The 144,179-nt window shown below is 46.5% G+C and overlaps 2 protein-coding genes and 1 long non-coding RNA gene across 8 annotated transcripts; all 3 read left to right on the top strand.

Moving 5' to 3' along the window:
- Window positions 1-26,447: 26,447 nt before the first annotated feature.
- Window positions 26,448-28,571, top strand: LOC120654063. The gene is made up of 3 exons (XR_005666964.1): window positions 26,448-26,880; window positions 27,425-27,665; window positions 28,225-28,571. It is a non-coding gene; the product is annotated as an uncharacterized LOC120654063 (long non-coding RNA).
- Window positions 28,572-37,847: 9,276 nt separating this feature from the next.
- LOC120655709 (probable protein phosphatase 2C 14) lies at window positions 37,848-43,155 on the top strand. The gene is made up of 5 exons (XM_039933672.1): window positions 37,848-38,534; window positions 39,486-39,863; window positions 39,981-40,098; window positions 42,067-42,290; window positions 42,403-43,155. The coding sequence occupies exons 1-5, from the start codon at window positions 38,079-38,081 to the stop codon at window positions 42,778-42,780; spliced, it is 1,554 nt and encodes a 517-aa protein (XP_039789606.1). The 5' UTR covers window positions 37,848-38,078; the 3' UTR covers window positions 42,781-43,155.
- An 8,879-nt stretch (window positions 43,156-52,034) lies between these two features.
- On the top strand, window positions 52,035-136,410 carry LOC120655707. 6 transcript variants are annotated; one of them, XM_039933668.1, is made up of 65 exons: window positions 52,035-52,297; window positions 53,452-53,533; window positions 55,315-55,418; window positions 55,864-55,959; window positions 56,074-56,121; window positions 56,820-56,873; window positions 58,523-58,626; window positions 58,705-58,822; window positions 59,793-59,894; window positions 59,971-60,159; window positions 60,240-60,397; window positions 66,731-66,889; window positions 66,985-67,077; window positions 67,890-68,241; window positions 70,335-70,448; window positions 72,494-72,589; window positions 72,717-72,784; window positions 73,383-73,503; window positions 73,571-73,783; window positions 80,934-81,161; window positions 81,287-81,396; window positions 81,839-81,935; window positions 82,071-82,169; window positions 82,260-82,397; window positions 82,534-82,599; window positions 84,558-85,022; window positions 85,733-86,050; window positions 93,511-93,642; window positions 98,578-98,691; window positions 98,767-98,951; window positions 99,293-99,401; window positions 99,482-99,625; window positions 106,968-107,243; window positions 107,846-108,463; window positions 108,588-108,797; window positions 116,250-116,353; window positions 116,445-116,740; window positions 120,299-120,383; window positions 121,932-122,240; window positions 122,376-122,768; window positions 122,848-123,163; window positions 123,244-123,402; window positions 123,513-123,676; window positions 123,778-123,958; window positions 124,043-124,312; window positions 124,391-124,591; window positions 125,173-125,227; window positions 127,467-127,597; window positions 127,719-128,228; window positions 128,384-129,205; window positions 129,616-129,692; window positions 130,710-131,172; window positions 131,259-131,345; window positions 132,003-132,158; window positions 132,240-132,424; window positions 132,501-133,034; window positions 133,130-133,307; window positions 133,483-133,625; window positions 133,700-133,826; window positions 134,003-134,224; window positions 134,331-134,687; window positions 134,777-134,935; window positions 135,018-135,299; window positions 135,874-136,053; window positions 136,198-136,410. In XM_039933668.1, the coding sequence occupies exons 1-64, from the start codon at window positions 52,283-52,285 to the stop codon at window positions 135,955-135,957; spliced, it is 12,645 nt and encodes a 4,214-aa protein (XP_039789602.1). In that variant the 5' UTR covers window positions 52,035-52,282; the 3' UTR covers window positions 135,958-136,053; window positions 136,198-136,410. The 6 variants fall into 6 exon arrangements, with proteins under 6 accessions (XP_039789602.1, XP_039789604.1, XP_039789601.1 ...); XM_039933670.1 differs by having other exon boundaries at window positions 66,985-67,078; window positions 67,915-68,241; XM_039933669.1 differs by having other exon boundaries at window positions 52,283-52,297; window positions 122,379-122,768.
- Window positions 136,411-144,179: the final 7,769 nt, after the last annotated feature.

Below are 144,179 nucleotides of genomic sequence, written 5' to 3'. Positions count from 1 at the left end.
GACCAAGCCCACGAAGATGAGATCAAGATACTTCGGGATTAAGCAAAGCAAATGAAGATTTAAGGAAGGATTCCCTATCCTATCCATTCCTCGAAGATATCTCCAAGATAACGACGTCCAAAGGGGTGCAATCGTAAAGGACATAAACTCTAGAAGATGCGAGGAGTCTGCACGCGAAAGATGAGACCGAGGCGAGCCCGAAAGGGGGTAGGCCGGCCGACCTAGCCCGTTTCCAAGGCGGTTCGGCCTCCCCTTCGACCGGTGGCTTCCTCGGCTTATAAATAGCTCGCACCTTATTCAACTCGTAGCATCAATCCACCCAGAACTCGACGAAAACCTAGGGCCAAGGCCGGAGGGAGACGACGGCCGCCGTAAGTCTTCGAAGGTACCTAGGAGATGGCTTATGCCACCCCTAGTCGCCATGGCCTCCCTGCGAGGTTGTGCCATGGTGGAGTTCGGGAGTCATCCCCAACATTCGTCGGGGTATGTACACACACGATGGTGATATCAATCTACTCTTTATTCTAGTTGTCTCGACTTTGGTCTACTTCAATGCATGCTTTCTTTCTCATATGTGATGCATCCATATGTTCATAGTAAGATTAGATCTATTCGTGGTGATTAGTCTATATCTTGCGGATATGTTGAGGTAGCGTGTTTTAGCTAGTTGGTTGATTACCCCGGTGTGGTGATAGCATGGCGGAGGGAAAAATTCTAGCGACGACATGATGTGGAATAGGATCGATGGCGAGTATCATGGGAGTCGTGGCGCGGCCACCAAGAGGAGGAGCTTCAAGTAAGAGTACTTGGTGGGCATTTGGGGTAAAGCTTTGGGAAACCTTAGGCATTAACAGGCACCTCGCACCGGCGACCTTGGGAAAGTAGGCCGCTTGCGAGCCGCCTTTCTGAGAGATGATTTTGTGTACCTTTAGTTGAGATGCAATCTATGTTTTGATCACCTTTTTGACTAGAATTGTACCTAGGTCCTAGCTCCTTGGTTGTGTTATCTCATCTACGGTTGTGGGTGTGATGAACACTTATGCTTCACTCATATCTATCAAGTGTTCAGTTTATATGCAATCTTTGCTTCATGTTTAGGATAGGTTCGATAGATTAGATGGTAAACCCTAGTCAGTTCGCTTCCGATCCACGAATTGATAAACCTTGGGGGAGTACTCTAAGGGCAAAGCTACCACGATCAGTGCGCTTGCGGTACGTAAATTGGGGCTCTAAGGAGTGTCAACACCCACTTTCACCTTTTCCAACATTTCTTCATCCTTGTTCCTGTCCCAAATGCCACAAAACCTGCCGTCGTTGGCGGATGTGAACTGATACTTCGCCCTGAAACTCGGGATGAGTACTTAGTATATGATCCATCGGGTAAAGGACTCGAGTGGAAGAAATTCTAGTTTCATGTCGAGAACTTTGAGTCTCCACTTCCAGAAAGGATTCCTGGTGTCCCCCAAGTCCAAGAAAACTGGACAAGTAAAGGACCTGGTGGCCAACAAGTCGAGTGCCCCCGTAGAGTCATTGCACAGGTGAAAAATTAGGGAGTTACTGGAGATCACGTGGTTTTCTCCTTTGTGAGCCGTCGGATCTAGCCTCTGCAGCATCGACAGCATCCATCCTTCAGATATGAAGGGATAGAAGATGCTACCAGAATGTCACCGGAACCAATGGCGGAATCCGAAGTAATAAGAAGATGTTGTAAAGTACTCGACAACTTCGACAAGTCTTTGAAATATCCAACACTCTTCTGGGCGAAAACCCCTCCCGAGAACGCATGGGTATGTGTTTGGGAAACACTGTCGAGTACTTGAAGTTAACATTTTTGATCTTCTGACGAATTTTTTGCTTCTTTTAAAGAAAAATTATAAGTCATGGTATTGCATGCCACCGACTTCAGTAGATGCTGCTTTTGATGGCAGTAAGAAATGGAAGACAACTCCTGGATCTTTGTTGCAGAGAAAGATTCCTCATATTGATGCTGGCTAGTAAGATTTCGATATTTTTTTGATTTTATCCTATTTGCCTCAGCTTTCTTATTTCAACTCTCGCTTGGCTTAGGATCCAATATCTACTAGCACATGAGAAAGATCAAATCCAAGACTTTCGTAACTGGGTACAGAGCAGTTCGGAAGGAACTAGTCGATCAGCCCCTGAGTCGCCAGCAATTTGGTTGATCGAGAACCCATCCTCCAGTTTGCCAAATGCAGACACGGCCGGAATATCAAATGAGCCAAATCCTCAAGCACCCGAACGTACTCCTGCAGCTGCTGAGGGTGCCTCCAATGCTGATGGGGCAGGCAGTAGTGGAGCTCAAGGGTCGAGAGGTCCTGCCGTTCGACTAGTGCCTTTTCAATCTATGCCACAATCAACCCAGGAGGAATTGGGAAAGGAGCTTTTTGATGATCCGTTGTTGTCCAAAGACAACATAAAAAAGCTTGCTAACTATATGCAATGGAGCTTCAAATATACCAAGGGGAGCCTTCTGCTGCTTGTCTTCTTCGAGTAGTTGGTGATGTTTGACCAGTCTTGCCTTGTATGTTACAGGATGTTGCCAATCGGTCTTTCTTAAAGTCTCAAGCTTTATATAGGACTGTTGACAATCGGAAAACCTTGGAACAACAGAATGCCCTGATTGCCAAACGACTAGATGAATCCCTTGCTGCTAGGAACAAGCTGTATGAAGCAAACCGAAAGCATCATCTAGAACTTTGTGATATGAAGCGGCAGATCAAGGGCCTCGAAGAAGAAAGATCAAAGCTCCAGGAAGAAAATTCAAGGCTCCTTGATTTTGATTGATGCCCAATAGAAGTTGCAATCATATTTCATATCAAATGAACTTCTATTGGAAGCTTAGGATGGATTGTTTTTTCCATGCAAAGCTTTCCACCTAAGGAGGAGATGAACTGAAACAAACTAATTCCCTTCAGGACACGAACTCAGAATCGTTTATATGGCCCGCAGAGTTGCAAATCCTCTTATATGATGGGGACATGAACATTCTTGAGTTGTTCTCTCTAGAGTTCCCTCATGAATTCGAGGAAAAGCTTTTTGAAAAATTCATAAAATACCTCGAATTATCCTTGAAGACCACAAGTTCCTGAAAACCCCTCTTGATCTGATAAAAAGGGCATTTCCTACAGAAAAATCTTGAGGGGACGACCAGCGGTTTTGCACAATGAGTGGTGAAAAGATATGGAGTTGTTCTTCTGAAGAAATTCAGATACGCACCCACGCTAAAACCACTCGATGCCACATCCAAGGAACAGAAGTGGATATTTTGCACGATCTCATTGCTAGTGCTAGTTTCTCGCCGAAACCTCTTGCTTTCACCTTCATAGGTGACGAGCCCTTAGCACCGGCTACAACCATCATGGGAATCGCAGAAGGGATTGAGATCTTGCTGATAGGTATCACCCAGTCCCAACTAGAATTCCCAATGTTGACACTTCAAGGGGGTGATGTCCTTGCACCCATCACTGCTAACTTTTCTCCTCCAAACGACCATCACCTCCCTTGTTCAAAGCCTAACCCTTGTTCCTCTGGCCCTCAAACTCCTATCTTGACGTTCTTTAAAGAACGTAAGGGCCATGAACAACCGGAACAACCTAATCTAGAGTCTCCTAAAGACGAGATCCTTTTCTTCTCATGAGAGTGTCATCTTTAGAAAATTCCATCATAACTCTCATGAATCTCCAGATTCATCAGACCCTTGTGCTAGGTAAGTGCAACAAGTTTTACATCCTTCCTGAAATCTTGTTCATAATGCTCCTTATGAAAGGATGTAAATGCTTTCACATATTGCAAATTTTGCACATCTTGTTGCACTAGGGCACTAACCTTGCAGCACGATTTTGGAACAATAATTGGTGGTGTAGTCGGGGTTTATATCACCAATCATGGCTGCAACTGAAAAACCTCCCATGGTCGAGTTTCTGACCATAAACAAGCACTACCGGGAGATAACCCGAACTCTTAAAAAAACAATAAAAAAAACTTTATGCTAAACCAATAAAAAGAAAGAACATGTTCTCTAATCAGTATGCACCTTCGGATATTTTTGTCGCTAACCATTTCCAGGTTGGGATTGAAAGAACAAAGGACATACGGTGCTTGAGAATATGAGAACCACACCGACTACACACTTGGTACTCCCAGTTGATGGGACACACTTAGAGATACCGACATCACACACTTGGCATTTGGTGTCGTGAGGCACAAAAGTCCAAGTGTGGGGGAGATCGGTAAGCACCATGCAACAGGAGCCATCCGTACCAAGGATGGTGCTGGTTCTACCTTGCTAAAAAAAGAGTTGGACACATGAAGATCCATAAAAAAAGAAAAAAAAGAAGAATTGGACACATGAAGGTCCAAGAGAAAGAAAAAAAAGAGAGAGAGAGAATATATATATAAAAAAGAAAGTGAGAGTGAGCAAGGGGGCTCCACATGGATAGAGGCCGCATTATATGAGTGACTCCAAGCCTATATTGCATGCTAATGGACACCATCCTACCGCCTAGCTCCACCTAGCTTTTCCCTCACCTACGCTTGCAAAGCATTAGCATAACCCTATCCACTCCCAGCTCTGCATAGCTTCACTCTAGCAGCTCTTGCGCATTCAAGCAAGAGGAATTACTCCTCTTCCACTTCAGGCTTTCGCTGCTCTACTTCAAATTCGTACTCGCTGGCATACAAGAAAGGAGACGTACTATGCGTCTCCAATCCGTAAAGCCATGTGCCACCAGATCATGTCACCAAGACCCATGGTCCCTATGCACTAGCCGTGTGCAAGACCTAGTCTTGTTGTCCACCTGAGTCGGCATGGTATAAGAGCCTTCCTCCGTTTCAGCCTACATCAACATGGAGGAAATATCGACAACCATTTGCGACCATGCCACAGCCACATCAACTTCAAAACTTCCATCACATATGCTGTTGGTAAGGGCACTTAGGTACGTGCAAAAGGTAAGATAATATTCACCTGTCATTTGTTCATGTTTTTCTCTTTTTGAGCTTAGATTGATCGAACAAATGCATGCTTCCTTTATCTAAGTTCGTCTGCTCTGGTTTGGATGTCCTTCCATGGAGGCACATCCATAGGCTTTTTAAATTAAGCATGGTGGTTAGGTTAAAAAGTCTTCTTTAATCAGATAAGACATTGTGTCATGTTTGATTAATGAACCGTCAGAGTTAATACGATCATAGATTTGGGTTGCATATCTTCGTGGACTAACCCCTGCAGGGAAACTTTCAAAACCGATGGGAAAGTCCTCAAGCTAAATTCATATCAGAGATAAAACAAGGCCCGGGACAAACTTCAATAAAAATTGCATGACATCACAAGGAGGTACAGATCACCTTTCAAGGTTCATAGTGAGTATATTGTCAAAATACCTCTTTGTTAAGTTTATGCAATTTTATCTTAGCCTTGTTTAAGCTATTCTAAAAATAGTGAGTAGTAAAAAAAATTCAAAATAAAAGAGTCTCTCTCTCAGCAAAAAAATAAAATAAAATAAAATAAAAAAATAAAAAAATGATGGTAAGCATTTTGGGATCCATGATTTTAAATCTTCAAAGCCATTTTTCCCTAAAGCATGGATGTGAACAGCTAATCTCAGGACGATAACAAAATTCTTCATGCATGCCTCGAGAATTTGTTGTCCACTAACCATTTGCAGGGAAGAAAACAACTACAATAACTCCAACACCGACATAACGCTCTTTGGTCCATGGGGAGACAGATGCACGAGGAACCAAGCTGAACAAAATACAAAGCTTTGCTTCATCCATATGAAGCTTAACTCATGCAATTTTGTTCAAAGCTCGGTTAGTTCTTTCAGGTAAGTATCCCACACACCTCGTGCATCTTGCCAAGCTTCCACCCTGCTAAGTTACCCATCATGCCATCTTGCCATGTAAAAGAAAAAATAAATAAAATAAATAAATAATAAAAAAGTAAAAATTATTAGTGCTCCAGTTAAAACCATAATTTTATTCAATAAAGTTTAGACTCCCCGGTGTTCAAAATCGGCAGAGTCTCTTTTTGTTTCCACCTTTATTTTTCTTGAATAAAAACAGGTACAGGAACAAGTGTGGGGTGATCTTTCAAAGACACCTATTGCAAACTCATTCAAAATCTCTCACCCAACATGTTGCCCAACATCGACGGCCCAACACGCTGAAGAACAGCACAGATGGGAACCAGGGAAGGATGGCCGAACCTTTGGTTCGACCAAACCAACTCTGATTTCCCTCAGTTCCCTCTTCTTCCTCTTCAAACGATGGTTTGTACTCCTCATACTCCCTAAGTTCTTGAGTTTAAATGAATTCATTCTAATCACTAAAAATGAACTCAATGAGCCCTGCCTATCACCCTATGCTTTCCTTGCACTTCCTCGAATAAACTTGCATACTATTTATTCCTTGCATTCTTTCTAGTTCTTGTGAACAATTATTTTCATAGGGACCCCATGCTCTCTAAGTAATTGACTAATGCGATATGATTGGATGAATGGAACCATACTCTTCCTTGCAAAAGTACTTGGTATTTCTTTTCAAAAAATAAAAAATGCAATAGTTTGTCTCCTCAAATTAATATAATTTCCTTCCAGAGCCAAAGATTGAGCATCATGCAAAATCTTATGCTTATGCAGCTTGTCTATTGCTTTAAGATTTGTCAAATTCTATGACCCGTGTTAGAAACTTTTCATAGTCCCATGATCAAGATCACGTACACATCCACTCATATGTTATACTTCTACATTGGAAGATAGCAATCATTTCCATCCACCACAAAATAAAACTCCAAGTCATACCAAGACCCTCTCTCTCTCTCTCTCTCTCTCTCTCTCTCTCTCTCTCTCTCTCTCTCTCTATCCAAAGTTACCATTACGGATGTGGGCTATACAAAAAAAAGATGCATACCCAAAGAAGATATGCCACATGCTCACAAGAGCATGTTTCAAAAAAAAAGATGCATACCCAAAGAAGGTATGCCATATGCCCACAAGGCATGTCAAAAAAAAGGAGAGAAGAAGATAGCCCACATCCAAGAAAAATAAAAGAGAGGGATGGTTCATGAAAATGAGTTCATACACTATCCACAAAAAAAAATATATCTATATCACCACACACTTGCACATCTTGATCAAGATTTATGACTTGTTTCTTCTTGGATCTAGTATTTGACTTAGCAACATAAGCAAAGCAAGCATGCCTCTTTACTCCTACCCTGAGATCCACATAAGCCTAATTAAATGATAGGAGAACAGAAGGCAACGACTTTGCCATGGTAAGAAACTACACACACAAAAAGAGTGATTCGAGAGTTTAATTTGAGGAGCAAGTCTATTCTTTCTTTTCAAAAATAAAAACCCATGTTTCTAAGAAGGAAGAGCTAGGAACCTGAAATCTTCATCGTTCCATTCTTCAAATACCCAAGAAATCATATATAGACACTCAAAAAGTTTCACAAGGATTGGAAGAAACTTGGAATAACTTGTATGCAGGTTATATCAAGGGAGATGCAGCCACCTTAGTCCTCGCCTCTTTACTCGAGGACGAGCAAAGGCTAAGTGTGGGGGTGTTGTTGACGGTCCTTAAGTCAGAAATAGAACCATCAACTCCTGCATCTTTTTGTAATATTTAATCACCAAACGTAGTTGTAGAACTTAATTCTAATCAATTCCACGAGTTTTGGTGATTCTTGGTTTGCAGGCACCCATATGCGGAATAAGGAGAAAACAAGCACAAGACGCAACAGAAACACACAAAATACTTCATCCTGCGTCACACTCAAAAGGAGGGCCCATTTGACAGAGAAAATCGACGTACAGAGCCCCGGCACCGACATACATAAGATGGGGGACCACCTGGCAGTGTCTAGGATGAAAGGTGGCGCGAGAGGCGGCACCCGGTGGTCGGCCGAACCTTGAGGTCACTGTGGCGGAACCACCCAAAACTACTGGGCCCGGGTGCACTGATCTTCGTTGCTAGTCAACTCTGACCCAATTTGGCACTCACCGGTAGTTCCTCGAGTGAAGCCTCGATAAAAGCCACGCTATTCCAGGATCAGCAGACAACACTCACACGAAGATGAGCCCAGAGATTACAACACAAACCATTTCATACATCTCAGAGTGATCGCAGCGGAAAGAAAAATTTATTACAAACCATGTTCAGACTAGTGAAGTACTAAGGAGTTCCAACTCCTCAAATTATTCCAGTCTCAAAGTTCAGCGGAAGCATTAAAAGATAACTAACGAAATAACGTGACGCATCGGTAAAGCCCGTACGAATGCGTCACTCAGCGGGAGGGTGATTAGCACCAGCTGAAGGGCCATCCCACTCAACAGACCAACCCGGAGGCAGAGTACAAGGCCAAGTAAGACTCGCAAACAGATCTTCAAAGTTAGTACCTGAAAAACAGTGCCACAAGCAAGGCTGAGTATACTAATACTCAGCAAGACTGACCCGTCTCCGGATATAACATAGTCCGATAACTAGACATGCAAGCTTTTTGGTTGGAGGGGTTTGTTTGCCAAAAATGCCGCTAAGTGTTGATCCTTACTTTCAGGTTTTACTTAGCCAGATTCTAGTGGAATCAACCATTCTAAATTTGCAACTAACTCTACTCAAACATGGTAGAGCAACCATTTAATCAACCAGCAGTATTATCATCATCCTGTTCCACTTGTTACTCTATGTGACCGAAATCATTAAGCAATCTCATGCCGTGAGAGGCGGACGATTCCGAATCGAATTTCAACCTAGCCAGGGGAACCTAGACCACACGCATGGGGATCGACTTCGCTCCCGCCCACGCTACTTTTCCCCTTTCTTTCCAGTCCGTGGATCCGGCACACCCTCCCCGACTACAGAGTCCGACCACTCTGCACCCGTACGTCGCGACATAAAATAAACCCTACTTCTACCAGGAGGGTGCGAGATCGTTCCACTCGCCGGTCCAATCAGGTACTTAAGCTTACCGATTACCATATTTCTCGGTATGTGGCTAGTACTTTCAAACGCTTAACAAAATGAGCCACACACCTCGACCTTAGCCATTTTTGACTACACCAGTGGGGTATCACAACTACACAACCCCGCCCGTTGTCCTTACATTTCAACAGGAAATAAAGTCAGTACAATTCCTATTGCTCGCGAGAGGCAGGAAACCACTCGACTTCTACCGTGTCTATTTAGCATGGCAACTAGTCGATAAAGAGATCCGGTATCAAACATAGGTTCCTATGGATCATGCATCTAGGGTTTTCGATCAACGCCTAGAGAACTTATATGCAGAAAACCAACTATTACCATACATTAATAAATAGATAACAGAATGGTAATTCGGAAAAATAGTGGGATTATGCTCCGGGGCTTGCCTTCTTGGGCACTGTCAGACAGAAAAGCTTCTGGGGCTTGGCCCAGGTCTTGAGACAAGTTAGTACAGTTCAGATTAACCTCCTGCTCCGCACGAGAGTCCGCGGGCACCAGTTCGTAGTCTCCGTCCGCGAGGTTAACCGTTTCTATATGCAATGCAAGATTTTGAGTTATTCAGGGATATAATTTCTTTCCTTCACAGTAAAGTTGTAGTCCACGAAAGTTAATTTAGTGATGATTTCACATTTCATTGCATGGGCAATCGTTTATAGAGTAGCAAGTATAACTACGGTTATTCATGAATGAGTGAGGTTTTGGGTTTTCATTTTCAATTTCAACACATAGCATGTTTTCATTCTTCCTTAACCACACAACTACTAAAGAGCTAGTGATGAAACACTAAAGTAACTCAGATTCAAACTTGAACATTCATGGTATAAATTTCAGCATCTACCAAAGAACAAAAACTATAACTATTCATGCAAATGGATTATTCTAGTTACTTCATATTTTTGTACAGAATGTTCAACATGGATTCTGGTGCTACAAATTTTATGCAAGCAACTTCAAAGCATAAACTCAGTACTGAAATTTTTCCAGATTTTATACACTTATATAGCAGAGGTGATAAAAAGATTAAAAACAGCAAGCCATCAACAAAGATTAAATCTACCGAAAGTTTTACTAAGGATTTGGTTCTCAAATTTTTACCAGAGACTAGTACTGAGTTAAAAATACTCCAGAAAATTTTTCAAGATTTAACTCACTATACTAAATTAGTTATTCAGTTAACTTAACATGAGTTTGCATAAATTTCTCAAGATGTATTTGACCAGTATTGCATCTGAACTTTTTATCACAGGTAGAACATACTCTAAACAAGATCGTGCCCAAAAATAAAGATCAGAAACATTGTAGATTACTAAGAACAAAAATAGTAAATCTAGCCCTAAGATACTAAGCATGATTATTCACCAAGGCAAAACTCAGTAAATGCAGCTCAAAATTCTTATACAGGAACACAGAGCTAAAAAGAGACTCCAGAAATAAACATGGATTTTTCTGAGCATAAAAACTATATATAAGGAATTAAGTTGATAAGACAAACATAAATCATGGTATATAGCAAATGAACTCTAATAAATTTGAAATTTAGAGCTTTGCAGGGATTCAGTGGCACAAGGCTGTAGTAAAATTTTCAGAGCAAGTTCCTGTACATATTTTCCAGAATTAAATCGAGAATGCTAACAACAGATTAGAGAATCTTGATTGTTCTAACCTGATAACTTTTTTGGTTTGATGTCATCTTTTTACTGTGATCTTAGCATCCCATTAGTTATAACATATCCAAAAATCAAGGTCATTTGATGAGCAGAACTTCATGAACATGCATAAGGTGATTTTCTTAATCTTTTCCCTAGATTAAATTCGGTTGAGTTTCTGCAAATGTGAATGTTACAAAATTTGTAGATTTTGTTACAAGGATTCCAGATCAGTTGAGTTTGCATTTTTCTGATTTTTCTGTGATTTGTTTCGCATTTTAGAAGTTCACTGGTATACACTGTAAAACTTGCAGAGACACCCTTGAACGAAAAAAAGAAATTACAACCGGGTCCTTCGCCGGCCTTCTCCGCCGTGGCATCTTGCCGGTGGTGTTCTGCGGTGCAGGGCTTACCGGGGCTGCCACGGGGAGGCGCGTGGGGGAGAAAGGATCGAGGAACACCTACCCTGGTCGACGTTCGAGCGATTGGAGCACAGGTTCAAGCTCGTCGGCGTTGATGGCGGGTCGGTTGTTCGGTTCGCCGGCGCTGGAGGCGAAGGAGGGCTCGGGGTAGGGGAACAAGGCGTGCACGAGCACCGCGTGAGCTCGTGGATGCTTCTGGGGTAGCTGTCGGGCTCGGTCTTCCCCGGAGCTGGCCGGTCCGCGGTGAGCCTGAGCTCGCCGGCGGCGGCGCAAAAGGGGAACGGCGTCGGGAGGGGGTTTGGGCTCGATTCTGCGCGCGTGGAGCGTAACTGGGAGGTGGCGAAGCTGTTGCGGTGGTCGGAGGGGGCAATGTGGGGCTGGGCTAGCCGGTCCGCGCGAGCTGGATCTCGGCGGCCATGGCGGAGCGGCGGGAGGAGGAAGAAGGGGAGAAGGGGCGCGACTGCGGGGGTTCTGGGGGTCTTTATAGGCCAAGGAGCTCCTGGGGGAGGAATGCAGCAACTGGGGGCGGTCGATTTGGCCTGGGCGAGTCGACGGCGAGCGGGCGGAGGAGGCAGCGGCGCGGCGCATGGCGGAGGGTGTCGTGGCGGCACGGGAAGCGGCCTGGGACGCGTGTGGGCGTGGGAGGGCGCCAAGGGGCAGGCCAGGTGGCGCTAAACGGTTTCCCCGGGTCCATTTGGCCGTGGGCGCGCGGTGGACGAAGTCCACCGGCGGCGTACGGCGGGCGGCGCGAACAGAGTAGGCCGGGGGAGAGAGAGATGGAGATAAGGGCATAATTGTGATTTCTGAAATTCCAGGGACCTCTCGGTAAACTAAAATTATCTCCTAATTGGAGGGCTCAAATGGAAAAGTGTTGAATACCATTTTTGCATAACTTTTCAAGATCTACAACTTTTGTGTTATGCAAATTTTCGTTTGAAACTCACATTTTGAACTATTGGTACATTTGCATATTTGCACAAAAGGACTTTAGTTTTATTTCAGTTTTTGACTTGATTTTGGATGAAGTTCAATTGAGCACATGTCAATTGAAACACCTCTCATGAGCCAACAAAATTTTGTGCACATTTTTGAAATAAATTTTGAGTTGCTTCCCACTCCTTTTTCTTTTTCCTTTAATTTCTCTTGTATGATTTGTCTTTTATTTGATCCTTTCTTTTTGAATTAATTTCTCAAATGTTTCTTTTAACTTTAACTAAGTACCTTGATTGTATTAGATGTGCTAACACCTGAGGTGTCACAACCTACCCCCCTTAACAAGAATCTCGTCCCGAGATTGGATGATTGAATTTGAGGTGGGGAAAATGATATACCTGAGGTAGAGCTAAGGAAACCCGGATAGTGTCGATTAAGATAATCCTCCGTCTCCCAAGTGGCTTCTTCTTCAGTGTGATGAGACCACTGAATTTTATACATTTTTACCACCTTTCGACGAGTACCTCTCTCTTTTTGATCCAGAATTCTGAGTGGATATTCGGTATATGAGAGATCGGGCTCCACTAAAATTTCCTGTTGATCAATGATTTCCGTAGGAACTCGAACACATTTCTTGAGTTGGGATATGTGGAAAACATTATGGATGGCGGCAAGTCGTGAAGGAAGTCGCAAACGATAAGCCACGGGTCCACATTCTTCAATGATTTCATATGGCCCGACATAGCGAGGTGCGAGCTTACCCCTAACTCCGAAACGTTGAACGCCTCGAGTTGGAGACACTCGTAAATAGACGTGGTTACCAACCATGAATTTCAAAGGATCCCTTCTTTTATCGAAATAACTCTTTTGCCGGGACTGAGCTGCTCGGAGATTAGCTTGTACTATTTTGACTTTCTCCTCAGCCTCGACCACTAATTCGGGTCCAAATATTTGACGTTCCCCAGTCTGAGACCAACTCAAAGGAGTTCGACACCGTCGACCATACAAGGCCTCGAAGGGTGCCATCTTCAGACTGGCCTGATAGCTGTTGTTATAAGAAAACTCCGCCAAGGATAAACATTTGTCCCAGTTCTTGTCATAATGGATGACACATGCTCGAAGCATATCTTCAAGAATTTGATTAACTCTTTCGGTCTGTCCGTCAGTCTGTGGATGGTAAGCTGAGCTTCAAATTAATTTAGTTCCGAGAGCCTCTTGGAGTTGCTCCCAAAACCTTGCCACAAACTGAGGACCACGATCCGATATAATTGTTTTGGGTATACCGTGTAGGCAGACAATCCGATCAATATAGATCTCAGCATATTTCTTGGCTCGATATTCAGTATGCACTGGAATAAAATGAGCAGTCTTTGTGAGCCTATCAACAATGACCCAAATGGAATCATGGTGCTGAGAAGTATTTGGTAAGCCCACGATGAAATCCATGCTGATATCTTCCCATTTCCAAGACGGAATTGGTAGAGGTTGGAGAGTTCCAGCAACTTTCAAGTGACTAGCTTTCACTCTCTGGCAGGTGTCACATTCTGCGACATATTGGGCAATCTCTCTCTTCATGCGAGTCCACCAAAAATTTTGTCTGAGATCTTGGTACATCTTGGTGCTGCCCGGATGGATAGAGAATTTAGAGAGATGTGCTTCGTCCAGGATTTGTTTCCGCAGCTCATGATTCTTTGGAACGACTAGGCGATCCTCGAACCACAAAATTCCTTTATGGTCCACTCGGAAACACTTATATTTATTTTCACCTTCTACTACTTGCTGCTTGATGATACCAACACTTTTGTCGTGTAATTGTGCCATGATGACCTGGTCATAGAGTGTCGGTTCCACCGAAATATGATTCAAAGAGCCCTGAGGAATAATTTCTAATTTCAGCCTCTGCATTTCAGCACACAATGTGTCATTATATGATTCCATTGATAGGCAATTGCAGTGAACCTTGCGACTGAGCGCATCGGCTACAACATTCGCCTTGCCCGGATGATAATGAACCTCCAGATCATAATCTTTGATTAATTCCAGCCATCTTCGTTGCCTCATATTCAGCTCACTTTGAGTGAAAATGTATTTGAGACTCTTATGGTCGGTATAGATATTGCAATGAGTACCCATAAGATAGTGTCTCCAAAGCTTGAGAGCATGAATAACGGCGGCTAGTTCCAGATCATGAGCGGGATAATTTAGCTCGTGTGGCCGAAGAGCTCGGGAAGCATAAGCTATCACCCGATTGTCTTGCATTAGAACACAACCAAGACCAGTGCCTGAAGCATCACAATAAACGTTGTATGGTTTATTGTTGTCAGGTTGAGCCAAGACTGGTGCAGTGGTTGGATGTGCTCTCAATGTATGGAATGTGTCATCACACTTCGTGTTCCATTTAAACTTGACATCTTTTCTTAGTAGTTCTGTCATGGGCTTAGCAATTCTGGAGAAGTCCGGAATAAATCTGCGGTAATACCCCGCCAAGCCGAGAAAACTGCGGATCTGATGAACGGAAGTAGGAGGTTTCCAGTCCATCACTTCTTGTACTTTGCTGGGATCAACTGAAATGCCTTCACTAGATATAGTGTGACCCAGAAATTTGACTGTGTCCAGCCAGAATTCACACTTGGAGAATTTTGCGTACAGCTTATGATCTCTGAGACGTTGAAGAACAATGCGCAGATGTTGCTCATGTTCTGCCTCATCTTTGGAATAGATCAGAATGTCGTCAATAAAGACCACGACAAACTTGTCAAGTTCCGGCATAAATACCGAGTTCATGAGATACATAAAATATGCCGGAGCATTGGTGAGACCGAAAGACATAACCAAATATTCATAGAGACCATATCGGGTTGAGAAGGCGGTCTTGGGAATATCGCAAGGCCGGATTTTAATTTGATGATAACCCGAACGAAGATCAATCTTGGAGAAAATCTTTGCCCCAGCCAACTGATCAAACAGTACATCAATGCGGGGAAGTGGATATTTATTTTTGATGGTCACCGCATTGAGAGGCCGGTAGTCAACACACAACCTCAGACTGTCATCCTTCTTTTTTACGAACAGTGCTGGGCAACCCCAAGGTGAAGCACTTGGGCGAATGAATCCCTTGTCCAGAAGTTCTTGCAGCTGGATTTTTAGTTCGGCTAATTCTTTAGGCGGCATTCGATACGGCCTTTTTGAAATAGGAGCTGTACCAGGCTGAAGTTCAATGATAAATTCGATATCCCGGTCTGGCGGCATACCAGGTAAATCATCCGGAAACACATCTGCATATTCACGGACTACCGGAATATCTTCGAGACGAATATCTTTCATGGCATAGGCACAAGAATTGTTGCATTGGTGATGAGGTAAATATAGAACCGAATGACCATGAGTTGGAGAATTTATTTCGACAGCTCGGGAAGAGATATCTAACATTACCCCATGTCTGTTCATCCAATCCATTCCCAGAATAATGTCCATACCTTCTAGTGGCAGCAATATTAAAGTGGTAGGGACAGTTTTACTACCCAAACTTAGTGGCGCATTATTAACGATTTGGTTTGATGCAACTTTGCCACCCGGAGTAGATATCATGAATGACCCTTTTGTGTGGCAAAAATCTAACCCAACCCTTGCTCCGAATTTAGAACTAATGAAGCTATGAGATGCACCAGAGTCGAATAAAATAACAGTGGGGTGTTGGTTTATAGAGAATGTACCCGACATGATTGGTGCTCCCTCAGGAAGGTCAGCAAGGTTGGTGAAGTTAAGTCGGCCTTGCCTGACTTGAATGGTTTGCCTCTTGCCCTTGTGCTGATCATTTCTGCGAGAAGCCTGCCCTTGAGATTGTCCCGCCTGGGGGCACATCTTGGCAAAGTGATCCGGACTCCCGCATCTGAAACAGCGGTTATTATTATCGGGGCGAGCGGCTGGCTGAGCATTCGGCCTAGGGCCGTTCTGCTGCTGCTGAGGTGCAAATCGAGCTTGCTGGGGAAGCCCGAATCGAGTCTGCTGCTGCTGTTGAGGAGGCCGAATAATCCAACGCCCTGGCTGAGGGGCCTTCTGAGAGGATGCGGGTGGGTTATTTTGCATAATACGATACCTCGGTGCAGAGGCACTCGAGGGTCCAGCAGGTGCCTTGCGCTTCTTTTCAGCGCGGTGTGCAGAAATTAGATCCTCCTGAGATATAGCCATATTCACCAATTCATTGAATGAGTCTGCTCGGACAAGATTTAGCCTCTCCTGTAATTTGGTACTGAGGCCTCGACGGAAGCGTTCACGCTTCTTAGCGTCGGTGTCCGCGTGATGTCCAGCATATTGACACAATTGATGGAATACTTGGGCATACTGCACCACAGTACGAGTGCCCTGAGTCAAGGCCAAGAACTCGTTGAGCTTACGGTCAAGAAGTCCAGCTGGAATATGATGATCTCGAAAAGCCAGTTTGAATTCATTCCAATTCACCACATGATCAGCCGGTAGCATCCCGTGGTAATGATCCCACCACATACGAGCTGATCCGCGAAGCTGCTGCGCGGCATAGCGAGTCTTGTTCGCTTCGGAACAAGGAGTAGTCAGTAGAGAAAACTTGGACTCGATCGTGCGAATCCAAGCGTCAGCGTCCAGAGGCTCATCCGCTTTATTGAACAGCGGAGGCTGAGTGCTGAGGAAATCTTGGTAGCTCGCCTCTTGTGCGTGATGAGCATGATGCCCACCCCGCGGTTGTTGCTGAGCTTGAACCAACTGCCGCAAAATCTCTGTCTGGGCAGCAAGAACCTCAGCAATACCCACTGGTGGAGGAGGTGGAGGTGGATCGCCATTCCCTCCGGCTCCAAAACCACTAGGGGTGCCTCGAGTTGATCCAACCATCTGAAATGTGAGTACTTTTGCATTAGGCTCATCATTATCATCATTTCAAATGGAATATACAACTCAACATGACATGGAGATACTGGAAATTGCTTAATAAGGTTGTGCAGCAAAACCAGCGATACGAAAACGCTCATAACTGGAGTTCGGTACATGATATAAACTTGAAATTTTTACAGGAGATATATAATTTCATGATCTACAACTTTGGTAGTCATCACAAAGTCAGACTTCCAGAGTAGGTTAGTCGAAAAATTCATTTATTCCTCCTCTGGTTTTTCTGTTTCACAGAAAACAGAGCTTCTGTAATTTGCGATTATCTCCAGTGATACTGATCCGTTTGGGCTGAAATTTTGCGAGCAGGTTCCTGATGAAATTTGGAACAACTTTGGTATTCAACTCAGGAGCTAAATCCGAAAGGAAAAGAGGATAAAAATTCGAACTAACTGCTGCCTTCAGCTTTTTGCAGATCACTGATAATTAACACTAGTAGCATTAGGGTTTCATTACATCCATCGTTCTCTCATTTCTACTTGGTCACTCCTAACATCAGTACTTAGGGGGTTACTCAACTCTAAGTTAACCTAGTAGCCATGATCCAAAAGTAGGCCACACTAAGAGGAGTCTACAAAAGCTAAGAAACAGCGCCTCGGTCTACATGTTGACCGATGCCTCACTCGCCGCGGGAGTGTGAACCTCAACCGGTGCGGGCTGCGGCGCCTGGTCCTCGGAGTCCATCTCTGAAACGCCCTCTATCTCCTGGGGCTCGTCCTCCTCGTCCACCTGCATCTCGTCGGGAGGTGCGTGAAGGGCATCCTGCGCGTGCTGTATCGCGTGGAGCTGCCCCTGAGCCTCGTCCATCTCAAGCTGCAGGTCGTGAAACTGGTCCTCCAGGAAGTTGATCGTAGCGTCACGATCCGACACAGTGTCCTGAAGCTCGTGAACCTGGCCGTGGAGCTGGGCGATAAGAGTAGCCCTGCTCTCGAGCTCGGTACTAGCCTCCTGAAGCTGCCCATCTCTCAGCTGGACCGCCAGGTGCAAGGCCTGAGCGTGGTCCACCAACTGAGCGACGGCGTAACTCTGGTAAGTGTGAAGTCTGTAAAGGCTGTCCAAGCACATCGCTGTCGTCCGAAGTGCCCCGACCGGGTCAAGGGTAGCGACCACGTCCACGTGTGCCATCCGGTCGAGCCAAAGCGGGTCTGCCGGGTCAGGTGCAGGGAACAACCCGAACGCGGTCAGAACCACCTCCAGAGGGTGCGAAGAGCAAAAAGCGGTCATCGCCCTCATGGCGGTAAGCTCCCAGGTGTCCAGCAGGTAGTGACCGACCATCTGAGTCACGATCGGCTCCCACCCGTTGAGCGGGTGCTGCGGAATCATCATCGTCACACTGCAGCGACGAACTCCGTCCTCCACAAACTCGTGGCCATCGTAAACCGGTGGCTGGAGGTAACCGGCTGCACTCAACAGCTCCCAAAGACGGCGGGGAAACCTGTCCCAGTGCAGGCAAGCGGAGTGCACGTGCCCCTGCGCGTCAACGACCAGCAGCTCTTCCATCTGTCCCAACAAAAGACCGATGGATCAGCTGATGGTAACAAGAACTACTAACTCTGGAACAGTGAAAGAAATGGCCAAAACTGCAGAGAACTTGCTTCAAAAATTCTCAAAAATTTACACAAGATCCCTCTGATATTAAGGAACAATTCATCTAGTCACCACTAAGATCAATTCAGACTCCATGGGGGTGATATGATCAGGTATTCGGAGTGACGTCAACCAGGATAACTGAGTGTCCAGAGAGGGTGTATTTTGACTATAACTCTCAACCCAGACGTCAAACATTCTTCAAATTTTTATGGTAAGCTCATCACTTAGTTGTCTACAACTTTCATGTTGAACGATTTTAGTTTGAACAACTTATAATGGTCGAAAAATTTCGTTTGTATAGACTGTTCAGAGTTAACAGTTTTACACAGGGTTGATCCAAAAATACAAATACCATGCTAGAAGGCTTCAAAAATTCTCAAATTTTTACAGCAGCTTGATAACTTAGGAAACATCATTTAGTCTTACTACCCCAAGTCGATTTGAGTAACTTATCAGAAGGTTAAAATTCGTGGAAACCAGGTGGCAGACTTTCTGGATACTCCCTAGGATAGTGTTTTAACTGATTTGCTTGCGATTTCCCCAGAGATTTATTTGCTAATCTTTTTGAGAATGAATGCAGAACCTAAACGTCCTCACCAAGGAAAAATTGCCAAGTAACCTTGGTCTTACGCAACGACTTTGGTGGCATACCTATTACGTCTCTCACTATATAGCTACTCGATATAGCTAGATAGCCTATAATTCGATTTCGAGTTAGCGTACCTGCAGAAGATTGACAGCATATAAAATGGACCTCTCGTGCCAGCACTCACGAAAGCGTCCCCATACATTACCGATCACTATAGAATCGGCATCCATACCATTACCGCCGTATAGACAACGTTAAGCATACGTTATCGAAACAACGTATTAACTGAGTACCGTCTTTGACGGGGAATTGAATTCCAATTTCGAACCATTACTCCCCATATACTCAACCGAAGTTGGTATATGGGCAGCAGCTCAAGTAGGCCACTGCTTGAGCTCCAGCGTTCGGCTCGCATCACCGACGGGAAGGTCAGACTCCCTCAGCTGACTGAGTAAGCATACCTCCGTGGCGACGATGTAGTTGCAGAATTTAAATTGCGGAATTTAAATACTGAAAAGTAATGTGCTGGAAGTTAGCCATACAAAATAAGCCACCTGATTATACCCATAAGATTCCCTAGGGCTTTACGTCCTAGACTTGTCCTTGGAGATCCTAAACTCTTTCAAAAACTTTAGTAGCTTTGAAGTCCAGTTTTAAATTGTTGTTTTGAAAACCGAGGTTGCCATCCCTGGTAGGCTGTCTGCGAGCTCTGATGCCAGCTGTGGCGGAACCACCCAAAACTACTGGGCCCGGGTGCACTGATCTTCGTTGCTAGTCAACTCTGACCCAATTTGGCACTCACCGGTAGTTCCTCGAGTGAAGCCTCGATAAAAGCCACGCTATTCCAGGATCAACAGACAACACTCACACGAAGGTGAGCCCAGAGATTACAACACAAACCATTTCATACATCTCAGAGTGATCGCAGCGGAAAGAAAAATTTATTACAAACCATGTTCAGACTAGTGAAGTACTAAGGAGTTCCAACTCCTCAAATTATTCTAGTCTCAAAGTTCAGCGGAACCATTAAAAGATAACTAACGAAATAACGTGACGCATCGGTAAAGCCCGTACGAATGCGTCACTCAGCGGGAGGGTGATTAGCACCAGCTGAAGGGCCATCCCACTCAACAGACCAACCCGGAGGCAGAGTACAAGGCCAAGTAAGACTCGCAAACAGATCTTCAAAGTTAGTACCTGAAAAACAGTGCCACAAGCAAGGCTGAGTATACTAATACTCAGCAAGACTGACCCGTCTCCGGATATAACATAGTCCGATAACTAGACATGCAAGCTTTTTGGTTGGAGGGGTTTGTTTGCCAAAAATGCCGCTAAGTGTTGATCCTTACTTTCAGGTTTTACTTAGCCAGATTCTAGTGGAATCAACCATTCTAAATTTGCAACTAACTCTACTCAAACATGGTAGAGCAACCATTTAATCAACCAGCAGTATTATCATCATCCTGTTCCACTTGTTACTCTATGTGACCGAAATCATTAAGCAATCTCATGCCGTGAGAGGCGGACGATTCCGAATCGAATTTCAACCTGGCCAGGGGAACCTAGACCACACGCATGGGGATCGACTTCGCTCCCGCCCACGCTACTTTTCCCCTTTCTTTCCAGTCCGTGGATCCGGCACACCCTCCCCGACTACAGAGTCCGACCACTCTGCACCCGTACGTCGCGACATAAAATAAACCCTACTTCTACCAGGAGGGTGCGAGATCGTTCCACTCGCCGGTCCAATCAGGTACTTAAGCTTACCGATTACCATATTTCTCGGTATGTGGCTAGTACTTTCAAACGCTTAACAAAATGAGCCACACACCTCGACCTTAGCCATTTTTGACTACACCAGCGGGGTATCACAACTACACAACCCCGCCCGTTGTCCTTACATTTCAACAGGAAATAAAGTCAGTACAATTCCTATTGCTCGCGAGAGGCAGGAAACCACTCGACTTCTACCGTGTCTATTTAGCATGGCAACTAGTCGATAAAGAGATCCGGTATCAAACATAGGTTCCTATGGATCATGCATCTAGGGTTTTCGATCAACGCCTAGAGAACTTATATGCAGAAAACCAACTATTACCATACATTAATAAATAGATAACAGAATGGTAATTCGGAAAAATAGTGGGATTATGCTCCGGGGCTTGCCTTCTTGGGCACTGTCAGACAGAAAAGCTTCTGGGGCTTGGCCCAGGTCTTGAGACAAGTTAGTACAGTTCAGATTAACCTCCTGCTCCGCACGAGAGTCCGCGGGCACCAGTTCGTAGTCTCCGTCCGCGAGGTTAACCGTTTCTATATGCAATGCAAGATTTTGAGTTATTCAGGGATATAATTTCTTTCCTTCACAGTAAAGTTGTAGTCCACGAAAGTTAATTTAGTGATGATTTCACATTTCATTGCATGGGCAATCGTTTATAGAGTAGCAAGTATAACTACGGTTATTCATGAATGAGTGAGGTTTTGGGTTTTCATTTTCAATTTCAACACATAGCATGTTTTCATTCTTCCTTAACCACACAACTACTAAAGAGCTAGTGATGAAACACTAAAGTAACTCAGATTCAAACTTGAACATTCATGGTATAAATTTCAGCATCTACCAAAGAACAAAAACTATAACTATTCATGCAAATGGATTATTCTAGTTACTTCATATTTTTGTACAGAATGTTCAACATGGATTCTGGTGCTACAAATTTTATGCAAGCAACTTCAAAGCATAAACTCAGTACTGAAATTTTTCCAGATTTTATACACTTATATAGCAGAGGTGATAAAAAGATTAAAAACAGCAAGCCATCAACAAAGATTAAATCTACCGAAAGTTTTACTAAGGATTTGGTTCTCAAGTTTTTACCAGAGACTAGTACTGAGTTAAACATACTCCAGAAAATTTTTCAAGATTTAACTCACTATACTAAATTAGTTATTCAGTTAACTTAACATGAGTTTGCATAAATTTCTCAAGATGTATTTGACCAGTATTGCATCTGAACTTTTTATCACAGGTAGAACATACACTAAACAAGATCGTGCCCAAAAATAAAGATCAGAAACATTGTAGATTACTAAGAACAAAAATAGTAAATCTAGCCCTAAGATACTAAGCATGATTATTCACCAAGGCAAAACTCAGTAAATGCAGCTCAAAATTCTTATACAGGAACACAGAGCTAAAAAGAGACTCCAGAAATAAACATGGATTTTTCTAAGCATAAAAACTATATATAAGGAATTAAGTTGATAAGACAAACATAAATCATGGTATATAGCAAATGAAATCTAATAAATTTGAAATTTAGAGCTTTGCAGGGATTCAGTGGCACAAGGCTGTAGTAAAATTTTCAGAGCAAGTTCCTGTACATATTTTCCAGAATTAAATCGAGAATGCTAACAACAGATTAGAGAATCTTGATTGTTCTAACCTGATAACTGTTTTGGTTTGATGTCATCTTTTTACTGTGATCTTAGCATCCCATTAGTTATAACATATCCAAAAATCAAGGTCATTTGATGATCAGAACTTCATGAACATGCATAAGGTGATTTTCTTAATCTTTTCCCTAGATTAAATTCGGTTGAGTTTCTGCAAATGTGAATGTTACAAAATTTGTAGATTTTGTTACAAGGATTCCAGATCAGTTGAGTTTGCATTTTTCTGATTTTTCTGTGATTTGTTTCGCATTTTAGAAGTTCACTGGTATACACTGTAAAACTTGCAGAGACACCCTTGAACGAAAAAAAGAAATTACAACCGGGTCCTTCGCCGGCCTTCTCCGCCGTGGCATCTTGCCGGTGGTGTTCTGCGGTGCAGGGCTTACCGGGGCTGCCACGGGGAGGCGCGTGGGGGAGAAAGGATCGAGGAACACCTACCCTGGTCGACGTTCGAGCGATTGGAGCACAGGTTCAAGCTCGTCGGCGTTGATGGCGGGTCGGTTGTTCGGTTCGCCGGCGCTGGAGGCGAAGGAGGGCTCGGGGTAGGGGAACAAGGCGCGCACGAGCACCGCGTGAGCTCGTGGATGCTTCTGGGGTAGCTGTCGGGCTCGGTCTTCCCCGGAGCTGGCCGGTCCGCGGTGAGCCTGAGCTCGCCGGCGGCGGCGCAAAAGGGGAACGGCGTCGGGAGGGGGTTTGGGCTCGATTCTGCGCGCGTGGAGCGTAACTGGGAGGTGGCGAAGCTGTTGTGGTGGTCGGAGGGGGCAATGTGGGGCTGGGCTAGCCGGTCCGCGCGAGCTGGATCTCGGCGGCCATGGCGGAGCGGCGGGAGGAGGAAGAAGGGGAGAAGGGGCGCGACTGCGGGGGTTCTGGGGGTCTTTATAGGCCAAGGAGCTCCTGGGGGAGGAATGCAGCAACTGGGGGCGGTCGATTTGGCCTGGGCGAGTCGACGGCGAGCGGGCGGAGGAGGCAGCGGCGCGGCGCATGGCGGAGGGTGTCGTGGCGGCACGGGAAGCGGCCTGGGACGCGTGTGGGCGTGGGAGGGCGCCAAGGGGCAGGCCAGGTGGCGCTAAACGGTTTCCCCGGGTCCATTTGGCCGTGGGCGCGCGGTGGACGAAGTCCACCGGCGGCGTACGGCGGGCGGCGCGAACAGAGTAGGCCGGGGGAGAGAGAGATGGAGATAAGGGCATAATTGTGATTTCTGAAATTCCAGGGACCTCTCGGTAAACTAAAATTATCTCCTAATTAGAGGGCTCAAATGGAAAAGTGTGGAATACCATTTTTGCATAACTTTTCAAGATCTACAACTTTTGTGTTATGCAAATTTTCGTTTGAAACTCACATTTTGAACTATTGGTACATTTGCATATTTGCACAAAAGGACTTTAGTTTTATTTCAGTTTTTGACTTGATTTTGGCTGAAGTTCAATTGAGCACATGTCAATTGAAACACCTCTCATGAGCCAACAAAATTTTGTGCACATTTTTGAAATAAATTTTGAGTTGCTTCCCACTCCTTTTTCTTTTTCCTTTAATTTCTCTTGTATGATTTGTCTTTTATTTGATCCTTTCTTTTTGAATTAATTTCTCAAATGTTTCTTTTAACTTTAACTAAGTACCTTGATTGTATTAGATGTGCTAACACCTGAGGTGTCACAGTCACCCGAACCCCTGTTGGTGCCAAACGGCCCAGGCTTTGGCGGGAAGGACGATCTTATCCACATAAGGCGGTTCCCATATGTTTCCATATTTATTTCTGGTAGGAACCGACCTTCTTGGACTATAAAAGGAGCCCCCCTCACCCCTCCAAAGGGCATTCCACTCTCATTCATTCTCTCTTTCATTCCAAGTCCACACACCATTAGAGGAGAGATGTAGAGGGGCTCTAGTTGTAAGATTAGGCTAGGGAGTGTGCAGGGAGAAGCTCGGGAGGAGGGCCGGAGTTGTCGGCTTCCCTCTGCTTGTACCTCGACGGATATGAGTCTCTTTCGAGTAAGTATTCGGGTTTTCATCTACATGGTGAGTTCTTATTTGAGTTAAGCTTTTGTTATCATTTGCTTATGGGTTCATCGTCCGTTATTGTGACGGATGCTCTGGTAGAGGGCCCCTGATGAAGACGGGTAACCCTGATCAACACTAGAGTAGTAGTCGAAGGCATAAGTGTGGTGTTTAGGCCCTAGATTACCTTTGTTTGCCTCGTGCTCCACATTATTGCGGGGTAGACGGCAGGTGGTGACAGCCCTGTCCGTCCACTACGAAGCTGCTTCGTGGTTAGTGCACTCCCCCCTGTCCGAGTACGGCGTAGAGCCACAAGTCGGAGGTCCCTAATAGTACATGGGTCAGACTGATGCCCGAAGTAAGCAAGTGAGAGCTGGTTTACCTCTCTTAAGTATCTTTTCTCTTAGATAACCACACTACCTAAAGGCCACCCTTCTCTCTCTTTCTCTGAGTATTCTAGTTAGAAGATCGTTATACCTCCGATCCTCGTGGAAATACGATACCCTGAATACTCTCCGAGTGAAGTGCTACAATGGTATTTTCCGTGCGGTTGCGGATTTTATCTGCGAACGTTAAGAAATACCAACAAGCATTTTTGGCGCCGTTGCCGGGGATGGGCTTAACAACCTCGTTCCTAGTGATTGCGCTAAGAAATGTCAACATACTTCTCTGTTGATAGGTTCAGGAAGGCATATGCATGTTCTTTCAATCCTATGACATCTAAGGATAGTTGGTCACATGTTGATTTAGGCTACAAAATCAAAAAGCCTAAATTAAGAAGGAAACCGGGCAGATCAAGAATATCTAGAATGAAGTCATATGATGGGGTCGGCACTAGCAAAAAGAGGAAGCCATATTCTGAATGTAATGAACTAGGCCACATAGCCAAGCATTGCCAAGGAGGTCTCACTACTAGTCAAAAGAGGAAACTTTCAACTTCACAAAATGAATCATCCTCACAAACCTTAGCGTGAGCGATGGATTTCTAACTATTTGTAATTTTTTTCATGCTATACATTGTCAAACTATTAACTTAACCATTTTTCTACGTTTGTGTGAAGTGCAAGTGCAAAGGAAGAGGGAGAGGGAGGGGAAAAGAAAGAGGAGGAGGAAGGGCAAATCCAAGTGAAAGTGAAACCGGAACAGAAGGTGCTGCAGGAGGGAGGGGAAGAGGAAGAGGAAGGGGAAATCCAAGTGAAAGTGGAACCGAAGGTGTTGGAGGAGAAAGGGGAAGAGGAAGAAGGGGAGGAAGAAGTGGAGGAACATGAGGGTGACTAGCTTCATTGTTAGGAATAGATGCATGAATATGATGCATCCACTGATCATGTAATATACTTGTCGCTTTTGTTGGACACCTATGTTGGAATGTGATGTGGTTGTGCTTCTCATTTGGATATGTATAATGGCGTTGTGATTTGGTGGTACATCTATTTTGATATGTATGATGGGATATTATATATATATATAATCCATTCTACACTTGCTTGTAGCTACTCCCACGTGTATATCTCATGATGTATGATGTATCTGACCCAACAAAGAGTGTGTATGTGAAGTATATGATCATACTAGATAATATATAGTAGTATATACATTAGGTATGTGACCATACATAGAGTATATGGACATACTTATTTTTAATATATAATAATATATAATCATAATATATTTAAAAAATAGGGTTGTTTTTGAAATTTTACACATATATCTATTTGCAGTATCTTAGAATTAGTATATGAACATACTCAAAGTGATAAATGAGTATGTGTACATACATATGATGGTATGCTGATGATGGGAGTAGCTACACGCGAGTGTAGAAAAAACTCGTCCTATATAGGAAAAATCCATTCTACACTTGCTTGTGGTTTCAATTTAGTTTTGTTATATATATATATATACCTATGTGCTATACTACACCCTAGGTGTAGAATAAGTATTCTACACCCAGCACATAAACCAACTAGCCCACCAACCATCCTCTTTGCCCGACCCGATCCAACCTCCCACTTGGCCCACGGCCCATCCACGAGTCATGTTACTACCCACCAGGCCACCACCCTGTCCACGCTAACATGCTGCCCAAACAGCGATTCGAGGCTCGATTCGGCGGCGGCGGCGACGACGCGATTTCAGGTGGCGCATCCCTCCCGCCCAACTACTCCTGCGCACCCTAGCGCGGTGTGGATCCCAGACAGCGCACCCGAGCAGCGGCGGGAGCCCAGGCGGCATGCCCTCCCGCACCCTTGAGCGGGGACGACGACGACGCCCGTGGCTTGTGCCGGCCGCTGTTCTCCATCGAGTTCTCGTTCTTCGCCGCTACAAGTGGGTAAGCACGCGTCCCCTCCGCCCGCTTGCTTTTCCGGTGTATCCTTGTAGATTCGGCTCGGATTGGGATCACGATCCAGTAATTTTTGTGCCAACGTCCAGTATCAGTAATTTTTATGTAGGTCAGTATTACCAAGTTTTTTTTTCCTTAGGCTCAATAATATTTCCCAACACCATATTTTTTGTGATTACCGAATGTTGATGATGAGCTGAGTAGTTAGTACAATATTCATCTTTAGTCCAGTAACTTGTTAGCTCAAGTACAATTGCTCTTTTTTTGTTAGGTCCGTTAGTTCAGTACCACACGTGTGTCAGTAAATTTTGTTCATATGATCCATACATTGGTTTTTGTCGTAGTATTTCAGTAATTTTTTTATGTGTTCAGTTGTTATTATCACAAATTATTCAGTAATCTTTAGTTGGTATCATAAATTCTTCAGTAATCTTGTTTAGGCCCATAATTTTTGGATTTTGCCCAGTACTTTATTCTAGTTGTCCAAGGTATATCAGTATCACTGATGGAAGCTATTTTTTATCTATAACAGTGATGTAAATGCCAAGGGTTAAAATCAAAGGCGATCTTCCTAAAGGCATCAAAGGTATATCATTGAGGGATAGCCAAGGTGCCGAGTTCCGATAGACCTCACACAGACCCAGCCTCGAGATCTTGAGATAGTCCTGCAGACGCTGCACTGGACACAGTCTTAATCGGAACGTGCAGCTGTAGGCTGTGGTGATGATGAGATAGCTACACCAGCTACATTCATCCCGAGCTCACTAGATGAGGTATTTAGTAATTTTTCTACTTTCAGTAATACTTTTTTTGCCTAGTTTAGGCTCAGTACTATATTATTTTCAGTAGTTGTGTTAGCGTCTAGTATCAGTAATTTTCGGTCACTACTAAACATTTGATGCTTTGAGTTAGTACAGTAGTTCTGTAGTCATTACTGAACTACTGGATGAAATAATGAATTTTTGGTCTATTATCAGTAATTTTTTGTTTGGTCAGTAGTACCATGGCTTTTTTCCTTTGGCACAGTAATATTCGTAACACCACTTTTTTTTGTCGGCAATTACTAAATGTTGATGCTCTAAATTAAGTTGTTAGGACAGTAGTTTAACCCAGTAATTTGAGCTAGTTGTTTAGTTTAGTAGTTTTTTTAATAGTAGCAGCTCAATTTCGTTCTGCCTTTTTAGTTTCAGTAGCCCAGTAATTTATGCTAGTGTAGTTTTCAGTAGTGGTTCCAGTAGTTCAGCTGTTTACATGCGAGCTTGTAGTTTCAGCAAGTTTCTGACACTGTTATCAAACTTATATCATTAATAGTCTATATTTTTTATATGATAGGGGTGTAAACGCCATGGATTAAAATCATAGGCGGCATTATAAAGGCATCAAAGGTATACCATTGAGGGATTGCGGAGGTGTCGAGTTCCAGATGGACCTCACACAGACCTAGTCTCCAGATGCTTTCGTGGTCGCGACATAGGACACAGTTGAATTAGAAACATGCAACTGTATATGGTGGTGATGATGAGAATACTCCAGCAGCTACACTCATTTTGTAGATCTTTTTAGACTACAAGAGACTGTTAATTTGTGACTAATATGTATACAGATTCATGCTCACCGCCAATTATATGTATATACTTGGATTTTCGGTAATCTAGATAAACAATTATTCAGTATATGCACTTCCAGTAATATTGTATATTTTTGAGAAATTGTTTTCTAGTAATACCCATGTACATGCTTGGATTTAGTAGTGCAGAGTTTCAAGTACATCCAATAATACCTATGCACATTTAGATTCTGTAATACATTGTATAATTCCAATGTATGTCTTGGATTCAGTAATACAGATATCATCTAGTAATACATGTTCATCAACATTGCTGGGTCTTTCGCCTTGTGCGCCTGTATACATTTCGTCATGCGCGTTCTAGGCATGAGCTTGTGGTTATGCTAAAGCACAATCCACGTAAAAAGTCACGCCATCCATCCCTGCTGTTCTAGCACAAACCATTGCTTTTTTTTTGCACCTATCATGCTTTGATGTATTTGATGTCCTGTGGTCATCCCCCAACCTTCGACTTGTGCTTCCCCCTATAGAACGAGCAATTGAATTTTCAGTTGATTTTATCATGTTCTTCTTGGTAGGAAAACCATCAAGCTCGGTGTACATTCCGTAGAACTCATATGCAGCATAGAATGGATCAAATTTGGCCTCATAAACTACTGAAAAATACAAGACTGAAACCCTGATATAGCTTCTCAAAGTACTAAAAAGTATAGATGATTGAGAGAGCTTATACTCCCCTGTTTTAGAAACTACTGAACTATCCGATCAAACAACAAAATACTAGACTACTGAACTACATGAGATTGAATAGAGCTCAGCGACAAAAACTAGTGAAACTAAAAAAATACTGAGCTTAATGAATTTCATATTCAGTAACTCAACATAATTTGAATAGGCTTATTACTAAACCATTCAAAGCTAGATAGTTCAAACCCTGGCGAAGCTTTCAGTAATTTTCCACCCGCCAACCTGCTCACCTCGGAGCTCACACACGGCCGCCTTCAGGTACAATGCTGCTGCTTCCCGCGGATTAACTGAAATACAAGTACTACAATACTCAACAATTATAGAATATTGCTACAATAACTAAAAAAATACTGAACTTCAAAAACTAGCGAATAGAATGCATTTTTCTGGTGATCTGACCATAACTGGAGAATACATTTCTTTAGTAATTGAAAAATTGGACTACCGAGCTAATTAAAAAGACCAATGAACCACCACCATCACACGGAACAAGACAAATTATTTGGACTATGGAGCTACATGAAAATTTTAGCATTTTAGTAATTAGTATTTTGGACTATCGAGCTACATGAGAAAAATTATTTTAGCTATGACAGTAATTTTAGTATTTCAGTAATTTAAGAAATTATGTATTCAATGGGATCATTTTTAAGTGTTTCCGATAATGAAGTGCACACTCGATAAACATGTCGGATCCATCAAATTACTGAACCATCACTTTGTGTATAAGACTAAACTGATCAAAATTACTGACAAAAAAATACTCAACCATCCCTATCCAATTACTGAACCATCCATCCAATTTAATGAACCGCCGAGATGTATAACACAAATTACTGAAATACATCACATCAAAACATACAGAGACCAGTCAGTCGAGTAGGGTAATTACTGATAGAAGATGTTGCATTCTTCAGTAATTTTTTGAATTCCAGTTTGAAGGTTTCAGTAATTTGCAATCCCCAACCTGTTCTCCACGAATTGACCAAAATTACAACAAAATCACTAGGGATAGAGGGATTAGGAGTCCCTAGAGGGCTCAATTATTGAGGTAGATGTGGATTAACCACCAATCAATGCAAAATAAGAGAGATCAGAAGGATGGAGGGAGGAGGAGCAGCCTGATTTGAGGAGGATGCGGGGAGGAGGAGCTCTGACTCGCGCCCACGCGGTGGGCCGCGTGCGCTGCCGCGCCGCCACTCGCCCCACGCCGGCCGCGCCGCGCTGCGCTACTCGCTCTGCTGCGCCTGAATCCGCGCGCCGCGCTGCTACCCGCGTGAACTCGCGAGCGCCGCAGAAGCACGCGCAGAACGGCTCGTGCTCGCCGCGCTCTGCGTGTCTCCCGAGTCGCGGCTCGCGCTCGTGGGCTGGAATAGGTGGACGGGGTGCTTGCTTGCAGGCTGGTCAGTAGATGGGTAGTTGGGCCTGGCCGGTGAAGGGGTGGTCGGGTGTAGAATTCTATATATATATATATACACACACACACACATATATATATATATGCACATATATATATATACATATATACACATATATATATACACATATATATATACATATATATATACATATATATATGTATATATATATATACATATATATATACATATACATATATATATATATACAGCAGCGCTATTCTACACCCTAGGTGTAGAATGGGATTCTACACCTAGCCAACCCAACAAGCTAACCCAAAGCAATCCGGCTCCGCCCCTCGACCTGACCTATCCCTCACATGTCCGGCTTCAGTTTCGCGAGCACGAGCCGCGAGCGCGCGGAGCGCGCAAGCGGCGAGTGCGAGGCCTCTCTGGTTTGGCGGCGGGCGGGCCAGCGAGGGACGAGGCTCGCGGCGGCGCTAGCGGTGTCGGGGGCGGGAACCGATGCGAGCGCGAGATGTGAGCTGCGCGGAGCGCGGCGAGCGCGAGCGGCGAGTGCGAGCAGTCGAGGCGCGCTGGGAGTTGCGGGGCGGCCTGCCCAGGGAGCAGCGGCGCGGGCTCGCGAGGAGCGGTGGCGCGGCCTGCATAGGGAGCGGCGACACGGGCTTGGGAGGGGCGGCGGCGGCGTGGGAGCAGCCGCGGCTGCCTCGCCTGCAGGGGTGCTGCAGCGGCTGCCTCGCCTGCAGAGGAGAGGAGGCGGCATGGGGAGCGAGCACGCACAGCACGAGGGTGCGGCGGCGGCGAGGTGCATGGGCCAGCTATGGAGGCCGCGCGCGGCGAGCTGCGGCGGCCGACACGCGTTGGCTGCGGGGCAAGTGACGCACGGGCACGCGGCCGCAGGGAGCAGCTGAGGGGACCAGCACGGACTGGAAGCAGCGCCCATGGTGCATCAGCCCCAGGAGGAAGAAACCAAAAAGAGGGATTCGCAAAAATTACTGAAGGAGAAATCGATCGACAATGTTAATTGAACAAATCATCTTCTATTAGCAATTGACTATAGCTCACTTCTCTCCTTTTTTGTTGATTTGATGAATTTTGTTGTAGCTCAGTAGCTAGTCTCTTCATGATTCAATTACTGAAAATAATTAATTTGTCAATTGTTAGTAATTAAGCGATCCTTACAAAAGGCACTAGTTTCAATAGTTTTTAGTTTTGGTGGTACCTAATTACTAGCCCTCTTAATTCATTGTAGCTCGGTACTCCAATAATTTGTATTTTGGAACCTGAGGGCTGGGTAGGCTGTGGCTCAGAGTTGCGGCGCGTGCTCTCGCACCTGAAGGCTGTCATGTGCAGGCTGCATCGAGGCGAGCAGAAGAGTTTGTGAATCTTCCCATGAGATATGACACCGAAGCATTTGACTTCTTGATGAGTTAGTAGTTTTTGTTATTAGTGAGCTCTCTTCAATCCCATGTAGTTTGGTATCTAGTATTGCATATGAGTTCTATAGAGTATATATCAAGCTTGCTGGTTTTCCTATTCAGAAGAATAGGACAAGGAAGAATAGGCAAAGAAATCTTTTGATAGTATGAAGGGCGTGTACCATTGTTGAATTCAATAATTCAAATACTGAACTATTAGATTTATGAATTACTGAGTTGATATATATTTAAGCATTAGTGGATCTGCATAAAAAATGCTGAGTAACTGCTGGTACACCTTTGTTGAATGAAAAAAATATACTATGAAATAAGATGGTGTTAAATTCGTGAAAAATTTACTAGATGTACATAATACTGAATAACATGACAAATTAGTACAAAACTGCATAAAAAATGAATAGGGTGGTCGATTTCCTCTGGGTACGGATTGAGGACAATGGCTCAAAAAGATGATTGTGCAAAAAATAGGATTACTGAATGTGTATTACTGGATTACTGAATCAAATGTGTCTACTGAAAAAATATTTATTACTGACTCTCTATTTCTAGATCCAAACACAGAAACTAATTGCGAAAGGAAAAACTAGCCTGCATAGATCTGCATATAAAAAAAGTTCTGAAAATTTGGACTCCTGATTACTGAATCTAGACATGTGCGCAAAAAAGGAAAATGCTTAATCTCCTGATTACTGAATTTAGATATGTACACAAAAAGAAAAATACCGAATTACTGAATCTCCCTATTACTGGATGATGACTCAGAAGATGATCTTGCAAAACCAGGATTACTGAATGTGTATTACTAGATTACTAAATAAAAGACGTCTACTAAAATATTTATTACTGAGTCTCTCTATTTCTAAATCCAAAAACAGGAATTGATTGCGAACGAACAAACTAGCCTGAACAATTCTGCATATAAAAATTCTGAAAAATTGGATCTCCTGATTACTGAATCCATACATGTACACAAAGAAAAATACTCTCCTGATTACTGAATTCATACATGTACACAAAAGAAAAAATACTGAATCTCCCTAATTACTGAATCCAGACATGTACACAAAAAAGAGAATACTGAATAACTGGATCTCCCTATTACTGAATCTAAGCATATACATGGCACACACATATTAGTCCTAGGAATTGCTGGAAAAAAGTACATAATATTGAATAGCTGGTTCTCTGGATTATTGATCCCAAGCGTATACATATAGTTGGTTGTGTGAGTGACTACGCAAATGTGCACATATAAGTCACGATTGACTATTTCGTGCACCCTCCAAAAACCAAAAGGTCCACAAAAAACACATAAAGCAGTATCTTTCTCTTCACTTGGAACCCTCTTCATTGTGAAGTTAAGTATTATGACTGTCGTGTGGATGAGGCGACGAGTCTTGAAGGCGTGCCTTGCCAACATGGTGCAAATGCGCTTGTGGAACAGATGTAGTAGAGGTTGGGCCCTATATTGTGGTCGAAGTAGCTGCATTTTAAAAAAATTCACATATATAAAATCAGTTGAGCAAACACAAAAAGCGAGAGATGGCGTGGGGGAAGAAAATAACATAGTACTAATGTTACTGGACATACACAAAAGAAAGTATGTTACTGAACAAATTCAAATAATTACCAAACATAATACATATTGCAAAGCTACTAAGGTAAAAGCACCGTGATTGGCACCAAAAAAGCAAGAAAAATATAATAGAAATACATATTACTAAGCAAACTAAATAGGTGTTGTTAACGATGGAGCTAGGAGAATACTAAACACGATTAGATGGAGTACTACTGAACTCGATGGATCGAGAGTGCTGAACATGTTGAGACGGATCAGCGAATACTGAAGATGATGAGATGGACTATACTGAGTCATATAGGTTGGACTACCAAAAAGCTAAAATGATCGACTATTAAACATGACTAAGCTTGAAAAGGATGAACTACAGACACGATGAGATGGATTATACTTAATATTTATTACTGAGTCACTCGGTTACTGAATCCAAACACATGAACTATTTTGCAAATAATTAGAAGGATATAAAAAATTCTGAATAACTGGATCTCTGGAGTACTGAATCCATCCAATGTAAAAAAAAGAAGAGAATACTAAAAATATTATTACTAAGTCGCTCACTTATTGTGTCCAATTACTGAATATTTATTACATAAAAGAAATATTGAATAACTGGATCTCCCTGTTACCGAATCCAAGCATGAACATGGTGTGTTACTGGAAAAACAAATTCACCAAAAACCTGAGAAATTACTGAAAATAGTGCATAGTACTGAATAGCTAGTTCTAGGGTATTGAGGGATTACTGGATTACTAGATACATACCACAAGTGAGGTGTGGTAGGATGACCCCATATCCAGACGAATTGGTGTGTAGTTCTTTCTCATCAAGCATCAATAATAAAAAAATACTAGCCTATTTACAAACCTAAAAATTACTGAATTCAAGATATACATAGGTACTGAATATCAGATCTCTAGAATACTGAATCCAAGATATAAATAGAAATTGCTGGATGTACTGTTGAATTACTGGGTTACTGCTTTGCTGAGAAACACATGTACTATACTGCTACTAAAATAATATAGTATTGAGCTCAAACTAAAAATGAAAAAAGAACAATTGTACTTGAAATAACAAATTACTGAACTAAAAATGCTTATAGAACTTGGGGGACATTCCTCAAACAAACCTTCTGCACAGTGCATCTACATCTTGTAGATGACTGTGGAGCTTGTGGATCTTCTCGTGGGTCATCCATAATTGCACACGGTGAAAAAAACAATTATATCATCAACAATACTAAAAAGGGGATTATTGGTCAGCACAGTAGGAGGATTACTAAACTAAAAAATACTTGCAAAATAATGAATTACTGAACTGAATAAATACTTACAGAACTATTGGACTACCTACTCAGTTTAGATCTTCAGCACATAGTAATAAAAAATACTGGACTACTAAACACAATAAATTAGTGATACTAAATCCTAACAAAACTACTAGCATACAACGTTCAGTAATTGTCGTTAATTGTTTACAAACTACTAGCTCGGTTGGATCAGGGTGTAACCATTTTTTAGTTAGCTTTTACTTTAAGTAGTTCAGTATTTATATTCAGCATCCTATCCTCCGTTTTTCATGCATCCTCTTTGTTCAGTAATTTTGTTATTAGTCAAAATTACCATAAAAAATGCTTACAGAACTACTAGACTCCCTACTTGGTTCAGATCAGTAGCGCTTATGAATCGAAGAAAAAAATACTGGACTAAAATACAGAATAATCTTTATCATCAGCCTACTTGACAAATACACAGAGAGCTAATGAAAAAGCCTGAAAAAACTGAATGTAAATAAAAATGATACTTCAGTAAATGGGAGAATATTTTCCCAAATGAGCAGACAAAAGATATGAGAGCTACTCCTATATATGTTTGAAACAATTTTACTACTGAAGTAAGCGAAAAAAGGCATTTTACTACTGAATTAATCTAGTACTGAAAGCAGTAATTTTACTACTGAAAAAGACATGAGAGATACTTCAGTAATTTTTAGTTACTGCACCATCCTCATTCTCTAAGTTAGTTAAATTACTAGGATGGCTGGTTAATTTACTCACTTAACCAGTTACTGAGATAACAAAAAATTGAAAGAACAGGGAGGGGCGCGGAAGGTGTGTGAGGCACGGGGCTCACCCTGACTCTACGCTGCTTCTCCCCTTCACAATCCGATGATCAGCATGCCACCCTCGTAGCGAAAATAGAGAAAATCTGATGAAAAAATTGAATCCCTAGCACATCCAAATCAGTAGACAAATTGCACGTCCATGACAACAGCATGATCTGCCGGGGGGGTGAAGGTTTCTGCAGCCACTTGAGAACCCTCACCCACCGGCGCTGCGCCCTGCACGCAGCTCCGCCCGACATTGCTGTAGAGAGGGAGCTTCGAGGGTTGAACCGAGAGAGAGAGGGGGGCGGGGAGTGCTCGATCTGCTTGTAAGCCCCCAATGCCGCCGCTCACGACCCAGCGCCGGCGCTCGCGAACACCGCCGCCGTGGCTCCCGACTCACCACCGCCGCTCCCCGGGCACGCCGCGCCTGCCGCCACTCCCCACGCAAGACGCGCCCGTCACCGCTCGCCGGCCTGCGTGCCACCGCCCTGCTGGCCCCGCGCGCCATCGATCCAGGGAGGTCTCGCACTCGCTGCTCGCCGCGCGGCTCATGCTCGCCCAATGCAGAAGCTGGATAGGTTGGGGAGACGAGTCGGGATGGTGGGCTTATCGGGCCGGGTGGTGGGAGCCGGGTTGGTTTGGTTTAGCTAGCTGGTGGGCTGGCTGGGGTGGTTGGGTGCTGGGTGTAGAATAGTATTCTACACCTAGGGTGTAGATTAGCATATAGGTATATATATATATATATGCACGTGGTTTCAATTTAGTTTTTTGTGTCATGTTGCTGTCCAAATTTCTATCTTGTTCATATTCTTATTAAAATGCTGCTGAAATATAATGGCAAACAAGAGTATATTCACAAAGTTCCAAAAAAAAATAGGGGCATATTAGCAAGGGAAAATTTTCTTCTTTGACACCATGAAGTGTTGTTAACGGAGTAGGGGTAAAATGCGTCTTCATTTTCAAACAAGAGGGGTAAAAATGCGAAGTGAAAAAAGTGAGGGTAAATTGAGGTTTAAAATAGAGCAAGAACGCAATTGCCCCTTTTCTTAAAATCAGCTTATAACCACTTCTTTGCAAAAAGTTGTTATACAAAGCTATTCCTCAATCGTGCCTTGCGAGCCAAACAGGCCTTAATGAGTTTATGTTAGGATCTCATGGGCATAAATAATCCTCTGTGCCACCTTTGACGCGAAGGCGTCCCGAGGGAGACTGGACCGGACGGTGCGGTGCGGGGGCTGCTGCTCCTTCGCAGCCGGGCCGCCGTTTCCCGTCCACCTCAACTACCCCGTCTCCCCGGCTGCTGACCGCGCCCCGGTAGAAATGGAGAATAGTGGCACGCAGGCGCAGCCTGGGCAGCACAGCCCGCCGCCGCACCCTAATCACCCGAGGCCAAAAGAGCTTTCGCCGGCTCCGACAACGTCTCCGCCCTGCGTCCCTCTCCCGCGCCTCCCGTTTCGGCCGTTTCGCTATCCGCCCAGCATCTCGTCGCCTCAGATTCGTCCCCCACCGCTTCGCCCTCCTCTTCGAGCACAAGAAAAGCACCCACCGCCGCGGCCTCGCCGTCCTCTCGTTTTTTACACCTCCCCTGCTCTGCTCGTCTCCTCCCCGATTAGATTAGCGGCTCGACCGATTCGATTGGTCCGTTGATAATAAGAGCCTTTTTAAGTACGGGATTACGCAGGTTTCTTGTTTCCTAACCAACTCTACAATACTCTACTCACTCGTCCAGAGACAGGACAGAGAGAAAGATAGGCTTTTGCCTATTCCACCGTTATTAGCGCACGTTTCTCGAAAAGAGAATCTCATATGCATCATATATTAAATGAAGTCTATTTGTAAAAATTTTTTAGAGATGGGTGTAACTTTTCGCGACGAATCTAATGACGGTAATTAATCGATAATTGACTAATTGCGCGGTCAAAAATCTTATTAGATTCTTCAAAATCACTAGCACGGAGGTTCTGGAGTTAATTTTATAAACTGTCTTTATTTAATATTATAATTAATAATTAAAATATCAAAATTCATTAACACGCTAAAACTCTATCGCGAACCAAACGAGCCCACAGTGTGTGGGTTTGGTTGCGCTCCATGACTCGCCTCGTGTCCGTGTTCTTGGTGCCCTTTTCGCGTTGCGGAAGATATAAAATTCCTCTTTTTACACTGCATCATCCCCCGCTTAATTTCGGCAGCCGCAGCTCCTCCCTTCGCTTCGCTTGCTGGTGTCCGAGAGCCTCAGCTTCGCCTTGCTGTCGGTCTCACTCCCTCGGCTCTTCTACCCCGCACTGTCGCCGGCGCCGGGGGCGGGAACTAGTCGGCGGGCGGGGGCGGCGCGCGGCGCCGGGCGCGGATCGGCCGCGGGTGCATGGTGGAGGCCGCCGCGGGGCGCCGGTCGGGCACCAGCCGTCGGCGGCCTAGCGGCAGCGGAGGGGAGCACCAGCGCCTGGTCGCGGTCGCCGTCGCCGCGCGCGTCGTCATGGTCACCACCCGCTCCGCGGGGCCAGCTGCAGCTGCAAGGGAAATGGAAGGGGGTGGCAGCGGCGGCGGCCTGTGCGTGGAGGACTTCTTCCACTGCCTTCTCGGTGTGCTCGGAGCCCTCGGCGTCACGTGGGGGGCGTCCGCGCGGCCCCAGAGGCAGCCGCGCCCGCCGCTGCCGCGCGGAGTTGGCGCGGCGCCCGCGCCCGCGGACGCCCGGCGCTTCGCGGCGGAGCTCAGGGCGACCCCAGGCCGGATCGCCGGCAATGGCGCCTGCGCCGTCGCGTCTCTGTACACGCTGCAGGGCAAGAAGGGCGTCAACCAGGATGCCATGATCTTCTGGGAGGTAAAAGAAAATGAAAAGAGAAAAAGAACCATCTTTTCCCTGCTTTCTGTACTTTTTCTCACATATACTTGACGTACTTTGTCTGACTCTTCCTTGATCTGATCTCCCCGAGATCTAACCAATTCTATTCTACTTGTGGATATATTTTTCGAGAATACTTGTTGATTTTAATTAGATAACATATCCTTTGATCCAGATTTTTATCCAACAGAGAAGTTCTGGTTCAGATTTTATTATGTTTTTCTCCAAACTAAGTTTATCTTCATATTAACCTCAGGATTTTTTTATTCGGGCGCACCGTTTTCTTTTTCTGGCAACATCGTGTGCACGTTCTTATCAGTTACGCAACATGAGCACACAGCAGCCTAAAACTTGCAAGAATTGAACTTTGACTGAAATTCTATATATATTTGATACGGATTGCCATTGGGTGTTGCTGGTGGAGAGTTCCTAGTTGGTAGTCTTATTCAAGCATAATGATTGGTGTTGAGTTGGGATACTTCTTGGAGGTAGGAGGGGCTCCACATGATTCTCATCCTTATCCAATCCTAGTTTTTTCTTCCCCTTCACCATCTCCTTGCTGGATGATCTTATCTGCTTGAAGCCCCATCCTTCCCTTTCCAAATGTTTGATTACCAATTTTGGCTGCATGTCCATTTGAGTGACACATATACCGATCCTATTTCATTTTGGTGCAACTGGAATTTGCCTTCCATGAGTTTTCTCAACATTACCTAGACTTTCATGATTTGACTACCATAGTAGGCTCTTACAAATTGCACACGGGTCCCATTAAAAAGATAGCAAAATTCTTAACTATAAATGATTTTGCAAGAAGTGCCCATCTTCCATATACCTTTCCAGTTTGTTTTGAGCATGTAAAATTGCTGCTGCCATTACTTCTGTGGAATGTATATATTATTATGACAAGCTATTATTACTTGTGGACAGAACTTCTGTTCGAGAGATGATACAATCTTCTGTGGTGTGTTTGATGGTCATGGACCTTACGGCCATTTGGTTGCTAAGAGAGTAAGAGATCTCCTGCCTGTAAAGTTAGGAGCAGATTTGGCAATGGAAGATGGTAGAGAAACATCCTCTAGCAACATTAAGAGCAACACAAATGAAGTACGTTCACCAGAACACATAGACAGAGGAGATACTGTCATTTCCTCTGAAGCTGAGCAGAATGGAGAGTATGCAGAGATCTTCCCAGCATTGAGAACTTCATTCTTGAAGGCCTTCCATGTAATGGATAGGGATCTCAAGTTACATAAAAATATTGATTGCTTCTTCAGTGGGACTACAGCAGTGGCAGTGATCAAGCAGGTAACTGAGGCAAATGGCACTGTTAATCTTTTTCTTAAGAAATATCTTCCTTATGTGTCATTATTATTACACCAGATAATCGGACCTGCATGCTTGTATATTAATTGTGTTCTGCAGGGACACAATCTTATAATCGGCAACTTGGGGGATTCAAGAGCTGTCTTGGGCACCAGAGATGAAAATGATCAGCTTGTTGCTATCCAATTGACAGTTGACCTCAAGCCGAACATTCCAAGTAAGCCTGTGTTTCTTTCTTTTGTGCTTGTTGCTTCTCTGTGTCCCTAATCATTTTGCAAATGTTTAGCCTTTCAATAGTCATGTTTTGAGCAATACAACTATGAAGTTTCCAAGCTCTGTACCTCTGTTGTGAACATTATTATACTTGCATGGCTGAGTTATATGGCCTTAACACATGGGGTAACTAGTATTTTTTTCTCATTTTTCACCGATTATGTCATTATTATGTTACGGTTAATGATAATCTGTATGAACTTAGTTTCTTTTATCATGAAAGCATCATTTTTTTTGTTTTAGTGGAGGCGAGGCTTTGATGCTTGCTGTTATTGTTACAGTTTAGTCAAGTTTGCATATAATTGAATAAAAATGATCTTCATGAAGAAATGAAAAATGGTGTTATCTTGTCGATGCTGAGCTTGTCTGTTCTGGTAAAACTAATGAAATTTTATGTTGGTATGTCTGAAATTAGCTTTTCATCTTTTACGATCCAAGCTTGACATATGTTGTACAATTTCTGAATTCTACTGGTTTGGTCTTTCACCGGAAAGTTACATAAGCAATAAATTTAGGATATCAGCGAAACTTTAGTTACCTGACCACATTTAAGCTATTGCTAAAGTATGATTTACTCACTCTGATCTGAAAAATCCATTATCATATTGACTTGGCCTTTCAGTATGGCACCTTTGACTACCAATATCTATGTTAAAATATGATTTGAAAATTGAAATATAAAAAAGTTATATTATGAAACTTTACTTCATGATGAATATATAAACATCAACCTTGTGTAGCCAATCTAAAAAGTTTTAATTATCAATGGTCAAGATAGAATTTTTTTTGTCTTAGCATAGACCTAAATGGACTATTTGGTTGGAGGTGATACGCTCAGGTTGCCAATTCTTAGTTTAATATTTTAATTCTGAAGAAGCAGATTAACATTGCTGTTCATGTTTTCTTGTCAATCAACATTTTCAAGTGTTGTCATGGAGTTATGCTAGCAAGAGTGCGGCAAATTCATTTGGGCTAAGATCAGTGAACCTAGGCAATACAGTAGCCAAGAAAACCTTGAGTGGAGGACTGGAGGGTCACTGGAGCTTTTACTGTTCCCAGCTGTTGTTTTTTATGCTTTCGTAAGTATGGCTTAATTAATACTCCCTCCGTCCCAAATTATTAGTCGTTTTGGCTTTTCTAGATACATAGATTTTGTAATGCACCTAGACATAATATATATGCAAATGCATAGCAAAAATTATGCATATAGAAAAGCCAAAACGACTAATAATTTGGGACGGAGGGAGTATATCCTTGTTACCAACTATTTTTTTGTATTATTATAAAAAAACTGTTGTTTTGTATATTGTACCCATTTTCTCTCTCTAATCACAAGAATTTGAGGTAAGTTAATATTTGAATGCCATCATCTTTCTAAATACCCGGACTTCTTACATGACAACGATTCCTGTATTTCTTTTTTTTCTGTTTGTATTCAGAGTTTTCGGGACATTCAACTACTACAATCTACATTTTATAAACTTATATTAATATAATACGGAAATACAGTTTATGAATGCTTTTCCAGAGACAAATATATGACTAGGTCTGTCAAGGGGGTGTGTGGTGTGTGTGTGTGTGTCTATGTATGACTCTTTTCTTCTTCTATCAATATACGCAGTTCTACGTGTTCGAGAAAAAAGGCAAATATAGTAATTGTATTTTAATTAATTCAATCTTGATAGATTTAAACATGTTAGTGTAAAACTTTTGAAAGTTTGACAGCATGGACCCTGCGAAGACAAATGAAAAAGAACAGAGATTATTAAAAATTACTTTCAGAACATCATACTTTGGGGAATCGCTTGGTAGTATTTTCATGCTCTCCATCGCAACAATTAGTGCTGAGCAGTGAAAAAAATTAGTGTATGCCTTTTCGTTTTCTGTTGAGGAATAACATGGTAATTCTCAGGTGAAGCGCAGAGAATCAGGCAACGCAGGGGCAGAATATTTGCACTCCCTGAGGAACCAGAGGTAGCTCGTGTTTGGCTTCCAAAGTACAACTCACCTGGATTGGCCATGGCTAGGGCATTTGGAGACTTCTGTCTGAAGGATCATGGTGTAATTTCCATGCCTGATGTTTCCTATCACCGCATCACAGAAAAGGATGAATTTATTGTGCTGGCTACGGATGGGGTGAGCAAATGTTAATTTATTAATACACCATTTTCTGAATGTAGTTAAAGTCTGGAGCCTTTTTTGTGCTATATGATATAATTTCCTATTGTCATTATCTAACTCACTTTAGGTGTGGGACGTCCTGTCAAATGATGAAGTTGTTAGTATTGTCAGCCGAGCTACATCCCGGGCCTCTGCAGCACGTTTTCTAGTTGAATCAGCTCACCGTGCCTGGCGAACTCGGTTCCCCACATCTAAAATCGATGACTGTGCCGTTGTCTGCCTATTCCTGAACACAGATGAAGCAAGTAAATCTTCCAGTTCCATGCCCAACAATTTGGCAAATGCTGTAGAAGTTAGCAATGATCAGCACTCCACGACTGTCCAGCTTAGTACTGGAGTGTCTGCCGATCTTGTAACTGCACTGGTAAAAGATGGAAATGAGGTTTCTGTTGTCGAAACAGTTGCAAGGCCGGTCACCCTCGTGGATCTGCCGAAGGATGGTTGAGGCACAAAGCAAGGCTTCATCAAGTGAGCTTGGATGCTGCCTGTGATTGGGATCTGCTGCACAATCAGTGGTTCAGGCACAGAGCGAAGGCAACTGGTACATGCTGTGCCTGTGATTTTGGCATCTGTCAGACCGAAGATATAGCACGTCGGGGAGTTGCTGCTTGCTATTTTTTATGCACGCAAGTGTGACTAGGATTTGCAGTTTTGCCTTGTGTAAGGTACAGCGTCAGTTTCGCGTCCAGTTCTTTGTAATAATTTTGTTCATGTTCATCGTCAAGAGGTTGAGATCATAGTATCATGTAGGAATGAGCCTATTGAGTTTTGTTGTTTCTTGTAAGTATTCATCATTCTATCTCTGTGGTGTCTGATCCAACTCTGTGCCCCTTAAAATTCCAGAATCAGACAGGATAAAAGAAAAAAGACCCACAGATATAAGCAAAACACCTTATATTTTGGACATAACCAAAACACCTTATATTTTGGAAACCAGTAATTGGCGTACTGTGTGGAAGTGGAACTTCTGAAATCGTGGCTAATTCATGTCGTCCATAAGAAGAGCCACAGGAGAACTTTATCACGGTATCTAGGCAATAAATACAAGTTCGTGAGAGAGATGCAGAGACATGTACAGCTGATACTGAAAAAAAGTGGTTGATCTTCTATTGCGGCTCAAATATACAACACTTATGCACACTCATGAGTCATGAGAGCGAATTTTTTTTATTTTAACCTTTTTTTAAGATTACTTTTAAATAACCCGTTCTAGATTTTATTTGCAAGGCATAGCTCGTTTTGGCCATACTAGTGAGTGTGGCAAGGTAGAAGACTTGCAGCGCGATAGTGCTGCAGCCGGCGCTAGCTAGGTCTGAGCCTGTCGCGCCACATGCCACATGCGGCGGTGCGACAGACTTGTCGCGCAAAGTACGATGGGGGTGATAAGATCATAGGAGGGTATTTTAATTCCCGCACTATTTTGATTGCTAGTAGGATAACATTTCTACTTGTTAACATTTGACATTTTTAGCGGTACTCTAAGAAGTCCCCTGCATGGCCCCAAAATGACTCTGCAGCATCCTACCAATACAAGTAAAATGGTGTGCCATCATTGTAATAGAAACTTATTTATTTGAATGTTTTTTCTTGAAACGAAGTTTTATGGCACTTCTAATAATTACTTGTGCAGATGTAAGCATGCTCTTTCACTGTATTTGAAATAATAATCAAGCCATGGTCAAAACTGACTCCGGGATGTAAGCATGCTCTTTCACTGTATTTGAAATAATAGTTTGTTGGCTTTATAATGTTTTATGATCTACTGTGCGGATGAGCAACTGTAAACTTTGAGTTATCTTGGGATTAGTTTAGACAGTGAGGGACAAACTCTAATGAAACAGTTTATATGTAATTTCTTCATTTGGTTTATCAGTGGATATAGCTGCCTAGAGCACACACTAAACAAAAGTGCAGCACAAGCTAAACACTCACAGAACTAGAATCCATCACACACTAGGTACACAAAGGTCAAGGTGTTAAGATTGTCGGGATATATGTTCCTTGAATGACGACGGCGCCGCTGCTCGGGTGGGCTGAATGGCTTGTTGCGCCGGCGCTGCCTTCCTAATGCCGTAGGAAGTACATTCCCGCTTGCAATGTCAGTGTGGGCCCAAGAATGACTTTGTTTGTTTTGCTTGCACTACTCACGGTACAAAAAAAAATCTTTCATGCATGAAGTAAACGAAGTTTATTTGTAAAACTATTTTATAGATGAGTGCAACTTTACGCGATGAATCTAATGACGGTAATTAATTGATGATTGGCTACAGTAATGCTACAGTAACATTCTCTAATTCTGCGGTCACATGCCTCATTAGATTCGTCTTGCGAATTAGCACGTGGATTGTAGAGTTAGTTTTGCAAATTGACTTCATTTAATATCCGTAATTAATAGTCAAATTTTGGGCTACTCCCTAGCGCAAATAAACCAAATAGGGCCAAAGACGTTTGTGAGGGCACCGATGAGGTTCTAGAGCCGCTGCATCCTGGTTAATAAGATGGTAAATTAAAAATTTTGGAGACAACATTCACTTGCAAAAATACCATATGAGGATTACATTTATACCTGACTCGACTCTCCGTGAGTTGAGTATTTGGCGGGACATCAAACATCTATGACATGATAACTTCGTAGGCAAGGCACTAGTGGAAGAAGGGAGCGAGGAGTCCGAGGCACAACAAGGAAGACAATCCAACTTATGGCCACGAGGAGCTTATCAAGTCCGAACTACCTGGTTGAGATTAGGCCCATCACGATGACGGACCACCCGATCCGATAAATCTGACCCAACCCGCCAAAAAAAACTCGACCCGACCCGACTAAATAACGGGTCGGGTACGGAACTTAATATTTGACCTGAAACTCAAAAAAATCGATCCAACTCGAAAATTACACACAAAATTGCGGACCAACTCGACCCAACCTGAATCCGACCACGTCATGGGTCAGACATGGGCTAACATTTTTTGACCCGAAACCGGAAGTGACCCGACCCGAATTTGATCAAACCCGACAGATGATCAGCTCTAGTTGAGATGCAGAAGCTGTACTCGTCCATGAACTAGGCGTTCCGGATCTTCCCCCATAATGGGTAGGAGTCCTTTTTACGTCGATGCAGTTCCACGCCCACTTGATTCTTTTCCTCTTGGAGCAAATGCATCATCAGGAGAAGTAATGCAATTAAGCTTGTAAGCCATACGCTTGCAGGCTTGCAGCTCCTCCACACCCTCTACAATTCATTTGTGGAAAAAAAAATGTAAGCACATGCTGAAGATTGTGTAGAAAGGATAGTAATTCCGCAGAAGGATTTCTTTTTCCTCACTTCTGTGGACGCCCTTTACGGGCCAACACACGATCACGCTAGGTCGCGCAGCGCGAGGAGGAGCTCCTTGCAGCACCTCCTGCGTGGGGCGGTCAGACCGGTCGCCATGCAGAACGGCGACGATCCGACGAACACTCGCTCGGGAGAGACCCCGTCAGGCAAGCGCGCGTAGAGTTGCCCTAGACTCGGCAAGCCAGCTAGGGCGTCCTCAAACACCATTGAGACGAGAGAAGAAGAACATGTTGAGGTTGAAAAAGTAGGGTAATGAGGAAGAAAGATAAAAATAATAAAAGTAGATTGATTTGATAGATTTGATTGGGTTGTCCTCAATCGGCCGTGATCCTTTATATTTACAGGGTGGGAAAGACTTACCCCGCAAGAAATCATATTTACATATCTAAATCTATTAAAAACTCTAATTACAGTTGGATTCCTCCTAGACCGGTCAGACCCACCGGTCAGACCGGTTGGACTCCTGCCGGATCAGCTACAGCACTAGACCGGTCAGACCGCTTGGTCAGACCGGTCAGACTGGTTGATGCCAATTTCGGCTGTCAACATATGCCCCCTACTTTTTGGTAAAGCTTGCTTGCCAAAAAATATTCTTCTGAACCAAAATTGTCTAAGGGCGACGATTAGCAATGCATCATCCATATATTATATTTAAACATGCTAAAATAGCTGAAATAAGAGAACTAACAAATATAACAATTTCTGATTTAAGATCAACAAACTATTTCGGCTTTATATTCCTTAGCATGTTCAATAACAAAAATCTTGAAAACCGCCAATGCGGCCGATTATACAAATCATAGCTCCTTGGTAAAACATAATACTGATTGTCATAATACGGCAACCAAGAATTATGATCAAACCATGGATTAAACACACCTGATTATGCAGTCCATGGTGCGTGCATCGACGGGATAAATGGTGAAGTCCAATAAGATGACCGATGATGCTTTCTTGATCTTGGTGGTGAAGAACTCCTTCTTCGTTTGCCTTTCAATTGATTGCTTTGTTTTTGTTCAGACATCTTCTTGTATTTATCCAAAAGCTTCTCAAAGGTCGGTTTGGTCCTATTTTTTGCACCACCAGACTTCTTAGGTTCAGACCGGTCTGACAAACCGGTCAGACCGGTCCTGTCAGAACAGATATGGTTGTTCTTATCTTGCCCCCCAGCCGAACTTCAACATTGTTCGACTACATTGTTTGAGTCAGGATGATGTGTTGCAACTTGCTTCCCGGCTTGACATGTTTTACATAATTTATTCTTGTCAAATGTGACGTCCTTCAAGCCGGTGATCATCTCTCTTGTGGGCTTTCTTGAGGTTGCTCATCCCAATATGAGCAATTCTTCTATGCCAAAGCCACCCAAGAGACGACTTGGTGAAGAGGCATGTCATGGTGCTTGTTTGCTTTGAAGAGAAATACACCAAGTAAATGTTGCCATGCCTAAACCCCGTGAATACCAATGACTTGTCTTCTTCAAGAGTTACTACAACACCATTCTTGTCAAAGGTACACGTTAGTCCAAGATCACATAATTGAGCAATCGAAATAAGATTAAAACTAAGTGCTTCTACAAACAAGACATTAGAAATAGATAAATCTTTTGAAATAGATATTCTACCCAAACTTAAGACTTTTCCTCTTGAGTTATCACCATAGGTGACGTGTTCATGATCGCCGGGGTCTTCAAGGGAGGTGAACATGCTATCATTGCCGGTCATGTGTTGAGAGCAACCGCTATCAAGTACCCAATGTTTTCCACCGACTTTGCAGTTCACCTACACACATGAGAATTCACTTTTGAGTTTTCGAAACCCAAACAAGCTTTGGGCCTTTGCACATGTGTGACAAGAGCTTTTGGGACCCAAAGTTGCTTGGGGAGTTTCTTCTTTGACTCCTTAGTGATTTTGCCAATGAATTTGGCCTTCACCTTGCCCTTCACTTTACTCAAAAGAAAATGGTTATTTTGAAACATTGATGAGTAATTCTTCGGTAAAGTGGGAAGAGGACGTGATGGTAAGGGTGCACTCCCTAGTGTGGTGCCCGGTGACTTGGCAATGTTGGCAATATGAACTAACTTCCTTGATGAAGTTAGTCTTGATCTCCGGAGAAGGAGTAGTGCCTTGATTTGGCTCCGGAAATGAACCAAGACCTCTCTTGCCATAGTCACGAGCATTGTTGAAGAGAATTTCCTTGTGGATGTATTCTCCTCTTGAGAGCTTCTCCACACTACTCTTGAGGCTTGCCACTTGATCCATCAATTTCTTTTCCCTAGAAGGAGCAAGCTCGGGCACAATATTAATAACATTTGCATTAATGAGTAGGTCATCGCATGAAGTAGAAGCATTGACCTTTTCAATGGTTTCATTAACAAAGTTCTCAAGACTTGGGTCAATTGCTTCATAGGCAAATTCAAGTTCTTGATATTTGTGAGCCAACTCCCTATGCTCTTGTTTAAGCTTTTTGTGGCTCTCTTCAACTTGCTTAGCAAGTACAAGTGACTCATTGTGCTTTTTGAGCAAGTCATTGTACTTGCCAAGCAAATCGGAGTGGGCAAGCTCTAACTTGGCATGAGTGCTCTCAAGAATCTTGACTTTGCCCGTTTCCCTCTTGATAATGGATGTATACTCATTAATGAGGTTAGTAAACTCATAAGGGTCAAACTCTTCATCACTATCATTATCACTATCCACCTCACATATCTTTGTGTTACCTTTTGCCATGAGGCACATGGGAGGCGGAGGTAGCGGTGATTCTTCATTGGTGAGGGCGATGGTGGCGATGTCTTCTTCATCACTTGAATCTTCACTTGATGAGACATCGGTCACCCACTATTGTTTTTCCACCAAGAAGCTTCTCTTGGTGTGGCTTTTCTTCTTTGGGAAGAGCTTGGCCTTCTTGTCATGGCTCTTCTTCTTCCCAAGCTTCTTGTTTTTGTTCTTCTTTTCATCCTCTTCATCATCGTTTGAATCATGGCGATGTTTGCTTTTGTTGTCCTTCTTTCTCTTGTCCGGCTTGGGACAATCGGGAGAGATGTGGCATTTTTCTCCACAATTGTAGCATGTTTTGTGCTTGACATCTTCCCTTGGCCGGAACATTCTTTTTTTAGGGTCAAAGTTGTAACCCTTCTTGTTTATTTTATCGCTCAAGCGTGTGAACTTTCTCATCATGAGAGCAAGTTCTCCATCTTCTTCATCATCGGATGAGCTTTCATGATGATCCTCTTCTTCATTGCTTGAGCTTGATTCTTACTTGATCATCTTGAGCTTGCGGGGCTTGTTTGCCTTGGTTTTGAGAGCGATTGACTTGCTTGTAGTTGGCTCTTCGGACATACCAAGGATACCCATTTCATGAGCGCAAATTTCGGCCACAAGCTCTTCCACTTCCATCGTATCAAGATTCTCCTTTTGAAGCATAGCATTGTTGATGTTATACTTGGGCTTCGGAAGGAGCATGAAAATCTTGCTGTTGATGGAGCCACTGTCAATTTTAGAAACTTCAAGAGCATTAATGTCCTTAACAATGACATTCAAGCAAGAATACATATCATTGCAATTTTCATGAGCTAGCATCTTAAAATAATCATATTTAGCTCTAAACAAGTGATATTTTTGTTCACGGACTTTTGTGGAGCCTTCATGAATTTCAATTAGCTCTTTCCAAATATCACTTGCTAAGTCCATGCCATTTACTCTAGCAAAGACTTCCTCACTAATGGCTTCGAAAATTACATTTCTAGACTTTTCATTCCACTTGAGTTGTTCCGAGGTGGGAGTTCCGGTGAAACCGGTTTTTGTTGCCAACCATACTTCGAGGGCAATCGCATCAAGGTATGCGGCCATGCGAACTTTCCAATAAGCAAAGTTCTTGCCCTCGAAGTGAGGCGGTGAACCACCCATCTTGGCCATAGCTCTAGGCGGTGAAGCCTAATGATCCAAATGAGCAACGAGACTCTGATACCAATTATAAGGATCGATGGACCAAGAGGGGGGGTGAATTGGGACTTTTTCAAAATTCTAAAACAATTAAAACAACCTTAACCTATGCAATGCTAGTAAGGCTCAATTCACCAACCGGCTAACAAAGCAAACTACACAAGCTAGCAAAGATACAACAAGATATGAAACTAAGCAAGTTAGAGCTAAGTTATGATCTCTAAGGTCAAGCACATGAATAATTATAAGAAAGTAAGTGCATGAAATGAAAGAGTGGGCAAGAGACAACCGGATTTTTTCCCGTGGTGTCGATGTGTTGGCACACCCCCTAATCCACGTGTGACACTCACTAAGAGTCTTGTCACCTCCCATGTCACCTTGACTTGGACGCTCACTAAGAGTCTCCGTTCACCATCCCTGCGTGGTGGAGCTCAAGCCACGTACAAACTTCTTCGGACTCCCACAATCCTTGGCAAGCTCCGGAAGAAACACCTTCAATCACCAAGATCGCCTAGGTGCTGCCAATCACCAAGAGTAACGAGCTAGGGTCTTCACTTGAGCAAGAACCGATCACCAAGAATGGATGCACACAAGCTTCTCTCTACTCAAGTCCTTAGTCTTGCTTCTTGAATGATTGAATGAACAAATATGTGGAAGATGAAGCTCAAGGTGGCTCTCAACAATAGTATAGTGTATGAATGTTGCCTGGTGTCAAGAGAGAGCAAAATAACCCATTGGAGGGGTATATATATGCAGCTCACACGAAAGAGCCGTCGGAGAAAAGCTGCCAGAAAAGTACGCAACGCCGGTTAATCCGACGATCCTCCAATTGTCAGCGTCGGTTTAACCGATGAGTGTAAACTGCCCCTTTTGGAAACTAGCCGTTACCACTCGGGCAGATTAACCGACGCATCATCGGTTTAACCGGTGAGTGTAGTTGTCCACTGATCAACTGAAAAACCAAGTCTCTGGACAACTGCACCTACGTTAACTCAAATCTATCGTCGGTTCAACCGGTGAGTATAACTTCTGAAATCCTTGGAAAAACCAACTCACTGGGCAAATGCACCGACGTCAATTTCAAATATCGCCGGTTTAACCGGTGTGCATAGCCTTGAAACACCCTGGAAAACCAACCTTCTGGACAACTGCACCGACGTCAATTTTAAACATCGTCGGTTTAACCGGTGTATAGACTTGTCCAGACTCTGCTAACTGTGTTTAACCGACGTATAGAAAAATGGAAGCGTCGGTTAAACCAGAGTGTAGACTTTTTCTGATTTTGCCTTTTCTGATTTGAGTCTTGAGTGAAATCCAAATATTCTTAAGATATAAGTTGAAAACCACTTATTTGAACTTCTTTAGAACCTGAGTGACCATAGTGTGCATCCATTTTTGATTGATCATGTCCATGCTCAAGTTACTTGACCTTAACCCCTCTTAATAGTGCGATCACTACAAAACTATAAAACATATACTAACCTAAGTGTCCTTCTACGACTTCTACGAAAAGCACGAAGGTATCCGGATTATTGATGAGAATCACTAGCATGAGCCATTGCTACCCCTGCCTCATTTGCAAGTCGAGCAAGTTTACAAAGGTAATTGGTTGCACTCCAACCCGAGTAAGGTCGCATTAGGGGTTGTTTGGTTCCAGAGACTTTTTTAAGTCTCTGGAACTTTTTAGTATTTAAAAGTATTAAATAAAAGTTAATTATAAAACTAACTGCAGAACCCTGGGGCTAAATTGCGAGACGAATCTAATGAGGTATATTTATCTATGATTAGCGGATGGTTACTGTAGCATCACTGTAGCAAATTATGAATTAATTAGGCTCATTAGATTCGTCTCGCGAAAAAGCACTCAGCTATCAAAAAACATTTATAAATATATTTTATTTAATACTATAAAATAGTTTGATACCTTTTGATGTGATAGAGATTTTTGAAAAAAGTTTGGTTCCAAACAGTGCCTTACTCGTTAACAATGTATCCTCGTAGTGCCACTTGCTCGACGACATGCACCATCGGTCGGTTATCCCAAAGCTGAAGCGAAATGACAGATACAAAAATTTTATTATATATCTAAATATATATTATATTTAGATGTATAATAAAATATATGAATATAGAAGAACCAAAATCACTAATAACGCGAAACAGACAGAGTACATGTAAAATGCCAACAAACAACAAGTAAGGATCCAAGGACGAGAAATAAAAAATGTGGCAAAGCCCCACCACCGTGCGCTCCATAGAAAGTGGCACCGCACGGGCACTCGCATATACCCCCGCCACCTGTTTGACCAGGCGTGCGTCCGAAGCGTGGCGCACGTACGTCCCGGACCGAGCCAAAAAGGAACCCCACCACCACCGCGAACACCCCCGTGCCGGCCCCATCCCGTCCCGTCCCGTCCCCCGCCTCCCCCTCGCTCCGCCTCCTCCGTCGTCTTCCTCGCCACCTCCGCGCTCTCCACCCTCGGCCTCTCTGCTCCCATCCCCCGCGGAAACCCTAACCCGCCCTCTCGGCCCCGCCGGCCCATGACGGCGCCCCGCCGCGCTCGAGGAGGAGGGAGAGGATTCGCGACCGTGCCGCCGTCGCCGCCGTGCTAGCGCGCCCCCGGCCCCGCCATCCCCGCGCTCGGCCCGCCTGCGGGTCGTTCCCGCAGTAACCGCCATGTTCGAGGGCCACGTATGATCTCTCTCTCTCCCGCCTTCCGTATTCCCCATTCATTCGGCGCCTTCGGTCTGGGCCATTTTTGTCTTTTGTCGCGTGTGATCGACGACGGCCCGCGTGATCGAGTGGCAGACCGGCAGTGGGATTATGTTGTTAGTGGTGTGGTTTCTGTTGGGGTTAGTGAATATCTGTGCTGATCATGTTTCGGGTTCAGTGGCAGTTTGGAAGGGTGGAATTCGGTTTGTTGATGGCTGACTCTTGGCTGTTTGTACTTCGATCTTCCCTCGAGGAAGAGTTTCATGTTGAAATATGGGGGAGCGTCTAAAGGGGCAGAAGTGTTGGTAGTTGCGGTGCACATGCGTATATTGTTCAGTTTAATTTCATAGCCTTGACAGGATTCCAACCGCTCAGGAGTCTGTTCATTTAGCTCGAGTAGAATGTGCTGCTATATTTGTTATTACTGTATGACACTATATCATTGCCTTTCGTAGTTGCATCTGTGTTATTGCAATGTGGAACTTCATAGCTGCTATGTACCTTTTGTTTATTTCACAAATTTCCTATTCCTTGTTACCTTCAGAAGATATGCACTTTGCTGCTCTTAAAGGTAGGATGCTCTTCCATTGCAGTTAGCTTGTATTTGCATTGATGCTATTTTGTGTGGCTTAGTGTTTCTTGCTACAATTTTTTTGAGTGTTAATAATCATCATTCCTGCAACTGAACGCCGTGTGAATCCAATTAATGGAGTTGATCACCAATGGCCATTCAACAATACAAGTGTCCTTATCACTCCTTGTTCTCAGTTGTGAATGTAATTTTAAGCATATCTGTTGTGGTGAGAAATATGGTCTGTGATATCCTACCACACTGTTCAATTTTTTATTGTCTATTTCTTTGATGTCCTTATGTATGGAACAACTATGCTGGTAAACATTGGGTTGTGAGTAATTTACGAGTTGTTACAGTTACTTCTGTTCTAACCGTTAACTCATTCATGTTAACTGATAAGTAATGCTTAAATGGTGAATCACCTAGATATTTTGCAATCTATTTTTCAGAACTTATTAATTTCATGCTGTTATAAAATTTAGGTTTTGCACGTTGCCACAAAGTTTTCATCTTAGCATTATGTTCTAAGCAATGACATAGTTGTTACTTTTTAATATAGGTGCTGTATCTGCTACGCAAATATTTGGGTGAATATGTTGAAGGGCTTTCTGTTGAAGCTCTTAGGATAAGTGTCTGGAAAGGTATATGATTTTTCTTACTGTTATTTTCCTTTTGCCTAAACATTGTTTCCTTCTTGTACTGTAAATTGCAAATTTGCAATTATTTTATGTTCTTATCTAAGCTTCGATTTTGCAGTGGTTTGATACAACTAGCTCTTTTCTTATTTATTAGACCAAACGCTCCAACCTTAGTTTTACTGTATTGCTTATTTGGTGCTGGCCTGAAGTAGGATGAAGTGGGTCCCGTTAAAAAAAACATGACCCTGGGATGAACTCGGACCATTGTTAGAAAGCTTGCAAGTTCTTAGTTTCTTACAACTCGAAAATCTTGTAACCTAAGTACCTAACTGATGGACTATGGATAAAAGCCCCCACCCCTCCCACTATAACACCTGGGTTTTATGGTAGGGTTGGCTAGGTGGGGCGCGCTAACATGGTACCAGAGCCAAAGGTCCCGGGTTCGAACCCGCCTGGCCACGCATTTCCGCTGCGCGATTTCCCCTGCGCCTCTCGTGTGCTGAGACTTGCTGCGGGCTATGCCAGGCACTAGACCTGCTGCGGGCTACGCCAGGCTCGCACGCCGTAGGGGGAATGATGTACTATGGATAAAAGCCCCCACCCCTCCCACTATAACACCTGGGTTTTATGGTAGGGTTGGCTAGGTGGGGCGCGCTAACACTAACTGTTTACTAGGATCACAGCATGCAATGTTTGATATTATAAGGTCAAGAACTGAAATGATGAAGATGCTTTCTTATTTGTTATGCGATACTCATAAGGTTCACAATTATATTAATGGTGATTCACACTAATCTCTTCATGGAAATGGGGTAGTCTTGTCTCGAAACACATAAGCTTAGAAACTTAGTTTGGCGTTGTTTTCTCTTGACATTTGACAATTATTGATGTATAGGAAAATTGACTTCAGGTAAATATTCCTGATTCTGTTATCATTCAGTCAATGTGTCCGGAAGTACTATACTAGGGTCCTTCTAGGAAGCTGATGCCGTGATAAACAGAAAATAAATCTGATATTTCAGGCCTTTGACCATATGAACTTAGACTATATTGCCTCCTGAAGGACCCTAGTATAGTACCACTCTACATTCATGCACCTGCACGATCTTGTCTGTGGTAGCTTGGTACAGGGTAGCTCTTAGCATGGCTTTTTTTTTTTTCTGGCTGAAGTCTGCTTCTTCATGATGTTACCTGACACATCCTGAGCCAGTGAGATCCTTCACTGGAAGGTTGTAGCAGCACAGCACCTGGTGCCCGCTGCAGCTTGCAGGGAAGGGCACTGTGAGACGTTTTCAAAATTAGTACCATAATTTGTAGCACAGAATTTAGAACTAGATTGAACCAGCAGTCCTATTGGGAAAGACTATAAAAGCCTGATTTGGAAAGATGACCACACGTTCCACCACCGCTGCGTGCCAAAGGAATCGGAACCTATAATAATTGTGAGCATCCAAAAATCAAAATCATATTGAGTTAAAAGTTTGAGTTGAATCAAGCTTATAATAATATATTTTTCTGAATTGCTGCCTGACCGTTTGAATCGATGGTTGTACCAGGAAACCTGTCACTTGATCTAACACTCATGGGTCATGTTTCGAAAGATGAATCACCTGATGAGATTCTATCACTACCATGCTCCTTTTTTCATATTGTTATACTCTACAATCATCTAACATGGCTTTATAAACGTTGACCATTCTGTTCAAAATTTCAGCAGTCACTGTGCTACTTGTGTAGCTATATTACTTGTGATTGTGACCCTGCTTTTGTTTCTGTCTGTAAAGGTGATGTTGTTCTAAAAGACTTAAAACTTAAGGCTGAAGCACTCAATTCTCTCCGGCTTCCAGTGACAGTGAAAGCTGGGTTTGTTGGCACCATAACCTTAAAGGTACATTTTTTTATTGTACCATACATGATTGTTCCTGGTTTCAATTTTGTGGTGTTTTTTCTTACATCACAATATCAAGTAGTTGTTTATTAGAGCTGTTATCATGTAGCATGAGTGGCATTTTTTTTATCGAACACGCAGGAGAGCTGCGTATCTTTGTATTAAGAGAGAAACATTAGTGGCATTTTGAAACTGGATAATTTACTTCTTTCAGCAGTACATGCTGATTTATTATTCATGGGTAACAAACCTATTATATTTTCCATTGCTTGTATACACAAGTTCCATCTGGATTAGAATATGCTTAATCGTGTATTCCTTAATATGAATAGCATCTAACCATACAGCAAGTCACCGTTTATCTTCCGTTGTCTGCACTTCTTGTTCTCCTGTGTCGTCGATTTCTATTTGTGAATTGTAAATGCTGAAGTGTAATTTCTAATAGGTCCCATGGAAGAGCCTGGGTAAAGAACCAGTCATTGTTCTTATTGATCGTCTATTTGTTCTTGCTCATCCTGCTCCTGACGGACAGACTCTAAAGGTATTTATTATTGGTATTTTAGGTTTAGCCTGAAACAATAGTTCTACGAAATACACTTCCTCAGTTCATATTTCTCACTATATATTTTCATTTTGTCTTCTTTTTCAACATTAGGAAGAAGATAGAGAAAAACTTTTTGAAGCCAAGCTTCAGCAGATTGAGGTTTGTTTCATGCTATGTCATTGTTGCTTCTTTTCTTGTGACAGTCAAGAGTTAATATATTGATCTTATAAGTTATATTTACGCAAGGTGAACAAGCCAATTCAAAATGAATTCGCACCTGGGCTTGTATTACTTTGAGTTTTTTTTATGCCTAAGTATGCATCTGTTCTTGCCTTTCATTTGCTTGTGGTATATTTATGCTAGGATTGTGCATTCTATTAAGATTCTTTGCTTTGAGTTAGCATTTTCTGGCATTATGGATTGATTCTTTAATGTGATACATTCTTAAAAGATCACTGATTCTTAGAACCACTGATCTAAGATCATGTATTTTTTGATATACTTAATTTGCTTGAAGTCTTTTCTGTTCCAGTTGCCTAAATTGATTGCCAGTTTTCCACCAAACTAACTTCAGCTCCACCTTAATGACCTTGTCATTGAGCACCCTTTCTTGTATGGTTATGAACTTCTCAAAGTTAATCAGCCAGCCTTCTCTCTATTACGATTTAAGTGTTGTTTTTAACCCCAGCAGTCTTGCAATCTTCTGTTGAGTTATGAATTAACTGTTACTCCTTTCTTTTGTCTGATTTTATTTTCTTGCTTTCTCAGTTCTGCTTGATCTGTTTTCACATTCTCTGATTTTTCCTTACAAATTGTTTGTACAAACAGCTTTTAATGCTTTCTCCCTTGTTTTGCAGGCTGCAGAGGCAGCAACTCTTGAAGCAACAAGTAGGAACTCAAAAGGAGGACCTGTATGATCCTGTTTTGTCTCTGAATGCTTAACATTTTTGTGCTTCTTTGTTATTTATCCAAACTATACTAGTGAACCACATTCATATTGAGTATGCCCTGTTTGGCAGAGCTCCAGTTCCCGGCTCCACGTTTTGTAGACTAAATAAAATGATATAGTCATATAAATGTCTGTTTTGGTATATAATAAATATCTATTTTGGTATATAATAAGATATAAGATCATTCATCCAAACACTCTCAGTATAACCCCAGCCCCAACATCCAGAGGTCGGCCTATCTTTTGTTTCCCTAAGCTGGCACATTGTTCCCAGATACGGCGATACGGATACGCAACACAGCGATACTTTGATATAGCATTTTTCCAAAAACACCGATACGGGGATATATATGTTATATTTATATTTATAGAAAGTGTTAGCGCGCCCCACCTAGCCAACCCGACCATAAAACCAAGGTGTTATAGTGGGAGGGGTGGGGGCTTTTATCCATAGTCCATCATTCCCCCTACGGCGTGCGAGCCCGGCGTAGCCCGCAGCAGGTCTCAGCACACGAGAGGCGCAGGGGAAATCGCACAGCGGAAATGCGTGGCCGGGTGGGTTCGAACCCGGGACCTCTGCTCTGGTACCATGTTAGCGCGCCCCACCTAGCCAACCCGACCATAAAACCCAGGTGTTATAGTGGAAGGGGTGGGGGCTTTTATCCATAGTCCATCAGAAAGGACGAGTTTTTTCTACACTCGCGTGTAGCTACTCTCACCATCAGTATGCAATCATGCGTATGTCCACATACATATTTATCACTTGGAGTATGTTCATATACTAATTCTAAGATACTTCAAAATGATATATACGAAATTTTTTAAAAGCCTACCTGTTTTTTAAATATATTATGATTATACCTTACTACTACATATTAAAAATAAGTATGTCCACATACTCCATATATGGTCACGTACCCAATGTATATACCATCATAGATGTTCTAGTATGATCACATACTCCGCGTACATACTCTTCGTTGGGTAAGATATGTCATAAATCATGAGATTCACACGTGAGAGTAGCTACAAGCGAGTGTAGAAAGGAATTTTCCTTTATAGAAATATATTATATAGATAAAGTAAAAAATGTATACATAATCATAAATATAGCTTAAGATGTTTTGTCTGATTGCTCAGTATTTGATGCAATAATTCATCCACCTTACATGTATATAGGACATATATTTATAGGCAAAATCAGAGGATAGGGTTTCGAGGTGTCAGGAAAGAATCAGAAAGGTATCAACACAGTATCCAATATTTTATTTATTTAAATATTAATAAAATATATGATACTTGTCCGACAAGTATCAGAGGAGTATGGGTATCGGGTAAGTATCGGTATTTGATACTTGAGGGTTCACAAGTATTCATGGATTGTAGCATATGAATGCACGGTCAGGATCATGGCCTGGAGCTTCTCTTCATTAAACAAACATCAGCATTAATAGATAAAACACACACAATAATTTTGTTATAATTTTTTTTGTGGCTTTGAGGGCTTGGATTCTCTTGAAGCATATCGATCTTTGATTGTGGGGTCTATAATTGTTGGTAAAGTGGGTGGGGCTTAGTAACCGTTCTGATATAATTCTTCTATTGTTTTAGGTACCAGGTGGAAATTCATGGCTATACAATTTGATATCTACAATTATTGGTAATCTTAAAGTAACCATCAGTAACGTACACATCAGATATGAAGATTCTGTCAGGTTTGTTAAACAAATATCTGTTTTAGCCTCTTCTTATTTTCTTGTATTTTTTTTAACATTTTCTTTGATTCTCCCCAGCAATTCTGGGCACCCGTTCGCGTCTGGTTTCACATTATCAAAACTTGCAGCCGTTACAGTGGACGAGGATGGTAATGAGACATTTGATGCAGGTGTAGCCCTAGATAAGCTACGAAAGGTTAGAGCACATTAATACAGCATGTAATTTCCTTTTCTGTTTTTACCAGTAACCTGTCATATCAGAAGCATCGTATTTTATTTTTTGTATTGATGATGAGATTTGACATTGAAATCCATGTCAACCTAGGTGACTAGCCTAGCAGCAGCTATGATACTAGTAAATAGCACCCCCTCGGTCCCTGATTACGGTATGGTTTCAGAGTATGTAGTGGAAAACTTCAGCCACCAGTATGTTAAACAATGTAATTAGGCCATAATGAATAATATTAGAAAAAAAGAAAGTTACTCTCACCTTATTTGTCTTGTCCTTTGCTTGTTAACAGTAGGAATAGTTTAGTTGTAGAAGGTTGAAACATTAGTTTCACTATTCACGTAACCACTGCCTTTTGCTTGTAGCAGTCCTTTACTCCTTTACCCTTCAGTTGAGGCTTGAACAACTCTGGGTTAAAGGAACAGGAATTTCACATGAAATTGTAAATTCAATTTGTAAATTGAAGTGAATGGCTCATTTTCGATCGTTTCTGCCTATACTATCTTATGGCTTTCAAATAGAGGTGAATATCATTAAAATGTTTATAGACGAATAACAGCTACTAGACATAATGACAATGCGACATAAGATTTGTAGGTTGGTCTATCTGATGACTGGAATTCTTTTGTACAGTCAAGTTTTGTATCACTGGTGAATGTTGGAATTTGTTCTGGTTGGTCTTTCACCGTCATTTACTTTGTGTTTATTGCTATTATACTCTCGAACATTTCATATTGTTTTCCTGGATGGTATGTTACTTGATATTTGGGGCTGGCAAGTGGTACTATTATTTTTTTAGGTTGAATTGATGCATTTTTCATAGTATTAATGTCATTACAAGCTATGATTTTCCTCTTTGATTATCAGCTTTTGTTTATATAAATGTTTTTATAATCAAGATAATTATTTTCTCATTTTTTTTGTCGTCATTGTTTAGTCTGTCAAACTGCATAGGCTGGCCATCTACCATGACTCCGACAGCAAACCTTGGAAGCTTACTAAGAAATGGGAAGATCTAAATCCTACTGAGTGGAGAGAGGTTGTTCTCGTGTCAGTCATAACACCTTTGTTTTGTACCTGTTTGCCATTTCTTATGATTGAATGGTCTGTCACAGATATTCCAAGATGGCATCGATGATCACTCTGTAAATTCCATATGGGCAGTAAATCGGAACTACTTAGTTTCACCTATAAATGGCACCCTTAAATATAAGCGACTTGGAAAGAATGAAAGAGGGGATCCAGATACCCCTATTGAGAAAGCCTCACTTGTCCTGAGTGATGTTTCTTTAACTGTAACTGAGGTATCACATTACTCTACTTCTTTAGTATTGTTAGTTATTGTGTTTACAATTACTTATTGTTATCTGCCATTCTATACCAGGCACAGTATTATGATGGTATTAAACTCTTGGAAACGTTCTCAAGGTTTAGAACACGTGTTGATGTGTCTCACTTACGGCCTATTGTACTAGTAAAGGAAGATCGTCGTGCTTGGTGGCGCTATGCAATGCTTGCTGGTCTGCGACAAAAGAAACTATGGTAATACTCATCTGTTAGGCTCCGTTTGTCCTTGCTTCTTCACTTCTATTATTTTCCTTCCCATGTTATGAGTAAAATAGTTAATCTGACTTTTGGAAGGCCTTTGCTTTGTATAAGATCATTGGACAGAATCTCTCTTTTGATTGTTTAAATTTTCCCTTCACTCTACTACCGGTGCAAAGGCACCTCTACTCCTGTATCTCTGCCCTTGCTTCTTTAATATGCATGTCCTGTCACCTTTCCGCACCACATCTCCTCTGTCACGTTTCCTCAATAACATTGACACATCTTGTGATATTCTTGAAAACCCATCAACTGCTTAGAGGAAGGGAGGTAGGAACATTAGAAGAGGAGGTAATAGTGGAGATAACATGATAATACATTGATGATAGGATTTTGTTGCGAATTATTTTGTTAAGCAAGTTTTTGTGTATTCTTCCCCCCGTCCTTTTAGTAGTTAACTCACAGAAAAAGACAAGTGGAGGATTGATGTACTGACCAGGCCTTTATAAATAATGAAAAGGAAAAATTGTCCAAAAAATAAATAGCAATTTATACAGTCCTCAATAACATGTTTGCCTTTTTTTTTTGTATTGACATTGACATGTAGTCCCTATTGCTTCTATGCTGTAAAATATGAAACATTTCAATACTGCTACCTTTATTTGAAATGGGAAAATAACATGCTATCACTCCTGGACTCCTTATTAGAATATCACCACAATCCAAAGTACACATTTAAAAATTGTTGTGGAACCATATCATAGCAAATTATATTAAAATATATTAATACCACTTATGTTTAAGTGGTGGGCTATGCATTCTAGGGGTTTATTTGTAAATAGTTGCGATACATCATTCAGTTTTATTACTTATTGTGCAGAATTTGATAAAATGTCTTGAGTCTTGTCCGGTTATTTAGTCTAATGTATGCTTTGATATTTATTAGTTTTATGATTTGAAATTGTTAGCTTTCTTGTTGTCCAGTCTTAAACACCGCTGCGCCGGTAGTTCAGACTGCGGGGGGGTGTTGGAGTATATTGAGCCCATGTATAGAGGCCCATCTAGAGGCCCGTGTATAGGAACTATATATCCCACCCTTCTAGGGTTTGGAGTAATACAAGCCACTATTCTCTCCTATCCTCTCCTTTACATGGTATCAGGCTAGGTTGAGCGGTGCTCCCGGCGGCGCACCTCTCCTGCGCATGGCCGGCCGCCCGCCCTCCTCTGCTTCCCCTCAGGCGCCGCCGCCTCCTCTCCCTGGCAGGCGCGCCACCGCCGCCGCCGCCCCTTCCCTCCTCCACCACCTTCCCTCCCCTCTGCAGAGCGCACAACCGCGTCCGGCCGGCCGCCCGCCCTCCTCTGCTTCCCCTCAGGCGCCGCCGCCTCCTCTCCCTGGCAGGCGCGCCACCGCCGCCGCCGCCCCTTCCCTCCTCCTCCACCACCTTCCCTCCCCTCTGCAGAGCGCACAACCGCGTCCGCTTCTTCCCAGATCCCCTGCGCCCGCCGCTTCAGCCTCACCTCGGGCGCCGGGAGAAGTCGTGGAGCCGGTACAGGGACTTCCGCCGCTTCAGCCTCAGGACCCCTGGGCGCCGCGCCGGTCCCCAAGCCCCCAGGATCTGGGCCGCCCTGCCCCTGCTCTGCTCGCGCTTCCTTCCCTCCCCTCCTCTGCTCCGGCCCCCGGAGCCACCGCCGGGGCTGCTGCTGCGGCTGCCACCAGCACCGCCGCAGCTGGCCCGCGGCCCCCTACCGCCGCCGCTCTGGTCGCCGCCGCGCAGGCCGCTGTGGATCCCGCGGCCACCCTCACCGCCACTGCTGCAGGGCCGCTGGGCGCGCCACGGACGCCCTACGCCGCCACGCGGGCTGCTGCTCCGGTGCTGCAGGCGCCCCAGGGCACCGCTGCCGCCGCCCCTGCTCATGGCGCGGTGCGACCGTGGCTCCTGGACGTCGCCAACGCCGCCCCTGCTCTCGGCCCGGCGCGACCGTGGCCCCAGGGCGCCGCCGCCGCGCCCGCGTCCTCCTGCAGCAGCGCGCCCGCGGTGTCCGCTACGGCCTGGCGTGCCCTGCGATGTGAGCGCGACGCGCTTGCTGCCATCGAGCAGACCGCTGCGCACGCCGCGCAGGCCGCCGTCGCACCCGCCACGCTCGTCGCGCGGGTGCACGCCGTGCAGGCCGCGCGGGCCGCCGCCTCCCTCGCCGCCGCGAGAGCCGTCGCGCCCGCCGCGCACGATGCGCTGGCCGCGCGGGCTGCCGCCTCCCTTGCTGCCGCGCACGCCGCGCAGGTCGTTGCGCCCGCCGCGCCCGCCGCGCAGGCCGTCGCGCACAGGGACCCCACGCGGGCTGCTGCCTCCCTCGCCGCTGCGCCGGCCGTCGCGCCCGTCGTGCACGCCGCGCAAGCCCAGGCAGTCACGCCCGCCGCGCAGGGGGTGGGCCCTCGTCCTCAGCCCCAGCCGGCGGCCATGCTCGCCGCTGCTGCCCCTCTGTTTGCGCCGTTCTGGCTACCGCCCGCTCCACCCAGCCAGCAGCCGACCTGGCCTGGGGCGCCGTCCTTGAGCGCCACGGGGCGGACGCCGCCGGCCAGCACCGAGTGGATCGCCGACTCGGGTGCCTCCTTCCACACCACCCCACATGTCGGTATCCTCTCTTCTGTCCGACCCCCACACCCCTCTTGTCCTTCTTCCATCATGGTTGGTGACGGGTCTTGCCTTCCTGTCACTGCCGTGGGTTCTGCTCCTTGCTCCTTTCATCTTCCCAATGTCCTCGTTGCTCCTCAGATGGTTCATAACCTTCTTTCCATTCGTCAGTTTACAGCTGACAATTCTTGTTCCATCGAGTTTGATTCTTCGGGCCTCACCGTAAAGGATTCGGCCTCTCGGCGTCCGCTACTCCGGTGTGACAGCACGGGGCCCCTTTACACTCTTCGCCTTCCTTCTTCCGCTGCACCACTCGTCTTCTTCTTCGCCCTGGCCGTCTTGGTCTGCTGCTTTTGCCGCGACGCCGTCTTCCACCACTTGGCACCGTCGTCTTGGTCACCCTGGCCGCGACGTTCTGGCTCAGCTCGGTTGTAGTACCGATCTTCCTGGTACTAGGGCTCCTGCTCAGCCCCTCTGCCATGCGTGCCAGCTCGGTCGTCATGTTCGGCTCCCTTTTTCTTCTTCGCATGTGACGCGTGCATTCGATCTTGTTCACTGTGACCTGTGGACCTCTCCTGTACTTAGCCTTTCTGGTTATAAGTACTATCTGGTGGTGGTCGACGACTTCTCGCACTACTCTTGGACGTTTCCTTTGCGCGCCAAGTCTGAGACCTTCCCCACCCTCCTCCACTTCTTTGCCTGGGTGTCCACTCAGTTCGGCCTCACTGTTAAGGCCGTCCAGTGTGACAACGGGCGGGAGTTTGACAACTCCACCTCCCGTTCCTTCTTCCTGTCTCGGGGTGTTCAGCTGCGTATGTCTTGTCCGTATACCTCTCCTCAAAACGGCAAGGCTGAGCGGATGATTCGCACGACGAACAACGTCGTGCGCACCCTTCTGATCCAAGCTTCCCTGCCCCCGCGTTTCTGGCCTGAGAGCCTCCACACCGCCACCTACCTGCTCAACCGCCTTCCGTCCACTGCTTCTCCTGCTCCCACTCCACACCACGCTCTCTTCGGTACCCCTCCTCGCTACGACCACCTTCGGGTCTTCGGGTGTGCGTGTTACCCTAACACCTCCGCCACAGCTCCTCACAAGCTGGCGTCCCGCTCGACTCGTTTTGTGTTCCTCGGTTACTCCCCTGACCACAAGGGGTACCGATGCTTTAACCTCACCACTCGCCGCGTCCTGATCTCCCGACACGTCGTCTTCGACGAGTCGGATTTCCCCTACTCCACCTCCTCTATATCTTCTCCTGACCCCGAGCTGGAGTCTATGTTTCCGACTGACCCGGTGGTTCAGCCACCGTTACCTGTCTGTCCTTTTCCTGCAGGTTTTCCCGGCACGCCGGCACCGTTTCCGGTGATCCCTGTTGCGCCGAGCGCAGCCCCGGTGCCCACGGTCGCGCCACGTGCGGTCCCCAGACCTCTGGTCGTGCCGCGCGCAGACCCGGTGTCACCCGCTGCGCCACGCGCGGCCCTGGTGCCTTTCCCTGCACCTGCGCGGTACGCTCAGCCGGTGCAGGTGTACCGGCGCCGCTCGGCGTCGAACCCGACACCGCAGCGGTACGCTGAGCTGGTGCAGACGTACCGGCGTCGCTCGGCGTCGACACCGGCGCCGCCTCCTACTCCAGAGGCTCCTGCGACGCCGACACCGGAGCCGTCGCCGCCGCCGCCACCTCCGGCTCCCTCTCGAGCCGAGCCGGAGGTGTACCACCCGCCGGTCATACATCGGGATCCTCGGCATATCCATCCCATGGTGACTCGGCGGATGGCGTCCCAGGCCGCGACTCTCTCCGCCACCGAGGGAGAGCCGAGGGTCTCTCCGGTACCCTCCTCTGTCCGCGACGCCTTGGCGGATCCTCACTGGCGTCGCGCGATGGAAGAGGAGTACGCTGCTCTTCTTGCCAACCAGACGTGGGACCTCGTGCCGCGTCCGTCTGGTTGCAATGTGGTGACTGGCAAGTGGATCTGGACGCACAAGCGTCGGGCTGACGGCACACTGGAGCGCTACCAGGCTCGCTGGGTTCTCCGGGGGTTCACTCAGCGACCTGGTGTGGATTATGATGAGACCTTCAGCCCGGTCGTGAAGCCCGCTACGGTGCGCACGGTCCTCTCGCTTGCGCTCTCGCGCACTTGGCCTGTGCACCAGCTGGACGTGAAGAATGCGTTTCTTCACGGCACCTTGTCAGAGACTGTCTACTGCTCTCAGCCAGCGGGATTTGTGGACTCGAGTCGTCCGGATATGGTCTGCTGGCTCAACAAGTCTCTCTATGGTCTAAAGCAGGCTCCTCGGGCTTTGTACTCTTGGTTCGCCACGTTCCTCCTGACACTGGGATTCACCGAGGCCAAGTCTGACACGTCTCTCTTCATTTACCGCCGTGGGGATGAGATGGCATATCTGCTGCTATATGTCGATGACATTGTGCTCACAGCTTCCAGTCCGCAGTTGCTTCAGAGTGTCATCTCCTCTCTGCAGCAGGAGTTCGCTATGAAGGATCTCGGTAAGCTCCACCACTTCTTGGGCGTCACTGTTGAGCCTCGCCCGTCTGGTCTTCTCCTTCACCAGCGGCAGTACGCACTTGATATTCTGGAGCGGGCTGGGATGACTGATTGCAAGCCCTGCTCCACTCCAGTCGACACTCAGGCGAAGTTGTCTGCTGCTCTGGGTGATCCGGTGGCTGATCCTACTGCCTACCGGAGTTTGGCCGGCGCTTTGCAGTACCTCACCTTCACCAGGCCGGACATCACCTACGCTGTTCAGCAGGTCTATCTCCATATGCATGATCCCCGGGAGTCACACCTTGCTGCGCTGAAGCGTCTCCTCCGGTACGTCCGTGGTACTGTGGACCTCGGCCTGGTACTTCACCGCTCGTCCTCTGCTGAGCTGGTGGTCTACACCGACGCTGACTGGGCTGGCTGCCCGGACACTCGTCGCTCCACCTCCGGCTACGCCGTCTTCCTGGGCGGTAACCTGGTCTCCTGGTCGTCCAAGCGGCAGCCGGTTGTCTCCCGCTCCAGTGCCGAGGCGGAGTACCGGGCTGTCGCCAACGGCGTGGCGGAGGCGTCCTGGCTACGACAGCTCTTGGTGGAGCTCCACAGCCCGCTCGCCAAGAGCACGCTCGTCTACTGCGACAACGTCAGCGCTGTGTACCTCTCCACCAACCCCGTCCAGCATCAGCAGACGAAGCACGTGGAGATCGACCTACACTTCGTGCGCGACAGAGTCGCCATCGGCGATGTTCGGGTACTCCATGTCCCAACTACCTCCCAGTTTGCTGACATCTTCACCAAGGGGCTGCCCTCGTCGACCTTCTCGGAGTTTCGATCCAGCCTCAACGTAGCCGGTGGCTAGTTGTGGCTGCGGGGGGGGGGGGGGGGGGTATTTGCCCTTTGTACTCTATTTGTACTATCTTCTTGTCCAGTCTTGAACACCGCTGCGTCGGTAGTTCAGACTGCGGGGGGGGGGGGGTGTTAACTTTCTTGTTGTCCAGTCTTGAACACCGCTGCGCCGGTAGTTCAGACTGCGGGGGGGTGTTGGAGTATATTGAGCCCATGTATAGAGGCCCATCTAGAGGCCCGTGTATAGGAACTATATATCCCACCCTTCTAGGGTTTGGAGTAATACAAGCCACTATTCTCTCCTATCCTCTCCTTTACAGAAATGTTTGTTACTGATGTTTATTTGCGCTTTGCTTTTCAGCTATTGGTTCTCATGGGAGAGAACTAGGCACCTCTGCCAGCTTCGTCGCCGTTATGTTCAATTGTATGCTACCCTGTTGCAACAAGCTCCTAATGTTGATATTTCTGAAATTCGGGAGATAGAGAAAATTCTAGACACGAAGGTCATAATACTTTGGAGGTGTGTTACCACAATATGTATTAGGCTTTATTGTTTCATTCGGTCCTTTGTCTCAGTTGCTCTTATCTTTTTATTTCATTATTCCATACTTCCAGGTTGTTGGGACACGCTAAGGTTGAGACGGTGAAATCAAAGGAAACACTACATAGAAAAGGCGCCTCGAAGAAAAGATGGTGGCCTTTTGGATGGTTTGTAATCATATTGATTGCCTATGAGGCTAATTTATTATTCAGTACTTCTAATCCTAGATACTGGTTATTATTGAAAACTAAAATTTTCATTTCATCTCTGTATGTATTTCATTTATGGAATGGGTTCACAATTCTTTCTGTACTAGTTGCTCTTGTATATCTTCTCTCATAAGATTGCATTGACTTGTTCATTTTGACCTTAGATTCTGAACCATATCTGGTTAAAATGTTGTTTGTTGAGTTTCTTACCCTGAAGTCTTAATTTTCATGTATACGGCTGTCATAGCCTTTTCATTTCTTGCATGTGGGAACATTATACATAAATGTTCACTAAATGTTTTGGGTAGGATAAACATAGTGAGCTCAATTTTCTACAAATACATTCTTGTTTGCAATTTTTTTTGGTGCTCCCTAGTGCCAGCACACTTGATTGGCAGCTCTTGTGTTAGTGATGCCTTGGGTCGATACATGTTTTGAGAAGCCCTCTCTCTCTCTCTCTCTGAAATATACATATTCAAGATAATCTTGTTACTTAAGTGTTTACTCATTTTCTTATGTTGTACTTGGGCAGTTGATGAATTTATATTGGTACTATGATAAGTGTATATGTTGTATTAAGACCATATTATCAAGAATAACAGGATCATCATACTGTAAAACTATGCCACATGACACATGGGGCAGCTTTGATAGGACAGCTCTTATAGGGATACTGACATTCTTTAAATTGAATATATGATCTTAATCAACTTTTCAAAGTTCAATTCATGCTTCTTTTTATTCTGAGTATCTTTCTTCTTTGGTTGAAGGAACTCGGCTGGTTTACCTTGTGAAGAAGCTACAAATCAAGAACCACAGTTAGATGAAGAGGAGCAGCTGACCAAAGAAGAGTGGCAGGCTATTAATAAGTTGTTGAGTTACCAAACTGATGAAGATCTGTCTTTCCCTGTTGAGAAGGTTCCCCCAAATGCGATTCGATTCGTGATGGATGTATCTATTGGCCAGGCTGCTGCAAGGATTATCAATATTGATCAAACAGAGGTTTTGTGTGGTAGATTTGAGCAGCTTCAGGTTGTCACTAAGTTGTATCCGAAGAGCACACGATGTGATGTAACTTTGAAATATTGTGGTCTATCTTCTCCAGAAGGTTCTCTTGCTCAGGTCAGTGTGTATGAAGTAATTGTTAATTTACGGATTCAAAGCTGTACCCCACCCAATTGGTTTTGATATGAGAAAATGCCGGTCGATGTGACCCATCTTTTCTACACTAACATAAAAGCCACAAGTTGCTTTCTTTTCTTCATCCACTGAAGTCTTATCCGTGTGGTCAGCGGCACCTAACAGATGGTGTTGGTTTTGTTTCCTGCCTTCCTCAAATAATTATTAACACTGATACTGTGACTGTTCCCTAATCACCACCTAATTAAACATGCATTGCATATACACAGTTACTAGTAATTTAGAAAATCTGGTTCATCAGCCTGTTTGACGGGAAACCAGAACTCAGGAGACTGGTCGGGCTTCAAGGTTGGGAGACTGTAGTTGACCGCGGTATTTTCTAGTAAACCATCTGAAGACCAGGCATGTTCATGCCAAAGGGGTTGGTTCAGTCATCCAGCCATCGAAACTGTTGGACTGAGGATAAAAGCCCCCACCCCTCCCACTATAACACCTGGGTTTTATGGTCGGGTTGGCTAGGTGGGGCGTTCTAACTTGGTACCAGAGCCGAGGTCCTGGGTTCGATCCCTCCCGGCCACGCATTTCCGCTGCGCGATTTCCCTGGCTGCGTTCGCTGAGACCGAAGTGCTGAGACCGGACAGGTGGCACAGCCCCGCGGCTCGCCCGGCTCGCACGCAGTAGGGGGAATGTTGGACTGAGGATAAAAGCCCCCACCCCTCCCACTATAACACCTGGGTTTTATGGTCGGGTTGGCTAGGTGGGGCGTTCTAACTGAAACCAACATTCCTTTTTTTTTGTGGAAATGAGTCTCAATGCCTTCATCTTAAGGTTCTAGGGCCCAAACTGATCCATTGTAGCCATTCTACCTATGGTGGCTGCTGTGTTGGGTAGGTGCAAGAGCCAATTTGATTCATGGCCACCTTTACCATAACTAGGCCATTTGTGGCAATCAAAATGGCATCCGTTCGGTCCATAATAATGTTTATGTTATGAAAGGAACTGACCATATATCTCACATGTGATTCTTGGAAGTTGGAAAGCGTGGCAAACTACAATTGAAGTACCCAACCAACCAATTTCCAGAGGTTGCATATGGGGCTGACATAAGTTTAGGGAAGAGAATAAGCATCAAAGCCTAAAGTATGTAAACATTAATTCTATTTATTAGTTAGCTATTGGATTAGTGTTGAAAGCAGTAAACTGACAATAGTGACAGTGAACAGGTGAATGGAAGGGTGGCCAAGTTGATGATCCAGAATGGTAGCATGAAGCCAAGAGTCATAGTCTATTGTTAAATAAACGCCTTTATACATATGCAGGCTTGATATCCAAGCATGTAGACAGGCAGTTGTCGAGGGAGATAGCTAAATAAGTTGCCACTGCTGGTCGGCGTCTGATGTCTACCCAATTATTCTTTCTCTATATGCACTCCCTCCTTCCCCTCTCTCCAGGATCCGGTCCCTTAGTTCCTGAGTGTGTTGATTGATGGACTATGGATAAAAGCCCCCACCTCTCCCACTATAACACCTGGGTTTTATGGTCGGGTTGGCTAGGTGAGGCGCACTAACATGGTACCAGAGCCGAGGTCCCGGGTTCGAACCCACCCGGCCATGCATTTCCGCTGCGCGATTTCCCCTGCGCCTCTCGTGTGCTGAGACCTGCTGCGGGCTACGCCGGGCACTAGAACCTGCTGCGGGCTACGCCGGGCTCGCACGCTGTAGGGGGAATGATGGACTATGGATAAAAGCCCTCACCCCTCCCACTATAACACCTGGGTTTTATGGTCGGGTTGGCTAGGTGGGGCGCACTAACATTGATATTTATGGCCGTATTGCTAGATTACATGCAAGGTTCTAGATGATGACTACAAACCTGCACTTGTACACAATGCTCACTCCATGGCTGATAAATCTTAGAATCCTAGAGTCTGACTTGTTACTGACGAGTTTCTTGGTTCATTAACTTTGTTTTGAAGTAATCTGTATTTTTTCTACTTTGCATATCATTCCCCAGTTCTTTTATTTTGTGACTTTCACATTTTTTTAGCAATAACATTTTTTGGTCATTCATTGCAGAGTGTTGTTAGTGAAGGAAAGAACAATGCTCTTGATGTCAGTTTTGTACGTGCACCAATTGGTATGGACCTTGATTGGCAGCTCATAGCAAAGATATCACCATGCCATGTTACGGTACTTATCTAAGCTAGTGTGTTTCTAGTACATTATGCGGAGGCATTTTCATCTCTTGTTTTTCATTCTTTGAGTAGGTGGTCAGGGAATTTTATGTTAAATAGTTTGGAGGCACAAAAGCCTACCCCAACTTGCTTGGGAAAAAAGGCTATGTTGTTGTTGTAGTTTGGAGGCACAAAGGGCAATCACTTTAATGGCCAGGAAAAATATCTGTTAGGAAAAAGTATAGGGTTTTTGTTTTAAGTTTCATGGATGTGACTGCGTAACTTCAAAATCTTTAGGAAATGATACTCAAAGACTATGAAGTGTCCGTTTTGACAGTAACAGTCACCAAGACACTTCTGTGACCATTAATCGATTGTGTAAACCACATGCAAAATGTAGCAATATATTGAATCTACTTTTGGAAATGAATCTAATCATACCATTTCAATGTTAATTTTAAAATTTCAACCAAGTATTTATGTTCAAAATTCAATCATATTTGATTCCATGCATCCTGAAGCGAGATGGGGTACTTCGCAAAAAAAAGGTTTTGTAAATTAATGTCTGAAACTGTGAACAAGGAATCATTTTTCTATTTTTTATAATTTATACTCAATTCTAAAGTTTAGGTTCATGGGATTTGCTCATCTACTTCAGCATGGGGATTCAATGCTTCTTATACTTAAATAGTTAACAAATTCAGCCCATATACTTTATTTCTATCATTGGAGGACAAGTGCTGAAACATGATCCACAAACTGGTGACTGATGTGATGGATGGTTTAATTTGAGATGTCACTGTTAACTCAGCTACAGTGAAAAAACCTTATCACCCCAAGGCCATTTAAATCCCTAATGTTGCAGCACATCTTCCTCTCCAAGCATCCCTCCCCACCCTTCTTCCTCTCACCCATTCATTGGAGTCTTGGACGGTTTGTCAACACTACCAATTCTTGCTGTTGGCACCTTGCACGCGTGAACATCTGTGGGGACTTGCGCATGTGAAATGATTGAATGTTACTAATAGTTTCCTAAACGTAATCTTGCACTTCTGCACTCTTTATGGCCTTTTCATGGTTCTCATTTCATGGGTGGTTCTGTGTTTCTGCTCTTGACGCCACTACTGAGGTCACATGCATTGCCTACAGCACCCTTGATTGCTCGACTTTTGGTAATGGGCATTTGCTCAATGGCAGTAACAATGGTAATGGCCTGGTGGGTTCATTGCTTTCTAAACTGGGGTAGGAGTAGGTTGCATGTAGTTTATTGCATGAACCTGAGAGTAAGTATGGCTCGGTAGAATAGTAGATTGATTAACCAAGGTACAGGGGTGTACAATATATAGGCAAGGAGATCCTAGGGTTTATACAATATATTTAGAGATATCGTGTACAATATATAGGCAAGGAGATCCTAGGGTTTATACAATATATTTAGAGATATCATCTACCATAACACCTGACGGCTGCTGGGCTGCTAAGCCCATGCGCCTAGCCCAACTAGGCCTGCTGCAAATATAGTCTAACAGAACCTGATGACTTATGACTAGTAGGATAAAATTATGTAGCTGAGCCGAGTTTTATCTGATATGGAAGATATTTATATATTTTTGGAACTAAGGATGATAAATTGAGCACAAGGTGGGCTGAATTCCATGATGTTATTGATGTGGATATTGTGGACACCTGGTTGGCCACCCATGGTCTAGAGGATCTACCACCCCAAGAGTTAGAATTTCAAGGAGCTAATCCCCCTTGCATGGTGCGAATTTATCAGATATTGACATTCGTGGGAAAGACTGAAGGAGTTCTGTTATTCTGTGACGTTGCTTAATTATTATTCTACACAACATGTTGTTGCTGCTAAATATTTATATCAATTTCTTATGTGCGTAGTCTTGGTCAGTCTTGGTCTCAATACTCATCTTTTGTGCTAATTTATAAACTACTATTCATTAGGTACATGCATTAGCTACATTCACCTTTGTTGTTTCTACTTGTTTTAAATGCTTTCCTTGTTGTCATTTTAATAAAGCTCATTGATTGTGTATTGATTGGTAGGTTCTGAAGGGGAGTTATGAACGTTTTCTAGAATTCATTAAGCGAAGCAATGCTGTTAGTCCAACAGTGACTATGGAAACAGCAACTGCTCTACAGGTACATATGTCCTTTTCTCTTGGACCTTATAACCCATATGGGCACCTGGTTTGAATGTATTCTCATTTCTATTTGGACAAACTGAGAGGTGGGCGTTTGAATATTGCTTTGATCTTTTGAACTACAGATCAAGTTGGAGCAGGTCACACGAAGAGCTCAGGAGCAGCTTCAGATGGTATTAGAGGAACAAAGCAGGTATCTGTGCTCCTGAAACAAGTACTTGCACTCTTAGAATTATGCATTGTTACATACTTTGGTAGATTGAGGAATAGAGAATGAGAGAGAATGTTAAGCAGGAAATATGCTGAAGCAGCATTTGCATTTCTTTCATATGAGAAGTGTCAGATGTTTCATAGATGATTCTTATGATTAGATCAGTGTGCTGTCTCCCCCCCCCCTCAGTGTCTAATATATTTTTCTTCCTTTCTAAGTTCATCATTTTAGCTGTGTTTAGTTTGCGAAAAAGTTTGGGTTTTGGTACTGCAGTACATTTCGTTGTTATTTGACAATTACTGTTCAATCATGGACTAATTAGGCTTAAAAGATTCATCTCGTATGAAATAGTTAAACTATGTAATTAGTTTTTTTTTTCAACTGCATTGAATGCTCCATCCATGTGTCCGAAGATTTGATGCGACGGGTACTTTAGGAAATTTCTTGGGAACTAAACATGGCCAAAATATAGGATGATTTTTCTCACATTCTATTTCATTTTCATGTTAACCTTTAATATTGTATGATTCCATCCATTCTGTGTTTATTTTTTCCTCAAAGTTTGATGCTCCATTTCTAGATTTGGACTTGATATTGATCTGGATGCCCCAAAAGTTAGGATTCCCTTGACTGCTAATCAACCTACAGTGCGCAACGAGTACTTTGTTCTGGATTTTGGCCATTTTACATTGCATACAAGAGTAAGTTTTTCACCCTGGATTATATTATATTTTTGCTAGCTTTTACTAACTATTTGTTCAATTACAGGATGGTATGTGTGATGAAGAAAAACAGAGTCTCTACTCACGCTTTTATATTGCTGGGAGGGATATGGCTGCTTTCTTTATTTGTGATTTAGCCCAAGAGATATACACAATACCTAAATATTTAGGCCAAGATATCCTCCCAGGACATACCTCTCATGATAATCAGTTCAGTTCTCTTCTTGATCGCTGTGGAATGTCAGTGATAATTGACCAGGTAGCAAAGGCATTCATTTTGCATTGTGTGTTTTAGCTGTTGAAATGTACAAAAGTTGTTATCTTAGCAAAACCCAGTTATTATTTTGGCTTAATGAATATGGTAACTCATGTCATTTTCTGCTGTTTAGAATTACTAGCCCCTTGATTGAAATTCAAGGGTGCAGCTGTTTTACTGGTATTTCTTGTGGGCTTATTATTTAGATGAGTCCCATCCAATAAATATATCTTTTAAATTGTGGTGATTTGTTTGAAGTCACTAAAAATTAAGATGCTCATGTCACTTCCAGCTAAGACTGCATCTTATGCGGTAAATGCACCAACACTCCGCTTTTGTTGTCTAAAAAAGATCAGTGCAAAATGATGCCCCTTTTTATTCTATAGGTTATAATGTCTAAGTTAACTGATATTATTGGTGAGATCCCTTGGTGTATGCTCTTTGCTGATGATGTGGTGCTAGTTGACGAGAGTAGGGCAGGGGTTAATAGGAAGTTGGAGCTGTGGAGACGCACGTTAGAGTCGAAAGGTTCAGACTTAGTAGGACCAAGACCGAGTACATGATGTGCGATTTCAGCGCGACTAGGCATGAGGGGGGAGACATTAGTCTAGATGGGCAAGTGGTGGTCTAGAAGGATACTTTTCGGTATTTAGGATCGGTGCTACAAAAAGATGGCGACATTGATGAAGATGTTAGGCATAGAATTTCAGCTGGCTGGTTGAAATGGCGGCAAGCGTCTGGCATCCTTTGTGACAAGAGGGTGCCACAAAAGCTAAAAGGCAAGTTCTATAGGATAGCAATTCGTCCGTCGATGTTATACGGTGCTGAATGTTAGTCTACAAAAAGGCAACATGTCCAGCAACTGAGTGTAGCAGAGATGCGGATGTTGCGGTGGTTTTGCGGGCACACAAGGAGGGATAGAGTCCGGAACGAAGTTATTCGGGATAGGGTCGGGGTGGCACCAATTGAGGAGAAACTTACCCAATATCGGCTGAGATGGTTTGGACATGTCCAACGAAGGCCTCCTGAGGCGCCGGTGCGTAGTGGGGTTCTTGATCGGGTCGATAATGTAAAGAGGGGTAGAGGTAGACCTAAACTGACTTGGGATGAGTCGGTTAAGAGAGACCTTAAGTATTGGAATATCTCTAAAGTGATAGCTTTGGATAGAAGCGCTTGGAGATTAGCTATCAGTGTGTCTGAATCTTGAACTTATTTCTTTCGGGTTTCATCTCTAGCCTACCCCAACTTGCTTGGGAAAAAAGGCTATGTTGTTGTTGTATTGGCCTTACAGGAGATAAACAAGGCATTTATTAGTGTTGATATATATGTGAGCCCATGTATAGAGGCCCATGTATATGATCTATATATCCCACCCTTCTAGGGTTTGGAGGAAGACAAGCAATTATTCTCTCCATTATGGTATCATTAGCCTAGGGTTAGGGTTTCCTCTCTCCCTCACCTCCCAGCCGCCGGCAGCCATGGCCGGCCGCCGGCGCCCCCCCTCCTTCCCTCCCCTCCTCTTCCTCTGCTGCCGGCGCTGCTCCTGCGCCAAGCACCTGGCTGGCTGTCGCTTCCTCTACTGGCGCCGCCGGCTGGCGCCCGGGCGCCGCCACATGGCCTTCTCCGGCCTGGCGCGGCCCGGCCGTTGCTCTTGCTGCCCTTGAGCCCGCGCCCCTACAGGATCCCGCCGCCGCCGCCGCCGTCGCGGGCGCCGCGGGCGCAGGGGGTGTGGGGGCCGTCGGGGCTGTGCTGCAGGTGCCGCTGCCGCCCCTGCAGCAGCCCAACCCGGCGCCGCCGCAGCCCCTGCAGCAGCCCAACCCGCCCTTGCCGCCCGTCCTGGAGCCGCCGCCTGTACAGGGCCAGACGCGCGTGCAGCCGCCCGTGTGGCCCCGGCCTGATCCTGCTACCGCGGGCGCCGATTTGGCTCCCCTGCAGGCCGCACTGCAGGCCGCGGGCGCCAATCTGGCTGCCCTGCAGGCCGCGCTGCAGGCCGTGGCCGCCGATCCAGCCGCCGCGGCCGCCGCCGCTGCGGCCCTCCGCACTATTGTCGCGGTGGGGAAGCGGCCCGCTGTCGCCGCTGATCCCGCATGGACCGGTCTCGGGATGGCGCCCGAGGATGCGCCGCTCACCACCGCCGCTCTTCGCGGGCAGCAGGCCGACGCCGCTCTCGCCGCGGCCCTCCTCGCCGCCAAGTCGGAGGCTTCGGCGGCCCAGGAGCGGGTCCGCATGGCTGCCCTCGCATGGGAGCGCGCCGCGGCCGACGCCTCCGCTCTCCAGGTCGCCGAGGCGGAGCAGTTCCTCCGCGTCTCCTCCGGCCAGCTGTCCGTCGACTTAGAGCCCGGCGCCTCTTCCTCCCGCCAGGCCCCGCCCGCTGGATCTGGAGCTCGGTACGACCCGACCGACCTCATGGTCGCCCAGCTCCACCTCTTGGCCGCCGGCGTCCAGAACATCAGGGCCCTGGTCACCGTCCTCCTCTACCCGATGTCCTCCTCCTACGGACGCTGGCGGGACCAGGTCCTGCTCGCCCTCCGCCGCTACGCCCTCGACGACCACGTCCTCCTCGACACGCCGATCGAGGCGCAGGACGTGGCGTGGCTGCGCCTCGACAGCGTTGCCATGTTCTGGATCTTCGGGACCATCTCCCTGGATCTTCAGGATCTTGTCAGGACCCACGGCGGCACCGCGCGGCAGGCCTGGGTGGCGCTCGAGGGGCAGTTCCTCGGCAACGCTGAGTACCGTGCCCTCCAGCTCGACGCCACCTTCCGCACTTTCGTGCAGGGGGACCTCTCCGTTGGCGAGTACTGCCGGCGGATGAAGTGCATGACCGATGCTCTTCACGACCTCGGGAATCCGGTGTCCGATCGGGTCTTGGTGCTCAATGTCCTGCGAGGCCTGAGCAACACCTATGACCACCTGAAGAGCTGGATCGCCCGCCAGAGGCCCTTCCCCTCCTTCCTGCAGGTCCGGGACGACCTCGCCCTCGAGGAGATCACCATGGGTCTCGCGCCTGGATCGCCCTCATCCACCTCCACCGCGCTCGTCACTGCTCCATCGGCTTCCTCCGCCACCCCTGCCACCTCTCTCCTTGGTGCTGCTCCCGCCGGGCAGACCGGAGGTGTGTGTGTGTGTGTGTGGGGGGGGGGGGGGCGTGGACGTCGACGGGGGGGGGGGGGGGGGACGTGGTGCTGGTGGCTCTGCTTCTGGGGGTACCGGTACCGGTAGGGGCCGTCGGGGCGCTCCGACTCCTCCGGCTTAGGCTTCGACTCCCGCTCCTGCCCCTGCCCCTGCCCCTGGAGGTACGCCCTGGCCATCCTTCAGCAACCCATGGTCAGGGCACATCTCGATGTGGCCGTTTCAGGGTCCGGGAGGGGAGCCACGTCCTCAGCTCCAGCCGGCGGCCATGTTCACCGGTGCTGCTCCCCTCTCCGTGCCATACTGGACCCCGCCCGCTCAGCCTAGCCAGCAGCCTTCTTCCACCACCTGGCACCGCCGGCTTGGTCACCCCGGCCGCGATGTTTTGGCTCAGCTCAGTCGTAGTACCGATGTTCCATGTACTACGGCTCCTGCTGAGCACCTCTGTCATGCGTACCAGTTAGGTCGTCATGTTAGACTTTCGTTTTCTTCTTTTTCGCATGCTGCGCATACTTTTGATCTTATTCACTGTGACCTGTGGACATCTCCTGTACTCAGCATGTCTGGCTATAAATATTATTTGGTCATTGTTGATTTTTCTCATTACTCTTGGACTTTCCCTTTGCGCGCCAAGTCTGAGACCTTTCCCACCGTCCTCCACTTCTTTGCCTGGGTGTCCACTCAGTTCGGCCTCACCGGTAAGGCCGTCCAGTGTGACAACGGGCGGGAGTTCGATAACTCCACCTCCCGGTCTTTCTTCCTGTCTCGGGGTGTTCAGCTGCGTATGTCTTGTCCGTATTCCTCTCCTCAGAACGTCAAGGCTGAGCGGATGATTCGCACGACGAACGACGTCGTGCGCACCCTTCTGATCCAGGCTTCTCTCCCCCCGCGCTTCTGGGCTGAGAGACTACACACCGCCACCTACCTGCTCAACCGCCTTCCATCCACTGCTTTTCCTGCTCCCAATCCACACCACGCTCTTTTCGGTACCCCTCCTCGCTACGACCACCTTCGGGTCTTCGGGTGTGCGTGTTACCCTAACACCTCTGCCACCGTTTCTCACAAGCTGGCGCCTCGCTCGGCTCGTGTGTTCCTCGGTTACTCCCCTGACCACAAGGGGTACCGATGCTTTGATCTCATCTCTCGCCGCGTCCTGATCTCCCGACACGTCGTCTTTGACGAGTCGGACTTCCCCTACTCCACCTCCTCAACTCCTTCTCCTGACCCCGAGCTGCAGTCTCTGTTTCCGACTGACCCGGTGGTTCAGCCACCGTTACCTGTTTGTCCTTTCCCTGCAGGTTTTTCCGGCGCACCGGCACCGCTTCCGGTGATCCCTGCTGCGCCGAGCGCGGCCCCGGTACCCGCGGTCGCGCCACGCGCGGCCTTCGGACCTCCGGTCGTGCTGTGCGCGGATCTGGTGTCTCCCGCTGCGCCACGCGCGGCCCCGGTGCCCTCCCCTCCTCTGCACCTGTGCGGTACGCTCAGCCGGTGCAGGTGTATCGGCGCCGTTCGGCGCCGACACCGGCGCCGCAGCAGTACTTTCAGCTGGTGCAGGTGTACCGGCGTCGTTCGGCGCCGACACCGGCGCCGCCTCCTGCTCCGGAGGCCTCTGCGACGTCTACACCGGAGCCGTCGCCGCCGCTGCCTCCTCCGGCTCCCTCTCGAGCCGAGCCGGAGTTGTACCACCCGCCAGTCATCCATCGGGATCCTCGGCATATCAATCCCATGGTGACTCGGCGGATGGCGTCTCAGGCCGCGACATTCTCCGCCACCGAGGGAGAGCCGCGGGTCTCTCCGGTACCCTCCTCTGTCCGCGACGCCTTGGCGGATCCTCACTAGTTTCGCGCGATGGAAGAGGAGTATGCTGCTCTTGGCGGATCCTCACTAGTTTGGCGGGTCTCTCCGGTACCCTCCTCTGTCCGCGACGCCTTGGCGGATCCTCACTAGTTTCGCGCGATGGAAGAGGAGTATGCTGCTCTTCTTGCCAACCAGACGTGGGACCTCGTGCCGCGTCCGTCTAGTTGCAATGTGGTGACTGGCAAGTGGATTTGGACGCATAAGCGTCGGGCTGATGGCACACTGGAGCGCTATAAGGCTCGCTGGGTTCTTCGGGGCTTCACTCAGCGACCTAGTGTGGATTATGATGAGACCTTCAGCCCAGTTGTGAAGCCTGCTACTGTGCGCACGGTCCTCTCGCTTGCGCTCTCGCGCTCTTGGCCTGTGCACCAGCTGGACGTGAAGAATGCGTTTCTTCATGGCACTCTGTCAGAGACTGTTTACTGCTCTCAGCCAGCGGGATTTGTGGACTCGAGTTGTCCGGATATGGTCTGTCGACTCAACAAGTCTCTCTATGGTTTGAAGCAGGCTCCTCGGGCTTGGTACTCTCGGTTCGCCACGTTCTTGCTGACATTGGGGTTCACCGAGGCCAAGTCTGACACGTCTCTCTTCATCTACCGCCGTGGGGATGAGACTGCATATCTGCTGCTCTATGTCGATGATATTGTGCTCACAGGCTCCAGTCAGCAGTTGCTTCAGAGTGTCATCTCCACTCTGCAGCAGGAGTTTGCTATAAAGGATCTGGGTCAGCTCCACTTCTTGGGCGTCATTGTTGAGCCTTGCCCGTCTGGTCTTCTCCTTCACCAGCGGCAGTACGCACTTGATATTCTGGAGTGGGCTGGGATGACTGATTGTAAGTCTTGCTCCACCCCTGTCGACACTCAGGCGAAGCTGTCTGTTGATCTGGGTGATCCGGTGGCCGATACTACTGCCTACCGGAGTCTGGCCGGCGCTTTGCAGTACCTCACCTTCACCAGGCCGGACCTCACCTACGCTGTTCAGCAGGTCTGTCTCCATATGCATGATCCCCGGGAGTCACACCTTGCTGCGCTAAAGCGTCTCCTCTGCTACGTGTGGACCTCGGCCTGGTGCTTCACCCCTCGTCCTCTGCTGAGCTGGTGGTCTACACCGACGCTGACTGGGCTGCCTGCCCGAACACTCTCGCTCCACTTCCGGCTACGCCGTCTTCCTGGGCGGCAACCTGGTCTCCTAGTCATCCAAGCGGCAGTCGGTTGTCTCCCGTTCCAGTGCTGAGGCGGAGTACCGGGCTGTCGCTAATGGCGTGGCGGAGGCGTCCTGGCTCCGACAGCTCTTGGCGGAGCTCCACAGCCCGCTTACCAAGAGCACGCTCGTCTACTGCGACAACGTCAGCGCCGTGTATCTCTTCACCAACTCCGTCCAGCATCAGCGGACGAAGCATGTGGAGATCGACCTACACTTCGTGCGCGACAGAGTCGCCATCGGCGATGTTCGGGTACTCCATGTCCTGACTACTTCCCAGTTTGCTGACTTCTTCACCATCGGATTGCCCTCCTCGACCTTCTTGGAGTTTCGCTCCAGCCTCAACGTAGCCGGTGGCTAGTTGTGGCTGCGAGGGGGTATTTGCCCTTTGTACTCTATTTGTACTCTCTTCTTGTCCAGTAGTTCAGGGGGGTGGTGTTGGCTTTCTTGTTGTCCAGTCTTAACACTGCTGCGCCAGTAGTTCAGACTGCATGGGGGTGTTGGTGTATATGTGAGCCCATGTATAGAGGCCCATCTAGTGGCCCATGTATAGGATTTATATATCCCACCCTTCTAGGGTTTGGAGGAAGACAAGCCATTATTCTCTCCATCAATTAGTTTTGCATTTGGTGCAAAATTTACATGTAGACATGACCACTATGATTGAGCTCATAGGAGATATGTATGACCAATTCTTGCATTGTTATTGAAGTTCTCTTCTTTTATGCTTAATGTCCTATCTTCATTAGGTTTGAATTTTCAACATCTTTGGTTGATTTATTTTGAGGACATAGCTAGTATGAGAGAACCCTAGTGAAACAGATTGTCCTCGCACTTCATATTGGTTGGTTACATAGTGAGGAAAAGCTGTTTAATATAACAAATACAATTTAAATTACAGTGTTTTTTTTCCATGGAACTGCATCGAAAAGTATTGACTAATTATTTTTGTGGTGGCATGAAGATCAAAGTTCCACATCCGAATTATCCATCAACTCGTGTTTCTTTTCAAGTACCCAATCTGGATATTCACTTCTCACCGAAAAGGTACAGCAAGATTGTCGAACTTCTTGGTGTACTTAACCATCTGAAGGGAGGCAATAATGAAGTTTCAGATAGCCACAAAAGTGGTAGCTTGCCGCCTTGGTATCCTGCTGATCTAGCTGCTGATGCTAGAACTTTGGTTTGGAGGGTACGAAGTTACAGTTCCTTTCTGGTTGAAAGTTTTATTTAATTTCATTGTACCTAAAAAATCTAAAGTGGCAACTTTGTTGAGTTTTCTAATACCATTTTTGTATGTTTTTCTTTTCGACCAAGGGCCTTGGCTATTCGCAAGCTGGATGGCATACATGCTATATTGTATTATCTGGGATGTATCTTTATATTTTAGAGTCAGAACTGTCCCGGAATTACCAACGGTGTTGTAGGTACGTACCACTGTTTCCTAATCTATACTCATTTTTTGAATGGTCTAATCTGAATTCATATAATTAATAAAAAGGACATTCACACACCTTTTGTTTTGGCATACATGACTCTGTAGTAAACTGTATGTCTGTGGGATAGTATAACGTGTTATGTGCATTTTATTGCCATTGAGAGTAAACTTTGTTTTATCAAATAACACTATGTACTTAGAAAGTGGAAAGAAAGATTTTTAAAGATTCCTTTTTTAAAGAAACAGATGGCTACCAGGATTGTCTTTAGGTTGGTAAAAAACATTGAAATTTTTCTGAAACAGGTAGAAGATTATTGGATGACCTTTTAGAACATATACTTGTTGGCACTAGTGCTCAAATGTTTACCTTTTCTTTGTTCCTAACAATAGCACATTTTATTAGTTATGCTTTTTTGTTATTGGTATTGCAGCATGGCTAGTCGACAAGTATTTGAGGTGCCACCAACTAGTGTTGGTGGGTCTCTTTACAGTATTGGTGTGTGTTCTAGAGGTGCAGACACGAAAAAGGTAAACGATGGGGCCCTCTTGGCATTTTAACATTGATCTGAGCTGCCTTTTTGAAGTTTCATTGTTTGTTGGAGATTAGCCAGTTAACAGGTTTTTTTTTCTTCTTTTTTGATCTAAGCCTTATTCCACATGCAGGCACTAGAATCGACCAACACACTTGTAATTGAATTCCGTAATGAAATTGAGAAGGCTAATTGGATGAAAGCACTTGTCCAGGCAACTTATCGAGCTTCTGTATGGCTTTACTAACTTTATCATAGTCAAGATACCACCTGCAGCTTGTAGTTGCTCTTCTTATGTTTTTCTGTTCCTTGGTTTTTGCAGGCCCCTCCTGATGTCAACATATTAGGAGACCCTGTCAGCCCTCCAGAATCAAGTACTCCAAGGCTTAGTAGCTTGGGATCAGTGGATCTTGTTGTGAATGGCTCTGTTATTGAAACTAAACTTTCAATGTATGGAAAGGTAAAGTATTGTGTCAACTTTTTGGTAATTTGTTATGAAATGTAACCCTGATGCCTTATGGTATGGGTTTGCATTTTTGAGAAACAATTTAATTTCATGTTGATTATTTTTCTTCCCATTTATCCCACCATTACAGTTGGACAGAAAGAGCAAAGATCCACAAGAGCTTCTAATGTTGGAGCTCCTTGGATATGGAGCTAAGGTAATTGTTTCAATCCTGCTTGAGTTATCATGAGTAATAAAATACAAATAAGGACTGTAAAAAACTAATATGGCATTCTATTTGCATGTTAGCACGTATGAATCTTATATTGATCTATCAAAAATGTTTAAACGAACATACAAAGTGCCTGTATGCCTCTGTTACTGCCGTGATAGCCATGGCAGGCTACAGTTCACAACAATAGTATGTGTGTTTTTATTTGAAAAGGTGCGAATTTAACTATTGAAAACATTTGGAAACTCTTTGTTTTAACACAGTGATGCACAGTTCTCATGAGTGTTCGATAAAAATACGGTAGAGTTTGCAACAATTAGATTTAGTTAGTATTATTCCTTCAGTTAACCTTCTTAAGTGAGATCAATGTTCAAAAAAGCGCTAGGCAGTATCTAGGCGGTGACCCACCGCCTAGAGCCTAAGCGAGCCTAGGCGTTTCAAGATGTTTTTCTAGGCGTTTTACCAAATATGTTAATATCATGTGTAGATGAATAAATTATATAAACATAGTAGCTGAATAAGTGAATATAGATGAACTGTCTACTCTCCATAAGCACTGTCCACTCTGCATATGCAAATATCATGTGTAGATGATTAAATTATATAAACACAATCTGCAATCCATAAGCAATAATAAAATCCATAGGAGACTATAAGAGCCAAGACAACAAAGGGAGGACTATAGGAGGGAGGAGTCGGGCAGCAGAAGCAGAGGAGGGAGGAGTTGGGCAGAAGCAGCAGAGGAGGGATGAGCAGTAGCAAATAAGGAAGCAGGAGAACAGCAGAGGAGGGAGGAGAGCCTCAGAGTACCTTGGGTGTCGCTGCGTCGCGACAGCCAGCGGCAAGGAGCTCGGGCCTCCGGACCACGGACTCGCTGCAGCGCGCGAGGGAGGAGCCCGAGGTCAGGGAGCCCGGGAGGCGAGGATGCAGCTTGGGGTGGCGGGGAGCCGGCGGGGACAGGGAGATAAAGGTCAGCAGGAGCAGCTCACAGGACGGCGAGGATGAACCCGGCGAGGATGAACCCCACCGGTGGCGGCAGGGAGGCACTCTGTTTCCCTCTTCCGTTTACCCTAACCCCTCCTCCTTGTCCTTCCTGGCGACCAATCTTTCCCACCCGCGGGCTCCCACTTGCGCATGCTCCCGCGCCGCCAAAAATTGCTCGGCCCCGCTGCTCGCCTGCCTCCACGCTGCTTCTGCGCCGCCTCTGCGTCGCCTTTTTCGCCTAAGTGCCGCCGACGCCTAGGAGCCCGCCTACCCCCCTAGGCCAGGCGGGACCCCTCCGCCCAGCGATTGGGTGCGCCTAGGCGGCCACTTAATACCACTTTTTTGAACATTGAGTAAGATTTGAACCATTCTTTTGTTGAGGTTATTAGGGCTTATATCTATAAAACTGATGCTGATTCATGAGATTAAGTAATGAAGATTATACCAGGAAACACAACTCAAATTGTCACTCCTTTTCTCCCTGACAAAATTCCCACTTCCTCGCCCCTATAATAGTTTTCTCTTTGCCAATTATCCTCTTCCAAAAGAGTCCATAACAGACACATGTTTTTCCAGCTATCATTTTTAGGAGAGTAATAGAGGAGCCTGTGAGCTCCAACATCTGTTTCTGAAGATGCATGAAAAAAAGTCCCTCATGTGACCCCTAATGATTTTGTACTCACTGTTTTTTCGTCCCCCCCTGCCATTTTTCAGCTTCTGGTTCACTAGATTAGTGTGATGACGTAGTGGCTGTTGCGGTTATTATCTAGGTGTCTTGCTGTATTTTTTATCTGTTATCTTATTCAATAGTAGATTTATCGATTGGTTTGTACTTCATGTTCTCCACTTGTACATTGTGGTCCACCGGTTCTATCTTCAGTTGTTTCTCGAACACGCAGGAGAGCTGCGTATCCTATCTTCAGTTGTTGACCTCCATTTGTTGCTATGTACTATTGTAGGTTAATGTTGTTCAATCTTCACGTGGTCTTAGTGTGAAAACAAAATTGCATTCGCTGAAAATCAAGGATGAGCTACAAGGTCGTCTTTCCATGTCTTCAAAGTATTTAGTATGCTCTGTAATTGATGAAAGTGTGGGAGATACCTGTTCTGGTACACCTGATAAAGAGGGCGACCTAAGCACCTTTTCTGTGGATGAAGATTCTTTCATGGATGCACTGGCGGATTTTACTTCGGATCAAATTTGTAATTTGCATGACAATGAAATTCCTAACTTGGTTTCTGATGCAAATGATCATACTGAAACGAGTTCAAAGGATGGTTTATGGTTGGAAGGGGATGAGCAGAAAGTGAATCCTACTGAAATATTTTATGAGGCACAAGACAATAATATGACAGATTTCGTTGTTCTTACATTTTTGAGCAGGAGTCCCGATTCTTGTCTTTATGATGGTATAGATTCACAGGTAACAGAAATTGAAAATTATTAACCTTTTATTCTGTTCATTATTAATAATACAATTGAAATAAAGCACCATAGGTCGCCAACCCCGGCCTCTTTGGCCAGGTGGTGATTAGTGGTCTGGCTTCATCTGTTGCCAGACGTGCTGTCTTTTCTGTTACTCGCATTTTTTCTCCTTTTTGTGCAGTGTTGTTTTCCTCAGTGTTGGGTTTTTCTGAACCTGACACTGTGTACCCCTCCTTTTTTCCCCTACATTAATGAAATGACATCAACATCATCAACATCAACAAAGCCTTTTAATCCCAAGCAAGTTGGGGTAGGCTAGAGTTGAAACCCAACAAAGACCATTATTCATGGTTCTGGCATGTGAATCGCGGCTTTCCAAGCACTCCTATCCAAGGACAAATCTCTAGGTATACTCCAGTCTTTCAAATCTCTTCTAAAGCACGACGGTAATATGAGGAGAGGCAGGGGCCGGCCGAAGTTGACATGGGAAGAAACAATTAGAAGAGACTTGAAAGACTGGAGTATACCTAGAGATTTGTCCTTGGATAGGAGTGCTTGGAAAGCCGCGATTCACGTGCCAGAACCATGAATAATGGTCTTTGTTGGGTTTCAACTCTAGCCTACCCCAACTTGCTTGGGATTAAAAGGCTTTGTTGCTTGGGATTAATGAAATGACATGCAATTACATTTTTTGTCTACTCGTTTCAGATGAGTATTCGTATGTCCGCTCTGGAATTCTACTGTAACAGACCCACACTTGTTGCTCTCATCGAGTTTGGATTTGATCTTAGTACGGTTAATTCTGTGCCAAGAAATAGTCCTGATATGGCACCTGCAACACAGATTGTGAAACCAGACAAGGAAGATGGTGCTTCCACCATTGTAAAAGGATTGTTAGGTTATGGGAAACGTCGAACCATTTTCAACATTAAAATGGATGTGGATCGGGTATCGATGTTTCTTAACAAGGAAGATGGTTCTCAGCTTGCAATGTTTGTGCAAGAGAAATTTCTGTTTGATCTGAAGGTGAGTTTGATGTATTAAGAATGAATATGCGCTGCCTGATGAGTTCTGTTGTAGTGTTTTGAATAAATAAAAACTCTAGTTTGATGTCATATCTGAGTTAATCCATGTATTTTTATTTTATCTAATTACTCTTCAAGTTAAACTTTGACCATTGATTTCTCATAAATTATACCATTTATAGTTAAGTTATTATAGTGTGATAGCATTTTAAACTGAATATCACTGTATAATTTTTATACACATGACATACCTATCAAAATTAAATGAGCGGTTTTGAACAGAGGGAATGTAAAATTTAAAAAAATCCTCTATGAAGTGAATCTTCTGAAGTAGGTCGGAACTTTACAGTTGCAGAGATTTTTTTCCCCTGTTTATTACATTAGAGTTCCCCCTTAATTTCGTACTAAAGAGTATAGCATATTAATGGCACGCTTGTGATTAACGTGTATTTTTTTTCATTTTACACTAGGACTCATGCGATATTGTATTCATTGGCAGTCAGCTGGGGCCACTCTAGGCCTATTGGGCCTCCATTAGGGTTAGGGTTAGAAATAAAATTAGATACCTTGCGTAAGAGTCAAGTAAGTCTCTCTATGTAAAGAGACGAGATGTATCAATTAATGGAATCAAGCAAGAAATTATTAGGTGAGATCCTGATCTAACCCTGGGCCTTGATATTGGGTGCAGCCATCGGGGCATGCCCGATCTGAAGTGTCTGGTTCAGGGTCTGTTTACCCCTCAAAATTCCCCAATAGCCCTATTCTGCACGGTTCCTGATCAGGGCCGTGACAATAGTGGCTGATTAGTTCACCCTTTGTACTCTCACTTCAGGGCCGTGACAATAGTGGCTGATTAGTTCACCCTTTGTACTCTCACTTCTTCCTTATATAATGCAATGATATGCAGCTCTTCTGCATATTTGAGAAAAAAAGTATAGAATATTAACTCTTAATCTTAACAACTATGCCAGCCATGATCATAAAGCTTTGAACACTACTTTCCTCGCATTTCATGGTTACCTATCATTTCGATACGAGAATAATGTGTTCCAGGGTCAATGAAAAGGATCTCTTTTTTTTTTCTTTTTTTTTTCTTCTCAAAAGCGCAGGAGAACTGCACATCACCATATTTAAGAAGAAAGAATAGGGTACCCCCTCCAAGGGGATACAGATATAAAGGGACTGTAACACTCCCTATAAGTACATCAATGAAAAGGATCTAGGATGGGTGTCCATTAGGGTGGTGCATGCATCAATACATATGATGAAAAGGATCTAGGATTGTGTCCATTAGGGTGGTGCATGCATCAATGCATGCGATATTAGGACACTAGAGTGAATGTGCTGTGCTCATGTACTTGATCAGTAGATTAAATTTCTTGAGAATGGGAGTGTTGTCCATTGTAGTGTTTTTAAGGCGTCCTTAAGGCGCCGCCTAGGCGACAAGGCGGTGGTGGCTCGCCTCGCCTAAGGTGTCGCCTTAGGGTGTGTGGTTGGGGAGCCGAGTGGGACGGTGCGGTTCCACCCCACGTTTGGTTCACGAGCCTGAGAGCGGAGCCATTCTAAAGAGCGAATATTCGCTTCAGATGCGGGATGGCTGCATCCGGCAAAATTGGGCGGACCGAGTGGCTCCAGTTGGACGGCGTCTCTCGCCGTGAGCCCGTGACGCTTCGACGCGATGAGCACAGCGCGGGGCGGAGCACTCGACGCTCGGCGCGGAGCAGGGGCGGCGCTCGGGCCGAGCCCAGTTGGCGCTCGCGCGCGGAGGTGGAGCTCCTGCGGCACTTGGGCGGAAGCGGAGGGGGCGGAGCTCGGTTCGGAGCGGCAGGGCGGAGCTCGACCGGAGCTCGAAGGGGACAGAGGGGTAGAGCTGGGGCGGGAGCGGTAGGAGCGGAGCTCCACCGGAACTCGGTGCAGAGGCTGAGCGCGGAGCTCGACCGGAGCTTGTGGGCAGGAGCGGAGCGAGGGCGGGAGCAGGGATGCAGGGGCAAAGCGCGGAGCTCCACCGGAGCTCGGGGGCAGGCGGCAGGGGCGGAGCGCGGGGCCTCCGCGACGGCGGCGCGGCGGACTGGAGCGGAGGGTCTCCGCGGCGGCGGCGTGGTGGAGGGCCTCGGCAGCGGCGTGCCGGTAGATCGGGCGCGGAGGATGGATGGGCAGCAGGCGGTGGTAGAGGAAGAAGACATGGCTGACACGTGGGACCTACAAACGGATGCAGACGGTGAAATGATTCTGTTATCTCATCCCTTCAACCAAACAAGAAATAGAGCCGCTCCATCCCTCCAACCAAACAGATGTATAAGATCCATTCCATTCTAAAAAATAGGGATGGAACCACTCCATTCAACCTCGCTCTCCAACCAAACACACCATAAGTCCGCCTAGGCGTCGCCTAGGTGATAAGGCTATTATCAGCTAGCTCTTCCTTCCTCTAGCCGCCGCCGCCGCCATGGCTGGCTGGCCACCGGCGCCCCCTTCCCTTCTCCCCTTTCCTCCCCTTCCCTTCTCTGCTCCTGCGCCGTGCGCGTGGAGCCACCATGCAGCCGCCTTTGCCGCTGTTGCGGGCGGCCCCCATGGTGCCCCTGCCGCCGCCAACTCCCTGGCCGGCAGCCAGCGCAGCAAGCGCCGCCGGACTTTGCTGCTGCTGCGGGCAGCCTCCATGGCGCCCCTGCCGCCGCCGCTGCCACCATGGCCGGCCTCTCCTTCCCTCCCCTCTCCTCTGTTCCGTGTGCCACTGCGCCGCCGGTGGCCTGCCCCGCCGCTCCACGGCCGCCCACCACCGCCGCAGTAGCCCTCGCCGCCGTCGTGCCACCCATGGCCGCCGCAGGCGCGGATCTGCTGCCCCCGCCGCCGCCGCCGGCCCCGGCGGGAGTGAATCCCGCGCCGCCGCCGCCTGAGGGCGCGGATCCGGCGCCGCAGCCGCCTCAACCCGACCCTGCAGGCGCAAACCGGCAGCCCCCGCCGCCTCTGGTCGCCCCCGCCGCCCCTCCCCTCGACCTGGGTGCGGGGGGCGCGGCTGCCGCCGCGGCCGCCGCCGCGGGAGGCGCGGCCGCGGGTGCCGCCCCTGCAGGCGCCTCTGCTGCCGCCGCCGGGGGCGCCTGGCAAGCACCGGGCCCGCGGACGCCCGCCGGCGTCGCGCTGGGCGCGGACGGCGCCGCCTGGCGCGCGCCTGGCCCGTGGTTCGTGGCCCCCGTGGCCCTCCCTGGGACCGCGGGCGCCGCGGGCACCGCCGCCGACGCCACCGTCTCAACCTGGCGCGCGCCTGCCCCGGCGGCCGCTGACGCCCTGCCCTGGCGCGCCTCTAGCGCCGCCAAGCCGGCCCCTGGTGCAGCGCCCTGGCGCGCGCCTGCCCCGCGGGCGTCCGCTCCTGCTATGGACGCCTCTGCCCTGGCACGCCTCTGACGCTGCCGGGCTGACCTCTGGTGTTCCTCCAGCCGTCGTGGGCGGACCCACGGCGGCTGCTGTGCTGCGAGCTGGACTTGCCCCTGCCGCTGTATCCACGGCCCACGCCGCCGCCGCTGCCGCCTCCCTTGCCGCCGCGCATGCCGCGCGGGCCGTCGTGCCCAACGCGCAGGCCGTCATCGCGTCCGCCGCGCAGGCTCAGGCCGTCGCGCCCACAGACCTGGCCGCCGCCGCCGCTTTTGTGGCCGCCGTCGCGCCCGCCGCACACGCCGCGCAGGCCGCGCGGGCCGCCGCCTCCCTCGCCGCCGCGCAGGCCGTCGCGCGCGCCACGTAGGACGTTGCGCCCAGGGACTCCGCGCGTGCCACTTCCTACCTCGCCGCCGCGTGGCCTGCGTTCGGGATGCCCCCCGCGGCCGCGCCGTTTGCCACCAACGCCTTCAGCGGGCAGCCGATCGCCGCCGGTGCTGCTACTGCCGGAGCTGCTCCCCTGTTCGCGCAGTCCTTCAGCGCCATGGGGCGGACGCCGCCGGTCAGCACCGAGTGGATCGCCGACTCGGGTGCCTCCTTCCACACCACCCCACATGCCGGTATCCTCTCTTCTGTCCGACCCCCACACCCCTCTTGTCCTTCTTCCATCATGGTTGGTGACGGATCTTACCTTCCTGTCACCGCCGTGGGTTCTGCTCCTGGCTCTTTTCGTCTTACCACTGTCCTTGTTGCTCCTCAGATGGTTCATAACCTTCTTTCCATTCGTCAGTTTACAGCTGACAATTCTTGTTCCATCGAGTTTGATTCTTCTGGCCTCACTGTAAAGGATTCGGCCTCCCGGCGTCTGCTACTCCGGTGTGACAGGACAGGGCCCCTTTACAACCTTCGCCTTCCTTCTTCTGCTGCGCCACTCTCGTCGTCTTCTTCGCCCTGGCCGTCAGTACGGCAAGGCTGAGCGGATGATTCGTACGACGAACGACGTCATGCGCACCCTTCTGATCCAGGCTTCTCTCCCCCCGCGCTTCTGGGCTGAGAGCCTCCACACCGCCACCTACCTGCTTAACCGCCTTCCATCCACTGCTTCTCCTGCTCCCACTCCACACCACGCTCTTTTCGGTACCCCTCCTCACTACGACCACTTTCGGGTCTTCGGGTGTGCGTGTTACCCTAACACCTCCGCCACCGCTTCTCACAAGCTGGCGCCTCGCTCGACTCGTTGTGTGTTCCTCGGGTACTCCCCTGATCACAAGGGGTACCGATGCTTTGACCTCACCACTCGCCATGTTCTGATCTCCCGACACGTCGTCTTCGACGAGTCGGATTTCCCCTACTCCACCACCTCCACACCTTCTTCTGATCCAGAGCTGTCGTCTCTGTTTCCGACTGACCCGGTGGTTCAGCCACCGTTACCTATCTGTCTTTTTCCTCCAGGTTTTCCCGGCGCACCGGCACCACTTCCGGTGATCCCTGCTGCGGACCATCGGTCGTGCCACGCGCGGACCCGGTGTCTCCCGCTGCGCCACGCGCGGCCCCGGTGCCTTCCCATGCACTTGAGCGGTACGCTGAGCCGGTGCAGGTGTACCGGCGTCGCTCGGCGCCGACCCCGGCGCCGCCGCGGTACGCTGAGCCGGTGCAGTTGTACCGGCGTCGTTCAGCGTCGACACCGGCGCCGCCTCCTGCTCCGGAGGCTCCTGCGACGTCGGCACCGTCGCCGTCGCAGCCGCAGCCTCCTCCGGCTCCCTCTCGAGCTGAGCCGGAGGTGTACCACCCGCCAGTCATCCATCGGGATCCTCGGTATATCCATCCCATGGTGACTCGGCGGATGGCGTCCCAGGCCGCGACTTTCTCCGCCACCGAGGGAGAGCCGCGGGTCTCTCCGGTACCCTCCTCTGTCCGCGAAGACTTGGCGGATCCTCACTGGCGTCGCGCGATGGAAGAGGAGTACGCGGCTCTTCTTGCCAACCAGACGTGGGACCTCATGCCGCGTCCGTCTGGTTGCAATGTGGTGACTGGTAAGTGGATCTGGACGCACAAGCGTTGGGCTGACGGCACACTGGAGCGCTACAAGTCTCGCTGGGTTCTCCGGGGGTTCACTCAGCGACCTGGTGTGGACTATGATGAGACCTTCAGCCCGGTTGTGAAGCCCTCTACGGTGCGCACGGTCCTCTCGCTTGCGCTCTCACGCACTTGGCCTGTGCACCAGCTAGACGTGAAAATTGCGTTTCTTCACGGCACCTTGTCAGAGACTGTTTACTGCTCTCAGCCAGCGGGATTTGTGGACTCGAGTCGTCCGGATATGGTCTGCCGGCTCAACAAGTCTCTTTATGGACAGAAGCAGGCTCCTCGGGCTTGGTACTCTCGGTTCGCCACGTTCTTGATGACACTGGGATTCACAGAGGCCAGGTCTGACACGTCTCTCTTCATCTACAGACGTGGGGATGAGACTGCCTATCTGCTGCTATATGTCGACGACATTGTGCTCACAGCTTCCAGTCAGCAGTTGCTTCAGAGTGTCATCTCCTCTCTGCAGCAGGAGTTCGCTATGAAGGATCTCGGTCAGCTCCACCACTTCTTGGGCGTCACTGTTGAGCCTCGCCCGTCTGGTCTTCTCCTTCACCAGCGGCAGTACGCCCTCGATATTCTGGAGCGGGCTGGGATGATTGATTGGAAGCCCTGCTCCACACCAGTTGACACTCAGGCGAAGCTGACTGCTGATCTGGGTGATCCGGTGGCTGATCCTACTGCCTACCGGAGTCTGGCCGGCGCTTTGCAGTACCTCACCTTCACCAGGCCGGATCTCACCTACACTGTTCAGCAGGTCTGTCTTCATATGCATGATCCCCGGGAGTCGCACCCTGCTGCGCTGAAGCGTCTCCTCCGGTACGTCCGTGGCACTGTGGACATCGGCCTGGTACTCCACCGCTCGTCCTCTGCTGAGCTGGTGGTCTACACCGACGCTGACTGGGCTGGCTGCCCGGACACTCGTCGCTCCACCTCCGGCTACGCCGTCTTCCTGGGCGGCAACCTGGTCTCCTGGTCGTCCAAGCGGCAGCCGGTTGTCTCCCGCTCCAGTGCCGAGGCAGAGTACCGGGCTGTCGCAAACGGTGTGGCGGAGGCGTCCTGGCTCCGACAGCTCTTGGCGGAGCTCCACAGCCCGCTCGCCAAGAGCACGCTCGTCTACTACGACAACGTCAGCGCCGTGTATCTCTCCACCAACTCCGCCCAGCATCAACGGACGAAGCACGTGGAGATCGACCTACACTTCGTGCGCGACAGAGTCGCCATCGGCGATGTTCGGGTACTCCATGTCCCGACTACCTCCCAGTTTACTGACATCTTCACCAAGGGGCTGCCTTCCTCGACCTTCTCGGAGTTTCGATCCAGCCTCAACGTAGCCGGTGGCTAGTTGTGGCTGCGGGGGTATTAGCCCTTTCTGTGCCCTACTTGTACTCTCTTCTTGTCCAGTTTTGAACACCGCTGTGCCGGTTGTTCAGATTGCGGGGGGGTGTTAGCTTTCTTGTTGTCCAGTCTTGAACACCGCTGCGCCGGTAGTTCAGACTGCGGGGGGTGTTAGAGAATATTGAGTCCATGTATATAGAGGCCCATCTAGAGGCCCATGTATAGGCATTATATATACCCACCCTTCTAGGGTTGGAAGAATACAAGGAATCATTTACTCCTACAAAGGCGGTGGTGGCTCGCCTCGCCTCGCCTTAACGCTTTAAAAACCTTGGTCCATTGGCGAAATACTGAAATTACTCGAAGTTTGTTTGTGGTCAAGTGCTTAACACTGTAATATGTATTTTTCCTTTTAAAAATCATATTGAAAAGGGTATGCTAGATTATTACTACTTGCTCTTCAAACACCAGTAACATTATACCAGGGAATTTTTTTAGAAGCATTATACCAGTGACTTTTTCGAAGCATCAAACCAAGGAGTTGTCTGTGCATTAATGAAAATGCTATTAAATTACCTTTATAGATTCACACATTATCACTGGATAAGGGATGTCTTCATCAACTATATCTTACATTTTTTTTGGTCTCACTCGATTTTTAAAAATATTGATCAGGTTCATCCAGGTTCCTTTTCAATTGATGGTATGCTGGGCAACATGAGATTTTGCGACATGTCTCTTGGGCCAGATCATCGCTGGGGTTGGCTTTGCGATATACGGAAGCCTGGTGTTGAGTCGCTTATAAAGGTATCCTCTACTAGTCAACTGTTTTTGTCAAATATGTTGGCTAATAGGAAAGATTTGTTTCTGCCTTGTATTTAATTTAGGGTACGGCACTGGGTACGCCCTTTTGTACTTTTGCTCATGCAAGTATATTAAGCTATGCAAGTTGTGGATTCAAGCATGGCTAACAAGATAAAAAATGTATTTTCTTGGCTATGATGTAGCCACAAAAGCTATGTGAATCTAAACTTGAATAGATTGTGTTGGCTATTTAGCACAGGTTGAAGCTTTGCTTAGTGGTTTGGGCTGCGATGAGCTGCAGCTTCCTAGTGGCCTTTGCCAGTTATTTGTAGCTGAAAGATAACACTACAAGACATATAGTGGCTTGCTCCCTAACGCAAAGACATATAGTAGCATGCTGAAGTGGAGCATGGAGCTCGAGAAGCTGGCTCAGCCAGGTGGCTTCGGCAATGCCATTGGCCACAGCGCGGTACTCAGCTTCAGCACTGGATCTGGACACCGTGTTTTGCTGCTTCGACAACCAGGAAACTAGGTTGTCCCCGAGAAATACCGCATAACCCGATGTGGATTTACGAGTATCTGGACAACTTGCCCAGTCAGCATTGGAGTACACAGTCAGCTCACTCTGCGAAGACGGTCGAAGAAGAAGTCCCAGGTGTAGAGTTCCTTCGATGTAGAGGAGGATACGCTTCAGAGCAGTAAGGTGTGGCTTGCAAGGATCATGCATGTGCAAGCAAACTTGCTGAACTGAATAGGCAATATCCGGCCTGGTAATGGTGAGGTACTGAAGGGCACCTGCGAGACTCCGGAACTCTGAGGCATCCTGAACAGGCGGACCATCAGCCGCCAACTTGAGATTGGTGTCCACTGGAGTAGAACAAGGCTTGCACTCTACCATGCCAGCGCGATCCCGGATGTCCAACATATACTGTCACTAGGAAAGAATAAGACCAGAGTCATAACGCCTGACGTGCATCCCCAGAAAGTGGTGCAGCTCACCAAGGTCCTTCATGCTGCTGAATGGTGCGCTGGAGAAGAGCTGAGGAAGAAGCTGTGAGGACGATGTCGTCAACATAGAGCAGCAAGTATATGGTGTCAGTGCCGCGGCGGTAGACAAATAGAGAGGTGTCTGACTTGGCCTCATCGAATCCTAGACTGAGCAGGTATGCTGCGAAGCGACTGTACCATGCACGAGGGGCCTGCTTTAACACATAGAGTGATCTGTTGAGCCGACAGACGAAGTCAGGGTGAGCAGGGTCCTCGAAACCAGCTGGCTGTGCACAATAAACTGTCTTCGAGAGAGTTCCATGGAGGAACGCATTCTTGACGTCCAGCTGATAAATGGGCTAGCGACGAGAGAGCGCCAGGGATAGAACAATAGTACGGACGATTGCTAGCTTGACCACAAGACTGAATGTCTCATTAAAATCCACACCTGGGCGCAGAGTGAACCCGCGAAGGACCCAGCGAGCCTTGTATCGTTCCAAAGAGCCATCGGTTGGAGCTTGTGTTTGAAGATCCATTTGCCAGTAACCACATTGGCACACGGCGGCCGAGGAACCAAATCCCATGTGTTGTTCCTCAGGAGAGCTCCATGCTCCTCTTCCATAGCCGCCCGCCAATTCGGATTAGCGAGGGCACTACGGAAGGTCTTCGGAATCAGAGACAAAGGGGCCACAGTGAAGAGTGCGGGCTGTCGGAAGCCAAGTTTTGCACAAGTGACTATGTGATGCTGGTTGACGACGGGGTCCATCGGGATGGCTCCCTTAGGTAGCGGAGGTACGCCGGTGCTGGACGGAGGCGGTGGAGCTGGCCTACCGCGCCGCGTGTAAACGCGGTCGTAGGGCTGCACCGGAGGGGGACACGCTGCCAGGCGAGAGGCAGGGTCGCCTGGGTCAGGTGCAGGCGATGCGCCGGCCGAACTCCGCGGGCCGGGCGCAGGTGCAGGCGATGCACCGGCCGGACTGCTCGGGGCGAAACCAGGCGGGACTCTAGGGGCCGCACGTGGCAGTGCGGGAGGGGGCGCTCCGAGGGCCACACGCGGCAGTGCGGTAGAGGATGCTCCGAGGGCCGCACATGGCAGTGCGGGAGTGACCGCGCCGGGACCCGAGGTCGAGGTGCTAGGGGTCGCAGCCGCGCGGGACGCCGTCGCCGTAGGTGGCTGCATCTGAGCCGGCGATCCTGCACGGAGCACAGTGGAGAACCTGTAGAGGTAGGAGTTTGTGACGATCCTATTGGAGCCGGCACAAAGTCAGTGGAATCCTCCAAAAAATCGTATGCCTGGGAGGCAGGGGGTGGTGATAGCTTAGCAAAAGGAAACACAGACTCTTCGAACACAACATGTCGCGATATGATGACACGGTTGGATGATGTGTCAAGGCAGCGGTACCCTTTATGATGAGCTGAATACCCAAGGCAGACGCATGGAAGGGAGCGAGGCGCTAGCTTGTGGCTCGCAGTGGCTGTCATGTTTGGGTAGCATCGGCAACCGAAGACGTGTAGATGGTCGTAGGAGGGTGGCAATCCATACAGGGCCATATGGGGAGTGGACATGGCCAGCGTCTTGGTTGGTAGGAGGTTCAGGAGGTATGTGGCGGTGGAGAGGGCCTCGACCCAGTAGGAGGGTGGCAGACTCGCCTGGAATATTAGCGAACGGAGGATATTGTTGGTGGAACGAATGATCCTCTCGGCTCGGTCGTTTTGAGGCGAAGTGTAGGGGCATGACATGCGCAGGTGTGTGCTACGGGTGAGGAAGAAAGTCCGGGCGCTGGAGTTGTCAAACTCGTGTCCGTTGTCGCACTGAACGGTCTTAACTGTGGTACCGAACTGTGTAGTCACATAAGAAAAGAAGTTAGCAAGGGTGTCATAAGTGTTGGACTTGAGGCGTAGGGGAAACGTCCACAAAGTAGTGAGAGCAATCATCAAGAATGACCAAATAATATGGTATCAAAGCCAAAGGTCTCGAGTTCGAATCCTGGTTAGCGCAATTAAATAAAATAATTGCTGCTCGCTCCTATTCCACATTTGAGGCTTGAGGGGCGGGTCAGCGGCGCCCGCCGCGGCGTGCTCCTTGGCGGCAAGGAGGAGCGCCTGACGGAGGCGCTCGGGGGTGGTATCGCGCTCCTTGGCCGTGTCGTCGGCCAGCCGCTCGGCCTCAACGGCGCGCTCGAGGGCGGCCGCGCGGGCCGGCCTTGGCGCGGGCGGCCTTGTGTTCCTCCTCCGTCTGGGGGTCGGTCTTGGGGGAGGAAGGGGGTGTCCCAACCATGGCTGCTGCGACGAAGGTCGCCGGAGCAGAGGACATGCGCTGGCAACGCGCTGGTTGGAGTGGAAACGAGGTCGGGTAGGTACCCAGTCTCTTGATACCATGAAGGAAGCTATGGCTGGGAAGATTAGTAGATTGATTAGGGTGCAAAGCACTTGTCCAGATACATATAGGCAAGGTTGCCAAGGTACATGGAAACAACCTATCAGGAGGATCCTTGCCTATCCTAACCAACACAGAGAGATCCCAGAGGAGGGAGGCGCACCTGTGTGCGGCGCCCAACCCTAATGGCCAACAGGGCCGGCTAACCAAAAGGCCCATGGGGCCAGCATATCTCGCTAACACTATCTATCTGCCACCTGGCTGACACTGCTCGTGCTGTTCTTTTTGTCAGCCAGTTTTTAGATCCTGTATGTCAATTAATTGGTAACATGCGTTGGGTACTAGAATATCTGGGAGGGCGTGCATCTCATTGGTTATTAGCACCGTACCTCATTCATTTGTTAGTTGCTTTGGGTACTAGAATATCTGGATTTAATTGCATCTCAATGATGGACTATGGATAAAAGCCCCCACCCCTCCCACTATAACACCTGTGTTTTATGGTCGGGTTGGCTAGGTGGGGCGCGCTAACATGGTACCAGAGCCGAGGTCCCGGGTTCGAACCCACCCGGCCACGCATTTCCGCTGCGCGATTTCCCCTGCGCCTCTCGTGTGCTGAGACCTGCTGCGGGCTACGCCGGGCACTAGAACCTGCTGCGGGCTACGCCGGGCTCGCACGCCGTAGGGGGAATGATGGACTATGGATAAAAGCCCCCACCCCTCCTGATGGACTATGGATAAAAGCCTCCACCCCTCCCACTATAACACCTGGGTTTTATGGTCGGGTTGGCTAGGTGGGGCGCGCTAACATGGTACCAGAGCCGAGGTCCCGGGTTCGAACCCACCCGGCCACGCATTTTCGCTGCGCGATTTCCCCTGCGCCTCTCGTGTGCTGAGACCTGCTGCTGGCTACGCCGGGCACTAGAACCTGCTGCGGGCTACGCCGGGCACTAGAACCTGCTGCGGGCTACGCCGGGCTTGCACGCCGTAGGGGGAATGATGGACTATGGATAAAAGCCCCCACCCCTCCTGATGGACTATGGATAAAAGCCTCTACCCCTCCCACTATAACACCTGGGTTTTATGGTCGGGTTGGCTAGGTGGGGCGCGCTAACATGGTACCAGAGCCGAGGTCCCGGGTTCGAACCCACCCGGCCACGCATTTCCGCTGCGCGATTTCCCCTGCGCCTCTCGTGTGCTGAGACCTGCTGCGGGCTACGCCGGGCACTAGAACCTGCTGCGGGCTACGCCGGGCTCGCACGCCGTAGGGGGAATGATGGACTATAGATAAAAGCCTCCACCCCTCTCACTATAACACCTGGGTTTTATGGTCGGGTTGGCTAGGTGGGGCGCGCTAACACCTCCCATTATAACACCTGGGTTTTATGGTCGGGTTGGCTAGGTGTGGCGCGCTAACACTCAATGCTTGTCCAGTTTGGCTACTTGTGTTTCGTAACTTCTTTTAATGTTGAAGCAGCAAAAACTATGTCAGACATGCAATCTTGTTATGAAGATAAGTTTTTTTTTATAGTTTCAAAATGTTCAGATGCTGATGGTTATACTTTCTCCTGCAGTTCACGTTTCAGTCATACAGTGTTGATGATGAAGACTTTGAAGGGCACAATTACAGTTTGACTGGGCAGCTTTCAGCTGTCCGTATTGTCTTCCTCTACCGTTTTGTTCAAGAGGTATGTATTGACATTGCAAATTATTTTATCAGATTTCCGCCGTGTCTCTACTTTAACGTGCCTTTTATTGTGCAGTTCACTTCTTACTTTATGGAGCTGGCAACCCCTCATACTGAAGAGGCAATTAAGTTTATTGATAAAGTTGGAGGTTTTGAGTGGTTAATTCAGAAGTATGAAATAGATGGTGCTTCTGCTATAAAGCTGGATCTTTCACTTGACACACCCATAATCATTGTTCCAAAGAATTCTCAGAGTAAAGAGTATGTTTACACTTCTAGTGATTAGCTAGTTAACTTACAATTGCTACTCTAAGCACCAATTGATAATTAGTTCCTTATGATCTAGTTATATCTATTCTTTTGATCTGATAAATGCTACTATAAGCAACCCTTGATAATTAGTTCCTTAGATCTAGTTGTTGTAAATGTTCTTTTTATTCTACACCATATGTTGCAAGTGTTCAGTTCCATTTCTTAGATTTGTGCGACTTCGTATTTTCTAGTTTTCTGCCTGTCAATTTCTTCACATGAAGTAGTAGAATGATGATGTTCTGTTATATATATAAAAAAAACACGACACTGACCCTGATACCTTCCTGCAGTTATATACAATTTGATCTTGGACAATTAAAAGTAAGGAATGAGTTCAGTTGGCATGGAGGTGAAGAGACTGATCCTTCTGCTGTAAGGCTTGATGTTCTCCATGCAGAGGTATGCATTGGGCTGGAAAACTAATTTTCCGATTATATTAAGCGTATTATCTTATATGATACTTTGATTCTTGCAAGTAGATAAATGGAATCAACATGGCTGTTGGAGTAAATGGAATTTTAGGAAAGTGTATGATTCAGGATGGTCATGGCATTAATGTAGAGGTGCGACGTAGCCTGCGGGATATCTTCCGAAAGGTCCCGATACTATGTATGAAAGTTCAGGTAATGAATTTTGTTTTTCTTATTCTGCGCCTACAACTTAATATGGTGTCCACTTTTTTGTTGTCTGATTGCCACTTTCTATTTGGTCACCATTATTTCCTACTTAAAGGCTGACCTCCTATTTGTCACATGCAGTTTCAATATTTTTTTGTTTTCCAACATGTATTACTTATCAGCTTGTATTCATTCATTAGATTTGTTAAAAAAGAAGAAAAAACAAACGCTTCTCCCTGTTTTATTAAAAAATGTAAATGCTCCTAAGAGTTGAAGAAATGAAGATATACTTTTATGAATTTAAAAGTACCTAAAGTAAAATGTGCCTCCTAAATTATTTCATTTTTTCATGTTTCCTTCAGCATTAGAGCTATTGGAGTCATCGGAGTACACCCTCTGACTAAATTTAAGAAAATTACTTTGCAACTAAAAGTTTATCATAGTTTAAGGACCAGGTTAATGCACACCGGTCGCTCCAGACCTACATTACACATGTTTTGAAGCTGTTTAATGCATCTGTCAACTTAAGTTGTATGCATAGTAGTATCTTATGTGTCAAGCATGAGGCGACTTATGTTGTACTCCCTCCGTCCCAAATTATTAGTTGTTTTGGCTAGATACATAGATTTTGCTATGCACTTATACATAATATATATATATATATATATATATATATATATATATATATATATATGCATAGCAAAAATTATGCATTTAGAAAAGCCAAAAACGAGTAATGGTTGGAGTATATTGAGCCCATGTGTATAGAGGTCCATGTATAGGTTCTATATATACCCACCCATCTAGGGTTGGAGGAATACAGTAATTATTCCCGTCATTATGGTATCAATAGCCTAGGTTTAGGTCTCCTCTTCCCTCTCCTACCCGGCCCGCCGCCGCCGCCGGCAGCCATGGCTGGCCGCCGGCCGCCGGCCCCTCCTCCTCTCCCCTCCCCTCCTCTCTCTTCCTTCCCTCCCCTCCCCTCCTCCCCTGCACCGGCCGTGTGGCCCGCAGCCGCTTGGCCCGCCGCCTGGACCTCTGTTCCGGCCATGCGGCCCGGATCCGCCGCCTGGCCTCGATCCGCCGCCGCCGGGGCCCCTGCTCCGGTCGTGGGGCCTGGATCCGCCGCTGCCGGGGCCTCTGCTCCGGCCGTGAGGCCCGGATCCGCCGCCGCCGGGTCCTCTGCTCCGGCCGTGGGGCGCGGATCCGTGGCGGCCGGGACCTCTACCACGGCTACTGCCGCTCTGGCGGCCCTTGCGCCCGCAGCTGCTGACGCCGCAGCAGGGGCTGCCGCCGGGGGAGCCGCGGGCGCAGCTGCCGTGGCCGCTGCCGCCGCCCAGCAGGGCCCCCTGCCCGACGCAGCCTCTGCTGGCGCGGGTACGGGGGTTGCCGGGCCTCCGGCCGCCGCGCAGGCCGCCGCACAGGACGCCCACCGCGCCGCCGTCGCCGCCGGGAAGCAGCCCGCCGCTGCCGATCCCACGTGGCCCCAGCTCGGGATGCCTCCCGTGGACAGCAGGCCGACGCCGCTCTCGCCTCGGCCCTCCTCGCCGCCAAGTCGGAGGCTTCGGCGGCCCAGGAGCGGGTCCGCATGGCTGCCATCGCTCGGGAGCGAGAGCGCGCCACGGCCGACGCCCTCGCTCTCCGAGTCGCCGAGGCGGAGCACTTCCTCCGTGTCTCCGGCCAGCTGCCCGTCGACCCCGAGCACGGCGCCTCTTCCTCCCACCAGCTGGATCTGGAGCCCGGTACGCCCCGGCCGACCCCATGGTCGCCCAGCTTCACCTCCAGGCAGCCGGCGTCCAGAACATCAGGGCCCCGGTCTCCGTCCTCCTCGACCCCGTGTCCTCCTACGGCTGCTGGCGGGACCAGGTCCTCCTCACCCTCCGTCGCTACGCCATCGACGACCACGTCCTCGTCGACTCGCTGATCGAGGCGCGGGACGTGGCGTGGCTGCGCCTCGACAGCGTCGCCATGTCCTGGATCTTCGGGACCATCTCCCTAGATCTGCAGGACCTCGTCAGGACCCACGGCGGCACTGCGCGGCAGGCTTGGGTGGCGCTCGAGGGGCAGTTCCTCGGCAACGCCGAGTACCGCGCTCTCCAGCTCGACGCCACCTTCCGCACCTTCGTGCAGGGGGACCTCTCCGTCGGTGAGTACTGCCGGCGGATGAAGAGCATGACCGATGCTCTTCACGACCTCGGGGATCCGGTGTTCGATCGGGTCTTGGTGCTCAATGTCCTACGGGGACTGAGCAACACCTACGACCACCTGAAGGGCTGGATCGCCCTCCAGAGGCTCTTCCCCACCTTCCTGCAGGTCCGGGACGACCTCGCCCTCGAGGAGATCACCATGGGTCTCGCGCCCGGATCGTCCTCGCCCATCCCCGCCGCGCTCGTTGCTACTCCACCGGCCTCCTCCGCTGCTCCTGCCACCTCCCTCTTTGCCACCTCCCTCCTTGGTGCTGCTCCCGCTGGGTAGACCGGAGGAGGGGGGGCCGTGGACGTCGCCGGCGACGGGGTGGTGGTGGCGGCACTGGTGGCCCTGCTTCTGGGAGCACCTGTACCGGTGGGGGCCGTCGGGGCGCGCCGACGCCGGCTTTGGCTCCCGCTCCTGCCCCTGCCGCTGGAGGTACGCCCTGGCCATCCTTCAGCAACCCATGGTCAGGGCGCATCTCGATGTGGCCGTTCCAGGGTCCGGGAGGGGGGCCTCGTCCTCAGCTCCAGCCGGCGGCCATGTTCACTGGCGCTGCTCCACTCTTCGCACCGTCTTGGACCCCGCCCGCTCAGCCCAGCCAGCAGCCGACCTGGCCTGGGGAGTGGGACCAGGCCGCTCTGGCGCAGTCCCTCAGCATCATGGGACTGACTCCTACTCGGGTGGATCGCCGACTCGGGTGCCTCGTTCCACACCACTCCCGATGCTGGTATCCTCTCTTCTGTCCGACTCCTACACCCCTCTTGTCCTTCTTCTATCATGGTTGGTGATGGGTCTTGCCTTCCTGTCACCGCCGTGGGTTCTGCTCCTCGTCTTCCTAATGTTCTTGTTGTTCCTCAAATGGTTCACAACCTTCTTTTTATTCGCCAGTTTACTGCTGACAACTCATGTTCTATCGAATTTGACTCCTCTGGTCTTACTGTGGAGGATTCGGCTTCCCGGCATCCGCTCCTCCGATGTGACAGCCCGGGGCCCCTTTACACTCTTCGGCTTCCTGCTTCCGCTGCCTCGCCTTAGGCTTCTTCGTCTTCTGTTTTTGCCGTGACGCCTTCTTCCACCATCTGGCACCGCCGGCTTGGTCACCCCGGCCGCGACGTTTTGGCTCAGCTCCGCCGTAGTACCGATGTTCCATGTACTAGGGCTCCTGATGAGTACCTCTGTCATGCGTGCCAGTTAGGTCGTTATGTTAGACTTCCGTTTTCTTTTTCTTCTTCGCATGCTGCGCATGCTTTTGATCTCAACCACTGTGACCTGTGGACATCTCCTGTACTCAGCATGTCTGGCTATAGATATTATTTGGTCATTGTTGATGATTTTTCTCATTACTCTTGGACTTTCCCTTTGCGCGCCAAGTCTGAGACCTTCCCCACCGTCCTCCACTTCTTTGCTTGGGTGTCCACTCAGTTCGGCCTCACCGGTAAGGCCGTCCAGTGTGAGAACGGGCGGGAGTTCGATAACTCCACCTCCCGGTCTTTCTTCCTGTCTCGGGGTGTTCAGCTGCGTATGTCTTATCCGTATACCTCTCCTCAGAACGGCAAGGCTGAGCGGATGATTCGCACGACGAACGACGTCGTGCGCACCTTTCTGATCCAGGCTTCTCTCCCCGAGCGCTTCTGGGCTGAGAGCCTCCACACCGCCACCTACCTGCTCAATTGCCTTCCATCCACTGCTTCTCCTGCTCCCACTCCACACCACGCTCTTTTCGGTACCCCTCCTCGCTACGACCACCTTCGGGTCTTCGGGTGTGCGTGTTACCCTAACACCTCCGCCACCGCTTCTCACAAGCTGGCGCCCCGCTCGACTCGTGTGTTCCTCGGGTACTTCCATGACCACAAGGGGTACCGATGCTTTGACCTCACCTCGCCGCGTTCTGATCTCTCGACACGTCGTCTTCGACGAGTCGGATTTCCCCTACTCCACCTCCTCCACACCTTCTTCTGATCCCGAGCTGGCGTCTCTGTTTCCGACTGACTCGATGGTTCAGCCACGATTACCTGTCTGTCCCTTTCCTGCAGGTTTTCCTGGCGCACTGGCACCGCTTCCGGTGATCCCTGCTGCGCCGAGCACGGCCCCGGTGGACGCGGTCGCGCCACGCGCGGCCCCCATACCTCCGGTCGTGCCGCGCACGGACCCGGTGTCTCCCGCTGCGCCACGCGCGGCCCCGGTGCCTTCCCCTGCACCTGAGCGGTACGCTCAGCCGGTGCAGGTGTACTGGCGTCGCTCGGCGCCGAACCCGGCGCCGCAGCGGTGCGCTGAGCCGGTGCAGGTGTACCGGCGTCGTTCGGCGTCGACACCGGCGCCGCCTCCTGCTCCGGATGCTCCTGCGACGCCGACTCCGGAGCCGTCACCGCCGCCGCCTCTTCCGGCTCCCTCTCGAGCCGAGCCGGAGGTGTGCCACCCGCCGGTCATCCATCGGGATGGCATCCCAGGCCGCGACTCTCTCCGCCACCGAGGTAGAGCCGTGGGTCTCTCCGGTACCCCCCTCTGTCCGCGACGTCTTGGCGGATCCTCACTGGCTTCGCGCAATGGAAGAGGAGTACGCGGCTCTTCTTGCCAACCAGACGTGGGACCTCGTGCCACGTCCGTCTGGTTGCAATGTGGTGACTGGTAAGTGGATCTGGACGCATAAGCGTCGGGCTGACGGCACACTAGAGCGCTACAAGGCTCGCTGGGTTCTCCGGGGGTTCACTCAGCGGCCTGGTGTGGACTATGACTCAGCGGCCTGGTGTGGACTATGATGAGACCTTCAGCCCGGTCGTGAAGCTCGCTACGGTGCGCACGGTCCTCTCGCTTGTGCTCTCGCGCACTTGGCCTGTGCACCAGCTGGACGTGAAGAATGCGTTTCTTCACGGCACCGTCAGAGACTGTTTACTGCTCTTAGCCTGCGGGATTTGTGGACTCGAGTCGTCCGGATATGGTCTGCCGGCTCAACAAGTCTCTCTATGGACTGAAGCAGGCTCCACGGGCTTGGTACTCTCGGTTCGCCACCTTCTTGCTGACACTGGGGTTCACCGAGGCCAAGTCTGACACGTCTCTCTTCATCTACCGCCGTGGGGATGAGACTGCATATCTGCTACTATATGTCGATGACATTGTGCTCACAGCTTCCAGTCAGCAGTTGCTTCAGAGTGTCATCTCCTCTCTGCAGCAGGAGTTCGCTATGAAGGATCTCGGTCAGCTCTACCACTTCTTGGGCGTCACTGTTGAGCCTCGCCCGTCTGGTCTTCTCCTTCACCAGTGACAGTACGCCCTCGATATTCTGGAGCGGGCTGGGATGACTGATTGCAAGCCCTGCTCCACTCCAGTCGACACTCAAGCGAAGCTGTCTGCTGATCTAGGTGATCCGGTGGCTGATCCTACTGCCTACCGGAGTCTGGCCGGCGCTTTGTAGTACCTCACCTTCACCAGGCCGGACCTCACCTACGCTGTTCAGCAGGTCTGTCTCCATATGCATGATCCCCGGTAGTCACACCTTCCTGCGCTGAAGCGTCTCCTCCGGTACGTCCGTGGCACTGTGGACCTCGCCCTGGTACTTCACCGCTCGCCCTCTGCTGAGCTGGTGGTCTATACCGACGCTGGCTGCCCGGACACTCGTTGCTCCATCTCCGGCTACACCGTCTTCCTGGGCGGCAACCTGGTCTCCTGGTCGTCCAAGCGGCAGCCGGTTGTCTCCTGCTCCAGTGCCGAGGCGTAGTACCGGGCTGTCGCTAATGCCGTGGCGGAGGCGTCCTGGCTACGATAGCTCTTGGTGGAGCTCCACAGCCCGCTCGCCAAGAGTACGCTCGTCTACTGCGACAACGTCAGCGCCGTGTATCTCTCCACCAACCCCGTCCAGCATCAGCGGACGAAGCACGTGGAGATCAACCTACACTTCGTGCGCGACAGAGTCGCCATCGGCGATGTTCGGGTACTCCATGTCCCGACTACCTCCCAGTTTACTGACATCTTCACCAAGGGGCTGCCCTCCTCGACCTTCTCGGAGTTTTGATCCAGCCTCAACGTAGCCGGTGGCTAGTTGTGGCTAGGGGGGTATTTGCCTTTTGTACTCTATTTGTACTCTCATCTTGTCCAGTCTTGAACACCGCTGCGTCAGTTGTTCAGACTGCGGGGGGTGTTAGCTTTTTTGTTGTCCAGTCTTGAATACCGCTGCGCCGGTAGTTTAGACTGCGGGGGGTGTTGGAGTATATTGAGCCCATGTGTATAGAGGCCCACCTAGAGGCTCATGTATAGGTTCTATATATACCCACCCATCTAGGGTTGGAGGAATACAGTAATTATTCCCGTCATTAGTAATAATTTGGGACGGAGGGAGTATTTGGAGATTGTAACTTGTCTTCACTGTCTAAGTGTCTAATAGAAATTTGTGCATAGGCATGTACTCCATACCTAATTATAGGTCGCTCTGGCTTTATTAGATACATAAGTTTTATTATGTATCTAGACATATTGTATATCTAGATGCACAGCAAAAGATGCATAATTAGCAAAACTACAATGACCTATAATTTGGGATGGAGGGAATGCAGTTTCGATAGAAACCTATGCAGAGACCCTATATCAACTTATATTGTATGGTTGTTTGGTTTCACAGAGACCTTGTAAAAAATATTATATTTTATATCAGTTTCTATAAATATTTTATTTTGTATGTGTGCCGTCAGTTTATATAGATATCAGGTCACAACTTGATATTGTTTGTCAGTTACCACTACTAGTGCATATAAATTGTTATCACGACATTACTACTGCATATAAATTCATAGAATAATTACAATAAGTTCAAAACATATGCAATGTGGGTTTACTGTATAGTCATTGTATGGGACACATGATTGAAGACGAATGCTCTATGAGAAAATTATCACAAATTAAAAGGTATGAAACAACTAGTACAAAAATAACAAAAGCTAATCAGCTTTATGAGCCAAAACGGCACATGAGCTCACGTGCAGCAGGCCACGGGCCATGGGGGTCGCGGCTTTAGCACGAGCATGGCCCCCGCGCAGTAACATTTTCCATTGTTTAATTACTGAGCTTTATGTTTAAGCCTAGGTTGAGTTGTGGGGTTATATGATTAACTAATATATGAACTTTCTTTTCTCCTGTTTCTAGTTATATTTGTCTTTTTATCTTTCTGCAGATAGGATTGCTGCATGCTGTCATGTCAGATAAGGAATACAATGTGATCACAAACTGTATTTCAACAAATTTATCAGAGACACCTAACCTTCCCCCAAGTTTTCGTGAAAATGTGAACCGGACAAAGGAGTCAATTCGTCTACTTGCAGATAAAGTCAACCTTAGTAACCATCCAGTGCTTTCACGTACCGTTGTTGTCATGACTGTTGATGTTCAGTATGCGTTGCTTGATCTTCGCAATGGCCCAGACGCGGGGTCTCCTCTGGCAAAGCTTACTGTGAGTATTTCTAACAAATGAGTTGTAGAGTTCTAATTTATAGGAGGGTGCAATTTTGTTTTTTATGGAAAACTATGTCATCTATATTTATTTCATATCTAGCCCGTTAAGGCCCATGAGATGGAGCAGCCCCAGGCCATGCTAGGGCCGAAGCACGCGAACAGTAACTCCGTGATACTGTTCACGGCTCTCTGGGATGAGGTAGAATTAGATTTAACTCTAGAGATTGGTTTCTTAGGAGTCAAGTTACCTCATCTATGTAAGAATGGGATTTCATCTCTTTTGATTAAGCAAGAAATAGATTAAGAGTTTCTACCTCTTCCTCTAGCAATTGAAGGCAAGCAAGAATTATCAGGAGAGATCCTCATCTACCCAAGAACTTGAGACTGGGAGCATCCATTGCCGGTGCACTGAATCACCAAGTGTCTGGTTCAATGTCTACCCCCACCACCACCCTCATGGACATGACATTCTAGTGCTGCATGATGGGATGCTTATACATTTTTAATACTATGTTGTGGGATGGTACACGATGTATGTATTTGTATTGTCTTATTCCTGTATCGTATTTACACTTTGTCTACTTTTTTTTTATTCTGCAGCTAGAAGGTCTATGGGTATCTTACAGGACAACTTCAATGCTTGAAATGGATCTATATTTGTCTATACTTAAATTCTCCATACATGATATCCGTCCAGATACAAAGTCTGAGATGCGTCTGATGCTAGGATCTTATTCAGAGACTGCTAACCTGTGTGCCGAGGACTCTTTAACTAATGTGGGGGTTTCGAACCTCACAATGCTGATACTGGATTATCGTTGGCGTTCTTCCTTCCAATCATTTGTTATAAGAATTCAGCAGCCGCGTATACTTGTTGTCCTGGATTTTCTGCTTCCTGTTGTTGAATATTTTGTGCCTTCATTAGGCACAATAACTGGCAGAGAGGAAAGTCTGGACCCAAAGAATGATCCTCTTATGAGGTCTGATGATATTATACTTTCCGAGCGTGTTTTCTTGCAAAGAGAAAATGTTATTCAACTCTCTCCTGGAAGGCAGCTCATAGTTGATGGTCGTGACATTGATGAGTTCATTTACGATGGCTGTGGAGGCACTATATCGTTATGCGAGGAATTTGATAACAAAGGCCAGCTATATTCAGGGACTGTAATTATAATTGGGCGTGGTAAAAGGCTTCGATTCAAAAATGTTAAAATTGAGGTAATGAACTTGTAGTTGCTTTGTGCTATGATTCCTACTAAGTTTGCAATGTTTCCTGCTATATTGCACCGTTATTTTGATGCCAGACTTACACCTAGATTGTTCTTTGTATGGTCCATACAAGAATGGTGCCCTGCTTAGACGATGTGTGTATTTGAATACTGGAAGCAGCTATTCAATCGCTGCTGAAGATGGTGTTGAGGTTTCTGTGTTAGAAAGTTCTTTCGGTAATGATGATGACCTTTTGACACTTGAAGAGCATAACAAGAGAACTCTCCAGAATGCCAACGATGCTCCTGGAAACCAAATGCTGAATTTTACATTTGAAGCTCAGGTATCTACTAGATCTCAGTTGTTAAATTCCCGTTTCTTTTGTAATTTATGAGAACGTGTTTCTGTGCTGGATAGTTATGAATGATGAAGTTTGTCATAATCAACTTGGCTCATGACCTTGTCATCATAGTCGTTGCCGAAATCCTTCTCTGGTAAATACATGGTGACGCAAGTACTCTGCAAGTTGCACAGAAATAATGCAGATGCAAGGATAACAACCAAGCTGGCATAGTACAGTTAATATTTCAATAAGGGGCTGTTTGGATCCTCTCATTTTGGAGGAATTGAAATCTACTTAATAAACTAGGCTATTTGTATTAGAATTTTACATCCCACCACTTTCCAACCACTTTCCAAAGTTTAGATATAAGCCTATCCTAAATTCATAGGGTGGGAGATGGAAATTGATTCTAGGGAAAATTCCCTGTAAGGCCCTGAGACAAATGACACTTCCTTCTATGGCCCTAGAAAGTTCAAACTCCCTTCTTTAGTCCTATTTTTATCTTGCATCCCTTACATGGCCCTACCGTGAGATCCGTTAGGCCCATCCCGTTAAAATTTCCAGTGGCACGTGAGAAGTAGAAGGATTAGACCAAAATACCCCAAGGAAAATAGTCCCAACCCCTATAATCCAAGGGCACACCCCCGAGCAGAGCCCCCAGGCCTCCCATCGCTCGCGAGCGCCCAGGCCCCTCATCGCCCGTTCGGATCCCGCACGGCGGCGGCGTCAACCCCTGGACGGCGACGGAGCAGACAACGGGATGGCGGCGCCTCCGATCTAGCGCGGACAGCGGCTCGCGCTTGGAGCAGACATGCGCGGACGGCGGCAGCTTGCGTTCAGGCGCGCGGACGGCGGCGGCTCGCGTTCAGGCACACGGACGGCGGCGGCCCCGGGACACGCGCGCAGAGTGGTTTGTTCAGGCGCGCGGGCGGTGGCAGCCCTGGGACGCGCGGGGTGTGGCAGAGGCCCCTGCAGCGGGACGGCCGCGGCGAGCGTGAGGGAGGCCGCCAGGGATAGCGACGACGGCGCCCACCACCTCTCCGGGCTTCCGCCGCGCGGCGGCGGCGGCGATCGAGGAGCCGGCGCTGCCCACGGACGCGGCGAAGAGGACCGCGAGGGTGAGGCTGTGGAGGGCGAGGAACGCCGCGCAGAGGTAGAAGGTGTCCCGGCGCGCCACGTCCATGAGCGCCTCCAGCGCGCACGCGCGGCGGCCTAGGCGGTCCTCCTCCCGCTGCCACAGCTTGAGCAGGAGCAGGTGGCCTGCGCTCATCGCGATCTCCTCGAGCGGGTGGGCCCCGCCCGCATCCGCCGCCGCCTTGTCGAGGGCCCGGGCGTGGTGGCAGAGGCCCCTGCAGCGGGACGCGCGCAGCCGGCGGCGGCCCCCGCAGCGCCCTCACGGCGGCAGGCTCAGGTTCACGTGGGCACGGGCGCGCACGCGGCCGGCGTGGGGGAGAGGCAGTGATGCACGCCGGCGGCCGCCGGGGAGAAGGAGGGGCAAAGGTCGGGGAGAGGAACGAGCGCGTGGCGGTCGGGCGCTGGGGAGAGGTAGCGGCGCGCCGCAGCCGGTCGGCTGGAGCTCCGCCGCTGGGAAGAGGGAGAGGCCCGTGGCGGTCGGCGTGGGGGAGAGCAGGGGAGAGCGCGGCGGCCGGACGGAGCTCCACCAGCGGGGGAGAGGCGCCGAAGCTTCAGACGGAGTTTGGGGTATTTTTGTCTTTTCACAGCCACTTAACTGAGATTTGACTAGAGATCTCACGGCAGGGCCATGTAAGGGAAGCAAGATAAAAATAGGGCTAAAGAAAGGAGTTTGAACTTTCTAGGGCCATAGAAGGAAGCGTCATTTGTCTTAGGGCCTTACAAGGAATTTTTTCTTGATTCTATACACCACCAAGCTATGTTTCTATTCTGTAACTTATAGCACGCTCTTTGGCTCACTCCTATATAGTAGAAATATATGGCATGTAAGTATCTCCCTCATATGGCCAATATACAAATATATTCCGTATATAATCAATATTAGCTTAATAAATTTGTGTTTAAATGATGATTATTATAATGGAATTCAATTCCAAGGTTCCAAACAGGGCCTATGAGATTGGTGTTAGGCATTACATGGCAGTTGTACCTTTTGCAGGAGTAACATAATGTTGAATAGATGAAATTTGGCATATTAAACCAAAGAATTTGACATTATCGTACATTGAGACTTGGTAGGCATAGTTACATTATCATCATTGAGACTGATAGGCATAGTTCAATTTTTTCCATCTCCCGCTTCCATACATAGATTGAACCTTAAACTACTCTAGGAGGGAAAATGCTTGGGTGCTAGCTGTGGCTATGCTGCACCACCTAGCACCTATCACAGCCTTTTGAAACAGATTTTTGGCATAAAAGAAATTCCACAGTATTTGATATTCTTTTTATCGGACACTCAGGATATTTGCATATCATTGTGTCATAGAAAGAGTAAACTGGTCTGGAATACAAACTATTCCAAAAGGTAGAGCATCCTAACATACACTATTGAGTTAGTGTAAGCAGGCTAGATTGCGTATGAATCGTGGGTTATATTTAAGGATGGGAAATAGATAGCAGATATTCGAATTATCCGATATCCGTGTCCGCTTAAACATCAATATGGATATCCGTATCCGTATTCGGATTTCATGTGGTAGTAAAGTGGATACATCTAAATCCGTTTTTCATTGATTTTCTCTATCTGATTCCACATCCGTATTCGATAATATCCGACACTATCCGTATCCGTTTTCATTCAAAAATAATTTAAAAAATTATATTTATTTCTCACCACCCATATTTCCTTCTAAATATTCTTATTTTATATTAAAATTACTTCTATATTTTTTATTTATATATAATAAAATTATTTATATGTTTATTGCAATACATTTTTATTTCTAATTTTATTTTTATGTATTTATTTATTAACATTTTTATTGATAAATAATTTTTTTTTGACTAGCTATCTTTATCATATTATTATACTTTAGTTTGTATATGTATAACGATTTTATAATCTAAAACTACTAATAAAGGAAATAGCTACACGTTAGCTCGTATGTCAAGTCAATATCCGAATTAGAATCCGAATTCGAGGCATCTGTTTTGCATTCGTATCCGAGAATATCCGAATCCGTATCCGTATTCGATTTAAAATGTGGTAAAAGGTGACATCCGAATCCGATTCCATGCGAATCCAATCTGTTTCCTTCCTTAGTTATATTGCATGGAGCCTTGAGAGTATATAGGGGTTACAAGACTTCAGGGGGCAAGAAGCCTCCCCGAGATATTTCCTACTCTTTTAATCCCCCTGCAGTCATAGCGGTAGCAACACGAATGGTCAGACTGGTGAACAATGGAGACATCCCCTGCAGATGGAACATCGGTGCGAATGCTTGGATTAGAGTGGAAACCAGCGAGTAGCTTATGTAGATGATAGCCCCTTAAGCCGAAGTAGCCAAGGTCGAGGTGGACATGGTCGAAGCCATGGAAAATGGCGCTGGTCTAAAGCATCAAGGCATCCGAGTAAACAAAATTGGCAGCTTCTTGTTGATCAGCTCAGCAAGATGATAAACCATCTGCGCGATGGTAGACGGTGCAGCTAACAAGTGCAAAAGCGCCTTCCTTCAGCAGCATCGACGACGGTGTCTTCGAGGTGGCGGTAGTAGGCACGGACTCGTATCGGGAGCTAATGTGATGTGGACTGGCAGCATGGGTCGCGCTATCGCCTGAAAAGGCGGCGACACCGATGGTGATAGCTTGACCACGAGCCTCAGCTTTGCAGCCGTTTGAGGGTACAATGACATCCTCGTCCTCGGGACACTGTCCTTGGGAGTGTTGATGATGAAGCAACGATGTAATGGCAAGGCATCGCAAACCTAATCTCTGATCGAGAGAAACAAAACGCAACAGCAAGATGAACCTTGGGTACGGAGCCGCATGGCGCTGCAACATGCTAGCGATGGTGTCGGATAATAGGATTCTGTATAATGATGGATTGATTGTATTGCACGGAGACCTAGGCCGGTATATATTGGGATACAAGACTTGGAGGGCAAGCCTCTCCTACGGTGTGGTAGAGTTCGGATACAATCCTAACCTACCTATTATAGAGATATCCAAGATATACTCTAATGTCCACCTGCAGTCAGTGGGAGCAGCATTGCAGACGGTGAGACTGGATAAGAAGACGAAGATAGGAACCAATGGACTAACATCTCCCTGTGGACATAACGTCGGTGCAGTACGAATGCTGTGGCTGGAGAAAAAAAAACTGGCGAAGCCCATGCGTATGATAGCCCTTTGTGCCGATGTCGAGGAAGCCGAGCTGAGAGCTTGTAGCCATGGTTGATAACGTCGTGCTTGAAGTAATATTGGTTGCAGTAGGTGTCGAGGTAGTCGATATAGAGGTAGCCGCACATGAGCCGGTGGCGCGCAAGGGGGCGCCAAACAGTGGTGGTGTGGAGGCACCGTAGACGAAGACGGTGATGTGTCGAGGACAAAGCAAGGATGACGCCGTCAAACCGCCAAGGCCGAGGAGAGTATCGGTTTTGCCAGACCCAGCAGCACGTCGGGGACGAAGGCACGCGCCAGTGTTGCCAATACCGAACGGCGAACACAACCAAATCGTAGAATGTAGAGGACCACCAGAGGAGGTCTTGATGACAGCGGTGTAGAACGGCGAGAGAGAAGAAGCCGAAGCAGCCCGAGGTTGTCTGAGTAGATGAAGTAGGCGAAGTAGATGAATGGCGCGTGCTAGATGAAGCTTAAATATAGAGCAGCCGACTACTAGCCCAAAGGCCAACTTGCTTAGCGTAGTGGTCGTGGCGGCGGCGGTCGTAGAAATCGGCGAAGAACTCGAATAGCCTAAGGGAGACCATGCATGCATGGCGCAGCGACACATAGTTGATGACGTCGGCGGCGGCGGGGAGATGCAACGGCGATGAAGACCATGGGAGGCGGCACTGCAGCCTAAGAAGGCGAAGCAGCGACAGTCCTTGTGCTTGGAGAAGACGCGCTTAGTACTCGATGACGACCAACACGGGATCCTGGGAGTCGTGTGCAAATGGTTGATCAGACTGGTCGCACGCAATGTCGAAGGAGGCACAGGTCGGGTGCAACAGAACTGTTCGATGCGGGGAAGACAACGAGGGGATGGCGAGGCAGGAATCCCAATCGGTGGAGGCAACGACAGCCGGCGAAGGTCGATGTGCGGACGAAGCGGCGAGGAGGGCGGTGACAGGCGTCCCTAGGGCACCGCGCGCCTCGCTATGCCACATAGTTGAAGGGTACCGGTGAAGTCAACACCATCGTCGGAGCAGAGCCTTGAGACCGACGGGCGGTGGACGACACAATCCCGATCTCTGACCGGGCAAATCAGAAAAGATACGAGCAACAAATCTCCGCGTAGAACCTCGGGGTGCACGTAGCCGGCGGGGTGCCCTCACTGTTATCTTGAGTGCGAGAAAGAAAGAAAGAAATAGAGGGGCGGGTGCGTTCATAGGTTACATGCGAGGTTAGGGGAGCCGCTCCGTCGGATGTGAAGGTCGGGCACGGTCTAGAGGGCACGGGCGAGGTCGAGAGGAGCCGCTCCGTCGGATGCGAAGGGGCCGTGGACCAGGCTCCATGGTGGAGGAGCCCGAGGCCAGACCTTGGCGCACGGTATAGAGCGGAAGAACCCGCCCCATGACATGGAGGGGACACGGCCTGGCCCACAGCGCGGAGCAGCGAACCCCGCTTCGGAGGAGAGGGAGTCACTGGGTGGAGCGGTGCCACCGCCAGGCGACGAGGTCGATGCTCCGCGCAGAGGCCCCTGCTACCACCACAGCAGCACGGGGTAGAGCGCAGGGAGCAGAGGGAGACCGCCGCTGCCACCACCGCAGCGCGGGACGGGTCGTCATCAACGACTTCCTTGGTGGATGGCAAAGTACACGTCGATCTGCTGTTGTTTGACGCTCTAGTGCTGCAGATTAACCGGATCTGCCGTGGAGGAGGGTGCTGCCCTCGGCGGAGGTCATGAGCAACCTCCCCGGGGGCGTGCTAGGAGGCCGTCGAAGGGGCGCACAAGATGTGTGTCGAGCAGCAGAAAATTAGGGTTTGTAGCCTAGGATCTGAACCTACACTCGTGATACCATGTAGGATAATAGGATTCTGTATAATGATGGATTGATTGTATTGCAGTGAGGCCTAGGTCGGTATATATTGGGGTACATGACTTGGAGGGCAAGCCTCTCCTATGGTATGGTGGAGTCTGGATACAATCCTAACCTACCAATTATAGAGATATCCTAAATATACTCTAATAGATGGCGGTGAAGTGGCACGGTGGATGGGGCGGGGTGAGATGGCCCTCATGGAGTCCGTCGGCGATGGATCTCTATGAGGGCACCAGCCTGAGCGGGCGTAGCAGCCCAGCGATGACACCAATAGGCGGCGTGGTGGCCCGACGCCCCAACCCTTGTGTTCTGATGACGCAGCAGCACGGCACCCGCCCGTGCGACCTCTGCAGCCTCATGCTCGCACTCAAGGCAGCTACTATTGCGGTGCTGGCCAGATGCGTAGGAATGAGTGATGAGGGGAGGCGGCGACGAGGCAGCTAGACGAGATAAAGTCGTCATAGGAGAATTAAGTTATCTGCTGCTGCTTGAGCTGCGCATCCTACGAGGGCGCTGCCCCCGGCGGAGATCGATCTCTCCAAGGGCAGCACGAGAGCAGTGGAAGCTCTGTGATCGGTAACCTAAACTCGTGATACCATGTAAGTAGGCTAGATTGTGTATGAATCATGGGTTATATTGCATTGAGCCTCGAGGGCATATATATAGAGGGGGGGGGGTACAAGACTTGGGGGGCAAGAAGCCTCCCCGAGCCTATATCACCCTGATTCAGCCACAAGGCTCTGAGCCCCTTGTCTCCAACCAAGCATTATAGTTGAGCCTCATCCAAAATCTCGTGTAGAAGCTCACTGACAGAAGGAAAAGAACAATTGAAGGTGTATGCATTGCAATGTTTCCAAATCCACCTAGCGCTAAGTTCACTAAAGATGTGAGGCCTTCCCGAAGAGGTATGCCTTCCCATCATTGTGCCCGGTGTTACCAATCTGCAAATACAATTTCATGAGGCTTGGGAACTAGGTTCTGAAGGCCATCCTGTTGGAATAGATTTTGAGCCATAGCTCGCGGGCAATGGGTTCAAATGTCCAGACATAATTTTAGTAAACAATTAATTGCGACCCACTTTGAATATGTCCCATAGGACTGACTGGCCAAGGAAATCCTTTGAGCACATGAATTGTTCTGCTGACAAAAAAGTTCAGTTTAATGCAATCAGACTTTGTGCACTTTTTTATTAAAACATGTAACTTCCCTGTTACATTAGTTTGAGTATATTTAGTGCTACACCCATGTTTTTCTGATGTACTCCATCTCTGTTCAGGTTGTATCGCCGGAATTCACCTTTTACGACAGTTCAAAGTTGTCAATGGATGATTCCTTGCACATTGAGAAGCTTCTTCGGGCCAAAATGGATTTCAGTTTCATGTTTGTCTTACTCTCACTAACTTTGTTGACATATTAATTTTTTCTTCTGATTTCCTTTGCTTAATGAGATATATGTTTAACATTAAAACAGGTATGCTTCAAAAGAAAAGGATATCTGGGCTCGATCAGTTGTTAAGGACCTTACAATTGAAGCTGACTCTGGTCTTCTTATTCTTGAGCCTGTAGATGTTTCATGGAAATACACTTCAGTCAATGAAAAGACAAACATAGTGTTGACATCAACAGATGTTTGCATCCATCTTTCACTGAGTGTCGCCTCTCTTATTCTTAAACTGCAAAATCAAACTCTTGCAGCTTTGCAGTTTGGTAATATTAGCCCATTGATTTCTTGCACAAACTTCAGTAGAGTTTGGAGCTCACCACAAGGTACTTGTGTGCTACCTATTCTTTATTTTTTCTCACACCGGCAGGAGAGCTGCCCATCATTATTTTAAGAATGAATTAAATCAAAAGTACAAAAGGTATTACACACATCCATATATAGCAAAGGGAGATTAAAGGGAAGGGGTGGACAAAACAGACTGACAGTGCAGACCTGGGAACAGCAGCCATTTGATGTAAGGAGATGAACAAGAAGATATCAGTAGTGGAACGAAAACTGCAGGGTATGAAATTAGGGTAGGGTTGGCAGGGTAATTTCTCCAACTGATTCATGAAGAGATGACTGAAACTTCTTAATACAAAGATACACAGCTCTCCTGCGTGTTCGAGAAAAAAAAAAGATGATTGAAACATGACCCACTGGATTATTAAGTCCAAAAGCCCATTTGCACCAGGCGAGACCAGAAAGTGAAGCCTTCTGGTGGTGTCAAAAAGTTGGGACATATCTGGAGATGCTCCCTCAAAGATTCAATTTCTTCCAGTGTATCCAAATTGTCCTGGTGGTCAGGATGATCAAGGAATTAAAGCCTGTCCTTCGTTCATTGAGGATCCTTTCTGCATCATAGCTCCACCAATTTCCAATGTGGCTATCAGAAGGCTGTAGGTACGCCTGATAAAACCCGACCCGATTGATAATGGAGAACCAAACCCTACGGAAGGAAACTCATCCAGTGATAGGATCTTAAACCTTTTCCAGCTCTAGAACGCAGAGCTAACATTATGCCGGGTGTGGTAGCCCTCATCAAGGCAATTGGTCTGCAGTCTGGAACAATTTTACAAGGCAAGACATAGGTAGAATTTTCACCTTAGATGTGCCCACTGTTTCCGCACTCGCTCTCAGGATTCAAGGCCAGTACTGCCGGTGAATGTCTTCTTGCATGCTGACTGCGTTGGCAGAGGGAGTGTGAACCCATATATAGGTGTCAGGCACATATTGTCCCACACCTGCCAATATTTGAGTGCTGCTTGGATAGACAGCAAATCTAAGGAACTGAGCCTTAGCTTGGTGGAGGGTGCAGGTGTACACCCCTGCTAACCAGGTTGAGTCCTCTTTCACTCAAATTTGGGTGGCTATTTCTTCTTACAATGGCACCTACTTCCACATAGATTGGTTGAGTGTTTTTTAGATGGCGATCCTTTGATTTCTTTGGTCCAGCTATTGTCAGTTAGCCCCACAGCCAACATGTCATGGATGACAATACTCTCTTCAATAGCTGCCACTAGATTGAGACAAGATTCGTGAACGATTCCCCTTTAAGCTATTGGTATGTCCAAAGGAAGCTTTGACTGTCATTAAAATGTATGTGAATGATGTCCAGGGTCTACCCGTCTGAAATTATGTAACCACAACTACTACAAACGATACACACAATAGTTTCATGATCATGTATTCCCTATTGGAGAGAATAATTGCCTTGTATTCCTCCAAACCCTTGAAGGGTGGGATATATAGTTCCTATACATGAGCCTCTATACATGGGCTCACATATACACCAACACCCCCCCCCGCAGTCTGAACTACCGGCGCAGTGGTGTTCAAGACTGGACAACAAGAAAGCCAACCCCCCCCCCCCTCCCCCCGCAGCCACAATTAGCCACCGGCTACGTTGAGGCTGGAGCGAAACTCCGAGAAGGTCGAGGAGGGCAGTCCCTTGGTGAAGATGTCATCAAACTGGGAGGTAGTCGGAACACGGAGTACCCGAACATCGCCGCTGATGCTTCGTCCGCTGATGCTGGACGGGGTTGGTGGAGAGATACACGGCGCTGACGTTGTCGCATTAGACGAGCGTGCTCTTGGCGAGTGGGCTGTGGAGCTCCGCCAAGAGCTGTCGGAGCCAGGACGCCTTTGCCACGCCGTTAGCGACAGCCCGGTACTCCGCCTCAGCACTGGAGCGGGAGACAACCGGCTGCCGCCTGGACGACCAGGAGACCAGGGTGCCGCCCAGGAAGACAGCGTAGCCGGAAGTGGAGCGACGAGTGTCCGGGCAGCCAGCCCAGTCAGCGTTGGTGTAGACCACCAGCTCAGCAGAGGACGAGCGGTGAAGCACCAGGCTGAGGTCCACAGTGCCACGGACGTAGCGGAGGAGACGCTTCAGCGCAGCAAGGTGTGACTCCTGGGGATCATGCATATGGAGACAAGACTTGCTGAACAGCGTAGGTGAGGTCCGGTCTGGTGAAGGTGAGGTACTGCAAAGCACCGGTAAGACTCCGGTAGGCAGTAGGATTAGCCACCGGATCACCCAGATCAGCAGACAGCTTCGCCTGAGTGTCGACAGGAGTGGAGCAGGACTTGCAATCAGTCATCCCAGCCTGCTCTAGAATATCAAGTGCGTACTGCCGCTGGTGAAGGAGAAGACCAGACGGGCGAGGCTCAATAGTGACGCCCAAGAAGTGGTGGAGCTGACCCAGATCCTTCATAGTAAACTCCTGCTGCAGAGTGGAGATGACACTCTGAAGTAACTGCTGACTGGAGACTGTGAGCACAATGTCATCGACATAGAGCAACAGATATGCAGTCTCATCCCCACGGCGGTAGATGAAGAGAGACGTATCAGACTTGGCTTCGGTGAACCCCAATGTCAGCAAGAACGTGGCGAACCGAGAGTATCAAGCCCGAGGAGTCTGCTTCAGACCATAGAGAGACTTGTTGAGCCGGCAGACCATATCCGGACGACTCGAGTCCACAAATCCCACTGGCTAAGAGCAGTAGACAGTCTCTGACAGTGCCGTGAAGAAATGCATTCTTCACGTCCAGCTGGTGCACAGGCCAAGAGCGCGAGAGCGCAAGCGAGAGGACCGTGCGCACAGTAGCAGGCTTCACCACTGGGCTAAATGTCTCATCATAGTCCACACCAGGCCGCTGAGTGAACCCCCGGAGAACCCAGTGAGCCTTGTAGCGCTCCAGTGTGCCATCAACCCGACGCTTATGCGTCCAGATCCACTTGCCAGTCACCACATTGCAACCAAACGGACGCGGCACAAGGTCCCACGTCTGGTTGGCAAGAAGAGCCGCGTACTCCTCTTCCATCGCGCGACGCCAGTGAGGATCCGCCAAGGCGTCGCGGACAGAGGAGGGTACCGGAGAGACCCACGGCTCTCCCTCGGTGGCGGAGAGAGTCGCGGCCTGAGACGCCATCCGCCGAGTCACCATGGGATGAATATGAGAGTGGCTCTGATACCATAATGAAGAGAATAATTGTCTTGTATTTCTCCAAACCCTAGAAGGGTGGGATATATAGTTCCTATACATGAGTCTCTATACATGGGCTCACATATACACCAACATTCCCAAACCAGCCAGCTCAGTGTCTTGACAAACCTTTGCCCAGGTGACACACAATGTGCTTTGCATCGGTTTTCCCATTACGCAAAATAGCGCTTCTGGCCTTGTCAGTGTCCTTGATTGCCCACTTGGGGGTGCCAACGCTATAGGATGATAAATGGGGATTGGGCTCACAATAAATGTTATTGTTTTATGCATATTCTAGTTCAAGTAGTGTGGGTCATCCCTTGCTTATTTCTTCGAGTGATTCCATACTGCAGGCGACCTACCTGGCTACAACCTCACCTTCTGGAGGCCACAAGCTCCCTCAAATTATGTGATTTTGGGTGATTGTGTGTCCTCGAGGTAAATTTGTCCCCTCAGATGCATCATGATTGTGAAGTAATTTACTTTCTTTAAGTGTTCTTTGAGTTTTGGTTACAGTAACAGTTCTGTCTAAGTCTTGGTTTTATGTTTAAGATACAATCTTAATCAATCTTGTGACTGTAATTTTAACACCCTTTATACAAGCTTAATAAAGCTGGCATGTGAATGTAACTTAAGTTAGTTAACGCTTTACTGATAGATAATATTAGGATTAAGAACCTGTTGCCAATGGCATACATTTTTTCTTTCTGTCTACATTGATCACTATGGCTTCACTCTGGAAGTAACTGATCTTCACAATTTGTAACATGAATCTGGTTTTTTGAAGAAGTATTGAGTTAATTTTGCAGAACTAGAGAGTAATTGGCAAACCATCGCAAACTACGGATTCATTATATCCATATTTACACATTTCACTCAACTACATATTTAGGGAAAATGTGTCAATGTATCCCAAAAATATAGATTTGATGCATCAAAGTTTGCAAAATTACAGATTTTTTCTGGTTAATCCTGCAGTTTCTCCTGATACATAACAGTGTATCTGTAATGTTAATAGTTTCAGCAGTTTTGTTATGCAACACATTAAATATGTATTTGCAATATTTGACTGTGAAACCTGCTGTATTTTGATAGTTTTGAATATACTTAGTTAAGCGAAACAATGTTTTACGGTCGGCTAATCTAACCTAGTCGGGATGGCACCGATAAGGTGATTAGTCGAGATTAGTCGTCGATTAGGCTGATTAGTCGAATCTAGTTGAGCCTAGTCATCTGTATAGTCGTCATGTACATCCAGGACCGATATGATAGGCATATTATATAGTACATAGTAATACTATATAGCAAACATCAGCACCATAAATTTTGGCGGGAGCTCCTGGGCAGCGGTCAGCGGGGAGGCATGGAGCTCCTGGGTGTTTCCTCGGCGGCGACATACTCCTGGGTGTCTGGATGCACTGCTGGACGCACCTTTGGGCATGCAGCAGCGTGTATTTTAGCGGCCGGTGGTGCGTATTTTGGTGGACGGATGGTGGTGCATCCGCGTGTTTGTTCTGACAGGTATTATGGGGTGAGCTGGCTTGGCAACACCTGCAGCTATGAGATATATACCCAAAACCTAATGGGCCTAATTAGCCCAGTAGGCAGTAGCCCACCGCCCACCAGGCGAGTCCCATTATCTCAAATCTGATCGATTGCAAGTCTAATCGGACAACTAATCACGATTAAACGATGACTAACCGGATGACTAGGTTTCTAGTCGCTCAGACCTAGTCGCTGGCCCTTATCGGTGGCAAGGGAGCGATAAGCCTGACTAATCGAGAATAATCGTATTGGACGACTAGAAAACACTGAAGCGAAACTTGTAACTTATGCTAGAAAAGATGCAAACTGCAATGGACTTATATTTACAAAAAGAAATAGGATAAAGTTCTGCTCCTCTTACCTTTATTTCCACCAGTTGTCTGGATATTTAGAACTTCATTATATTGCTTCTGCTGAAATTGATATCTTGCATCTTCACAGGTCTGTGCCACCATCTCAGGTCGTGGTTGCTGTAAGTAATACTTATGGTCGTGTACGGAAACCTCTTGGATTTAGGCTTCTTCATGTATTGCCTGGTTCGCTAGATCTCATTGATTCTTCTCGGTCAACTGATGAAAATGAGTGTTCCATCTGGATTCCGGTGCCACCACCTGGATATTTAGCTCTAGGGTGTGTGGTAAATATTGGAAGGCTACCACCTTCTAACCATGTAGTGTACTGCCTTCGTTCAGATCTTGTGACTTCTGCAACATTTTCAGATTGTATACACACTATCTCATTTGCTGCTGGGTATGACATCATTATCTTTTTTCTCGTTTGACTTGCCATTTTGTGCATTGTAGTCATTTTTCTTTCTTTTTTTCTGTAAAGAGTCTATTAAGTACCAACAAAGTGTGAATGGTTCACTTGTTTTAATTTCTTTAGCAGAATAATCTCTGGATTTAGCATTTGGCGTGTGGATAATGTGATTGCTTCGTTCTACTCACATGCTTCTACAGAACAACCCACTAGAACAGAAGCCCTTGATTTGCACCATGTTCTTCTTCGGAATCCAAATTGCTATATTGTTAAAGATCTAAATGCAGATTCACCTGTTGAAAATGACCAGTCTTCTGATCAATTAACTCACCACCGCAAGGGTACGTCTGGATGGGATGTGCTTCGCACTGTGTCAAGACCAAGTAACTATTGTTTGTCTACTCCACACTTTGAAAGAATATGGTGGGATAAAGGCAGTGATACAAAGAAGCCATTTTCTATATGGAGGCCATTACCTCGTTTTGGCTTTGCTTCTGTTGGTGACTGTGTAACTGAAGGGTAATGGTTTATTTATACATTTACAAATGCTAAATACTATTATTTGTGATAGTTATTGACATGCCCCTGCATCTTTCAGGTTTGAACCGCCTACTCTTGGCATTCTGTTTAAATGTGACACAGTTGTTTCTGAGAGGCCTGTACAGTTTACTAGAGTGGCACAAATTGATAGAAAAGGCCTGGATGAAATATTCTTCTGGTATCCAGTGCCACCTCCTGGATATGCTTCCCTAGGATGTATTGTGACAAAAACAGATGAAATGCCAAGCAAGGACTCCATTTGCTGCCCTAAATCGAGTTTAGTTAGCCAAGCGAATATTGCAGAGGATCCTATCACCAGGTCTTCTAGCTCGAAGGGTCCTAACTGCTGGAGCATTTGGAAAATTGAAAATCAGGTAATCCTTCATGCTTACCCGTATTTCTTGTAGATACTATCTCAGCTCATGCCATTGACTCATGTTCTTTTGGTTTATAGGGTTGTACTTTCCTTGCAAGGCCTGATGTGAAAAAACCATCAGCCCGACTGGCATACCATATTGCTGACCATGCGAAGCCCAAGGCACGTGAAAATATTACTGCAGAGTTGAAGCTGGGATGTTTGTCAGTCAGCATCCTTGACAGCTCTTGTGGAATGGTGTGTATGCCTGCTAAACTATGACCCTCTATTAGGAATTCAAAAGTTTAATATTCTTAAAAATGTTTCTATTTAGTATCTACAGGTCAGCTAATATTTCAAATTTTTAGGTCACGCCACTTTTTGACACTACAATCGCAAATATAAATCTTGCAACACATGGAAGATTTGAAACAATGAACGCTGTATTGATCTGTTCTATTGCTGCATCCACATTCAATAGACACTTGGAGGCATGGGAACCCTTAATTGAGCCATTTGATGGGATATTCAAGTGAGACCTGCTTAGTTATTTTGCATCTATTTTGACAATATGTACTGTTCTCTTCTAGAATTATGAGCAGGGACCTTAACATTATTCTACCATCATTGAAGGTTTGAAACATATGATACCAGCGAGCACCCTCCTTCAAAAGTTGGTAAGAGGATTCGTGTTGCCGCAACAAGTCCTCTAAATGCCAATCTGAGCTCTGCAAATCTTGAGCTTCTTATAGAAACTTTAGTTTCATGGAGAAGACAGATTGATCTAGAAAAAGATTCATCAATGAAAAATGGAGTATGACCTTAAACTTTCTACTATTAGATCCTTCCTGATATGCGTATATTTTAGGGATTGATTATGTGCATATCCACTTTACAGGACACTGTCGGAAATATGAAAAAAGCTGAAGATTCTTCCTGCTCTGCATTGAATGAAGAGGATTACCAGAGAGTAGTTTTCGAGAACAAATTAGGATGTGATGTTTATCTTAAGAAATTGGAAGATGCTGAAAACATTATTGAGCTCTTACAGCATGAGAATAAAGTTTCACTGTTGATGCCGCCTCCCAGGTTTTCTGATAAACTAAATGTATTATCCAATTCTACAGAATCAAGATATTATGTTGTCATACAGATCTTTGAGTCCAAGGTAGTATTTGAACTTCGTGCATCCTGCACTCCACACTTTTTTTATGAAGCTTACAGTTTTATTTTTTCTCCATGTCAGGGCTTGCCTATCATAGATGATGGCAATGGTCATAGCTATTTCTGTGCTTTACGCTTACTTATTGGAAGTAATGCTTCTGATCAGCACAAAGTATTCCCACAGAGTGCCAGGACAAGATGTGTAAAACCTGTGAGAACTAGTGAGTTAGGGACTCATTATGCTAAGTGGAATGAGCATTTTATATTTGAAGTTCCAGAACAGGTTACTGTCAATCTGGTCTTTTCTTGTCCTTTCAATGTTTTAGTGCAGTTGGCATTTTTATTTCTTTCGCAGCATGTTACGTAATACAGTGATAAGCTTTATAATTGTTGAAGTATAAGTGAACTGCCCACCTCTCCCTGTCAGCTTAAGCTTTTGGGTTGAATTAGTTGGTGCATGCAACTCAATATGGTATTAGGGCCAGAGGTCTCGAGTTTGAATCCTACCGGGGGTGATTAAATAAAATAATTGCAGCTGACTCCTATTTCACGTTTGAGGCCTAGCGGAGCCTACACTGAGGAGCGTTGAACTGCCCACCTCTCCCTATTAGCTTAAACTTTTGGGTTGAATTGGTTGGTGCATGCAACTCAACAATAATAAATGAATAACTGATGCCATTTTTATTTTTTCACCGAACTGTAAGTATATGTCATTATTGATACAGATGGGATTTAGTGTGCCAAGATTTTGTTTTTTTCCATTTTCTTTTACAACATAGTGTACCTAATTTCAGATGTATTCCCCTATCTATTTCTTCTTGAACGTTGATGACACTGCATTAATTCTAACGCTATACTTTGCAGGCCTCAGCTAATTTAGAGATTGAGGTAACAAATCTTGCATCAAAAACTGGGAAAGGTAATTTCTGGAGCTCTAACTTAAAATCTGTTGACCACTTATCTTGATTTTTTTTCTTTATGGCAATTCATTACATGCCAATGTACACTGTCTTTATCCCTCGCATGCCACCTGTATTCTCACTGGCATATGTTATAGGGCCACCTATCAGTAATCTTTTTTCCTCGGATATGTAGGAGAGCTGCATTTCATTGCATTAAGAGAGGGAAAAAAAGGCCAAAATAGGCAGACAACACACACCCATCAGTGATGTAACTCAAAATATTGGCCCACCTATAGTGATATAACTCAATTTATTTTGAGGGAATTGGATCCTCAAATTACAGTGGGATTTACCATCATTTAGGTTGTGTTTGGTTAGTGGATGGATGGGGTGGGGATTGAGCAACTCCGTTCCTATGGTGTTTGGTTGAGGGATGGTGGGATAGAGTTGCTCCTGGAGGGGATTATATTCCAGGATGAGCTCATCCCGGAAATAGAGTCAGATGAGCTCATCCCAGTTGCAAGGCGTCAGCTCCCTTCTCCACCCTTCGCTCCTCCGATCCATGATCCTCATGTGTTCAGGTGCCCCTCCGACTAAGTGAGGTGCAAGCAGGGGTGGGCGTGGCTGAGGCGACCCACGAGCAGGAGTGGGTGGAAAGCCGGAGGGTCGAGGTCTTCTGCTCACCCAGTGCTGCAGCCCTTTTGCATCCCCTCTGCATCTGTGTCTCCTCTTCGCTTCCTGGGTCCACATCCATGGGCAGAAACAGAGTGCTCTCTCTGCTGCTATCCCGGTGCTGGTGGCTTGTGCTTGGAGACTGATTGGTTCGGTTGAGAGAGGGAAGGGAGACAGTAGTGCTGGCTGTGCTGTTTGCTTCAGAGAAGGAAGATCCGGGAGGCAGGAAGAAAGCTACTCCCTAGCTAGCTGCTGCTGGCAATTGGAGGAAGGAGAGCTGCTGGTGGAGGAGATTGATGGTGACTGGTCATGTTTAGTGTACAGAAGCAGCAAGGAATCCATGGTCACATGTCGGATCGGAGAACGGAGCAGCCTGTTGCTTGGATTTGGAGCAGGTGGGAGACATCAATGGGGCTTGGAGCAGCTGCTGTTCCTTGGATTCCATGACCGACAGGTGGAGCCCACCATGGCAGTGTCTGACTGAGCTTTTATCTCATCCTTCCCGGTCCCTCCAACTAAACATAAAATGGAGCCATTCCATCCCTCCAACCTAACACAAAGCTGGAACCATCCCATCCCTAAAACTAGGGATGGATTCATCCCATCCAACTTCACTCTCCAACCAAACGATACATTACAGTCTTGTCAATCCCTATGCAATTTCAATTGGAACATGTATATTTTGCTCTTTGTTAGGATTTGAAAATGATATGTTTATTCCACTTTGGTGCTTTTATATAGGTATTATAAGATTTGTGATGTTTGTTGTTGCCATTTCTTCTTTATTAGCCATTCTAGATCAAACCTTATAGACTGTGTGATGTTTCTACTATGTTAATTCCTCATAGACAAACTTGGGGTTTGAGATTTGAGATCCAAGATAAGACTGGATAAGTATCACGTAGTACCTTATCTTATATTATCTGTATGGCTCGAACCATAAGCATTTATTATTTTTAGAAAAAGGAAATGTATCCGGCTTCTGTGACTGCACACAACCAGAACATAAGTATTCATGAGAGCCTTATGTAATTACCTCTGCCAGGGTACTTAAAGGTATTGGAAGGGACAAGGGTGGTTGAAACCTAGGTTGAAATGACTAAAATATTAGGGAACAAATGGAGTAATTCTTCACCTCAGCCCAGCCATAGGCCCTGGTAAACAAGATTTGAATGTTTAACTTATATGGTACATCAAATATTTCTACAAGGAAACTGGTCAAATTAACATGGAAACTAATAATCCTCAGTTTAGAACTTATGCTTTATATCTGATGTTTCTGCTGACAGAACTTAAATTTATAGGCTATTTGTATAGTTAAAATTATATTAGCCTAAGGTTCCCAGTTTTTACTGGGAATTGCTGGGTGATCTCATTGTGGGCAGGATCTTGTACTTGGTGACCTTAATCTATTATATACAAATAATTCACGACTCTCCTGGGTGTTCGAGGGAAAAAATTAACAAGATCTAACATGCTGTGCATTTCATAGTTTTAAGTTTCCACTTGATAAATAAAGTAGAATTGTGGTAAACGTTTTGACTCTTTAAGGTTTGTTAACATCTTCTCTATTTGTTTTGGAAGGCGAAGTACTTGGTTCTTTGTCAATTCCGATTGGACGAGGAGCAACAATGTTGAAACGAGCTCCTTCAATGAGGATCCTTCAGCAAGCTTCTGATGTTAAACGAGTACTAACATGTCCTCTTACAAAGAAGGTAACAGTTTGTGTTTTCTAGTTTTTGCTCATCTGTTTGGATAGCATATGAAATTCATGTTGCGTTATTGACTCTTCTGTTCAGCCCATACTGAGATGAAAAGCACATTCTCAACTTGTAGGGTCAGGTACCTAATTATGAAGACAGGAAAAACTGTGGTGTTTTAGTCCTCTCAAGCTGTTATGTAGAACGACCTACTCATTCGAACTTCCAGAGCATGAAAGGCAGCATAAACCATGCAGCCAGTAACTTCTGGATTGGACTTAGCCCAGATGGTCCATGGGAAAGCTTTACTGCAGCTTTGCCAGTGACAGTCCTTCCAAAATCGCTTAACAATAACCATTTTGCATTTGAGGTCAGCATGAGGAATGGAAAGAAACATGCAACCTTGAGAGGTCTTGCAGTTATTGCTAATGATGCTGACATTAAACTTGAAGTATCTTTATGTCCGGTAAACAAGCTTAATTGCTCTGTGCCGAATACTAGATCAGTGAGTTCCACCAGTTCTATTGATGAAGTATTTGAAAATCAGTGGTACCGACCAATTATGGGCTGGGGACCTAACCCCTCGAGTGATTATGCAAATGACTTAAAGCAATGGAGCACAAGGAACTGCTCGTACTCATCGAAGGTATTTTTTGGGACATGCTTATGTATGGAATCACTTTTTCCTATAATTAAGAAAATAAGTATGATGGTTCTCTTTTTGGTTTATATAATGTGAAAAGATCTTAATTCATAATAATCTATTAGCTCCTAACAGAATTCATGAAACCTATTTTGAAGGTATTTTTTGAGCCTGATCTTCCATCAGGTTGGAGATGGACGTCGCCATGGAAAATTGAAAAGTCAAATTTTGTAGATAATGATGGATGGGCATATAGTGCTGATTTTCAAAACTTGAATTGGCCGTCATCCTCTTGGAAATCTTCTAAATCACCACATGACTTTGTGAGGAGAAGGTGTTGGGTACGTTCGAGACAAAAATTGCAAGAACAGGGTGTGGAAATTCCTAGAAAAATACTTGGTACTGTCAGTCCTCATTCATCTACTGCATTGCCTTGGACAGCGATGATTAGGGATCTGGATCTGTGCTTGCAAGTCCGTCCATATTCTGAAAAATCAGAGGAACCTTACAGCTGGAGCCAGGTTTGTTCACTAGGTTCTGAGAGCGTACCTAAGCAGCAGCAGCAGCAGTCTTCACTTTCTAGGCCAAGCACCTTATACCAGTCCACGGCATCATCAGGGAATTCCTTTCTTAAGCTTGCTGAACTTGAGAAAAAGGATGTGCTTTCATATTGTCATCCTCCTGTTGGCAATGAAAGAAATTTCTGGTTTAGTGTTGGAATCGATGCTTCTGTCATTCATACGGATTTGAATGTGCCTGTTTTTGATTGGAGAATTTCTTTCAATTCAATCCTTAGACTTGAAAATAAGCTTCCGTATGAAGCTGAATATGCTATTTGGGAAGTTTCCACTAAAGGTAATATGGTTGAAAGGAAGCATGGAATGGTCCAATCAGGTGGAAGTGTATTTATCTATTCAGCAGATATACGGAAACCTATTTACCTCACGTTATTTCTCCAAAATGGTTGGATTTTAGAAAAGGTATTGTATCTATTTTCTTTACGGAACATGTTAGATGTCAAACTAATGGTTCATGGCATTATAGTGTACCTGGAATTCTGTACCACATGCATTTGAGGATCTACAGGACAAGTGATTCCCCAATCTTACATATGGGACCGAACTCCGAAGGGGTTACTCCCTCTGTGTTAAAATGTTTGATACTGTTGCATTTGGACACGACATTTAATCATTCATCTTATTCAAAAACTTAGTGCAAATATACAAGAACAGAGTCACGGTTAAAGTACCTTCAGTTATAAAAAGTTGCAAGATTTTTTTTTGATATGACGAATGATCAAACATTATTAATGAGGGTATTCAGTGGTCTATCTTGTCATTTTCTCACAGAACTGAAGTACAATAATTTTGTGTTTAACTTTTTCTTTCAGGATGCTGTATTGATAATGGATTTGTTGTCCTTGGAACATGTTTCTTCTTTCTGGATGGTTCAGAAACAAAGCCAAAGGTTTGGAACCTTTTGCGACATTCCTGTGTTCTTTTCTTTTTCTTGAACTCATAATCTTGTGTATGATGAATAGTATTAGCACTTGTGTTTATTTTCTTTCATTCTTCACAACAAAAATGCAATATGTCGGTTGTGGACATTGCATGTACAATGAATCAGTGTTTTCAGCTAGACTGCAGCAAAACCTCGCAAACTTCTCATATCAATCATCCAAATATTCGCATTTTGGACTATGTGGTCATGGTTTGGCACTTCCCCAATTGTCCTATACAAACTCCTCTCTTCAGAGCATATGTAGCAGCCTTTACTGCTCTCTACCTCGAGATGGGGATGGTGCAGCCTTAATATGTGGGGGTGTTTGTGGTCTGGTCCTAAAAATGTGTGTAGCTTTGTAATAGTCTTGTTCTAGAACTGAACTTTCCACACTGTAGTCCAAGGTGTGGAATGTATTTTGTAATTGGACCACTCTTTCTTTCTCTCTTAATACAAAGATACGCAGCTCTCCTGCGTGTTCGAGAAAAAAAAAGAGCATATGTAGCAGCCTCACTGTGGTGACATCTTATAGAAAACACATTGCTTTTAATTGATGTATCTAAAGTTTTCTTATATGCAATTCCAATTTGAGCTGTTTATAGTTGATGCATTAAATTCAGTTATGGGTGGTTTGGAAAATCATCACATTATGCCTAGTAGACAAATGAGGAATGGTGTTGTCTCACCTTGTTCCTGGTGCTGGGATTAGCCCATGACTGGCTTACCCTCATCAAATTACATACACCCTAATATGAATGAATTTATATGATAAGATTTTCGGTAGCATGACCAGTGTTCTCCTAGGATTTGTATGCAAAAATCTTACAATGATTACCTAGGTTGTGCAGCAAGCGCAGTCATTGTTGCTACTTGCTAGCACTGAATACGAACCACTCTGCTACCCCATTTTTCATATACATCTGCCATTGCTTTCATTCTTTGTTATATTCTTTTATTTATTTCACTAATTTTGGTGAATATTAGGAGACTACGTGTTAGTGTTGAGCATGACCTAGGAGCAAGTGATGCTGCACCAAAGACGCTGAGATTATTTGTTCCTTACTGGATAAAAAACCATTCTTCAATTCCACTATCTTATCGCATTGTGGAAGGGGAACCAACAGAAAACTCAGATGCAGACTCACTTAGTAGACCTGAATCGCTAAGTAGAGTGGCTAAATCTTCAAAATTTTCCCTTAAGTATTCTTCAAAGTCCCTTGTCAGAAGAGGCACAATGTCGAGAAATATGCAAGTACTGGAAGTTATTGAAGATTGTGGCACAAACTATGTGATGCTATCGCCACAAGATTACTTGAACCGGTCTGCTGGTATGCGCTCTGAGTCCAGGGATAACAATTTCAGCCCAGCTCGAGTTGCAATATCTGTGGCTGTTGGTAGTTGCACACAGTACAGTATAGGAGTGTCTCTTTTTGAGCTTGAGAACAAGGTATACCTTGTGTAATGTATGCTTTCATCTATTGCTTATCTTCTTGAAGCATCATTTCATATATATATGACGTCATTCATCTCCAGGAGCATGTTGACATCAAAGCATATGCTTCTGATGGCTCATATTACTGGTTCTCCGCTCAATTGAAGATGGCTTCAGATAGAACAAAGGTTTGAGTCTTTATATTCCCAGATTTGTCGAATATTTGTGGTTTATAATATGTTAATTGGCTATACATTTTTAGTCACAACTAAACGTTCTTTTCACCAATTGCATATCGTTTGATGGATTTTTCAGATGTAGATCCATTAGTATGTTTTTTTAAAAAAAAAAACTCTGCTATATGTAGAGATTAGAAACGAGGATTGTTTTGCTAGGCATTTCAACTCATTTGTTAATTTAGATGTACAAATGCTGCCAATCCCTTGGGAACTGATTGCAGTGTTGACTCCCATTCATCTATTGCATTGCCTATGAATGAATTTGTTGGTGATACAGATTCGCAATAGGAACTCTGCGGTTTGGTCCTTGTGCTCAGTTACATATTATCTGATCAATATCGTACTTAAGCGTTCTATTGTTTTGTCAGGTAAAACCAAGGCGAATAGTTTCAGTGTTCATTCTGGTCCTGCTGGCATAGCCTGCTAGGCCACTTAATATCCAAAACATGAATTGATTTTTGTTATAGATTTGCATTTTTTTTAATTCTTGTTTCATGTGTTTTGATAATTCTATTGTTTACATGAGAAGGTTTGTTATGGAGTGTTTGTTTGAATAATTCACTATATTCTTTGGACATTTCAGAAAATAATTAGCTAATAATGCAGGTGGTAAATTTTCTGCCACAAGCACTTCTTATCAATAGAATTGGGAGGAATATTTTTCTATCTGAGTACCATAATGAGACTGAGGAGCCCTTACAGCAATATGAACCTCCAAAAGTATTTCAATGGCGATCAGAATTTGGATGTGAACTTTTAAAGGTTATTAATTTGAACTGGCACTTATTTGCTTCCTTGTTAATGTTATTACTCCACCGTTTTTTATCTTTGTGATGCTTGCAGTTGCGGCTGGAGGGATACAAATGGAGTACACCTTTTAGCATAAATACCAGTGGAGTTATGTGTGTGCTCATGAACAGTATTACAGGAAATGATCAAACTTTTGTGAGGGTAAATGTTAGAAGCGGAACAAAAAGTTCACGCTATGAAGTTGTATTTCAGCTTGATTGCTGGTCCAGCCCATACAGGTACCTGCTTTATTCATGTCAACTTCACACCAAAACTTCCTACACTTAATTAAGCAAAATAAAATTATGTAAGCAGGGTGGAGAATCGCTCCATGTTCTTGCCTATACGGTTTCGGCAGGTCGGTGGTGACGATTACTCATGGCGTAGTCTGCCTCCAAATTCATCAGCTTCCTTTTTCTGGGAAGATCTCAGCAGAAAGCATCTATTGGAAGTATTGGTTGATGGGACTGACCCTATGACCTCCATGACATATGACATTGATGTTGTTATGGATCACCAGCCACTGACGAATTCAAATGCTCTTAAGAAGGCTTTACGTGTCACTGTTTTGAAGGAGGGGAAATTGCGTGTTACTCAAATTAGTGATTGGCTGCCAGATAGTAGAAATCGGGGACAGATAATTGAAAGGATATTATCACCAATCTTTCAGCCATCAGAGGTCGACTATGGGCAGTCATCCCCAGATCTGGATAGTGAATTCCATGTTACTTTGGAACTAATGGAGCTGGGCATTTCTGTAATTGACCATATGCCTGAGGAAGTTCTTTACCTCTCAGTGCAGCAACTATTAGTTGCATACTCATCTGGAATGGGCTCTGGAGTAAATCGGTAACAAGAATATACTCTTGGTTCTTTGCTAGAGTACCTTTCTCACTTCTTAGAAATTCCCATTTGTGTACTCAAATATGCTCCTTTCATGGCAGGCTCAAAATGCGGATGCACTGGATTCAAATAGACAATCAATTGCCATTTGTTCCTATGCCTGTCCTTTTCTGTCCTCAAAAGCTTGAGAATCAGTCAGAATACATTTTCAAGTTCTCTATGACAGTGCAGACCAATAATTCTCTAGATTTTTGTGTGTATCCATATGTTGGTGTGCAGGTGATGATCAGCTTTCTTTTTTAGAACACAAAAGGGAAAACCCTCTGAGAATATATATATAAATTTTATTTAAATATGTTCAAGGAGGACACCAAAAATCTTATAAGTTTCACAGTTTTGTGGCATCATTCACCTGGCTATTTCGTTTTATATTATTTTTCTTTACTCTTTGTAGGTTCCTGAGAGTTGTGTGTTTTTTGTTAACATACATGAACCAATCATTTGGCGCCTCCACGAGATGATTCAACACCTCAAATTTGATAGGATATATAGCAGCCAACCTTCAGCTGTTTCAGTGGACCCTATACTGAAAATTGGGTAGGTAGCTGACCACATGGTGTTCCTTTTTTTTTTTTGCCCACCTATTAACTAAACTGAACCTTTTCTTACAGCCTTTTGAACATCTCTGAGATTCGATTTAGAGTGTCAATGGCAATGTCCCCTAGCCAACGGCCAAGGGGAGTTCTTGGGTTCTGGTCGTCCTTGATGACTGCATTGGGAAACATGGAGCATATGCCGGTAGGACAGCTATTGATATTTTATATCCTCATCATCTTGACAAGTATAATAGTTTCCATATGTATAAAGATGTGATTTATCTGCACATGTACTTGCAAAAAAAAAGATTTATCTGCACATGATACTGCTCCCTTAGTCTGCCCCTTATACACTGATGTATTTTCTTTCACATCCAGGTGCGTATAGCTCAAAGGTACCGAGAGGAATTGTGCATGCGGCAAAGTGCACTTATGAACTCAGCTATATCTAACATTCAAAAGGATCTTCTTAGCCAACCTCTTCAACTACTTTCCGGTGTTGACATTCTCGGTAATGCTAGTAGCGCTTTGAGTAACATGAGCAAGGGTATAGCAGCACTGTCTATGGACAAGAAATTCATTCAGAGCCGAATGAGACAGGTGCGTTTCTGTTTCCTTTTTCTTGACTAAGCTTATGAATGTATTTAACTTGCCAAACTTAAGATATGTAAGAAGAATTATCATGTTATTCCTTTATTTTCTCCAGGATAGCAAAGGTGTGGAAGACTTTGGTGATGTCATAAGAGATGGAGGTGGTGCTCTTGCAAAAGGCATCTTCAGAGGTGTCACAGGCATATTGACAAAGCCCATTGAGGGTGCAAAATCTTCCGGTGTTGAGGGTTTTGTACAAGGAGTTGGAAAGGGAATAATTGGCGCAGCTGCACAGCCAGTTAGTGGAGTTCTTGATCTTTTATCAAAAACTACTGAAGGTGCCAATGCGGTAAAAATGAAAATATCATCAGCTATAATGGCTGAGGAGCAATTGCTGCGTAGGCGTCTCCCTCGAGCTATTGGTGGTGATAGTTTGCTCTATCCTTATGATGAGCATAAAGCAACTGGTCAGGTAATTAATTTTCTTTCTCGGCTAGTCTTAATTAACTATGAAAGAACCTCTCTAATCTGGTGACATTTTGCAACTTATGTCTTATGAAGGCTATCTTGCATCTAGCTGAATGTGCTACATTCCTTGGTCAAATTGACATTTTTAAAATCCGTGGAAAGTTTGCTTCTACTGATGCTTATGAGGATCATTTTGTACTTCCTAAGGGGAAGATTCTTTTAGTTACTCACAGAAGAGTACTACTGCTTCAGGTAAGACCATTTTTGCTCTTGATGTGCCATTTTTTTCACTTGCCCCTCTGATTTTATTACATGCTTGCATTCTTGGTTTCAGCTACCAATGATGACTCAGCGTAAGTTCAATCCTGCAAAGGATCCTTGCTCGGTAATCTGGGATGTGTTATGGGATGATCTGGTAACGGTGGAGATGACCCATGGGAAAAAAGACCCTCCAGGATCCTTGCCTTCAAAGCTTATTTTGTACTTGAAAGCTAGACCTTCAAACTCGAAGGAAGTTGTTCGTTTGGTCAAGTGTAACCGTGGTTCAGATCAAGCAACTATCATTTACTCTGCAATCGACAAAGCTTATAAAGCTTACGGGCCAAATTCAGTAAAGGTACATTGAAGTGGCTTGTGACTTTTTAAATTAAGGAAAAAGTTCAATTTACTCCCTTCAAGTATAGCTGAAGTCTGAATAACACTCTAAACTATAACTTGGTTTAGTTTACCTCCTAAACTATGTCATTTAGTTCATTATACCCCATAATACAATTTGTCTTTTTTGTTTCTCCATACACATGTTGAATTTTAATTTCAAACTTTGCAAGGTAGTAGTGGACATCACAAAACTTATGAAAAAAAATTATAATTTTTTCATCGTTATTTTTCATATAATTTTGAGCTCCAATAATTAATATAACCTATCAAAATAATGATAAAAACTATGTATTTTTTTCTAACATGTGTTATGATATGTACTATTATCTTGTAAACTTTCAACTTAAATGGCATGACCGTGGGTTTGTTAGTTGTCTAGTCTAATCTGAGAGTAATGTTTTTTTCCGTGCTCTCAAGTAAATTTATCTTTAGTGAGTCTCAACTTAAGTTTATAATTTAACCATACCAGGATATTGTACCTTTTTTACTTTACGACTGTTTCAATAACCTGACCCTTGCTCATGACATTTCAGGAATTATTGAGATGGAAGGTACCAAGACCATATGCCCCACGCAGTAATAGTGATCGAAATTCCCAAGAGTTGACATTTGGTTAAAAGATCAACAGATTTCCATTATTCCAAAACTGTAGAAAATTATGTTATGGATATTTGTTAATAGTATGATACAACCAACACACTCCAAGACTGAAGGTAAGCTCACTTGAGTGCCTTTTCTCAATTAGACTAAATGTATCATTGTTGATAGTATGTTGTGTCGTTTGGCTTCAAAGAAAAAGTAAATGTTTTCAGGCGTAGTATACGAGTATGTACTGAATGTGGCTCTTTGCTTTGCAGGTATTTTAGGTTCACGCCTTGGTTAACGTAAGTGGCACTTTGTTTACATGTGTACGTTAGGGAGCAGCATAGGTTTTCTGCGCTGCATGTACATAGTTTTCAGGTGGCGCCGATATGGTGATGTAATTGACGACCATATCTGTGATTAAAAATTTCTAATACTGCACCATTTATGGCTTCTGTTCTTGATGCAAAAGATCGTTTTCTCCTGCACGAAACATCTTTACACCCACCCACCTAGGTAATTTCGAAATTTGCAACAGAAGTTTTCGTTTGAGACAGACATGCTGCTAGTTGAAGAGCAAATGCGATCACCCACTAGAAAACACATATCTGAAGGTTAGGCTTCTTATCATGGTACTGGCTCGCTCTATGCCTACCCTCCCAATCAGGCAGTGTAACACCCTAAATTTCACCTTTAGAGTGTTTAGCGTAATCCTATAATTCTTTTTGGGCTTCAAAGAAACACACCATAGGCTTAAACATGTGTTGTTGCACCCATGCCGGTGATCTTTTATTTTTGTGAGGTTGCGTTTGAGTTCTAGAGTTAGGCCCTGTTTGGGACAGCGAGCGTCAGACGCGCTTCGCTTATACGCCAACGCGGACAAAACGTTGCTTCTCTGATTCTCCCCTGCGCAGTTCAATCCTCTGCGTTTTGCGTTGGGTGCGATCGGGAAACGCGAACCGTTTGGTGCGATTATTTCTGCTTTTCGCGTTTAAGCGCCGCGAACGCTGTCCCAAACGGGCCCTTAGAATTATTTGCAATTTTTTCTAGGTTGAATTCTATTTTCTAAGTTTTTTATTAGTTTTAGGGCGAAGAAACATTCTTATTCTGCTTTTCTTTTCTTTATTCTCCTTTCTTCCTCCTCTTCCTTTCTCTTTTTCTCCCAGGCCGCAGGTCCACATCCTTTCTCTTATAATCTTTCCCTCGCCGACCCAGTGCCTACACCCGTGCACCCCTTTTACCCCAGCACGACTTTATCGCTCTGTGCCCGCCTCCTTTCCATTGAAACTCGCTGTCGCACGTGCCCTAGGCCTCTGCCACCGTCGCCGCCGTCAAACTTGTCGTGCCGCCGTCGATTCTGTCGTCTCGGACCTCCTTCGTGTGCAAAGGGGCCAACTCGTGGGCTTCTCAAAGACTTGTGGTGAACCCCCACAATCTTTTCCCTTCTTTCTCGATCTTGTTTCCGCACCCCTACCCTAGCAGCCCTCCTGCCTTGTCGGATCGTTACTGCCCCCTAGCAGCCCTACCGCCTAGTCGGACCGCCATTGCCGCAAGCCATCGCCATTCGCTTTCCACCAACGCCTCCTCGAGCCCCTTAGCTTCCTCGTGCCGGCCCTATGCATCTTGGTCAAACCATATCTCTGGTGATGCCCCGCCCCGATCGTCATTGCCATCGTTCGCCGGCATCCCACCGCCACCGAGCCCTTTTTTCTCTAATTCTAAATGTATTAATGTTTGGTGTATTGTTTTTAGTTCATTTCATTTAAAAACTTCCAGGAGCAAGAGTTGACGAATCTGAGCAGAAAGGGACTGCAGAAGACAAGTATATTCTTTAATCATACTTTCGTCCTAATAATCTTTATTTATTTATTTTTACATTGGTATGCATTAAATTTAAGGGTTCTACTTTGTCCATATTTATTGAAGCGTCCCCTCCTATGAGGTGACTCAAATGTGACACAAATATCAGTTTCAGGAGGCTGATAACACATTTTATTCGATCAGATGGTATATCACCGTACAACTCTACGCGGTAATGGGCAATGAAGCGCCACTATCGCGAGGACAACAACTAAAACCCAAATAAGGACATGAACCATGACGAGGTCATCAGAGACTTGCGTCATACGAAGCTTCCTGCGGGTGATCCTAACCACAGGCAAGGTTGGGAGCAGAACGAAACCCCTACTCAATGTCCTCGAGAATAAGTTCTGGATCCTCCTCTGTAAAAATTAAGCAAGGGTGAGTACAAACGTACTCAGCAAGTTCAACCACACCCACGGAGGGGGTATAAACAGAATATATGTACAGGGTAAATCAAGAATATGGCTAAGGTTTAATTTGAGGGAAGCTAATTTTCATACAAGGATTTATTTTAAAACAGGGTTTTTCTTAAAACAAATCTTTAGTAACTGAGTGGGGTTAATCCTACACAAAGGATCCAAGTTTTAAATTACTACCGGACTCCTCATTCGCCGTAGCACACGGCACAGCTGTCGGACACTTTTCCAAAATAACTCACGCCAACCCATCCATTCTCAGAAGAAGTACTAGTTATGTGATCAAACTGTAACTCGCCCGGTACCATGGGCACGGCTATTCGAATAGGTTTTAACTCTGTAGAGGTGTGCAACTTTACCCACAAGTGGGGTACCACAGCACGATCACCTTAGTGACGGTGCAGATCCCAACAAAGTCATTACCCACCTTAGCTAGACCTGACTAGCCAACACGGAATCCACCAAGGGGTCATTGACCTATCACCGAGGTTTAACCGGGGCATAAGTCATCGCGATCTTATCCCTTCTCCTTGATCACCCGTTGCTCTCAGCTCTCCTGATGGCTATCAGGCTAACTAGTGGGGTTTATGCTAAACCGTTGCCACACACAACGATCGAGTGGTTTGCACGATAGTTGAGTTAGGCAAGATGACACATCAACTCGGTCCTTAATTGTGACAAGATGGATATCTCCCAATCTTCTTGCTCAACCACAAAGGTACGAGCACACCTTTTGGCAATTCACACACCACAAGGTTCCCTTATCGTCCACTCGAAAATCTGGTGCTTTGTTCTCTCCGGTATGTTTGCGGATTTTCATTAAATCCTTGTCCGAACCTTGGGCCTTTCTGATGCTGCCCTCCAGGGTAGGTTGAACACTCAGCTTGTGGTTGGAGCCTCGAGGGTCAATGTGCACATTCAATCGTGCAATTTCCTCTCGCAGATGAGCATCCTTGGGTCCATAAGATTTCCGGCTTAAGGCATCGGCTACCACGTTAGCTTTGCCATGGTGGTAGTGAATTTCGACATTGTAATCCTTGACCAGTTCTAACCATTTTCTCTGCCTGAGATTTAGATCTGGCTGGGTGAAGATATACTTCAAACTCTTATGATCCGTGTATATCTCATACTTGTTTTCAATCAGGTAGTGCCTGCAAATCTTGAGGGCATGTACTACGGCTACAAACTCCAAGTCATGTGTTGGATAATTTTGCTCATGAGGCTTGAGCTGACGGGAAGCATATGCAACTACTTTCCCATCTTGCATAAGGACACACCCTAAACCTTGTCGGGATGCATCACAATAAATGACAAAGTCCCGATGAATATCTGGTAGGGTCAGCACTGGGGCGGTCGTCAACCTATTCTTCAATTCTTGAAAACTTCTTTCACATGACTCTGTCCAGGTGAAATTTTTATCCTTCTTGAGCAGTTCTGTCATGGGTTGGGCTATCTTGGAAAATCCTTCAATGAACCTCCGATAATACCCAGCTAATCCAAGAAAGCTTCTGATTTCACTAACATTGGTTGGCTGCTGCCAATTGAAAACTGCCTCAACTTTCTCGGGGTCAACTGCTACTCCTTCTGCGGTCAAAATATGACCAAGGAACGCTACTTTCTCAAGCCAAAATTCACACTTACTAAATTTGACATATAGCTTATGTGCTCTTAGCTTTTCCAAAACCACTCTAAGGTGTTGTTCATGCTCTTGAGCACTTTTGAAGTAAATAAGTATGTCGTCGATAAAAACTACGAAAAACATATCTAGCTCATCCATAAACACCTTGTTCATGAGGTTCTTGAAATAAGCAGGTGCATTAGTGAGTCAAAAAGACATCACAGTAAACTCAAACTGCCCATAACGGGTGACAAAAACTGTCTTTGGAATGTCACTTTCCTTAATCTTGAGTTGGTGATATCCTGATCTCAGATCAATCTTGGAGAAGTACTTGGCTCCTTTTAGCTGATCGAAGAGATCATCAATTCTAGGGAGAGGATACTTATTCTTGATGGTGACCTCATTCAGTGCACGGTAATCTACACACATCCTCATACTCCCATCCTTCTTCTTGACAAATAGAATTGGGGCTCCCCACGGGGATGAGCTGGGCCTAATAAAACCACTTTGTTGTAATTCCTCTAGTTGCTTCTTCAGCTCCGCTAGTTCTGGGGTTGCCATCCTATAGGGTCTCTTGGCTATGGGAGAGGTCCCAGGGACAAGGTCAATGGAGAACTCTATGTCCCGGTCTGGTGGCATTTCCGGGAGTTCGTCGGGGAAAACATCAGGGTATTCATTCACAACTGAACTCTTTCTAAGGATTTCACATCCATACTGAAAATCATTGGGTCTGGTCCACTTCCCCGAGTATGGCAGGTCAATTGCCTCCCATCTGAGTTGGTTAGATGTACTACCTTGTCAGCACAACCTATGAGGCCATTGTGTAGGCTTAACCATTTCATTCCAAGGATCACATACCTTTAGACTTAAGTACTACTACATCTGCTAGAAATTCTACCCCACTTAAATTGATCCTTACCTGGGAACAACCCAGTTGACACTTGATGTCACCTCCAGGCGTTCGGGTTAATAGGGGTGTTTTTAGTAGCATCGTAGGTATTTTATGCTTATCCACAAAGCTTGACGATATGAATGATTGCGATGCTCTAGAATCAAATAATACTGTTGCCAGAGTTGAGCTGACTAGGAACTCACCAAGTACTACTCCTTGTGCACCATAAGCCTCCTGCGCGTTGATGTGGTTAACGCGGGCTCGTCCGTAAGGCTGCTGGTTGTTGCTGCTGCCTTTGTTGTTGCTGCCGACGGGGACACGGTTGGCTCCGGATACAGGTGGCCTAGGCTCATTCACCGAGTTGGAGAAGGCCGATGCAGCAGGCTTGTTTCTGGCATATGGGTAGTTGGCAATGTAATGCCCTGTCTCACGGCAGTTGAAATAGGCCCTAGCATTGTTGTTGTTGGTGGTGACTTGGCTGGCATTGCTCTGCGGGGCTTTCATGGTGGTCTGGCTCCGGAACTGTGTGTTAGGAGCCTGGGAGCCTGTCACCTGAGACTGGGTCCTATACTGCATTGGGGCTTGAGATCTTGGTGCAGTATAGATGGAGCTTCTTGGTTTCTAGAAACGGTCCTGCTGGCGGGCCTTGCTTTCCAGGAATTTGCGCTTGTTATCCTTCCTCTCTTCAGCTTTGGCCCTTTCTGTGAGAATGTCCATGTTCATCGGCGTATTGAAGTCCAGGTAGATCTGAGGGGTAAGCAAGGTCCGAAGTTCTGGGTTCAATCCCTTCTTGAACATGTCCTTCTTCTTTTCGTTCTTATCCACTTCCTCTGGTGCATAGCGGGCAAGCTCCATGAACTGGTAGGTGTACTCTTCCACTGACTTGCTCCCTTGCTGCAGTTCACGGAACTCATCCGTCTTGCGCTTTATGGTGGCTATGGGGATATGGTAGCGGCGGAACTCCTTCACAAATTCATTCCAAGTGATGGTGGAGGCATCTTCGGCAGCGGCACAATAATTTTCCCACCAAGCTAAGGTAGTTCCGGTGAGTTGGCGAGCTGCCAGGAGAACCTTGTCTCAATCTTGGCACTCGAACGGCTCGAGTTTCCTTTGAATCACACGCAGCCAGTCATCTGCCTCCAAAGGGTTGCTGGATCTGGCAAAGGCGGGTGGCTTGGTTCTCAGGAAAGCTGTCAGCTTGTCATTCATGGTATGCTCTCGTGGCCGCTTGTTTATGGGGGCGTTTGCCAGGGCTTCTAGTATAAGGGTCTGGTTGCTTATCGCCTGTGCCAGGTCCCCGAAAGGTAGAGGTGGTGGCAGTGGCGCTTCTCCTTGGTTTCCTTCTCCTTGCTGGTTTACCTCCTGCTCTTTCTGAAAAGAGTCTTGTTCGTGCCCATTTCGCTGTCCTCCTGTGCTACAGGCTGCAGGGGTCCGACTTTGGGAGGCTCTTGAACCGTGTCGGAAAGACATCTGTAGATTGGGTAGAGTCTTTGTGAGACTGGCATTAGGATTAAGTGATATTTAAGTTATTTAGTTCATATTTTTGAAAAGGCAGAATCCACCTCCTGCCGATAAGCACACAGATTAACAAGCACACAGACTAGCAAATAACAAGCACAAACAACTTCATTACTGCAAGGGGGGTACAACACTGGGGCAAGGCCAAAACAAGTGCTACACGACCGGGTATAAAAGTCACAACTAAGGGTACAACTTAAGCCAAAGGGGCTGGGAGGGCTTTTTCTAGGGTGGCTTCGGGACATGCTACTCGCGGGGCGATCCTTCTTCTGGGGCGGAGTGTGCCTCCTGGGGAATGAGCAGTCCTTGCTCGTCGTTCTCGAGGTTTTTGTTTTCCAAGGGTTGCTCAGCAGCTTCTTCTTCAACGGTGGCAGTAGGCCCTTTAGTGTTCTCGGGTGGGGCTTGTGAGGTCCCCAAAAGTGGTCCCCATCCTATGATGGGCGTCCCAAGTAGGATATGGGTTTCCCCAATTGCCGGGACTGGCATTCCACTTTTGGTCCATTCTTGCATATGCCGGTTCCGGGCCTGCTTGAGGCTCTCCTAGGTAACCGCTTCACTACTCACCGCGGCTGCAGCTCTTGCCTCGGCTTGAGCCACCCGGATTTGATGCATTCTTACCGCGAGCTCTGCTTGCTCGGCCCGATGGGTCTGCTCCCTCAGGATGCTGGCTTGCTCGTCAAAGAGCTGATCCAAGGAGGCTAGGTAAGTAGCCACTTGGTACGGGGGGTCCTCTTCATGGCGGCGTCGTTCCAGGCTTCTCATGCGAGCCTCCCAAACTGGGGTTCTGACGGCCGGAGGAAGGAACCTCATTGGTGTGGGGGTGAGGTGTCCCTCAAAAATCCGGCACAGATAACGGAGCACCTTCCTGACGACCAAGGGATAGGTGTCTTGGTACCTAAACTCTGTAGCGGTCACTCGCCATGGCTGGATGTCGGGGTAGCGGTCACTTTTGGCGATGACCAGGATCACCCTGCAGCGGAGGGTACCATGGTGCTCATACTCCCTGCTGTAGTACCTTGGGCGTTCCGAAACACCAAGACTCTCCAAGGCATTGATCAAAAGGCTGGGGAAGCCGGGGGCAGCATGGCAAATGCCCTGGGTCCATCCTTCCTCAGCCATCTAAAACAAAGATAAGGTGAACAAGCTTTTCACCTTGAGTACAAAGGAGATAGATGGTCTTTATTATTACAACAGGGTGGGGTACATTTTCCATGGGTACACGATTATTAGGACATCGGTTCTAGCTTAGGTGTACTACTCTCCTATCATGGGTACTCTTCCTCGATCTGGATAGGGCACTTCTTTGGTGGAAGACACTACTCCAACACCTCATCTTCGGTCTGAGTACCCTTATCCCAATGGGTTGGGTGCAGAACAAAACCCCTACTCAACGTCCTCGGGAATAAGTTCCGGATCCTCCTCTGTAAAAATTAAGCAAGGGTGAGTACAAACGTACTCAGCAAGTTCAACCACACCCACGGAGGGGGTATAAACAGAACATATGTACAGGGTAAATCAAAGATATGGCTAATGTTTAATTTGCGGGAAGCTAATTTTCATGCATGGGTTTATTTTGAAACAGGGTTTTTCTTAAAACAAATCTTTAGTAACTGAGTGGGATTGATCCTACATAAAGGATCCAAGTTTTCAATTCCTACCGAACTCCTCATCCACCGTAGTACACGGCACAGCTGCCAGACACTTTTCCAAAACAACTCACGCCAACACATCCATTCCCAGAAGAAGTACTAGTTGTGTGACCAAACTGTAACTCGCCCGGTACCGTGGGCACAGCTATTCGAATAGGTTTTAACTCAGCATATGTGTGCAACTTTACCCACAAGTGGGGTACCACAGCACGATCACCTTAGTGACGGTGCAGATCCCAACAAAGCCATTACCCACCTTAGCTAGACCTGACTAGGAAACACGGAATCCACCAAGGGGTCA

This window comes from Panicum virgatum, chromosome 1N, assembly GCF_016808335.1.
Source record: "Panicum virgatum strain AP13 chromosome 1N, P.virgatum_v5, whole genome shotgun sequence".
In the NCBI taxonomy this organism is placed as follows: domain Eukaryota; kingdom Viridiplantae; phylum Streptophyta; class Magnoliopsida; order Poales; family Poaceae; genus Panicum; species Panicum virgatum.
This window is presented reverse-complemented; position numbering and strand designations above follow the sequence as displayed.

Bases quoted from the DNA above. Each gene is read 5' to 3' on its own strand.
- LOC120655707 (XM_039933666.1), top strand. The intron at 53,534-55,314 runs GTATATGATTTT...CTGTCTGTAAAG, and splicing joins TAGGATAAGTGTCTGGAAAG to GTGATGTTGTTCTAAAAGAC. The intron at 81,397-81,838 runs GTACGTACCACT...TTGGTATTGCAG, and splicing joins AATTACCAACGGTGTTGTAG to CATGGCTAGTCGACAAGTAT.
- LOC120655709 (XM_039933672.1), top strand. From the start codon at position 38,079: ATGGTGGAGGCCGCCGCGGGGCGCCGGTCGGGCACCAGCCGTCGGCGG. The intron at 40,099-42,066 runs GTAAGCCTGTGT...GGTAATTCTCAG, and splicing joins CCTCAAGCCGAACATTCCAA to GTGAAGCGCAGAGAATCAGG. The intron at 42,291-42,402 runs GTGAGCAAATGT...AACTCACTTTAG, and splicing joins TTGTGCTGGCTACGGATGGG to GTGTGGGACGTCCTGTCAAA.